Below are 127,601 nucleotides of genomic sequence, written 5' to 3' on the forward strand. Positions count from 1 at the left end.
ATAACAACGGCAAAGATGGGGGAAGTGGGACCGGGAGGGGCTAGAGAATTGTCCCTGGAATTATTAGAATGTTGTTAGCTCAGTCGTGAGTGGAAAACAACCTTTAGCAAACCACAGCCCAGCTTCCCACGGTTGGGACCCACCTTCGGACTACAAGTCCCAGCAGGCCCCGCACCATTGCGCATGCGTGACTGCCCCCCCCCCCCGGCGAGCCCGGCGAGCCCGGGGGCCCCGTCCTCGCCCATTGTCTGGCGAGCAAGGGGCGGCACGGCACGGCGGGCACGCTCACGTCGTGGGTCGGGCGGGCGTCCGTGGCGTCCCGCGCCTCCGTGCAGGCCCCGCCCCGCGCCTCAGGACCGGCGGGGCCGGGCGCATCCCGCGGCGGTGGCGGAGGCGGGCGCAAGATGATGAAGTTTCGGTTCCGGCGGCAGGGCGCCGACCCGCAGCGCGAGAAGCTTAAGCAGGAGCTCTTCGCCTTCCACAAGGTGCGGCGGCGGGGGCGCCGGCGGCTCAGGCGGGCCACATCGGGCCGCCTCTGCCCTGCGAGCGCCGCGCTGCTCGGGTGTGCCTGGTTGGGGTGTCGGGCTGCGCCCCGCGCCGTGCCGTGCGCTTTCGGGCTCCTGGTCTCTGAACCCCTGATATCTCTCCCGGTGTCCCTTGGGCTCAGTGGGGTCCTCCGACCTATCTGCCTTTCGCTCTTGGCCTCTTTTCTTTCATTTTTGGTGTGTAGCCCGGCTCGGCTGAGGGACATTCAGGGCCAGGTTTTGTTTTCTTTAACTCTTAGGCGGGCGAGAGAGGGAAAAGTGGGGGGTGGGGGGGCTGGGAAATCCCTGCGCCTCCACTTTTCTCACCAGGCTCTGCCCTACCTTGGGGTCCCTAGTTCAAGGGATGTGCTGGTCTGTATGCTCAACTGCATTTCAAACCTTAGTGCCTCAGTTTCCCCCGCCATGAAATGAGGCCAGTTTCCCCCTTGTGGATTCTGGATGTCCTTGCGACCCGGCCAGTTCCTGACCTTACTAAAGTTGGAGAGACGAGATACAGAAGAGACCCGGGAAAGGCCTCAGCTCCCACCTAGTCTGCACTGACCAGTATAGAGCCCCACAAGCCTAACTCTTATCTGTACTGGTGGGGCTCTGATTAGATGTTACTTTTATCCCAGAGCCTGTGTGCATCTTGCTGTTGAGGATTCGATTTCTCATTTCCATTACACACGTTAAAAAACAAACAAACAAACAAAAAAAAAAAAACTGAGGTTCAGTAGGGAGAGGGCCGCTTATCTTTCCTTGCCTTGCTGTGTGATAGCAGTGGAGTAGGAGTTTTGAAGCAGCTGCTACTGTCCTGAGTAGAACTTAGGGACCCTGGACTTCTCTTAGGAGGCACTTTCAGGGGGAGACCCTGCCATGGCTCAGTTTTTTCTTGTTGCGATCTCAGCAATGATCAGGGGGTGCCAGGCTTTACAGACACCATAACTAAAGAGCTGCCAGGAGAGGCTTCTCAGATGGGAGCCTCTTTTTGGCTCACCGTGAGGGTGTGCCCCATGAAACAAGAAGAGAGTGGGTTTTAGCCAGTGAATGGGGTGTGTAGTGGGGACCTCCACAGTTGTGATGAGTCTCTGAAGCATGGCTTCCCCTGACTGATGATGCTACAGTGGGTAGGAGTTGAGGAGGGTGAGGCCCGATTTGAGTGGGAAGCAATGATAGGAGATAGGTCATCTTGGGGAACGAGTTTGATTGCCACAGGGGGTGTTAGGAGATCTCTAGAGAATAGTGAGCCCCAGATTCTTGAGTTTGGACTTGTAGTCCAGGGTGACCAGTGGGTATTGGGTTTAAATCCAGCTCAGACCACAAATTACAAATTGCCTGTAGGATGTGCATCTCCTACTAGTTTAATTTGGATCCCTACCTCCTTGGTACCAGGGCATGGCGGACAATTCTTCATTGAAGGGGTGGTTTATTCCCTGGGAAAGGATGCGGACAAAAAAGCCAAAACAGAAGGGCAGAATATATAGTAGTTCACAGGGTTGGCTAGAGCTGTGGATAAAATATGGTGTGATGAGGGTGTGGGAATATGGACTGGGATGCTGACGTAGGCGGGACCAGTTAGGGAGGCCTTTCAGAGCTGGTCATTTGGGAGTGCCAGGTAACCTGCACAGTGTGGTCGGGGGGGGGGGGGTGCGGGGGGGGGAACAGAAGGAATGCAGAGGATGCCAAAGCTTTAGTCAGCTGCCTAGCCAAAGAGCCAAGTGCTTTGGGGTGGGAGTCAGGTGAACTGGGATGCCCAGAGAAGGACCACATGGTGAGGCCTAGGCTTTGGCTGTGGATCAGAAGGCATCTCCTGGAGGGCCCCAAGTAGAGGAGGTAGGACTGGCTGGCTGGTTTCCACCGGTGACTGAGCACTGGTCCAGGCAGGCATTGGGTGGGCCTGGAGCAGGGTGTGGGAAGGGTTACTTTTGTGAGTCTTAGAAGTAAGACAGTAGAGCTCAGGGATTGATTGGAGTTGGGGTGCAAAGGGTAGGCACTAGATAGGGATCTAGCCTCTTCCATAAAACGAGTCTGGTGGTGCCCACTAAGGACTGTGGGGACTTACCGTGCTGTCGTGTTCTGGTGTCTCTTGGACACGGAACGCTAAGCCTGGGGCTAACTAGAGGAAGTCAGGTCTAGACAGGGCATGGCAGTTCTGTGGGAAAGGGAATTCCCGAGCCAACTGCCGTGGTTGGTCGGTTGGTTGGTGGCCCTGATCTCTTGGATGGCTTGCTGTCACTGCTAAGTGTAAGCAGGCTGGATGGAGTACTGTGATCAGCCCAAGACTGCTTGTGTAGACCCTGCCACCCCACCTCTCCCTCCCCGATGGCTAGCTCCATGTAGATGGCCTCTTTTATTTATGTATTTATTTCTGAGACGTCATCACATCATGTGGTCCATGCTGTCCTCTATCTTGGGATCCTCCTGTCTTAGCGTTCCAAATGCTATGATTATAGCCATGTGCTACCAGTCCATATTTGACACCTCATGAAGGTATTCATGTCCCAACCACACTTGTGCATGGGTGGGCCAGTGGGAAGAGGCACAGTCACACCAAAGGAAGGAGTACGTATTGGAACTTAGTGTATAGGGAAGGACCTGGCCTCACAAAGAGCGGAGAAGCAGGTAGGTAGCACCAGCATCGACATGGACAATACTCAGGTCCCAGGTGCTATCCCCACCTCTGATGGTGCTGGGATTCCTGTTTTCCGGCTCTCCGTGTGGGGAGGTGGACAGCACCTTCTGGGCCAATTAGAAGCAGAAGCCCCAGGGTATTTTGCCCATAGAACCCTTTCTTCCCTCATAGACTGTGGAGCATGGCTTCCCCAATCAGCCCAGCGCCTTGGCCTTCGATCCTGAGCTCCGCATCATGGCCATCGGCACCAGATCTGGGGCCGTCAAGATGTATCCTTTGCTTCTGAGGTGCTGCTCACTTCATGCTGGAGTCTTAGCATGGCAGGTGCTTCATGGAGACAGCTGTGCTTGTTGGGGCTTCTGAAGAGGTCGCTGTGCCTGTGTGCCTGTGATGACTCCTTTCGGAAATGAGAGGGTCTTTTGGTTGGGAGATGGGTGATTGGAGGGGAGGTCGGTTTGCAGTAACAATGGCTGTCCCTTGCTGCCTTTCAGCCTACCAATTCTTAGGTAATCCTACCATCATCTTGGCAGCTGTGACTGGGGCAGTTAGGGGTGGCCTGTGAGCCCTGATGAGAGAAAGAGTACATGTGTACACACACACACACACACACACACACACACAAATACGAAGACCCCATGTGTTCAACCCAGGGCGGGAGGGCAGTGCCAGGCTCAGCATGGTGAGCGCAACACTGCCCCCATCTGGACACCGATGCCATACAATGGGCTGAGTGAGCTGTACAATGCAGGCATTTTCCTGTAGTCCAGGGTGGGGGTGGGGCAACAGGCTGCTGAATGTCTCCTTACTCTGGAAATAGCACCCTAACCTGCCTTCAGGAAAACTTGAGGTGCAGAGTCTGGCTAGAAGCAGCTTGGTAAAGGTGCCCCTCCACCTGCTCACCAAGAGCTGGAGCACTAGGTTGGGGTGGGAATGTGGCTCGTGGTTTATGAGGTAATGTCCCTTGTCAGGGAGTGTGGCTGGAGGGGATGTCCTTCCCTCTGTTGTGGGCCACTGGGTGTTTGGTGGGACAGTTACCAAGATGAGTGCTGCTTGCCATTCGAAGACCCGTGGATGCTATGCTGCTACTCCACTTGCTGTGACCTTGTACTGGGTTAGAGGTATCCACATCAAAGGTGTCCATATCAGAGTTGCCCATGGTCTACACTGCCAGGTGCTTAGAGCTGTCCTTGTGGGTATTGCCCTCGTGCTTAGTATACATGAGGAAGCCAAAGCTAGATCCTCCTTCTCTTCCCTTTTTCCTCTCAATTCCTGTAGCCATGAACTCCTGAGGTTGGGAAACTGAGGCTGGAAAGTGCCACAGTTGGTCTCTAGAGCCTCCCTTCCCCCTGCAGGGCAGTCTCATCTCCCAGGAGACTGTGCTTCCTGCCAGCTGCCCCTGTCCTCTCTTTGTCATCCTTGCCAGCCTCTTCAGGGAGTCCCAGCTCAATATCCAGGCAACTGCTCCTTCCTTGTCACTGGGACAACATCACTGACCCATCTCTTAGCTCTCTTGGGCCCTTTCAGCTTTGCTGGCCTCCATCAGTCCTGGAGTTTCTGGGTCTCGGGGCACTTGTTCAAACAGGTCTCCCGTCTTCTAGTCTGTGCTCATCTGGAAGCTGAGTAGTGGAAGCTGTTGGCTACCTGCTCTGAAGGGAGCTTGGGGTTCTTGACCATGGTCAAGAGTTGTTTGATCTGGCACTGCTCTGTTCTGCTTAGGCCCGTTAACCTCTACTGCAAGGCGCTTGGTCCGTGCAGGTGAATCCGCGGCCTCGTGTGTACCATGCCGGAGCCACAGTGCTGAGCAGGTGATTAGTCTTATTCCATTGGCACCAGCTTTCTGGTTTGAGTCATTGGCCTGCTGTACAGATGAGGGCTTGAAAACCTATATCAGTACCCTACTGGGGGCGCTGTGTGGGTTCTGTGGGCACCTCAGATACAGGAGCAGAGTTGCTTTAGGAAGTGGGGGTCATCAGGAGACTGCCGGACTCCTGGATGGGCAGAGCCTGTCTGACTGTCCTAGCTTGTCTGCACGTTTGTTCTTGACAAGTTACCTTAGCTATGGTGCACCCGGAGTGGAATTTACAGGCCTACATCGGGACGCAGCCACCGTCACCCAGATGCATTTCCTCCCTGGTCAGGTGAATAGCTCCCCTCCTTTACTAGCACCAGGTGGTCCCACCCCCGTGCTCTCCTCCCCTTCAGGCTACCCCCATTTTGGTCTCTGCTCCGTCCCATCAGGGCCGCCTCCTGACCCTGCTAGATGACAGCAGCTTGCATCTCTGGGAGATCATCCATCATAATGGCTGCGCCCACCTGGAGGAAGGCCTCAGCTTCCACCCACCCAGCAGACCCAGTTTTGACAATGCCAGGTACTGGAGGATCAGGCTGGGACTAGCCACTGGGCAGAGGAATTAGAGAGGGCCTATGAGCCTGCTCTGCTGAAGCAGTGCAGACACAGTTGGGCTCTGCTTCAGGAGCCCTGCCTGGATAGAACCCTTCTTGAAGTGGTATCCTTTGAAGATAGGGTTAGAGGTGTGGCCAGCTGAGACTGAGGCCAGTGGGCAGAGACTGTGTTTCCCACCGTGGGAGCCTTTAGTTTTGGGGGTCCCAGTGAATAGAATGTTATATACCCAACTCCTTAGACCTTTAGGCTGGCACAGTACCCTCTAGGGATTTGGGACAGTTCTATGCCAAGGTAATATCAGCAAAGTCTCAGGCTGGCCTTGAATTTTTAGTGATCCTCCAGCCTCAGTCTTCCAAGTGTAGGGTTACTGGTGTGTACCCCCATATTTGACCTTCCTGCTGGTTTCTTGAGTTGGGATCGGCTGGGCCATGGTTGATAGTCGGGAGGGTTCTCCAGGGTAGGCTTGGTGAGGTGCTGGCTGGATGCCTGGCTGTGCATAGCAGGCCGGGCTCCCCAGGTGGAGAGCCTTGCCCTCAGGTGTGCTGGAAATAGCTGCAATGGGATAGACTTTGCCCACAGGTTAGTTTTTCCTGGCCTGGCCTGGTCACTGTTTGGGCCCCTGATGTCTGAGGTATCTGGAAAGCTGGTATTGGGGACCCTGGCTGGGGCAGTGCTCTGATTCTGCCTGAGAGAAGCAGGGTAGTAAGTGATCTGTGAGTCTTTTGGGACCTGGAGAACTTATTTTTATCCCTTTCTTTGCTGGCATGCTGGGGGATAATTGAGTAGGCTAATTACACTGCACATAGCCTTCCCAGGGTGTCAGCCTGTGCTGTGAACAGGCCCTGTGAATGCAGAGAGGCATAAGAGAGCCCATAGAAAGGGTTCAACCTGTTCTGCCTTCCCCAGCAGGTAGATGGGCTCACCTTACTCTCTCTTCCTCTTTCCTGCAGTTTCCCTGCCAGTCTAACACGTGTCACTGTGGTCCTGCTCGTAGCTGGCAATACAGCAGCCCTGGGAACTGAGAGTGGTAGCATATTCTTCCTGGATGTAGCCACCCTGGCACTGCTGGAGGGGCAGACTCTCAGCCCAGATGTGGTTCTGCGCAGGTGAGCAGCAGGCAGGAGGACCCTCCCATTTCTGGGAAGTTCTCCTGACTCTCTGGGGCACTCTCTGCAGTGTGCCAGATGATTACCGGTGTGGAAAGGCCTTGGGCCCTGTGGAGTCACTCCAGGGACATCTGCAAGACCCCAGCAAGATCCTCATAGGCTACAGTCGGGGTTTACTGGTCATCTGGAGCCAGGCCACACAGTCTGTGGACAACGTTTTCCTAGGTAACCAGGTAAGCAAACGAGGCCCGAATGCTCCTCTTCCAGGCCCTTGTCCACACCTGCTGGCTCATGCCATCCTATCCTCATCCATAGCAGCTGGAGAGCCTGTGTTGGGGCCGTGATGGCAGCAGCATTATCAGCTCACACAGTGATGGCAGCTATGCCATCTGGTCCACAGACACTGGCAGCCCCCCAACGCTGCAGCCCACTGTAGTGACCACACCCTACGGTGAGCACTGGGGAGGCTTGAGCTGAGGGTGGGGACTAGGGGGCCAGCTGGCCTTGAGGGTACTACATAGCCAAATCTACAGAAGGAGCCTCCGGGGGGCATCGCTGGGTATGGGCCGTACCTTGGGGAGAGGCACAAGGGTGAGGAATGGGAGGTCTGACACTCTCCCCACCCCCAGGCCCCTTCCCCTGCAAGGCCATCAACAAGATTCTGTGGCGGAGCTGTGAGTCAGGGTAGGTAGAGGGGCAGTGTGGGAGGGGCTTGTCTGGCTGGGGACTAGAGGATTAGGCTCCGGGTATATAGGGGTGCAGCCCTTACTGGGTTATCCAGCATGTGCCCTGCACTCCCGGAGCTCCTGGTTCACACAGCCTCCCTCCCCTTGCAGAGACCACTTTATCATCTTCAGTGGTGGCATGCCTCGAGCCAGCTATGGTGACCGCCACTGTGTGAGTGTACTGCGAGCAGAGACACTGGTGACCCTGGACTTCACCTCTCGTGTCATTGACTTCTTCACGGTGCACAGCACACAGCCAGAGGATGGTGAGTATCCCACCTCTCTCACCCCCAGCTAGCCCAGTGTGGCTGTAAGCTGAGCTCACTCGCCCAACTCCACAGAGTGTGACAACCCCCAGGCCTTAGCCGTGCTTCTGGAGGAGGAGCTGGTGGTGCTGGACCTGCAGACACCAGGCTGGCCAGCTGTGCCCGCCCCTTACCTGGCCCCACTGCATTCGTCAGCTATCACCTGCTCTGCCCATGTTGCCAATGTCCCCAGCAAGCTGTGGGCCCGCATTGTAAGTGCTGGTGAGCAGCAGAGCCCACAGCCTGCCTCCAGTGCCTTGGTGAGTGTGGGTGTCTTGTGTCCCGGGAGGGGTGGTGAGGTGGGAGCTGTTCTGGTGGAGGGTGTAGTCTAGCCCAGACGGGAGATGGGTATGCGGGAGGCATGTGGCCAGGATGAGAGAGAGACCTTCAGCCTAACTTTAAGCTCCTGTCTTTGTTGTCTTTCTTAGAGTTGGCCCATTACCGGGGGCCGGAACTTGGCCCAGGAACCCTCGCAGCGTGGGCTGCTGCTCACTGGGTAGGTATGGGTGGCAGACAGGGCCCAGCACCTAGGAGGCCTTATTTGTTTTCTGAGCATCCCAGATTCTTTGGGTGCTGAAGTGCTCAGTGACTCAGTCTCAGTCCTAGTGAATCCGATCTGAGTTGTTCCTGTTAGGAAGCCTCCCTTGATTCTGGCTCAAAGCCCTCCTCTCCACTTCCTCTTGGCCTGGGACTGAGTTCCAGCCCAGCCCAGCCCAGGCTCCACCCACCTGGCTTGCCTGCCATGGACTGGAAAATCTGGGTTGGCCTCTGCTGACTCTACCAGTCAGGTGCTGGAAACGCCAGGCTAGGTCAGGGCACTGGTGACTCAGGCCTCACTAACTGCCCTGCCCTCCCTCCTGCCTGTCTGGGACCCTCAGGCCTCTCAAGGCAGCTCGCCCTTTCCTGTTGGGAGCTGGCTCTAGCCTCAGGGATGCTGGGGAGCCTGAACCACCTCGTTCTCTAGTTCCTTTCTGACTGACTTGGGAGCCCAGTGGGGCTCTGCAGCTTGTCCCAGTGCTTCACCTTACTTTTGTCTCCTCCTCTTCCTCTCCCTACTTTCTCCTCGTTTGACACCCAGCCTTTCCATTGCTTACCTGCAAGGCACCCTTAGGCTTCTTGCCTGACCTGGGGTTTGTGGCATGTGCTATGATTTCTGGGTACCCATTGCTCCTCTCTGCCAATTCCTGGTTGTCAAAGTGGTCATTCCTTTACCTTCCAACCTGTTCAGAAGGCTCTCGGGGCATGAGATTGTGTGTAGCCTGAGTACCTATTCTTCCTGCATTGTGGGTGCTTACTGCTGTGTGCAGTAGGTACCTGTAGTGGCCACTGGAAGAATAATTGAGAGGGCGTGGATCTCCCGGGGCAGGCTCTGACACTCACCTTCTCTACAGCCATGAGGATGGCACTGTGCGGTTCTGGGACGCCTCTGGTGTGGCGCTAAGGCCACTCTACAAACTGAGCACAGCTGGCCTCTTCCAGACGGACTGTGAACATGCTGACAGCCTGGCCCAGGCTGTGGAGGATGACTGGCCGCCCTTCCGCAAGGTGCCTCTCCTCCCTCCCCCTGCCCCTCAGGGCCGGCCTTTGAGCTGGTCATAGCTCTGCACTGCATCACCATCCCGTCTTATCCCTTCAGGTGGGCTGCTTTGATCCCTACAGTGATGACCCCCGGCTAGGAATCCAGAAGGTTGCGCTTTGCAAGTACACAGCCCAGATGGTGGTAGCTGGCACTGCAGGCCAGGTGCGGTTGGCCTGCAGTCTCCAGATGTGGTTGGCCTGCGGTCTCCAGATGTGGCTATTGGGGAGGCTTTCTGCAGGAGGTGGCCCTGTAGGGTGTGGTGAAGTAGAGGGCAACCAATGTGGGCGGTAGGTCAGAGTGGGAACGGAACACCAGGGAAGGTTGGCAGGGGTGAGGACAGATGCAAAGTGTGGGGTGCCATCACAGTGTGGGGTGCCATGACTTGAGTAAGGGTAGGGGAAGCACAGAGGCTTGAGGCTGGGAGCAGAAATATAGCTGTGCAGATGTGTTCTGCAACTGCAGGGCCTAGCGGGTCTGTAACAGAGTACCTGTGCACTGACTGCACTCGGGGCCTAGTGTCTAGTCATTGCTCAGTAGAAGGCAGACTCAGGAAGGAGTTACAGACTCCAGGAGGGCAGAGGCCAGCATGTTAGGAGGTCACCACAGCTCAGTGAAGGCTTTGGTACATTGTAGGTATTCAGGGGCCATTTGCTGGGTAGGTGAGTTCTGGGGCCACTCAGCCTCTCTCCTGCTGTGTGTCCAGGTGCTGGTGCTGGAGCTCAGTGAGGTCCCAGCAGAGCATGCCGTCAGTGTGGCCAACGTGGATCTTCTTCAGGATCGCGAGGGCTTCACGTGGAAGGGTCACGAGCGGCTGAACCCACACACGGGGCTGCTGCCGTGGCCTGCCGGATTCCAGCCCCGCATGCTGATACAGTGCCTCCCACCCGCCGCTGTCACTGCTGTCACACTCCATGCTGAGTGGAGCCTCGTGGCCTTTGGTACCAGTCATGGCTTTGGCCTTTTTGACTACCAGCGCAAGAGCCCTGTGCTGGCTAGGTATGTGGCACGAGGTGGCCAGGTGGGTGGGCAGCCAGAGCCCTGAGAAGGTGGTCTGGGATTCCGTTTCCTTTCAGAGGTTGTGCAGAAGCAGGCTGGTTGGGAAAGCCCTTGTAAACGCTCTCCTCCTGCGGGAGAACGGGTCAGCTCTTGGAGCTGCTGTGGGCACAAGCCCTAGCTCCGGTTGCTCTGGCCCCCAGGAGAGCAGGAGTGCAGTGTAGCTCCATAGCACAGTTGGCCCTGTCATCCCCAGGTGCACCCTTCACCCCAATGATTCTTTGGCCATGGAGGGGCCACTGTCACGGGTGAAGTCCCTCAAGAAGTCACTGAGACAGTCATTCCGGCGAATCCGCAAGAGCCGTGTCTCAGGCAAAAAACGGACTCCTGCTGCCAGTAGCAAGGTGAGTTGGGGCTGGCAGCCATGTCCGTGCCCTGACCCAGAGTGCTCCGGTCTGGTCAGGTGCCGTGGGCCCTGTAGGGTGAAGGGATCCTGCTGGACACGGGGCAGAGGGCTCTTGGAAGAGCACGTCTGAGCGCCTCTGGCCTCTGGCCCTCCCAGTTGCAGGAGGCCAATGCCCAGCTGGCCGAGCAGACCTGCCCACACGACCTGGAGATGACACCCGTGCAGCGCCGCATTGAGCCTCGGTCTGCTGACGACTCGCTCTCCGGTGTTGTACGCTGCCTCTACTTTGCTGACACGTTCCTTCGAGATGGTGAGGCCAGGGTAGGGACGAGGGTCGGAGAGGCTGGATGACCTCTGTACTGGGGGGAGGCGGTGTGAGAAGCAGCTTCTGTATGCTGAGCTACACTTTGGGACGCCATGGCAGCCAGCCGCCTGTATAGCACATCTAGGAGACATGTTTGCGGGTTTATAGAGTTGAACAGAAGCAAGGGAGCCGTGGTGAGGCGGACGGTGAGGGCCAGGATGGCTGAGGCCCTGTGGTAGGCAGGAGGCAGAGGTCGGGGACAGATCAGGCAGAGCTGGTGCTGCCATCACTCAGGGACTCTGTGGGAGCACGTCCTCTCTGTGCTTCATGTTGGCGGTTCTTTGGTTTTTACGTTGTATCATACTAAGTATAAACAAAATAGTGTGTAGTCCCTCATATACTTGAGCTACCACCCCAGTGTGTCAGCACACTTCACTCTTTTACTTTTGTTTGTGTTTATTGCTTGTTTTTTAGACAGGGACTCACCACATGGGCCTTCTGCCTGATACTTGCTATGTAAATCATGTTGGCCTCAACTCACAGAGATCTGTCTCTACCTCCTGAGGGTTGGCATTGAAGGAGTGTGCTAGCGTGCCCAGCCTTGCAGGAGGCACTGCGTTTGCTGGAATGAGTTGAGGGTGTAGCGTGTTGAGTTGGTGGTATCAGGTACTAGGTTGTGGCCCTGATACCCCCTTGAAGATGCCCTCAAGGTGACTCGTGCCTCTGGATCTGGGCTGGTGTTTCTGACCAGTGGGTTGAGGCCACACAGCAAGTGTAGACTGGGAGGGCGCACTGGTCCCTGCAGCCAGTTAGGAAATGATGGTTACAGTGAGGGTGAGGGAGAAGGGTCTGTGGGGAATGGACTCTCAGAAGGCCTTCCTACTTTACGTGTTCTTCACAGCGACCCACCACGGGCCCACCATGTGGGCGGGCACCAACTCGGGCTCTGTGTTCGCCTATGCGCTGGAGGTTCCAGCAGCCACAGCAGGCGGAGAGAAGCGGCCTGAGCAGGCAGTGGAGGCGGTGCTGGGCAAGGAGGTGCAGCTAATGCACCGAGCACCTGTGGTGGCCATTGCTGTGCTGGATGGTCGTGGCCGGCCACTGCCTGAGCCCTATGAGGCTTCCCGGGACCTGGCCCAGGCGCCAGACATGCAAGGCGGCCATGCTGTGCTCATTGCATCTGAGGAACAATTCAAGGTGAGCTGCCTTGGGTGATGAGGATCCATTCAGGCCCTCAAGCACTGGGTGCAGTCTAGCCCTGCCTTAGTTCCCCCTAAGGCCTTCTACCTCACAGCCTTCTCCTAGAGCCGGTGGAAAGCGCTTGAATCTTGGTCCGTGAGAGTACTAGGCATAGGACAAATGCATATGTCCAGTGATCTGGCCAAGGGTGGAAATGAGGCTCATGGTGAAGCCTGGGCTGTTCTGTAGGCCATCTGCTGGATGGCTGGTTAAGTGAGTGGCCTTTGATATGCACAGTTGGATTGAGGCCTGCAGAGCCAGGTGGGTGTCTGCAGCTGAGGAATTTTGTGGTTAGGACTAAGCTGGGCCTGTCTGTCTGTCAACAGGTGTTCACACTACCCAAGGTGAGTGCTAAGACTAAATTCAAGCTTACAGCCCATGAAGGCTGTCGTGTGCGGAAGGTAGCCCTGGCTACATTTGCCAGCGTGATGTCTGAGGACTATGCCGAGACCTGCCTTGCCTGCCTCACCAACCTGGGTGATGTCCACGTCTTCTCGGTGCCTGGCCTGAGGCCTCAGGTGCACTACTCCTGTATCCGGAAGGAGGACATCAGTGGCATCGCTTCCTGTGTCTTCACACGTCACGGCCAGGGTGAGGCGGGCAGGTCGGGGATGAGTGGTGGGTTACACAGAAAACCCGGGCCACCAAGGGTTGGCGGTGGCAGTGTCCCTTAAATATTCCTTGGCCCTTTTCTCCCGCCCACAGGCTTTTACTTGATTTCTCCATCGGAATTTGAGCGCTTCTCACTGAGTGCTCGCAACATCACAGAACCACTATGTTCTCTGGATATAAGCTGGCCCCAAAATGCCACCCAGCCCAGGTTTGTGAGGAATGGGTCCCTTAGCCGCCTTGGGCCCTGCACTCCCCTGGTGTTAGTGCCCATTTCTAGTTTGGGGGTCAGATGCAGCACCTGTAATAGTCTCCATCACACTCCCATCTTTTTCACAGGCTTCAAGAGTCACCCAAGCTGAGCCAGGCTAATGGGACCAGAGACATCATTCTGGCCCCAGAGAGCTGCGAAGGAAGCCCTAGCTCTGCCCACAGCAAGCGAGCTGGTGAGAGGGCACAGGGGTGGGGCAGGCAGGCATTGAGGGTACCTGAGGGAGAGGGGTTAAGACGTAAGCTCAGGTTCCACTGAGCCAGGGCTGGAGGGCGCCTGTGTGTGCACATGCGTGTCCTGTGTGCTCTGTCGTTAGTACCTGGTCTCTAGGTGCACAGTAGATACTGAGCAGCACTTCTTCCAACAGATACCATGGAACCACCCGAGGCCGCTCTCTCGCCTGTGTCCATTGATTCAGCTGCTAGTGGGGATACCATGCTGGACACAACAGGGGATGTCACCGTGGAATATGTGAAGGATTTTCTGGGGTGAGGCCAGCTGCTCTCCCAAGCCGCCATCCCCAGGGCAACTAGGGGTCTTCTTACCCCAGCCCTTCTGATTACTGCCCTCCCCAGCTCTCCTGAGGACTCTGAGAAGAACCTGCGGAACCTGGAGGCAGATGATGCTTGTCGGGCCTACACCCTTCTGATTAAATGAGGTGCTGTGGGGCAGCCTGGCCTTACCACACAGCAGCTGCCATCCCTCACTCCAGCTGGAACCCTGCAGGCTTCTCTAATGGTGTCATTCCTCGAAGCCTAGCTGCCTTCCTCTGGCTGTCAGGCATAGGGGATCCACAGTCATGAAAGGGCCTGGCCTGGCAGCACTGAAATCCTGTGCATTTAGAAGGCCACCTCTGACCCTGTGGGTGTAGGAGTTGATGCTTATCCAGTCCACAGAGCCCATTTCACAGGAGAGTCACTGAGGCTGATAGGTCCTGCCTATTGAGCCAGCACATGGACCTTATGTGCCCCTACCGTATCTTGCTATGGACCCAGCCTAGCTGGAGACTGGAGCTCTCTGGACCTTAGTAGCTAGTGCCTCTGCAGCCTACATTGGGCATAGATAACTAACCATACCCTCTTCTACTTGGTACCCTCCTAGCTCCCCAGCAAGCCCATCTTGGGCCATCACTGAAAGGGGCTGCCTACCCCGCAGGCAGGCATGACCTGGGTTTGCTCCCCTTAGTCGTCACCATCTGTCGGTCTTGCCTTGCCCCTTAACACGGACCCGCTGACTGATGCTGGGCCCTGAACACATCCCAGCCTCAAGCTCAGCCGGAGGGGTGCGAGCATCCTTTTGCACTCCATACTGTACTTCCTTTCTCCTCAAGCAGAGTATTTTTCTAACGCCTGGACTGAGCTGGCCAGTCATTTCTAAAGCAGTTTTGGTACTTGCTCCTGGCCTGTGTGTATTGTGTGCTCCTGTGACTAGAGACTGCTGGGCGTCATGACTGAAGTCAGTCAGAGGTGTGTGTGTGCGTGTGTGTGCACGTGTGTGTGCGGCAGTGAGGATGGGCTTCCCTGTAGATGCCACCTTCGGCTTTTCTGTCTTTTTTTAAAAACTAGTTGTTTTAATATTAAAAGTACTGATTTTTTAATATTGAAAATAAAAGCATTTAATATCTTTTAAACTACATCTGCACACATGTGGACACACTGGTGGGGCTTGGGGCTGTGTGCTGCTTGCAGGCTGTGGCTAGCTGAAGCAGGTACGAGGAGTCCTCCTCTTCCTCACTGGAGTCTGAGGTCATAGGTACTGCTTAGGCTGGGGCTTGGCGGAACGTGCTCCAGGCGTGGAAGCAGCGGGTGAAGGCGCGCTGCTCATTACCTTTGCGGACCAGGCGCAGGCGACGTGGCCGCTCATGTTCTTTAGAGCGTGTGTGCTGGATGTATACCTGGTAAGAAAAACAATGGGCCTGGGTAGTCCTCTAAGGCCTGCTGGACTGACCACTGTGCCCCTTCCTCAACGTCTATCCAGGATGAGGGAGGGACAAGTGGCTCCTGAAACCGTCAGGCTGGCTTCAGTAATCTCTTACCTGGCAAGCCTTCAGACTCAGTTTGATCTCCACTTGGCTTGTCTGGGTCCCAACCCACATGTAGACCTGAGGATACAGAGGATGAAATGGTCACATGGGTTTCTTGGCCCTTTTGATGTTTATAGTGCTTTTAAAAAAAAACTGAGCCCAGGCTGGGCAGTGGTGGCGCACGCCTTTAATCCCAGCACTTGGGAGGCAGAGACAGGCGGATTTCTGAGTTCGAGGCCAGCCTGGTCTACAAAGTGAATTCCAGGACAGCCAATACTATACAGAGAAACCTTGTCTCTGAAAAAAAAAAAACAACTGAGCCCAGGGCCTTTGTATATGATGCTCAGTGCTCCACATGTGGCTGGTGGGAAGGCTGCCCCTGGCCCCAGTATTCCCAGCTATAGCGTCTCATCTTAATCCAGAAGGCAGGCTCTGAGGTGGGAGAATGTCTCACTTCTTGGCCATTGTCTAGCAGCATGATGTCATCGTCTGCCAGGTCATCTTGGCAAAAGTCAGAGCATTTCTCAGTCACTGCGAAGTAACCCTTCTCATTGGAGCACCTGTCGGGCAACAGCCAAGGTGAAGGGCAAGGTTAGAAGGATCCACCTGAAGAGCCCTGTGTGCTTCATGTACTTTGTGTCATTGTCATAGGCCTTGTGTGTCCCCGTGTGTGCACAGAAGCTAGGGGAGGGATGAGGGGTACTCACCTGAAGAGCCTCGTGTGCTTCATGTACTCCGCATCGTCATCATAGGGTTTCTGTGCACCAATGCCTACCCAGAAGAAGTTCTCTGGCTCCTCGCCTTCATTGATGACCTGTGAGAAGGGCTGGTCAGCCAGGGCCCTCATCTGCTCTTCCCTTCCTGCCTGCCCCCACCTCTGTCACCTGTTTGCTGTAGGATGCATCAAACATAGTGTTCAGGATGTCCTCTGCCAGCTTGGCTTCGTCGGGGTCTGATGCCCGACCTACCCAGGCATACACAATGCCTTGGTTGTCCTCGCTTTCAAAGGGGACCTGGGTATGCACAAGTGCTTGGGTCAGCTTGATTCTTGCCCACCACCCTGCTCTGCTGTCCTGCCCACAGCCTCACCTTGAGGATGAAGCAGAACTCAGAGTTGAGAAGGCTGGAGTCAGTGTTAATCTGGATGCACCTGGGGAGGGGGTGGTGGTGTCAGCAGTGTTACCTCCACCATGGAATCCTGTCCCCTCCCCAAGCCAGGTACCCACCGGGTGCAGAGGGCACTGCCGTTGGTGCGGATCTGATAGAGGGTCGGCTGAAGAGTACCCTGGGTCACCTTCCTCTTGCCTCGGTGAATGATGAACTTTCTTTTGAAATGGGATAGGAACTTGGGGTTCTCCTGCTGCTGTGTCATACGTACTACCTGGAGATCAGAAGTGCTGGGTAGTTCCCTAGACCCTGCCTCCAAGGGCCAAGCTCCCTCAGGCCTGGTTTGATCATACTACCATCCCAAGCACAGGCCATGGGGCACAGTTCAGGGCTTGTGTGAATACACACCTCCAGCTTGCCAGGGAAGAGGCTCTCAAACTTCTTCTGAAGACTGAATGTGAAGGTCAGCCAGCCCATGTTGGAGGCCTCCCGGCCCTGCCAGAAGTAAACGATGCACTGAAAGTCCTCCTCTGGCTGCTTCTCCTCTGCCTCCGCTGCTGCTTCCTCCCCTTCTCTGGCCTCTGCCGAGGCCTTCCCCTCCTTGTCTTCTGTCTTCTCTTCCTCCTCGTACTCCACAGGTACCCAGTACCTGCGATTCAAACAGTGGTGAGCAAGGGTTGCACAGGGAAAAGAACAAGAGGCTGAGGTTTTGCTCTGGCACCTGCAGAGGAAGACATAGCAGTCCTGTGTGTAGAAGTGGCCAAACTCCTCCTCTGGCAGTCGAGTGAACTTGCGGCCCTCCAGCACGAAGCCCTCCATGCCATCCAGGTCCTCATTCCACTCCTCCATCAGCTGCTCTGCCTGTTAGCCGTCATCAAGGAGATGTGAGCACCATGCTGTGCAGAGCCCCTCCCTCTCATGTCCCCCCCGCCTCCCCTCCCCCTCCGCACACACACAGAGGCCTCACCCACCTCAGCCAGGGGCATGGGGGGCTGCCGAGGTAGGAAGAGTGCAGTGAGGTCAGCCTTCATCTGGTCTGTCTTCTCAGTGTCACGCTTCACCTTCCCAGAGAGGCCCTGGCCCTGAAGCACAGCCTCTGCATTCCGTGTGTAGTCCACTGTCAACACATCGTCCCAGTTCTTGAACTTGGCCTTGAACACCTGTGTTGAACAGTGTAATGCCATAGCTGGAGGGGCATAGCACAACTAAGGTCAGAGGCTGGAGAGGCTAGAGGGATTGTGTAGGCCTGGAAAAGCTGGTTAGCACTCGGGGTAGCGTCTACCAGGAGCTGGAGCTAGGGCTTGGGGAGGTGTAGCTTAGCAAACAGAAGTTGGGACAGGCTACAGAGGGGGTGGTTCAGCAAAGAAAAGTGGATTTGGCCACCTCTGTAGTAGTTGGCCAGCAGCAGAGGGCATAGGGCATGATGAGCAGGCTTCTGGGTGTGGGGGCATACCTGGGCCTCGGTGCCCTCCAGGCTGCGGCTGACCACTGTATGTCGTGGCCGGTGTAGCATCCCACATAGCTCCTGGCCAAGTTTGAGTGCTGCTGCACGCACTAGGCGTGGGGACTTGCGGCCCAGCCAGATGAATACATCAGACCAGCAGTCCAGGATGTACACGCATCGTGTGTCCAGTAGGCTCTGCAGCTGTGGGACAAACGGTTGGAGGTCAGCACTGGGAACGCACAGAACTACACAGGACCCATGTCCAGCCTCCTCCATCTTACCAGCCTCATTCCTGGCATCAGCTCCACCTTGGGCCGTTTTTTGTGTTCCACTGAGAGCTTGTAGTTGATCTGCGGAAGCTCCAAGTAGCCCAGACCCAGGCCCACCTGGCAGGAAGAAATGATGGGAATGGCAGACCCCCACCTTGCTGTGTTCCCTTCAAAATGAATGGCATTTTAAAGAGCTCTTACCAATGGAAGGGTTTAGTGTTTATTGTTTTTTTCTTAGAGTAGGCAGCAGTACCAGGGTTTTGTCCACACCAGGCAAGTACTCTGTTACAGAGCCCCTGTCCAAGCCCCTGGAAGGGCAGTTTTTAAATATCCTTTTTTTTTTTTGAGGCAGGGTTTCTCTGTGTAGCCCTGGCTGTCCTGGAACTCACTCTGTAGACCAGGCTGTCCTTGAACTCAGAAATCCGCCTGCCTCTGCCTCCCAAGTGCTGATATTAAAGGCGTGTGCCACCAGTGCCCGGCCCTGTTTCTGACTTATCTCTTTCCTGCTCATAAGAATCTTAGTCTTTTGCCACTCAAAAAAACTAAAGCAAATGTTCAACTGAGACTTCTGGTCTACCTTCTGGAAGAGCATTCGGACTCCACCCTCAAAGCTGCCTTCCAGACCTGAGCTTCTCATCCAGGTGATAGACGCCTCCTTCTCTCAAAGCAATACCAATGTACCAAGCTGATTCGGTACCTGCCGACAGCGACACCATGACTCACCTTGTATAGCTTGGGCTGGGGTGGCCAAAAGTCATCAGGCACATGATTCTTGATCTCAGAAGGCTCTCCACCCAGCACATCCCAGAACCCTGGGGGCTCTTGGCCCTGCACCAGGAGTGTGATTTCCGCCTTCCCTTTCCGCTCATTCTTGTTTATTTTCTCTGCAAAGAGCCTAAGGATATATGCAAACCCCTCAGTAAGGCCATGTTGTTCTTAGGGGATGCCTTCTTTTTTTTTTTTTAAAGATTTATTTATTATATGTAAGTACACTGTAGCTGTCTTCAGACACTTCAGAAGAGGGAGTCAGATCTCGTTACAAATGGTTGTGAGCCACCATGTGGTTGCTAGGATTTGAACTCCGGACCTTCAGAAGAGCAGTCGGGTGCTCTTACCTGCTGAGCCATCTCACCAGCCCAGGGGGATGCCTTCTTTTGCCCAGAATATTCCGTAAGATCCACCTACCTGGCCTTAGTCGTGTTACTCAGTGTGGCCTGGGCCCCCCGCCACACATAAATGTCCAGCCCTTGGTCCAGGAGAAACACAAACCTGGATAAGACAGGAAGAGCTGTAATGTAGACTGACTCAAAAGATGGGGCTCTGGTTCCCTTTTTGGGCAGACCTCAGGCTTTTCTGCCAGGCTCTGAGAAGTTATCAAGGTTGCTTCTTCATAGATGGGAGGCAACTGAGGACAAGCACCCCTGCTTCCTGTAGTACCAGGGAGCTCACCTTGGATCTAGTGAGGACCCTTTGAGGGGCACAGGCTCCAATTTGATGTTCTTTTTCCCATATACACGGTACATCCTGGGGAACAGAGCAAGAATAATTTACTGTGAGCACCCGGGTCCACCTGACTTCAACAGCCTTGCTTCCACCCAGCCCCGGCCCACCCATTGCTGCATGCTTACCTGGTAACATAGTGTGTATCTTCCACAGTATAGAAGCCACTGGCTGTTCCGCCTTCAATGTAGGAGATGTCATTGTCAAACACCTATGTGTGTGAGGATGGTTCATCATTGAGTTGTTCCCTCCTCCACCAAGTACCTGCCAGACTTGGTAGTTTATACAGCTGAAGCGTGTGTGCAAACCTACAGTTATTCTAAACAGGATGAGGTATATACTGGAGCACAGGGCTGCACAAAACTGTCCCAAATGAAGGACAGTCTGGACAGTGTTTATGGAAGCTTGCAAACCTGGGGGGTGGGGGGGAGGCCTAAAGTAAACGCTCCAGCTGCCTGCTATCTCTCTAAAGGGAGCCCAGCTGGTAGCAGAGGTAAGTCAGTTTGCCGACTGGTTTTGTGGTTTATTTTTAGGTTTGGCTCTGCCTATAACCCCGAGCCAGTAATTACTCTAACAGCTATTGGTCCCAGCCCTATCTCACAGCTACATTCCTTAACCTGTCTATCTCCTTTAAAGCAACCTGCCACTCCCTCCCGCTCAGCTCTGACCACCTTAGGCTCTCCAGACCTCACCTTGCTGTCTGAGGTCTCTTGTTATACTACCTTTGGCCTTAGCCCCCTGCCCCACCTCTGTACATGTGGCCCGAGTTCCCTTCTGTGTGTATCTCTGGCTGCACCTGCAGGAACTCCTCACTCTCGTCACCCATCTCCTCTCGAACAGTACGGCACTCAGCACCCAGGTAGTTGCGCAGATTGACTGCATGAATGGCGGAACAGGCTTTCTTGTCAAGTGTGGCCTCCCCACCAATCCAGTAGTAGATCTCCCAGTTCAGGGAGCCGCTGTCATCCAGGAAGGTCTGAGGAGACCAAGTAATCAGCCATGAGGGCTTTGCTGGCCTTCCAGGCTACATGCACAGCCACAGCTGCATCAACTCCCATCCCCCAGCCTCACTGCGTCACACCATGCAGAACACTAGGAGCCAGCCCCACCTTGAGCACAATGTAGCAGTCAGCCTCGTAGAACTTGCCATGGAAGGCTTCTTCCACCAGAACAGGCACAAAGTTCTCAATTTGCCAGATGGTCAAACCAGGCAGCTGGCCCACATCCTCCGTAAAGAACTCCGAGTAGTCAAGGCGTGGCTTCTCCAGGCCCTGGTCCCAGCGTCGTACCTTTCCCCCTGGTGCCCGGGCATCTATGCTTTCCTGGGGACAGAGGAGCAGTGACTCTACTGAGACACTAAGACTGGCCTCTTCCTGCCCTCACCACAGGGCCTTTGCATTAGCCATTCTCTGCTCAGGGCCCCTCTTCCTTCTGAGAGTCCAGCCCAGCCCTGACCTGACTTACCTCTTGGTTTTTGTTTTTCTCCTGGGCAACATCTGACATGCCCTTTAGCACTTGCTTGGCCTGGACATCCTGTGCTGAGTCCTTGCGCCTCCGTAGCCGCATCTTGCGAGCCAAGGGGTCCTTGGACCCGCTCCCTACTTCAGGGAATGCAATCATCTGAGCCACTGGGTTGGCTACTGGACATACAGCCCGAGGGCAACCCCACCCTGGTACCCAGTGTGCAGAGGGGGAAGCAGAGAAGTGCCCTTGCTCCTGGGCGAGAGCGCATTCCACTCACCAGCTGCAGCAGCAGCCACTGTGGCCGGGGAGGCGCCCGCCAGCCTCAGCTGGTTCTGTAGCGAGAAGTCAATGTTGTACCACTCGGCGGTGCGGTCAGCAGGCTTGGGCGGCATGACCAAGCTGGGGTTTTCTCGAACATCCAGGACCTGTTACGTGAGCAGAGGTGCTGCTGGTCTGGACACTTACCTCCAAGCAGCCTCTAATTTCAGTCTCTGCCTGGGACCAGGAACTAAGTTCTGACCCTGGCTACTCTGCAGCTGCCTGTGGGGCTTCAGTGACAGACACAAAGGTGTGCTGTGAAGAAGGTGCTCACCCCAGTAGCACTGACCCTGGAAGGCTACTGCTGGGTCTCTCAGTCTGAGATACAGGCACACCCTCTGCTCCATCCATCTTTCCTGATACCCTGCCTCTACTCCAACACTGGCCCAGCTGCCTGACCTGGATCTCTGTCAGGAAGTGGATGGCCTCAGGAAGGGTCACCAGGCGGTTCTTATTCAGGACGAGTTTCTTCAGTTTTGGGCACCTGTAAAGACAGAGCCCGACAGAGCCTTAGGGGATCTGGCGTTCCAGTTAGGGCCAGGCGAAAGGTGACTTCCCAATTCTTTGTCTTAGAGCAAGGGATCCATATGAGGGCCAGTGATTTTCAGAAGAGGATGGGACCACACTAGCTTCCTAACAGGTACTCTGAGAACCTCAAGTTGGGTGTGGGGTGGGATGGGTCTCATCCCTAAAGGCAAATCAGTCATTAGCAGGATGCAGACAGATCGCCAAGTGTGAGCTCCCACCCCACGCCAGCCTGCCCAGCACCTGCAGAGACTTTCAGGAATCAGTTCTAGGTTGTTGTTGGCAGCCATGAATTCCTCCAGGCTGGTGAGCTTGCCGATGCCAGAAGGCAGCCCATCAAAGTCCAGCTTGTTGGAGTTGAGGTACAGCTTCTTCAGCTTGGTGAGCTTGCAGATGGCTGACTAGAGAAGCAGGAAGTCAGTTAGAACAGAACCAGCACTCCTGCCTGGCCCACCCAATGTCCCAGGCACAGGCTCACAGGCAGGGAGGTGAGCTGGTTCCGGGACAGATTCAAGGTCTCCAGGTGCACCCACTGGTCGATGCACAGGGACAGCTCTGCAATCTGGTTGCTACTGAGGTTGAGGCGGCGCAGGCTGGGGAGGGTGTACAGGCACTCCGGCACCCTTGTCAAGTCATTGCACGACAGGTCCACATCTGGGACATTGGAAGGGCACATCAGTTAGGACCCATACAGCAGTCACCAGGAACAAGCCTCAGTGTGAATTCCAACTATTCTACAACCAGGTTGTGTGGTCTTAGGCAAGTAATTTGTATGACCTGCAGTTTCTACACTTGAGAGACTCCTCATAGCAGGTGGCCTAGTGACAGAAACCCAATGGAAATTGACCACTGTGTGCAGAACTGTAATGTCAGCACTTGAGATGCTCAGACAGGGGACCGCTATGAGTTCAAGGCCAATCTGCCTACACAGTAAGTATCAAGCCAGGCCAGGCAGCCAGAGTCACACAGCAAGCCCCTACCTAACATATCTGCGAGACATGACAAGAAGCAGGACTCGGCCCCTTTATTCCCAAGGAAGCTGGTAAGCTCAAAGGGGTGAGAACCTTAGGGGCTCCCCAGACAGTCCAGACCTGAAAGGTTGCTCAGGCCCTCCAGGCTGGTGGGGAGGTTGCTCTGGGTGCGTTGAGTGTTCCTCAGATGCAGGGTCTGTAGGGCCATCATGGCTGGGAGCTGCCTGTGAGGAAAGGATTTGCCACCCTAGGGTAAGTCCACTCAAGGGACTCTAGGGATGGAGTGGGCAGGAGGGCATGACCAAAGAGGGGGACAAGATGTATAGCAAGCACAGGCCAGTGCTGAGGCCTGAGGCCTAGGGTGGGAAGGGTCAGGACTCCTAGGAAGCAAGGAAAAGCAAGGCACCTACCGGAGCTGTGCATGTAGCAGCGGGTTTCCATTCAGCACCAGTGTCTGAAGGTGCACGAGGCGGCGCATTTGAGGGGGAAGGCTCTCTAGGCGGTTTTCACTGAGGTCCAGGTACAGCAAGTCCGTAAGGTTGATGAACAGCTGGTTGGGGATGGAGTCGATGCTGTAGTACAGAGGGGAAAGCCTGAAAATCAGTCTTCCATCCCACCTGGCTCTGCACTGCCCACCTGGCTCTGCACTGCCCACCTGGCTCTGCACCTGGCTCTGCACTGCCCACCTGGCTCCTCACCTGGCTCTGCACTGCCCACCTGGCTCTGCACCTGGCTCTGCACTGCCCACCTGGCTCTGCACCTGGCTCTGCACTGCCCACCTGGCTCTGCACGGCCCACCTGCCATGCCCTTGATCTCCCCAGTACCCGTTGTGGCTGAGGTTGAGCACCAGCATGTTCTTGGCATTCTCCAGCTCCCGTGGGCATTCTGTCAACTGGTTATGGCTCAAGTCCTAGGGAGCAGGGACAAGGTCAGGCCAGGGTGCCCCCCACACACACACCGTCCCCATGCCTCTGCCATACCCAGGGATCTGGCAGGACATTGGACATGGAGTGACAAGAACGTTCAGGGATATAGATTGAGTGAAAAGGGGACTGGGCTAGGGAACTGAGTGTACAAGTGATGTGGGCTCAGCATTGACCACTCTAAGGGATGATGGCGGCCCTTGAGGCAGCTATGAGTGAGGACTGAATGAGCATCACAGGGGCCAGATGGGCAGGTAACCACTGACCAGAACAGAGAGATCATCCAGCTTGAAGATGTCATCAGGGACTCCGGAATTCTTCAGGCTGTTGGCCCGAGCTACAATGGCCTAGGAGTATAAGGAAAGAACTTGGGATCCTCATTTTCTGCTCTGAGAGAGAAGCTCAGGCCAGGTGGGGAGCTCCTTCGGAAACTGGAGGCCAGGTCTGAGAATTCTCCCTCCTCTGACCTTTGCTCACACACGACATCTGGTGGGCTTCTCCCAGCCTCCCAGTGAGTGCCTCTTCAAACTTTAAAACCCAATGTCAGCGTGCCTCCAAGGCCAATATGGGGCCCTCAGAGTTATGGTACTAGGATGGAAGCCCAAGGCTTTACGTGTGAAAAGCATGCATGTTGTCACTGGACTGTATCCCCACTCACCTTTTTTTTTTTTTTTTTAACCAAGACAGGGTCTCATTATGTAGATCCTAAAACTCAATGTGTAGACCAGGTTGGCCTCAAACTCAAGAGATCTGCCTGCCTCTGCCTACTGAGTGCTGGGATCAAAGGCATGCGCCACCATGCCCGGCCCTGCAATCTATTTTTTTAAGTGCAACCTACCTGCTGGAGGAAATGGAGGAACTTGCCAAAGCTACTTAGCCAATGTGATGGTGTAGATGTGAATGGCCCCCATAGACACATATATTTGAATGCTTGGTCCCTAACTGGTAGAGCTGTTTGGGAAGGGCTAGGAGGTGTGGCCTTATTGGAGGAGGTATATCACCGAAGGCAAGCTTTGAGGTTTCAAAAGCCCACACCACTCCCAGCTAGTTCTTTCTGCTTCATGGTTGTCTCAACACATGAGCTCTCAGCTACTGCTCCAGTGCCATGCCTGCCTGCCTGCTGTCATGTTCCCCTCACTGAGATGGTCGTGGACTCTAGCCCTTGGAACTGTGAATCTCCAAATGAAATATATTCTTTAAGTTGCCTTAGTCCTGTGCTTTGTCACAACAGAAAAGTAACTAAGCCAGTTAAGTGGCAAAGCCCTGGTTTAGAGTCAGGGAGCCCAAGTCCAGATCCTGGACTCTGAACATCTTGGGGTTCTGGCCCTGTGAAGGATAATCCTAACTGAAGCCTGTAAGGCTGGCAAGGGCCTGATTTTCAAGCTACCTTCTAGGCCCAGTCACACCAGCTACACTGCTGTCTGGGGGTGACTTTTGTGTGGCTAGAGTCTTTACCTATGTGGTAGGTTAGAAGCACACTAGACACACTAATGTGGCCTAGTACTGTGTTCTGCCTACACTGCTGTGTTCACAGCCATCCAGAGAGGTGGTGGGTTTTGAAATGTCCTCTCTTTTCTCTCAGAAAGTTCTCCCATTCATATGAGCTCTCTTGCAGCAACACGGGCACAGAGGGGAGGAGGGTGGAGACACTGGCCCGCGCCTGACCCTACCGCAGCCCAGGCGAACACTCACCCGAAGCGAAGGCAGGCTAGACAGTTCGCCGTGAAGCGTGGTCAGATGGTTGTGGCTCACAGACAGGTGCTCCTGGACAGGACAAGAGTCAAAGGTTCAGGTGGGGACCTAAGGTATCCAGCCCCTGCCTGCAGCCCTGTAACTGCACCATCTGGGAAGGCCATCCCAACAGTCCCCTCTCCTTTACACACCATCACCTGCCTTGCATACCTCCCAGGTGGATGTGCCCCCACACACACACCATCAGCTTCACCCACAGCTATTTCTGTTTTCTCTTGATTCCACTCCCCTTTTTTGCAGAGTATGCCAACCTGGCCTAGCCCCTAGGATAGGACCCTCCCCGCGCCCCGCCGCCTACATCCCTTACCAGCTTCTGCAGAGCCGCAAGTTCTTCAGGCAGGTAGCAGAGGCCTGTGCGATTCAGCTTTAGCCATCGCAGGCTGGTCATAGCCTTAACATTCTCAGGGAAGTAGCCACCCTGGGGGGTGGGGAGGAAACAGGAGGGTGAGGACAGTCTAGGAGATGAGTGCCTCCTCTCATCACCTTCTGTGGTCCCTAGAGAACATTTCTCTTTCTTACTCACAGAATGGCACTAAACGAAAGCTCCCAAAGGACAAACATCCTGGCCCAAACGTGTCTCTCCAGCTGGAGTCTGTCCCTGGTGTGTTTCAAGGGTTCCTCAGCATTCCACTGTGCTTAGTGGAACTCACATTGCTTTGCCTGGGGTTCCAAGGCAGTTTGGCTGTCTGGGATTGCACTAAGAGCCCAGCTCCCCAATGTTCCTTGAACAGTGTCATTCATTCATTCATTCATTCCTCACATGCAATGCCCACTTCAGCATCCCTGGCCTTTTTGTTTGTTGTTTTTCAAGACAGGGTTTCTTGGGGCTGGAGAGATAGCTCAGTGGTTAAGAGCACTGACTGTTTTTATGAAGGTCCTGAGTTCAAATTCTAGCAACCACATGGTGGCTTACAATCATCTGTAATGACATCTGACACCCTCTACTGGTGTGTCTGAAGACAGATACAGTGTACTTACATATAAATAATAAATAATTATTTTTTTAAATTAAAGACAGGGTTTCTCTGTGTGTAGCCTTGGCTGTCCTGGAACTCACTCTGTAGACCAGGCTGGCCTCAGACTCACAGAGATCCACCTGCCTCTGCCTCCTGAATGCTGGAATTAAAGGTCTGTGCCACCACACCAGCCTAAGGTTTTGTCCCCCTGTAACTCCCAATTACAGGGTTTCTCTGTGTAGTCCCTGCTGTCCTGGAACTCATTTTGTGTCCAGGCTGGCCTCTAACTCAGAGATCTGCCTGCCTCTGCCTCCCCAGTGTTGGAATTAAAGGCATTTGCCACTCCCTCCAGGCTACTCCTGGCAGTTTTGACATCTGAGCAGCATGAAGCTCAATTGCCTTTTGCTACTGTAACACCTCTTCTTCCAGTCACGTTCCCTAAGGTAACTCAGACGTTCCCAGTGGAGAGAGAATAGAGACCACAAGTGAGGATGGTGGGTATGTAGACAGGATGAAGTGATGCCCACAGTGTACGGGATCCAACATGTGTCCGTGTGCAGGTGAACACGGGAGGAGCCCACCTCCTCCTGCATCCCCCAATCTGATATCTAAAGGACTCGACCAGGCGGTGGAGAAGGTCCAGGCTTCTGAGCTGTCCTTCGGGGCCAGCTTTTCTCTCTTTGGGCCTGGGTCTAGCCGGCACATTTTTTTTTTCTTCAAGTCAAGACAGGGTTTCTCGATATAGCTATGGCTGTCCGGGAACTTGCTTTTAAGAGCAGGCTGACCACGAAGTCAAAGATCCACCTGCCTCCGCCTCCCAAGAGCTGGAATTAGAGGCGTGCACCACCACGCCCATAGCCTGGCTCTTTATAGTCAAGAACCAGGGCTGCTGGCTGCTTGTCCCCCTAGTCTAGCAGTTGAACAGACTTGCCGCCTAGGACCTGGCGCACCTGTCACACTCCTTACTAACAGATCTCTTTCCATTACACGCCACCAAACGGGCTGTTCCTGAGCCCCTAGGACTGGAGAGAACCCCGAGTTCGCGGAGGGAGAAGTGACGTCCCGAGACCACAGTGTGGGGCGGTGGCTGGCTAGGGCGTATTCCCTCGGTGGCATGGGGTCCGGTTCGCGGCCTGAGGGCTCAAATCCCGCGCGGCCCCAGACCCCCGGAGCCCCCGCCCAGGTCTTCCGCCCCGGGCGGGGCAGGCCCGGGAAGACTCGCGGAGGCCCGCCCGCCCCGCCCGCCGGTCCCGGAAGCGCAGAGGAAGCGGCCCGGGGAGACGGCCTAGGGGTCGCCTTTCCCCTTCTCCCCCAGCTAACCTTGAAGTCGTTGCCGCTGAGGTCCACGCCGCGCACGAACGGCAGCACCCCGGTGGCCTCCATGGTGGCGCAGCTCTCTTACGGGCAGGGAGGACGCGGGGCGGCCGAGAGCCGCGGGCTGGGTCAGCGCCGGCCCCGCCCCTTTAACCCGCGCGCGCCGCCTCCCGGCCGCGGCCTCTGCGGGAAGTGCTGCTAGGCGACTCCCAGAGCTGCGAGGCCTCCCTGGGACCAGAGTTCTGGGGAGGCCTGTAGGGGTCCCGCTGGAGATGATCAACACTTCCAGTCTCCTGTCGGAACGTGGAGGGTGGGGTCCAGGCACTGTCGCTTGGGCTGCTGTAGCCTCTGGGGCTGGCCGTGACCCAGGAGTGATGGTGGTAACAACGTCAGGGACACAGGCAGTTTGTGTGTGAGGGATCAGTGGTGGTGGTGGTGGTGGTAGTGGTGAGACTTCCGGGGCTTTGGGACCTAATCCTTCAGCTTCAGGACTCAACTTTGATCATGTGTAACACGGTCCCCAAAGTTGCCAGAGTACTCACATGTGGCAGCTTAGAGAGCAGGCTGCACAAACACTCACAATTCTCCCTTGGCATCAGGACTCCAGTCACCATTCTTTATTGATTTGTTTTGTGCTCTAGATCAGTGTATATCTCCTGGGCCAAGCTCTTAGTGGCCATCTTGCCCTGGCCAGCATACAGTAGGTTTCCCATAAACAGACACAGCTGTTCTATGGAAGTCCAGGGTCTGGCATCCCGGGTTTCAGGAGGGAAGAGACTGATAGAGTTCCCACGACAGATGGCAGAGCTCTTTTCCCATTATGTGTCAGGCAGGCCAAACGGAAATGGAACCACCAGGCACTCTAACAGGGGCGAACTTGAGAGGCAGAATGTGGGCCTTTGGGCTAACTGCAGTTTTGTCTGCCTGGCCCACCAAGGGACCATGAGCTCAGACTCCACACTGAGGCTCTCATTACAAGTACACACAAGGTCAGATGTGAGACTAAGTACGACTGCTGAGAATTCGATGTCAGTTGTGGCTTTAGTGTGAGGCCCTTTCTCAAGAAACAAAACACCCGAAAGTAAGTAAACTAGACAAGCCCCTGAATGATTGTCACACTCACCACCTCCCCCGCCCCCCTTGCGCTATCAATATAACCTTGCGCCTTTAAATCCGGAGTATGCTTGTGGTTTCCGCCCCAGACGGTCCCGGGGCGTGCCTGGCGATCATTGGCTGAGCTGCTCCGTTTTGAGCACGTGTGCGCAGGAGTTGTGCGCTCGGATTGGAGCGAAGGCCTGCTTATCCAGCGTGCCTTTCGGGTCACTTGCCGCCTCGGGCCTCGGCGTTCGGTTCCCGGGGTTTGAACGTTCCATTCCTAGGCGAGTCCTGGGCCTCCAGGGTCCTACTCGCCCTGTCCTTGGGTCCATGCGCTGACGCTCGGACGCAGGTACGGCTACAGCGCACCGGGTGGCCCGGTGTCTCCCAGCACTGGGCGTGGCGCGCATCCCGGGGCAGGTGGGGGCGTGGCCTGCGGTCACTGCGGTGGGAGGGAGGACTTGGGAACTGAAGAGCAGAGTTCGAATCCCAGCGGTGCCTCTTCCCGACTTGGGTATTGCACACGATTTCCAGGGCCACAGTGACTTCGCTCTTGAATAGAGTCTAAGAGCCTATTTGGTTACACGTTTCTGCTCAGTCATGATCAGAAGCAATCAGCTTTGGCCAGAATGTAAGAACAGGTGAAGTTCAGGCTGTCAAGAGTCGGGTTATTTTGTTATTTTTGTTTTGTTTTGAATAGAGGCTCTATTATGTAACTCTGGCTATCCTCCAACTCAGTGTGTAGACCAGGCTTGCCTTGACTGCCTCTGCCTCTTCAGTGCTGAAATTAAAGGCCTGCACCACCACATAGGGCCTAAGTGGGTTATATTTAGTCACCTATTTTATTCCTTTCTTACTGGAGTTTGAATACAAGACCCCTCTAGGTGTAGGGCTGAGTCCCACTTTAGACAGGTGATGGAATGCAAGCCCCTTCCATTTGCAGAGTGGCTTACTGCTCTGAGGGCAGTGGTGGGCAGTAACAGAGCAGAGCTGTTTCTGAGCTTGGAGTAGGCTCCCTGGCTGCCCTTTGACCTTACCAGGCTCGAGGACAGGGTCTTATTTTTAGTCTGGGGAGCATGGACAGGTGTCTCAGCTGAGTCACACAGTGCCTAAGGCTTCAGCTACTCTAGGCATCTTGTCACTTGGCAACTGAGTCCCAAGGCAACCATGGCCCTGAAAGAAGGGCTGAAGTCCTTGGTGCCCCGGCAGGCAATGACCTTTCTGGCTTAGTGGCCTGGGCCTGTGGATTTCTGTGACTTTTTCCCAAGTTCCTGACTGGGCCAGTCACACACTTCCCAGTCCTTACTGGTGCGGTCGTACAAATAAACAGAAGCCCTTGGCTCCGGGCCTTTCTCTCACCTTCTTACCCTCTCCAACTTTGTTCCGAGTCCATGGGCCCTGGCCAGCTTGTCCTGATTCAGTGTTTATTTAAGCCTACTTCACTCACCACTGCACCCTGGGGCCTTCAGCCTGGCTCTGATGGGGTTGCCCTAGCCCAGGTAGTTTTCTTGTCAAGGTCTGGGGGGGCCACTATCTAGATTCCTGAATTTGCTAAGGGTCTATCAAAGGTCTGACAGGCCCCACCCAGGCAAACTTTCTGGAAACCCATATTACAAGTATTTCTGGGCCTTTGGGTTCCTCCTGACTGGTTTTCACACAGTATGGCTGTTCTGGGTAGGTTCTGATTAGGAGTGAGGGAACTCGACCAGGAGGCATGGGGAAAATACTCAGGCTTTGGGAGTGGAAGAGTCTGGGGGCTGTGCTGTGAATCCCAGACCTTAGCACTCAGTTTGTGGCTTGGCAACTTTTGTCTTTGTAGACTCAGGGTGGTGATGTTGAACCCAGATTCCCAAGGTCTTGGGGTGGAGTCAGGAGAAAGGCCTGGATCCTTCCTATATGAACCCTTTTCCAGGGCTTGGAGGCTTGCAGGATTCAGGGAGGGGGCTGGCAGGTCCCCTGATTCCCTCCAAGAAACTCTTTGAGCAGCCCCTTTCTCACGGGTCCCCAGAAACCACCCTCTTGGTCATTGCTAAGCATCTATGCCTTACGAACTACATCTCTTTGCAGGTGACCATGGCAGAGTTCTCCCAGAAGCAGAGGAAACAGAGCGGCAGCGAGGGCCTGGGCAGTGTGGTGGACTTCCTCTTGGCTAATGCTCGATTGGTGCTAGGTGTGGGCGGGGCTGCAGTGCTGGGCATTGCTACCCTGGCTGTAAAGCGGGTAAGGCCAAGGGGGCAAGGCCTGCCTGAAACCTCCACAGGAGAAGGCCAGACTGGGGAGCTGGGGGACGGTGGGACTTTTGAGGTTGGACTGGAACACGGGGCCCCTACTTTTTCACCCTAGCTTCCTGGTTTGCTTTCCCCCCAGCTTTGCCATGGCCCCCGATGCTCTGATCTGTGTCACTTTGCCTATAGCTCATCGACAGGGCCACCAGCCCTCCAGATGAGGATGACACCAAGGGGGACAGCTGGAAGGAACTGAGCCTGCTGAGAGCCACATCGCCCCAAAAGCCCCAACCCCCTCCTGCTGCCTTCAGCCAGCCCCTAGCTACTGGGTCCCCCTCCCCCTCTGTGCCAGGTGAGCTACACTGCTTCTCTCTAGTGTGGTGAGCCCCTTGCACATGCCCAGCTAGTGAGCAGGTCGAGTTTTCTTAACTTGTGGGGCCTTCTAATATGTTCTCCTGGATGCTTCCCTCCGCAGTGGAGCCCACGCCCATTCATTCTCCCACGACACCTAAGTTCAGCACTATAGCACCCCTGTGCCTGACGTTCCAGGAGAGGCTGCTGGCCTTCGAGCGCAAGCATGTGATTACCCCAGAAGCCCACGTGACGTTGGCGAAACAGCTGGCTGGAGACATTGCCTTGGAGCTGCAGGCCTACTTGAGGAGCAAGTTCCCAGAACTGCCCTTTGGTGCACTCGTGCCGGGTGGGCCTCTCTACGACGGGCTCCAGGCAGGGACTGCTGAGCACGTGCGCCTGCTGGCGCCTCTGGAGTTGGAGCCGGGGCTATGGAGCCTGGTACCTGGCGTGGACACTGTGGCCAGGGAGCCTCGATGCTGGGCTGTACGCAGGACTCAGCTTGAGTTTCATCCCCGTGGGTGCAGCCCATGGGACCGCTTCCTGGTGGGGGGCTACCTCTCCTCCCGAGTCTTGCTGGAGCTGCTACGGAAGGCCCTGTCAGCCTCTGTCAACTGGCCAGCCATTGGCAGCCTGCTCGGGTGTCTGATCTGGCCCGATGTGGCTTCGGAGGAGCTGCTGCTCAAAGTGCAACACGAGTGCCTGGAGTTCACTTTAGCTGTGCTCATGGTAGTCCCTGGGGCCAGCACTGATGACCGCCTGCTGCTGGCTTGGCCCCTAGAGGGGCTGGCCAGCAATCTCTGGCTGCAGGATCTATATCCAGTAGAGACCGCCCGTTTGCGGGCCCTGGATGACCAGGATGCTGGTACTCGGCGGAGGTTGTTGCTGCTGCTGTGTGGTATCTGTCGTGGCCATCCGGCTCTAGTGCGGCTGGGCTGGAGCCACCTGACTCAGGTGGTTCTGCATCTGGGTGAAGAGGAAGTGGCCTGGACTGAGGAGGCCTTGGGGGAACGGTTTCTGCAAGCCCTGGAGTTTCTGGTGGGCAGCTTGGAGCAGGCTAGCCTGCCCTGTCACTTCAACCCCAGTGTGAACCTCTTGGGTAACTTCCGGGAAGAGGAGATTGATGACATTGGCTACGTGCTGTACAGCGGCCTCCAGGTTCCTGAAAGCCTATTCTAGGTAAATGAGGACTGTAACTGACATGTTTTCTGATGCTGGAGAGCAGCAGCCACCTCCCTCCTAGGACACTGCAGTGTGGTTTGCTTTATTTTAGCCAGAGTGGAGGGGGAGTGACATCACCTAAGCCCACACGTGGGCATGTGCCTGGGTGATGGTGATCAAGAGTCTCAAACCCAGAGACTCTGGGTTGCTGACATCTGAGTGTGGCTGGCCTCCCCTGGCTGACCGCTTTCAGTGCCAGCCACATTAATGGCCCTTAGCCGTCTGGGGTTCATTTAGGGACTTGGGCTCAGGCCACCATCACCAGCAATGAACTCACAAAGAATAAGATGTGGCTTTTGATTTCCTAGGCTTCACCTAGGCCAAGACTGTTTTTTTTGTTTTTTTGTTTTTTTTTTTTTTTCAAAAAAAAGAAAATGTTCTTGGGTGGGTAACAGCCCCAGGTCTCCTGGAGGCACTCCGAGGGGGTCAGCTGGAGGACAGCTGCTTAGCTGCTGAAGGACAGTGGCTTCCTGATGGTGGTGCATTTGTTTTTCTGATTGGGTCCTCAGGCCTTGAAGCTGAAGTTGACTCCCTCGAGGGCTCCCTGCCTTATACCCCAGGGAAGGAAGGTCTCGTTCTCTTCTGCTTGGTTTTCTCTATGGGCCACGAATTACCTCTGGGAGAACAACTTCCTCACTGGGGGGCTGAACTCTGTGCTGTCTATGCAAGGCAATCCCATAGAGGCTGCTCCTAGACCTCACTGCAGGGTAGAGGATACGCTCCTCTCAGAGGCCTGTGTGCAGACCTGTCCTCTGCAGCGTGCCAAAATATTCATGATAGATGTGTGTCCTCACCTTGCACCCTGGTCCAGGTGGCATGGCTGGAGGAGGGAGACTGTCTCCCCTACAAGGGGGGCTTTCTATTTTAGGTACCACCCCCTTAAACACACTGAAACAAAGCCATGCCTTGAAGATGTGAATAAAAGGAGAAAGAACTGTGTATATGTGTAATTCTTGCTGGCAGGAGATGGTCTTGGTTGTAGGTCATTGCTTGGAGCTTCACACGTCTTGTGGCTGGATGTGAGGTTTGAGAGTCCTCTTGGAAATGTAAAATAATATTTTCAAGCTGATGAGATGACTGTACCCTCATCTGCTTCCAGCTATAAACAGGGCCGAGACCTCCTGCCATTCGCACTTGGGAAAACAGTTGTTGGGTCTCAGCCTGAGAGGCCATCATGTGTAGCCTCAGTAACAACTGAGGCCTCACCTACCATACACCAGCCAATTGAGGGACACTGCCCAGTCTTTTGGTTCAGACCATTCCTGCCTCAACTGAGCCTTCAGCCATGGTTTTATCTGGCCTTGAGTTCATGCTACAATCTGACAATGCAGACTTCCAAGCTTGTGAGAAATGTAGGGCATGTGTGTGTCCTTTGGAGACAAGGTATCCAAAAGTCAGGTGGTGGGGGGTTGGGGGGTACCTCATTCCTCTGGTCCCTACCTGCACCTTCAATCCTAGGTATGGTCTGTGACATTTGCACATTCTGTCTGTCTGTCTGTCTGCCTCCCTGCCCTCCCACCCACTGACCTACCTACCTACCTACTTGCCTAGACAGGGTTTCTCTGTGTAACAGCTCTGGCTAGCTGTCCTGGACTCGCTTTGTAGACCAGGCTGGCCTCAAACTCACAGAGATACACCTGCTTCTGCCTCCCAAGTGTTGGGACTAAAGCCATACCCCACCACAACTGGCAATATTTGCACTTGTAATACTACAATTTCCTTTTGTAATCTTTTTTTGGAACTTGCTCAGTAGACCAGGCTGGCCTAGAAATCTGCCTATCTCTGCCTCCCAAGTGCTGGAATTAAAGGCATGCACCACCACTTCCTGGGTGGCAAATGTCTTTTAAAACAGCTTTTCTTGAGTCAGCCAATTGTAGCAAAAAACAAAACCAGTATATAACCCAAGGCGACATCAGCAACTCTGGTGACCCATGGATCCTCTATACTGCCTGACAAGCTCTAAGTCTTTGCAGTTCACACGCTGGGCCTTAGTGGGTGGATGGCCCAAAGCCTAGGGTTTTCAGTTTTCATGGATTCATATATGGAATGAAGGCAGAGTACCACTTCTCAGAGTGGAAGCTGGCATTTGAGGTAGGGTTATGTGGCCTCAGTAACAACTGAGAGACAGGCTTGTTACTTGGGGCAGATCTCTCCATGCCAGGGATGGCTGGTAGGAAGCAGGTGTCTTCATTTCCTTTCTACTGACCAAAAGCAACTTGGGGAGGAAAGGGTTAATTTAGATCACACATACTGAGTCACAGTCAACTGGGGGAAGCCAAGGCAGGAACTCAAGCAGGGAAGGAACCTGGAGGCAGGAGCTGATGCAGAGAACATAAATGCTACTTACTGTCTTGTTCCTGATTGCTTGTTCAGTGTTCTTACAGAACTCAGGAACAGCTGCCCTGGAATGGCCCTGCCCATAGCTGGCTAGGTCGTTCCACATTAGTCATGAATCAAGACACCGCCCTACAGGCTTGCCTACTGGACAATCTGATGGAAACATTTTCTAGAATAAATTCCCTCTTCTCAGATGACTCTAGCTTGTGTTAACATAAAACTAGCCAGCACACTGTCTAAAACAAGAACATCCCATCACAAATGAGGCAGCTCAGTCTCCATAGGTATGGAATAGGGGAACCAAGCCCGGCTCAGCAGTTCTTAGTCACGGAACACCCAGGAGTATTGCCTGTGTAGACTTTAAAATCTCCAGGGCACTCAGAGTTTTGAACTTGTGAACTCTATGGTATAAATATGAAGTGTCTCTAAAAGACTCATGTATTGAAGGTTTACTCCATGGTGGCTGATGACTCTGTCATGTTCAGAAGAAAATCTCTGTAGTACAAAGAGGCAGGGGCACAGCTCAGGGGCAGAGCTCAGAGGCAGAGCCTGCAGCTAGAATGAGGTCCTGGCTTCAGTCGTCAGCACAATTACCAGCAACTGAGCTCAGCCGTGGAGGGCCAGCCCACTGTCCCTTGACGTGATTTCCCTATCAGACTGTCACTATGATAGGGACACATTTGACAGCTGCCATTAGAGTTGTTTTCAGAGGTTTCCACCCAAGGAAAATGGGACTCATGGCTGTCCTGGTTAGTTTTTTTGCTAAGTTGGCACAGGTAGGGTCACCAGGGATGAAAGGACCTCAATTAAGAAAATGTCCCCATCAGACTGGCTTATAGGCAGGTCTGTGAGACCTTTTCTTTTTTAAAAGATTTATTTATTCTATTTTATGTATATGAGTACACTGTAGCTGTACAGATGGCTTGTGAGCCTGTGGTTGTTGGAAATTGAACATTTTTAGGACCCCTGTTCGCTCTGGTCAACCCCACTCTCTCCAGTCCATCCTGCTCGCTCTGGCCCAAAGATTTATTTATCATTATAAATAAGTACACTGTAGCTGTCTTCAGATGCGCCAGAAGAGGGCATCAGATCTCATTATGGGTGGTTGTGAGCCATCATGTAGTTGCATGAATCCAAGCTGAATTTATTTAAAAGCAGAAAAGTAAAGGAAGAAGAGAGACAAGAATGCACACCGGGGGGCTGGTGAGATGGCTCAGCCGTTAAGAGCACTGACTGCTCTTCCGAAGGTCCTGAGTTCAAATCCCAGCAACCACATGGTGGCTCACAACCATCCGTAATGAGATCTGACACTCTCTTCTGGTGTGTCTGAAGACAGCTACAGTGTACTTAATTATAATAATAAATAAATCTTTAAAAAAAAAAAAAAATGCACACCGGGCAGGATGAGTGTGGGCCTACAGGTACAGGATAAGGGTGGCTCTCAAGTTACATCTCTAAACTGCTAAGAAACGTCCCTCCCTGCTCCTGCTGTTGCCCAGTGTGTAGCTTAGGTGCTCACCTTAGCAGCACATTCAAAAAAACAGAGAGATTAGCATGGCCCCTGCACAAAAGGATGACATGCAAATTTACGAAGTATGTCCTAGAGACTCAATGGGCTACTACATTACCCTGGCCTTAAATTAAGGCAAGCCTGCTTACTGCCCCAAGTGTCTTTGGGGTATACACCTTGTCTCCACAGGCAATTTTGGTTTTATCAGTGCTGTCTGAAAAATTTCAACTCCATTAGCAGGGCCCACAAGCCAGACATTACTCCTCTGATCCTGCTTCAAGGTAACCATAGCAGCACCTCAAATCACATAGTCAGCAGAGCCAGGTACAGTGGTGCATGCCCATAACGCTAGCACCTGGGAGGCTGAGGCAGGAGGACCAGGGCTTCAAGGTCATATTATATCATAAATACAAGCACAGCTGTAAGACAAGGTGGGGAAAGAGGGAGGGAAAAAAGAACCAACAAGGGTGTGGAATAGTAAGACTAAAATGGTGCAGACATAAACATTTAAAGTTAGATAAAAGGGTTAACATTTCATTGCTATACATATGTCCAAAATGGCTGAAATGCCATCCAGGGAGCAGCGACTGCATGTCACAGCAGCACCACACACCAGAGTGCTACAGCAGTCCCTCTCATTTGCTTTAGTACCCTGCAGTCTACTGTGGGTACAAAATTCTCTCAGAGGTGAGGGAGACAGACAGACAGATGGGTGTGCAAATGTCACAGGCTACACATGGGACTGAAGATCCATGTAGAGACCAGAAGAATGAGGCATCTCTCTCCCCACCCCCGACTATCTGCCTTTTGGACACCCTGTCCCCAAAGGATCCACGTCCTAAGTTTCTCACAGGCTTGGAAGTCTGCATCAGATTGTAGCATGAGCTCAAGGCCAGATAAAGCCAAGGCTGAAGGCTCAGTGGAGGCAGGGTGACATGCAAATCCACCGAGTGCTACCTGCTCTGTCTCTTGGATTATACTCATGTCTGTAAATTAATCTGTGATAGGAGGAAAAAGTTGGGAATTTTAACAAAGTTTTATGAGGGTGCTCTCTTTGTGGTGCCAAATCTCAACTTCTTTGCATAACTCCTTCAGTCCTGGGACATCAACTGCAACTGAGGCTGCACCTTCAACAATAGCCTTCCAAGGCCTCTCACAGTGCTGAGCCTCAGCTGCTCTTCATGACCCCTTCCTGCCTTCAAAACCATTACCACCTGGGTGACTCTTACATATCACCAAGTCCCGCTGCAGCACAAGGTACAACCTTGGCTATTTCCAGAACACAGCTTCTTTGTGATCCCAGAAAATACTTCCCAGATTTCACCTCAGTGATGCTGGTCTCTTTTTAATCACCTCCAGTTTCTTAGCTGCAGCTAACCAGTATCAACTGTTCCAGTAGTCCCTTCTATTCTTGACTCCAAAGCTAGAGCCACATGGCCAACGCTGCCAAATTCTGCTGCTTGCTGGGGCTTGGACACTGCCCTCCTCCCCTTTATCCTATTTATTCTTTATTCTTTCTGTTTTCCAATTCCCTCACTGCCCAACCTGCCTGTCCTGGAACTTGCTCTGTAGATTGATCTTGAACTCAGAGATCTGTGCAGCTCTGTCTCCTGGGATCAAAGGTGTGTACCACCACACCAGGACTTAAAAAGCTTTTCTTCACCTAGAACTTTCTCTGTCCCAGGCTGACCTTGAATTTAGAGATCTGCTTGGCTCTATCTCCTGGGATTAAAGACTTCCAGTACCATGGTTGGGCCTAAATTAGCTGGGTGGGATCTTGCTCCAAAGTCACCACTCCCTTAACCTGTTTATCTCCTTGACACAGGGTTCAGTTCCACTGCACTCTCTGGTGCCCTTTTACTCTTTGAACCAAACACTTTGTATTTTCTCTTTTTAAGCTTGCTACTCTTCATTAAAAACACTCTTCAGAAGAGTGAACTTTAGTAAACACACAACAGAATTTATACCATGCTGTTTTGAGACTTCCTTAGCCCCAGGCTGACTCTTCAGACAAAGGCAAAAACCAGCCATGCTCTTCACCAAAATATCACAAAAACAGTCCCTAGGCCACATACTAACATTCTTCTCTGTTGAAACCTCTTGGGCCAGCAGGTCTACACCGTTCAAATCACCCTCAGCACTGCCATCTTCCATATTGCTAACAGGATTGCCCATTAAACCACCTAAAGCACTGGCTTTCTAAATCCAAAGTCCCCAAATCCACATTCTTCCAAACAAAAACATGGTCAGGTCTACTGCAGCAATACCCTATTCCAACTTCCTTCTTGGGGTTTTACTGTTGTGAACAGACACCATGACCAAGGCAACTCTTATAAAGGACATTTAATTGGGGCTGGCTTACAGGTTCAAAGGTTCAGTCTATTATAATCATGGCAGGAAGCATGGCAGCATCCAGGCAGACATGGGGCTAGAGGAGCTGAGAGCTCTACATCTTGATCCAAAGGCAGACAAGTGAAGCCACATCCATGTGGCTAGGAGGGTCTCATTGCCCACCCATATAGTGACACACTTCCTCCAACAAAGCCACACCTCCTAATAGTGCCACTTCCTGGGCCAAGCATATTCAAACCACCACATCGCCCTTCTAGAGGACTAGAGTTTGGTTCCTAGCACCCACACTGGGTGGTTTACAACTACCTGTAACTTCAGCTCCATGGACTTGATGCCCTTTTCTGGCCTTGGTGATATCTGTGCACATGTAGCATACATTCAGACATGCATAATGAAACCTCCTATCCAGTACTTCCTGGCCTTAGCATGGGACTCTAATAGGTGCATCCCTGAACTCAGCCTCTGATGACATCCTTGATGGCCATGTAAGCCCCCACTCAACCTTCAGCGTCTCTGCCACCAGCACCCCTCCATCCTCCAGCGCCCCTCCATCTGGCAATCCCACTTCCATCCTCCCCTCTCCTCTCCCGGTTTGGTTCCCTCCCACTGTGCTTCCTTACCCACACACATCTCCTCCCTCCCATTCATTCAAGGACTTCATACAGTGAGCCCAGGGAACAATTATTACTCCCTCCCAACATGTGTCCCTTGACAAGGCAGCTAACAGAGACCTCAACACTATCTGGGTATGTGTCCCCTTCCCCCTGACAGATCCATCCCAAACACAAACTGCTCTAGGTCTAGTCTGCCATCACTGGGCCTAACAGACTCTCCAGCCCCTAGCCCTGGACAGCCAGCCTCCCCTCCCCTTCACTCTCCTCTCCATTTCTCCCTCTTTTTCTCTCTTCCTCTGGTCCTCCAGGAAAACTAACTACTTGCTATTTCCTTCAGGTTTTGTTTTGTTTTTTAAGGTAGCAGCTGACTTTAGAATCCAGAACTTTCAATTGTAGAATCAACACACATTGGTGGCTATGTCTCCAGTCTTGTGCTTAGACTGAGACAACTGCCTGTCCAAGGTCAGCTGTTATCCTTGCCAGCTTTGCTAGAATGTCAAACCCTGTCATTCTCACTCTCAAGTGCCAGATGTGGTGGTGTATGCCTTAAACTCCAGCACTCAGGAGGCAGGCGATCTCTAGGGCTACACAGAGAAATACTGTCTTGAAAAACAAAGTCTAAGCAGCAATATAGACCTTGGACAAAATTTCCAAATAAACAAATGGAAGGCGGCAGGGCAGCACACACCTTTATCTCCAGCCCTCTGGAGGCAGAGGCAGGCGATCTCTGAGCTTGAGGCTGGCCTAGGCACAGCAGGTACATGAGGTTTCCATTGAAGTGTTCAAACAGGTAAGGCCAGCTGTGAGTGGTGGACCAGGGTCAGATCCTAAATGCAGGCTGCAAACAGTGCCCCTGAGCAGTGGTAGGAACAGTCACCAGTGAAACCCTGCTGCCGGCCAGGCTGAGAGTTCCTGTCTAATCAAGGCTATTGCTCTGACCTCAAGACAACCCGAGTTGCTTCACTAACTTGTAACTCAAGGAACAACTCCCATTTCACTTCTCAAGTGTGGGACAATGCTAGCATGACTCGTCTAGAAGTTTGTAAGGGTACAGTCACAGTCTCCTTCCTCTGCAAAGGTCAGCATCCCAGGATCTGCCAGTTTCAAGGGACAAGCCACAGCAGGGAAGAACCAGGCAAGAGGGTACAGAGATGAGCTAGAGAGTCCCAAGAAGAGGTCCCTTGGCCTTCACTGGCTCCTGCTGGCATCCCAGACTGAATGCCACCAGAAAATATGGATGCATTTTTTTTATTAAGGCACATGAGCTATGGGTGTCCTAGATGGAGCAGGAGCGGAAGCTTCTGGGGACACACAGGCTAGCCACCTCTCCAACAGCTGTGCAGAGAAGGCCCACGCGGATGCCGGGGCTGGCCGAAAGCAGTACCTGCTTTTCACCTGGCAGACTGTGGCCACGGTCAGGGCTTGGAAGGCCACTCAAGGTCAGTTCTGCTTACATGCTGACTGCCCATTTCTCATTTTCCATCAGTGCAGCAGCCAGAGTCACTGTGAGCTGCAGACAGAGCTGCAGCATCCAGCAGAGCCAGCCAGACTCTCCAGACATGTCTGGTCTTTGTACTCAACAAAAGAAGGCCAACTTTAAAACCCAGTACCTCCCTAGGTTTCCAGGACAGTGCACAGCCACCTGGTCCTAGCTAGTTCATTCCTGGTCTAGGCAATTTCTTCCACCTCCCCGGCTATCATCTGTTCTGAGGACAAAAGGTTCGGGTGTGTCCAGGCTGGTGACAAAGGCTACATTTCCGAGGCTTTTTTACTGTGGACCCTGCATCTGAGGAACCAGCTCTTGGTCTTTTGCTTGCAGCCTCTGGTCTCTGGGCTTTTCCTCTGCCTCCTGGCCATGCAGGGGCTGCAAAACTTCCTGTGGGAGACAGGAAAGATGTGTTCAGAATTGATACCATCAGGAACTAGGCCCCACGGGCCGGTGTGGTAGTACATGCCTACAAAGCTAGTACCTGAGGGGCAGAAGGGTAGCCCAAGGTCAGCCTGGGCTACATGAGACTATGTCTCAAACAAAACCAAAATCAAAAGGCACAACAACGTTGGGTAGAGGTGTCAACTTTCACAAGGCAGGTGAACCAAGGGCCAGACACCCTGCTTTGTAAAGGCCGGCTCTCTGTCAAGGGCACAGTGTGCTTAGCACATGTCAATTGCTTTTTCTTTTTAAGCTATTTTATTTTTACTCAGGTGTATGTATATGAGCACTAATGTCTGCAGAAGAGGACATTGGACTCCCTGGAGCTAGGTACAGGTGATTGGTTGTGATCCACCTGATGTGGGTGCTGGAACTGAACTCAGGTCCCTCTGGAAAAGCAGCAAGTGTTCTTAGTAACTGAGCCAACTCTCCAGCCCTGCTTTCTAATTTTAAAGAAACTCAAGTTCTCATGACACTGCTGTGATGAGGTGGCAGTGGTCATTTTCTATATACACTTCCAATGTAGCAGAAACTCAGGCACACAGTAGCAGAGAGGGAGTCTGTGTTCACCAGCCAGATACCCAACTTTACCTTGCCCGCAAGGAACCCTGAGAACTTGAACTCTCTAGTTTATACACAGGCCTCAGAGCAGACTGCCCTGTCACTGAGGTTAATTCGTCATCATGTCATTTCTGGTGACCCTAGAAAGTCTCAACTATGGACAAGGCCAGGGGCTCTGCAGTTATTTCAAATATGGGAAAGGCAAAAGATGCTCTGTCTGGTGGCCTGAAGTCCTGTGCTTTTTACCAAGTCTTCCAGTATTTCTTAGATCTGAAGATACAAATACAGGGGTCGTATGACATCAGCCTTGGGAACACATGCCTGGTATTCTGGTACTCGGGAGGCTGAGGCAGAAGGTCTGCAAGCTTGAGTCCAGTCTGGGCTATATACATCACCTGCCTCAAAATGTGCACCCCAGACACAAATAAAAAAAAAAAAAAATCATACTCTGAAACTAACCCGGCTCCTTTATGCAACAGGAGTCCTACGGAATAGTGGTGGGCAGCATCTTCCTGCTGAGGAGACTGAGCAGATAGGCTCAGCCACCCGAGACGCAAAAGATCTACTTAGCTTTGGGCTAGATAAGGTGGTTTATTTACTGCTGTGCACTGCAGGGCAAGGACCCATGTGATCCAATGTCTGGGTGCCGGTCCTATAGCATTCATTCCTGAGGCACTGGCAAGGCTATGCAGCTCTGGGCATACCTATGTATCTTCACAGTCAGTGTGCCATTAGGTAAAATGAGGCTGATATCAAGGACCTAGCAAGGGTGAGTCTGCAGGGGAAAAGACGGTTATTCCTACTTTGGGCCCTGTCACTGTGATACCAAATAGAGCCCTTCACTGGCCAGAGCCTACCTCACTTGTGAAATTGTGATGTAATGCAGATGAAAGATGCCTGATATAGAGAGTGTATTTATTACAGTGCTGGGCACAGCAACTACTCTTTTAATGTGAACCCAAGATCCCATGGGTCATACTGTACTCAACAACAAGGAAACAGGCAACGCAATGCCCTGCTGATCCTCACTACACCGATATGCCTTCCCTCCTTGTCTGGTCTCTGCACGGATACCCACTGTGAACACCTATGTAGAGATCCCCTGCCCTGCTGCCTCACCTGGGGCCACATTCTCATCCACCCACTGAAAGAAGCCACACTGCTGCTCTCGTGGCTTGGCACAGGTGTGGAACTGGCGTCCTTTGTTGGGTCCATCCTTCTGAACAGTCCGTGTGACAGCAGGCTGCCCGCACAGGCAGGGTGTACCTCCATCACTGTCGCTGCCAAGGCTGCCAAACCCATCCATGTGGCTGCCTACACTGGATGGGCATCCTACAGAGCTGCCTGGGGGTCCTGATGCAGAGGTGGGGGTCCCTCCTCCAGTGGAATGGCTGCTGTCAGCCCACAGGAAGAAGTTGCAGTCACCATTACTGCACTTGTAGAAATGCCGGCCCTGGTTGGGGCCCTGCTTGCGGACAGTGAGCAGCACAGCCTCCCGGCCACAATTGCAAGTCACAGAGTTGCTTTCACCAGCAGTAGTGGGTGGTAGCAAGGCTTGGGCCACTGTCTTTGAAGGTCTAGTATGTCTGTTAACCAGAGGTTGAGACAGGTTATGCTGACTGCTGTCCATCCTGTTGAGGGCCTGGCTGGCCTGCAGGTGGCCAGAGGGCTGGCTAGCTCTTGGGAGAGCCCGTGGAAATCGCAGGCCGAAGATTTCCTTCAAAGTCTCATCACATCCACCTATGCAGCCGACAAACTCCAGGGGCATAGCTGGGGGAAGGCTACCACGCTTAAACTTCAACTTCAACCTAGTGAGGCCAAGATGAGACAAGCTGTTATTCTTTGCCCTGGTGCACAGCGGTGGCAGCCACAGCCTCCCTGCTTATCCCAGGAAGCCCATTCCGAGTACAGAGCAGGGGCATACAGATCAACTCTCAGACTCTAATAAACCACCCAAATTGAGGCACCTCTGCAAAGTTCTACTTCTCTGTCACTGTCCCCCTCAGGACTCTGGGGCTCTTTCAAGGGCAGAAAGTCAAGATGGGTAAGAATGGATCTAGTCCACCCCCATGCTTCCACAGGTGCTCAATGCAGAAACGAAACGTGATGGTTCAGTGGAGCACATGACAGAGATGGCTGTGTTTACATCCCATCTTGCCTGAATGAAAAGCAGCATTACTCTCTTCAGTGGTGATGCTGTGTATCTGCTTTGGAAAGTAAGTGTTTTATTCTATAAATCATTTTAAAACTATGTCAGTAAGAAATGCGTGTGCCAAGCTGGGCATGGTAGAGCATCTTTTCCCTACTTTCAGGAGGCAACCAGGTCTCTGACTTCCATAGAGGCTGAGAACAGCATTGCCTAGAGCAGGGGTCTCAGCCTTCCTAATGCTGCGACCCCTTAATACAGTGCCAACCATATGGTGACTTCCAACCACAAAATAATTTCCATTGCTACTTCATATCTGTAATTTTGCTATTGCAATGTAAATATTTTGGAAATAGAAGTTTGCTAAAGGGGTCGTGACCTACAGGTTGAGAACTTCTGCCCTAGACACTCCCACCTGGGTTCCAGTGAGGACAGGAAAGAGTTCTGCATGCCCCAGTCACCCAGCTCACCTGTACACAGGGGGTGGCTGACAAACAGAACACACACTGTTGTCCCTGCTGGCCTCCAGCACCGAGTCAGGAAACCACACAGCTGACCGACACTCTGGGAACCCCATGCAGCTGAGGTAGAACCTGAAGAGCAAAGAGGACAGGTCGAATCCAGGAATCTGGAAGGTGCACTGATTACATCCATCTGCAGGAAGAGCCTTCTTTCATTTTCTTGATTTTCTAAGTCAGGGTCTGACTGTGAAGCCCTGGCTGGCCTGCAACTTGCTATATAGACCAAGTTAAAGTTAGCCTGATCATAGAGATATATTGGCTTCTGCCTCCTGAGTGCTGGGATTAAAGGTATGTGCCACCAGACTCTACCCTAAGAAAATACTTCTTGGCTTACACTTGGAACACACCTAATTGGACATCCTGACACAGAATAATTTAAACCCTTCTTGCATGCTTCTCATGTCCCTAAAATCACATCTATAGACTGGTACATGCCTTTGATCTCAGCACTTAGGAGGCAGAGGCAGGAGAATCTCTGTGAGATTCAAGGCCAGCCTAGTCTACAGAGCAAGTTCTAGGACAGCAAAGGTTACAAAGAGAAATTCTGTCTTAAGGGGAAAAATGTAACTATTGCTGACTCTATTTAGACCGCCAGTGACTAGATGTGGTGCTTCTCCAACAGAATCCCAGCACTTGGGAAGCTGAGAAAGATTTAACAGGTGGGAGGGAGGCAGGCCCGGCTACACTCTGAATTTCAGGTTACCTTGACCTACAGAGTGAATGAGACCCTGTTTCAAAAACAAACAAAATACCGCTAAGGTGAAGCCATGTATCAAGTGCCCTGTGTATACACAGTATTGTTTTGTCTTGCCTCTTTAAAAGTTGCCACTCTCAGCCCAGTGAGGTAATGCATGCTCATACTCCAGGCACTTGGGAAGCTAAGGCAGGAAGATTCAGAGCTCAAGGTTATCTTAGGCTACATAGGCAAGACCTTGGATCAAAGACAAAACAAGCCGGGCGGGGTGGCCCACCCCTTTAATCTCAGCACTCCAGAGGCAGAGGCAGGCAGATTTCTGAGTTCAAGGCCAGCCTGGTCTACAAAGTGAGTTCAGGACAGCCAGGGCTATACAGAGAAACCCTGTCTTGGAAAAAAACAAAACAAACAAACAAACAAAAACACCCAGAAACCTACTCAGGGTTGGGAGTAGGTAGAAGAAAGCTGCTACATATATGAGGCCCTGGGTTCTACACTTCAAATAACTGAGTGAAAACAGACAGAAAACAACAAAATCCCTAGGGCTAGAGAGATGGCTCCATGATTAGGAACACTACCCAAGTTTGGTTCCCAGCACTCAAACCGGACAGTTCACGATCAGTTCTAACTCCAGTTCTAGGAGACCCAAACTCTTCTGGATCCTGCAGGCGTCTGCATGCTGGTGGCACACGGACAGATTAGTGGGCTCACACACATAAAGCTGTTTAGAAAATCCCACCTATAATGCAGTGAAGTAGACATGACCCTTAGGGAGAGAAGAAGTTATTTTATGTATCTGGTGCCCTTGGAGGTCAGAAGGCTGCACTGGATTCCTTGAAACTAGAGTTATGGATGGTTGTGAGATGCTTGTAGGCGTTGGGAACCAAACCTGGGTCCTTTCCAAGAGTATCCAACACTCTTACCTGCTGAGCCATCACTCCAGCCTGTCTCCTTTTCATGGAATATACATTCCCATACTTAGCACCCAGGTGCTGCCTTGCTACCCTCCCAGTTCTCTCATCTTGCCCAGGGTCTGCTAAGAGCAGGTCTGCTTCTAAATAATAATATGAGCATGATCTAGCATGGCCTTTCAGGGCTAGGAGTGATCCCAGTCTCTACTGGGGGAGCCAGACACTAACCCACCACTCTTCTTGGTCTTGAGGACCATATCCTTGTTACACTGTGGGCACTTCCGAACAGGCTCTGGCATGGCTGGGTAGATCTCTTCTTGCTGGGCCATCTCTGTTCTTTCTCCTAAGTACTGAGATAAAGCCTCATCCAACCTGAAGAAAAAGCAGATACACAAACCAGTTTCATTAAAAAGGCCTTTAGAGCACTCTTAGGTATCAGCAATACACACAAGACTGGAGCCAGCTGGTTAGAGAGCCATAGGCTGATGCAGGAAGCAGAAGGCAGAAGAACGTGGAGCTCTCTACCCCGCCCCTGGCTGTAGGCTCCTAGACTCATACAAACAGTACACATTTAGCAATGTCTGTCTATACAATTCTGCTAGGGAAGTAGTCTCAAGAGTAAAAAACCCAAACTGAGGTTGGCCCAAAGGTTCAGTGGGTAAATGTGCAAGCTTCCTTGGAACACCCAAGGAAGAGAAGTAGAAGAGAAGAGAACTATCTTAAAATTGTCCTCTGGCCTGTGTACATTTACCTTGCATGTATACACTCACATTCAGAGCATGCACACACCCACACACACACAACCCCAAGTGACATTTCCTGCCATCCATATAATAACAGCTATACAGAACATTGACCCTACGCATCAAGAAGTTGACCAGTAGCCAGGCGTGGTGATGCACACCTTTGATCCCAGCACTGGAGAGGCAGAGGCAGGCAGATTTCTGAGTTCGAGGCCAGCCTGGTCTACAGAGTGAGTTCCAGGACAGCCAGGGCTATACAGAGAACAGAGAAACCCTGCTGGGGGGGGGGGAGGGGGAAGAAAAGTTGACCAGTGAACACCAGGTATCGTCCTGGCACTGCCTGGAGTGAGCGAGACCCCAGACTGAGAGCTCGGTGACCAAGACTGTTCCCCTTTCACACACGAGCTACAAATCTCAGGATGGGACCTGTGCTTCTAACCACAAAGAGGGCTGGTCAGGGTCTGACTTACTGCGTGGCTCATAGAACTCACAACAGTCAGACAGGAGAGACACGAGCAGGCTGTATGGCCGTGCTTTCCAGGTGTCTCCAGGCACTTAACCATTTAAAGGCTTAGAACACAGTGTATGGTGTCTTCAGTACTTAGGCACAACTGGTAAACTGTGAGCTGCTGGTGACCAATTTAATCTTCAGCACCAGCCTAGAGCAGCTAAAGTACTCCCTGCTAGCCTATGGAAGCTTCTCCTGGGGACTAATCCTAGCCTGTGGCTTAGCAGTGCTTTCCGTCAGCCAGGTGACTGGCAAACAAAGATATCGTCACTAAGTGATAAGATATCATCAAGTAAGCCAGGAATCAAACTAAATATGTTAATATGTTTCTAAGCTAATGAATTGTAGCATCAGGGTTGGAAAACACTCTCCCCACCTTCTTTTTTTAAGATTATGTATTTATTTCATGTATGTGAGTACACTGTCTCTGTCTTTAGACACACCAGAAGAGAGCATCGGATCCCCATTACAGATGGTTGTGAGCCACCATGTGGTTGCTGGGAACTGAACGCAGGACCTCTAGAAGAGCAATCGGTGCTCTTAACCACTGAGCCATCTCTCCAGCCCTCCTTTTTTTTGAGACTGGGCCTCATTTTGTAACCCAGGATACCCTTGAACTCAGCATTCTTCCTTCCTGTGCCACCTAGGTGCTAGGATGACAGGCAGGAGCCATCATCTGTGACTCGAAAATGTATTATTTCTAACAATACACACACTCTGTTCGATAACTGGCCACCTCCAAAAGCTCCAGAGAATGAGCAGATTCCACACTAGAACCCGGACTGACTGAAATAAAGGACTGCTGCCTACCAAGGCAGCATTAAAAAAAAGAAAACAGCATTTCTAAAGCTCAAATGCAGTTGAGCCAGTTTTTCTAGAAAGGAATAAACTGGACCTAGACAGCAAAATCCAAGGAACAGTGCTTGTGTAGCGAGGCCCCTGCCCAGGGGCTCTCGGGACTGGGGGTGCTGTGGCATGGCTGGGAGCTACAGACACCAGCATAGGGGAGCAGGGTCTGGCACTCACTTCTTTGCCTTCGCCACTGCTTCAATGAAAACCTGCTTGTATTTTTGCACTTGCTGCCTTAGAACTTGAAACTTATCCTTCTTGCCCTCACAGATCAGCTTGAGATCAGCTTCCAGCTCGGCACGGAGGTCAGGCTTGGACATCTCATAACCCATGGAATCGTAACCTGTAGGGAAAGAGGTTCTAAATGGCACCGTCAGGAACTTGTGGCCTCCCACTGTCCACTGCAACTCCCCAGTGCTTTACCTTCTACAAGTCCCATGCCCAGGTGCCCCGGCAGGAACCGCTTGTCTGAGGTGAGTCCCACATACATCCGGGCTTTGATGGTCTCAATGTGTTCTGCATGAGTTGCATCAGTACCTAGAAACCATTTCCTTATCATCATCATCATCATCATCATCGTCATCCTCCTCCATCACCACCACCATCAACATCTGGAATAGCCCCAGTTGGCTTTGAACATACTGTGTAGTCAAGGCTGTCCTTGAACTCTGAATTCTTCTTTACCTCCCAACTACTGGAATTGCAGGTGTTTGCCACCAAGTCCATCTCATATCCCCATTATTCTGAGGTGATACAGCAGCATCAGCACAGCCTGTGATCTCATTTACCATGGGTACCTCTTACGCCTGGGCAGTTTATGCAGGTAAGGTCTCTTATTCACATCTGACTTATGATTTTCTCCCTCCTAACGTCCCAGGGCTCACAACTGTCAATTCCAGCCTTACAACTCCTCATTCAAATCCTTCTCCTTCCCCATGTCCGACTATACACCTGTACCATCCACACTTCTCCAACTCTGCTTTCTTTGTCCACCTCTATTCAAAGGCCGTGGCCCCGAGCGTCTCAGTGTAGCTGCACTGCTAGGGAGATAGAAACCAAACCCACAATGGAACTGCTACACCACAGCTGGCTTATTTTTCATTCTAAGTCTCTGCATGGGTGTGTGTATATGAGTGTAGGTGCCCATCAGGGGACATCAGATCCTGGAGCTGGAGTTACAGGCAGCCATGAGCCATCTAACATGGGAGCAAGGAACAGAACTCAAGTCCTTTGCAGGAGCAAGAAACTCTCTTAACTGCTGAGCCATCTCTCCAGCCCCTGGAATTACACTTTTTATTTTCTTTCTTGAGTCGGGATTTGGGATGGAATTTAAGGGCCTCATGTATGGTAGGCAAGCGCTCTGCCCCCTATGCACACTCCAGCCCTTCCCTGAATGTACTGACTAGGGGCAGGAATAGAATGCCTTCCTGAGAGGAGGTCACACCCAAGAGACGAGATCCCCACAGAAGATACTGACCGATCCCATGTTTCTCCATGAGGGCGATGAGGTCAGCTTCGGTAAGCAGTTGGGGTGGGCTAGTCTCTCCATCCACCATTTCCACAGTGCTGGGCTGGAAGTGGGAGCCTTGTTCATAGACGGGGAGGAGCTACAGGGGGAGCACGGGTGGGGTTCAGATCAGTTGTCCTCAGGCTCCATCAGGAGTCACAGGCTGGAGCAAAACTGCAGCCCCTCCCCTGATGGGCCCTCTCATCACCTTGTCACTCCAGTGATCATACGGATACACATCTAGGTAGTTACGGGCCAGAATGATGAGCCCGTGGGCCACAAAGCGCTCTTGGGCAATGTCGATCTCTACGGTAGTCTCTTGCCCCTGAGCGTCCTGAGAGCAGCAAGCCAGGAAATGGCGAACAATGAACTCGTACAGTCGCCGATCATCTCCCTGGAGAAAAGGAGGCAGTGAAACTCCTTTCAGAACCGTGCTTTTCTAGAAGCACAGTACCAATGGAGTTTCAACTTGATTTACGCCACTGTGAGCCGCAAGTCTGCACAGAACAGAACCCATGGCTCCTCAAGGCCTGCAAAGACGTGAGTGAGTGTGAGAGTCCTTGGGAAGCCACTCCCTTGTAGTCATTTTTTTTAAGGGTCTCATTGTAGAGCTCTACTCAAACTCAGAAATTGCCTGCCTCTGGTTCCTGGGGGTCAGGGTTACAGGGAGTATGCCACAACACAAAATTCACAATTCTGACCAGAGATAGTGAAGCGAAGGCACAAGAAATGAGCATGATACTTTCTAAAAACAGACAGATGACCCTGAAGGAAAGCTTTAGGCTACCCTCATGCATGCACAAGCAGTGATTGTAGGGTAATATTCCATCAGTCAGGCAAGCAAGGATTTCGTGAGGCTCACCTATTAAAAAAACTCATGCGACCTTCATCTACATATCTAGCAACCCCCTTTGATAGATTTCCTTTACCCACTTTATTACCTCAGCCAAATGTTACCATTTATAAACAGTAAGGACACAACATGCACCTAAGCACAGAGCTTTCTGTGTAGACTCCAGTTACATCCTTGTACTCAGGCACCTGCACATGCATGCCCATTAGTAAAATGTAATAAGAAGAACTAAGTAAGGCTAGGCATGATGGCGCACACCCAATCCCAGCACTTGGAAGCAGAGACAGGGATCTCTGATTTTGAGGCCAGCCTCATCTACACAGTGAAACCTTGTTGTAACACAAAGGCTGGAAAAATTTAAAACATAAACACAGATTCACTGAAGGCTTCCTTCACTCCCCTCTTGAAATAAAAGACATTTGGTATCACTGTTTCCAAAACCCAGAACCAACAGAGCCATGTCAGGCCTCATTACCTGTCCTGCACCTGCTCTGACCTCCAGAGGGCTCACACTCAGAGGAACCAACCTGCAAGCCGCTGGTGTATTTGGTGGGGTGAATGGGAGGGTGAGCTTGATCAGACTTGCTCCCGTTTCGGGGAGTAGGGCCACCTCGCTCTAGAATGGTCTGAGCAAAAGCCCCCCAGTGTGGATCCACGGTCTGCTGTTCTACCAATGCAACCAGGTTTAAGTCTTTGGGGAAGATGTTTGTTTCTGTCCGGGGGTAGCTGATGTACCTAAGAGAAAGGTACCAAAAGGGCATTGTTAGGCTTTTTCATTGTTTTGTAACCACCCAACTGACATTGTCAATGTAACTGTTAACCACCTAAGCTGAGACAGGGTAGTTGGAGATTGGCCCCCTCAAGGGGTCAGAAGCATTAGGCTTTCCTGCTAGGACATTCTGTGAACCTAGACAAGAAAGCAAAAGCACACTATATATTATAAAGGGCCAAGACTCAGCAGTTCCTTTTGGCCCAGGGCACAGCACTGGCTCTTTATAGCAACCAGCCTGACAGAAAGAGCCTGTGTGGTGTAAGCCTCAATGGACTTGACCGTTCCAACAGCACATCCTTCTGGAACTTTCTAAAATTAACTTTATTATTTATCTGTTCTGCATATATATAATATACATCTGTGCACCACCAGTGTGTCTGGTGCTTTCAGAAGTCAGCACTGGATCCCCTGCATTGGAGTTAGAGATGGTTATGAGTCACTATGTGGGAGCTGGGAATTGAATCTAGGTCCTCTGCAAGAGTAGCAAGTGCTTTTAACCACTGAGACATCTCTCCAGCTCTGCTGTAACTTTTTCTTAACGCAGATAAAGAACAGCGTTACCCCAGTGTTAGAAAGGTGGCTCAGAGCACTGGCGGTTCTTCTAGAGAACCTGGGTTTGATTCACGGCACCAACAAGGAAACTAACAACTGTCTATAATTCCAGCTCCAGGGGATCAAACACCTTCTTCTGGCCTGTGTTGGCACAAGGCACACACATGGTGCACAGATATACATGCAGGCAAAACCCATATGCATAAGATAAAAACAAACCTGAAAACAAAACAAGCAAACAAAAACCAAAACAACCCCCCCTAAAAAAAAAACAGTATTGCCCAATATGGCTCCGTGTGAGAATAAGTGAGGGATACTCTGGGTTTAATCCTTAGTGTTAAAAAAAGAAAGGAAAAAACCCTGAATGTTTCATGTCTTATTTTCATTTTTCCTTCTTAAAGGTTTATTTATATATGAGTACACTGTTGCTCTCTTCAGACACACCAGAAGAGGGCATTGGATCCCATTACAGATGGTTGGGAGCCACCATGTGGTTGCTGGGAATTGAACTCAGGACCTCTGGAAGAGCAGTCAGTGCTCTTAACCACTGAGCCATCTCTCCAGTCCACCCCATGTCTTATTTCCATATATATATCTTCAAAATCTACTATGTATTTTATACTTACAACACATCTCAGTTTGGACAAGTCACCTGTCAAGCTCTCAAACAGCGGTAAGGATACTTCACTGCTAGGTACTCACTGACCACAGACGTAGGATTCCGACAGGCAACAAAAACCCTAAATGTGCTGCCTGCGGGAGAATTGCTGAGCAGTCAAGAGTAGGGTTTAGCACAATGGTAGTGTGCTACTGTGTGCAAGCCTACTGTGTGCAAGCCTTGGACTGCGCTCCTAGCAGGGAGGACAGGGGAGGGAGTGGTTCAGATTGCTCTGTGAGCTCTTATATTTACCCTTGTGTATAGAGCTTTTCCGCGATCCTCATGGTTTCTTTGGCATTTATTCTCAATTTCCGAGATGCCAGTTTCTCTAGCTCCTGTCAACAGAGACAGAAGGATGAAGCTTCTTGTGAGTCAGAGAACAACACAAGCTCCTAATTCATCTTCAGGCGGGTGTGGCCCTGTCTCTTCAGCTACAGACATCAAGTCACGAGGGAGACACTGCCCAAGGGAGGGTTCCTGGGTCTGCCAGGTGGATCTCAAGTAGTGGAGTTGTTATGTAGAAAGTATTTTAAATCAAATCAAAACAAACCAAAAACAACCAAAAGAAGGAAACGAACAGGAGCACAAGGTGTGTGAAAGGCAGAGACAGGAAGATCGCTGTGAGATCTCTGTAAAGATCTGTGGTCCAGGTCAGCCTCATCCATGTGAGTTCCAGACCAGCCAGGGCTACATAGCAAAATCTTGTCTCAAAAAACTACAAAAACATAAATAATATATTTTCCTTTGGTTTGAGACATAGCCTCATATAGTCCAGGCTGTCCTTGAATTCGTGACACTCCTGCCTCTACATTCCCAATGCTGCGATCACCAGCTTCCATAACTCTAGCTTCCGAAGGAAGCCAGTGAGTGGTACAAGATAATGCGCAGCTGATCCTTGTCCAGGAAGTTAGCTGGTTCAGAGCACCATGCTGAGATAGTATATTTTTTCCAGACAAGAGCTTTGTATGTAGGCCAGGCTAGCCTCAAATTCTAGCATCAGCTTCTTAATAGCTAGGATCACAGACACGTACTACCACCCCTAACTAAAATCTGTGTCTTTAACAAGTAGCCTGACAAGAGAATGATGCTAAAATCTGAGACCCACACTTGGAGAACACGACTCAACTCTCAAAAATTTCTCCTCGACACTGGAAACATCCTTTGAGGCTCTCTAATGTTCAAACCTTTCTCTTCGATTGACACTGGAAACATCCTTTGAGGCTCTCTAATGTTCAAACCGTTCTCTTCGATCGACAAGGCTTCGATCTGCAAAGGCTGAGCATGGTGGCACATGATTTGAGCCCCACACTCAGGAAGCAGAGGAAGGTACAGCTCGGAATAGGCTGGGCTGGGCTAAAATAATGAGCTCCAGGACAGCCAGGACCACTTAGAAACCCTGTCTCAAAAAAAAAAAAAAAAAAAGCATCACCCCACCCAAAACATAAGTATTTAAAAAGGGACTAAGAAGATATCAGAATTCTGTGCTTATGCAATGGTGGCATCGTAGGACACCATGTCCCTCGTTTTCAGAACCTTATTTAATTCCTGTATTAAGAGGCTGGGATAACGCAGGCCTCCCTGGTGCTTTCCTTCGTGGCTTTTGTTTGTTTGTTTGATTTTTTAATTTTCAAGACGGAGTTTCTCTATACAGCCTTGGAATTTGCTCTGTCGACCAGGCCTTGACCTCACAGAAATCAGTCTGCCTCTGCCTCCCAAGTGCATTACCACCACCCACGCATCACCTCGAGATGGGTGATATTCCTTCCTTCCACTGGACCATAGACATGTAGAACTGTAGCCCCAGCAACAGGAAGTAACTGTTGCTTAGTGCTCGGACCATGCTATCTGGAACATACCACCGTGTCCAAAGCCTGCGGCCTCCACTTGCTCTTTGGCTTAGATCTGACCTCTACCACAGTCGCCATGGGATCCTACAAAGCCAAGAACACAAATCTCATGTTAGCTTGGAGTTAGGACCTCAAGCCCCCTGCTATCTGAACCAGGGAAGCACCCCATGCAACATCACTCATTCTGTGCGTGGATTACAGAGTGGATGCCGCCACTTCCTTGTCACTCAAGTCAAGAATGAGAGACATTGTCACAAGTCTATAAGTCCATGGTCTGGACTGATGAAATCCCAGTCTGGGTGTGCATCTGAGCAAAGCCTCCTACCCACACACGCTCCGCTACATTTTTTTTAACTTTTAAGATTCAGGATATTAGGGCTGGAGAGATGGGTCAGTGGTTAAGAGCACCGACTGCTCTTCCGAAGGTCCTGAGTTCAAATCCCAGCAACCACATGGTAGCTCACAACCATCCGTAATGAGATCTGACGCCCTCTTCTGGTGTGTCTGAAGACAGTTACAGTGTACTTAGATATAATAATAAATTAATCTTAAAAAAAAATTCAGGATATTAGTGCTGGGGGTGTTGTAGGTCAGCATGCTCCACCAGGGTTCCATCCCTAACAGCATGCACCGTCACACTTGACATCTAAACAGCAAAACTCGTACAATACAAACTGCAAAACTTTCAAAGACTCTGTTACTGACGCAAAACTTAAATGGTTTGCTAATGAGGAAATTCATATATCAAATTCCAAATTTCTCTTTCACAATAGAATGGGAACCAGCTGTTCTTTCCAAGGAGCTCAAAAATCTGTCACCTGCTACTTAGTTGCCATTATAGCCACTTAGAAGTACAAGTGTTTATCATTCCATAATTTATTCATAGTGTATGTGTGAAGGTGACATGCACATGCCTTACGTATATATGGAGGTCAGAGGACAATGTGCAGTGTGTGGGTCCTGGGGATAGACTTCAGATGCTCAACGTCACGCTCAATCATCCACAATAGCCCTCACACTACCTCACGCCCCAGTTTAGGACTTTTCCTTGTATTTTTGCCCTGACATTTATCATTTTCCAAATGGCCTCCTTTGTTTGTCATTTCACCTCCTCACATGAGCAGTGGAAGGAGCTTGGATTGAACGTTTCAGTTCCTCCCCAGACCCAGAGTCTAGGCTCTGAGTGCGCTTAGCCAGCTAACCCTCACCTCTGGTGAAAGGGTGTACTTCAGAAAGGAATTTCAGCTACTCACTCCTACAATTTCTGATTTTATTTAAAAGTTCTACTTAGCCGGGCAGTGGTGGTGCACGTCTTTAATCCCAGCACTTGGGAGGCAGAGGCAGGCAGATTTCTGAGTTCGAGGACAGCCTGGTCTACAGAGTGAGTTCCAGGATGCCAGGGCTACACAGAGAAACCCTGTCTTAAAAAAAAAAAAAAAGTTCTACTTAAAATTTTTCTTTGTTTGTTTTAAAGCCTTGGTTTCATGTAGCCCAGGTTAGACTCAAATTCACCAGGCGTTGGGATGCTCCTCCCACACCTACCCTCCAAGTGCATGCACCATTATACCCAGCTTCCCTTGTTATTACATCAGGGTCTACTGCTGCCTCACCAATCAGGTGTGCCCTACTGCAGTCTCTCCCTTAGGATGGAGACCTCACAAGCTCCTGTGGTGACTATTAGTGCTCAGGCCTCAGGCTAGGAGTCTAGTGGGGTGCAACCTCAGACCACAAGGACGACCTTTGAGTAAAATCCCCGCTTCTCAGTGGCCAGGCTAGATCAAGTGCTGTGAAGTACCTCCTCCAACCAAAACTCAGAGAACACACACACACACACACACACACACTTTTTTCTTCTTCCACCATCTGTTTCCCACCAGAGATTTTCTTCAGGGTTTCAGATGCGGCAGCAGGCACCGAGCCACGCTGCAGGTTTTCAGAGTGTATATTCTAATCCAACAAGCAAGCACACACAGTTCAGCGGGGAACAGGGCAGGCTCACCTCTGCTAACAGGAAAGAGAGCTGGGGAGAATGCGTCCTAGATCACTGCTCTCAGAGAACTCCTTACCTCCATGCACAACTGATAAAGGACAAGACAAGCTGTGTGGTTAAAGAGACGGTATCGTTTCCAGTTGAACTCTACGGTCCCATCTTTGTGGTCATGAGTTACTGTAAACAAACAGAGATAGTCTGAGAGAAGCCATGACAAATGAAAAATGGTTTGTCACAATGAATAAACAAAGGGGTCTGGACATAAGGGCCCTTTCAGTATTCTGCATATGGGCAGGTACAGGGCAGCAAGGCGGGACAATAACCATGCCTTTACTTAAGCTCTGCAGCCCCCTTGTCTTCCTGAGACACACAGACCCTACAGCACTCTGTAAACCTTGGGATTTCTTTACCTTTAATTTTGTGGAAGACTTCTGGCACAAAAGCCTGAATGGCCTTGAACCTCTCCACCACAAACCCCAGTGTTGGGAACTGGCAACTGCCGTAGCTGATGAGCTGCTCTGCCAGCACCTCAGGGAAGATCCTCTGGAGCCGCAGGGTCTGGAACCTTGTGAAGGCAGCTCCTGGGAAAGGAGAGCAGAGGAAGGAAGGGAGGGAGGGAGGGAGGGAGGGAGGGAGGGAGGGAGGGACAAGGAAACCATAAACCATGAAGCTGTGTTGGCTCCATAACTTAACACCCAGGTGCCCTGGGTGCCGGGCAGCCCCGTGTGGCTCCTCACCGATCCTCAGGTCCAGCTCTTGCCTCACATCCACTGCGTCACTCACTCTCTGGTCAGGCTCAGTTAGGTTTTCACAGGCTGTTCTGACGGCGTGTGGCGTGATCTCAGAGAAGCGGGCTCTCAGCACCCGTAGATTGGGTTTTACTGCAGAAGACACAGAAGCACAGATGCCAAACTTAATCATAACTGCATCTCCGCACGAAAGCAAACCACCACCACATGTAGGCAAATCAGTCCAAGAAGCTGGTTTGCCTTTCACCTATTACTTGAAATGAATGGAATACAAATAAAGAGAGAAAGGGTATTAGAACCTTTAACTTAAGTCTCGTCAGGAATAACTGTAGGACCTGTTCCCCTAACTTGTCTGGCCTCAGTGGGAGATGATGGACCAAGTACTGAAGCAACTTGACGTGCCAGGATGGGTGATACCCAGGGGAGGGAGGGTGGGTGAGAGGAGCTACACTGGAGGTCTGGGAGGAGAGGAGGGGCTGGTATTGGGATGTAAAGAGAATAAATAAATAAATGAAAGAAAAAAAACAAAAAGAAAAGAGAAATAACAGTGAGATCCTTTAGGTGAACCTTTTGAGACTTAAATCTTATTTGAATCTTTTGGCTTAAATTTAGAAAAAAAAAAAAAACCAACTTGGAGAGTTAAAGGAGCTCTTATAATTTTGGGGGGGAGGGCTGGAGAGACAGAGATAAAAATAATAAAATTGTCAATGTTATGGCGCAGCCTATGGTGTATGTACTATGGCATTCAGGAGGTCAGAGGACAAGCTTATAGAGCCAGCTCTCCTCTTCCACTTCTGTATGGGGCCTGGGGATTGAACTCAGGTCGCCAAGGCTGCATGATAAATGTCTTCACTGAACAATCTTGCTGGTCCAACTAAAGGTTCTCCTGGGGGAAGTTTATGTTTCCCCAGGAAAGAATGTAGGACATGCACTGTCCTTCCAAGTCCATACATTACAACTCTCGGGAGGTTTATGGATGCAGACATAAACTCTTTAAGGGTCTTTTCTTTAGGGAAAATTCAAACCTGTTATTTAAGGCAGAGATAGGCTTCGCATCACTTCTCAGTTACCTAAAGTCATTAACCCTGTAAAAACTAATTAAGTGGGAGGGGGGTATGGGGGACTTTTGGGATAGCATTTGAAATGTAAATGAAGAAAATACCTAATTAAAAAAATGAAAAAAAAAACTAATTAAATTCACTTACACATGCCACACACACACACACACACACACACACACACACACACACACCCCATATGTACTCCTGGTACCCTCAGAGGTCAGAAGAAGGTATCTGATTCCCTAGAACTGGAATTTCACTTGGCTACGAACCACCACGTAGATACTAAGAACCAAACCTGGGTCCTCTGAAAGAGCAGCCAGTGTAATTAACTACTGAGTCATCTTTCCAGGTCAAGTACCTTTGTTTTTTTTGTTTGTTTGTTTGTTTTTGGTTTTTTTTTGACACAGGGTCTCACTATGTAGCCTTGGCTAGCCTGAAGTACTCTATGTCTTCCAGGCTGGCCTTGAACTCAGACACTGGTCTGTCTCTGCCTCCTACATTAAGATTAAGTGTGTACAGTCATACCTCTCCTTCCTAACCTTCTCATAGTCATGTATTTATTCAGTGTGTCTGCACACATGTACATGCACGTCACACATGCACAGAGGACAATGGGTGTCAGTCTTTTCTCTCCTTTCCTGATGAGCCACCTCACTGGCCTGATAGGAAGACACTATCACTAAGCTTCTGCTCCAAAAACTTAAGTCAGATACCATAAAAAGAATATGAGAAATTAAAAAGATGAACTTTAAAAAAATTCATTATAGCTGGGCACTGTTGGCTCACGCCTTTAATCCCAGCATTTGGGAGGCGGAGGCAGGTGGATCTTTGAGTTTGAGGTCAGCCTGGTCTACAGAGTGAGTTCTAGGACATCCAAGTGTACAAAGAGAAACACTGTCTCAAAAAAACAAACAAACAAACAAACAAACAAACAAAAAAACCAACAAAAATGATTATTACTGTTTTTAATTATGTGTATGTGTATATCTACATGTGATTCTGTGAATGGTTCAAGAGGAACTGTATATGGAGAAACTTGACCATAGCCCACTTTTAAAGACCCTGTGGTTGCCAGGCAGTGGTGGCGCACACTTTTAATCCCAGTACTCAGGAGGCAGAGGCAGGCGGATTTCTGAGTTCGAGGCTAGCCTGGTCTACAGAGTGAGTTCCAGGACAGCCAGGACTATGTAGAGAAACCCTGTCTTGAATGCCCCCCCCCCAAAAAAAGACCCAGTGGTTGCTGGAATAGGAATGACCCCCATAGGCTTGTGTGTTTGAATGATGCTTGGCCCATAGAAAGTGGCACTATTAGGAGGTGTGGCCTTCTAGGAGGAAGTGTGTCACTGTGGAGGAGGGCTTTGAGGTCTCATATGCTCAAGCTAGGCCTAGTGTGACAGTCTGCCCTTCTGCTGCCTGAGGATCAAAGTGTAGAATGCTCAGCTTTTTATTCAGCATTATGTCTGCCTGCATGCCACCACGCACATGACAATAAAACCCTAAGACTCACACACACACACACACACACACACACACACACACACACACACCACACGCACGCACACGCACACACACACACACACCCGCCCTCCAGCAGAAAAGCTCAGGGGTAGACTCACCAGCCTTGCATACGTGGATAATCTCAAAGCCGATGTTCTCACCTTCCCTATCACAGTCCGTCCAGATCACCAGGGCCTGACAATGATGTGTCTCTCGTTCTAGAGTTTTCTGAAGTCATGGGGAAGAAGCACAATGAGCACAGAAAGAAGGGAAATTACTTGGTTCCTTTACACTAAAGAATCTGACTTAGGAGGCTGGAGAAATAGCTCAGTGGCTGCTCTTCCTGAGGAGCATGTGGCAGCTCACAACCACCTGGAACTCTACTCCTAGGGGACCTGACACCCTCTTCTGACTTCTCGCCAGGCAACACAGCCCAGGTCTGCGATCTCAGCATTAGGGAAACTGAAGTAGATTACTGTGAGGTTCAGGCCAGCCTGGGCTACAGAGTGAAACCATGCTTCAAAAATGAAACACAAACAAACAAAAACCACAAAAACAAGAACAAAACGGCAAAAGCGTCCATCAGGAAATCTGACTGAGCATCATCACTGGAGTATTCAAATTTTGCAAGGGTGGGGGAGCAGAGAAAATTATTCATGATACAGTGTCTGGTACAATCCTCCCGACCTGTGTGTGCACAGAAGACTGGGGGTTTCATACAACTTTGTCAACATAGTGAAATGCAGGACTCAGCTCTAAAACCCTTCCAGCATCAGTGGTTCTGGTCACGTTTGGATCAGGGTTCTGAGTCACTGAGTAAATTCTTCCTGTTCCCTTCCCCAGAAAGGGTCTCATGAAGCTCAGGCTGGCCCTGTCCTTGCTGCCTAGTTGACAGACGTCATCTCTGGCTTCTCTGGCTCCATCTCCTCAGTGCTGAGACTACAGGTGTATGCTGCCACACCTGGTTTATACAGTATAAAGATTAACCCAAGGCTTCATGCATACCAGGAACGCACTCTACAAACCTAGCTCATTCCCAGGCTTGCTCCTGAGTTTCATTCTAACAAACTTTCCCACTTAGCAGAACAAAGTGGGAAATGCCTTTAACTGGTCATTTACCTGTCCACTCCTATTTATTATTGTTATTGTATTATTATTATTATTATTATTATTATTATTATTATTAGTGTGTGGGGGAGGGAATGTGGATATCATAGGACTTCACAAACTCAGTTCTGTCCTTTCACCTTAAAATATTTTAAAATTTTAATATTTCTAATTATGTGTATGTGTGCATATTAGTGTGTGGGACATGTGCATTTGAATGTAGCTACTGGAAGGGGCAAGAGGCATTGGGTTCCCTAGAGCTGGAGTACAGGAGGTTGTGTGCTGTCTGACGTGTGTGCTAAGAACTGAAGCCAAATTTACTCAAAGAGGAGAATTGCAGAGTAACTACAGAGCCATCTCTTCTGGCCAGTATTTTTTTTTTCAATATGCTTTTCACTTGTGTATATGTGTGTGTTTCCGTGTGAGTATATACCACAGGTGTGTGGGTGCCTTCAGAGGCCAGGAGAGGATGTTTGAGCCCTTGGAGGAGGAGTTACAGGTACTTGAGAGCTGCCCACCTGAGTGCCAGGGACTGAACTTGGGTCCTTTGGAAGAACAGAAAACACTTTTCAGCACCGAGCCACCTCCAGCCCTCTTTCCACTTCTACGCTGGTTCCTGGCAGTGAACATAGGTCACCAGGCTTTTGCTGGCCTGACAATTTTCTTTGTTGAGACAGGGTCTCATGATGTAGTCCTGATTGGCCTGGAACTTGCTATATAAACCAGGCTGGTTTCAAACTGAGAGATCTGCTGGCCTTTGCTTCATGACAATTAACTTTTAAGCAAGAAATTATATTTCGTAACTTTTCCTAAGACAAGGACTTGCTAAGTAGTGCTCACTGGCCTTGACCTTGCAATGACTTTTCTTCCCTCTCTCTCTCCCTTGGAAGAGATGTGAGATCATATTGCCCCATCTTACTTTGAAGCTTCTGTAGTTTACCTAAGGGTGAGGTGGGAGCTAGAATGAACGATTTAGTAATATTTATTCCTTGAGTTTCACTTTTAAAGGCTTCATTTAGTTCTCTGGATACTGAGTTTAGACTGGGGTGATGGCTCGGCACTTGAGAGTTCAAAAAGAGAATCTGTGCAAGGCGAGGCCAACCTGGGCTACGTGGCAAGACCCTGTCTTTGAAACAAAACACTTCATTTATGTAATAGGTGGAATGTTTTAAAGGCATGATACTGTTTGGGCATGATGGTGTACACCTGTAATCCCAGCATCAGCAAGGGTATTTCTATGAGTTCAAGGTTAGTCTGGTCTACCTAGTTAGTGCATTGCAGACTAGGCAAGTTTACATAGTGAGACTCTATCTCAAACAAACAATTAATTAATTATATATATACTGAGGTTGGTGGACATTTCCAATGCATTAAAAACAGAAATCAGCCAGTCCAGTGATTTTTGGCTGTTTCAATCTCAGGGTCCCATATCATCCAAAGATCTTACCTTGATGTCTATAAAATTTTCTGGGCAATACTTTTCAATTTCTGCTTCAAAGAGGACAAGGGGATTGCAGCTCTGCCTAAAATAGAAACAAAACCACAAAGGCCTTTACCAGCACAGACAGCAAGCTCTGCACATGGGGAATGCATGACTACTGCAGCCTCACAAGTGGCCCGCCCACAGGACATGGTCTAGAGAAGCTGGGGACACAGACGCTGCTCAGAAGACTGAAGCAGAAGAATCACAGCCTGAGCAGAAGAACAGACCATGACTCAAAAGCAAACCAAACCAAAATCCAAAAAAGCAACACCAACAAAACCCAGCAACCAATAAAGCTAGGCGTGGTACCACATGCCAGGTATCGGCTTGGAAAGATGAGTCAGAAAGACTGGAGAAAGACCATGTCTCAAAAGAGAGAGAAAAGGAGGATTAAAAGCTATGACTTTCTATAGTGCACTGTCCACTCCGCCAAGCAGATTAATAGGAGATGCAGAGAAGAAACTCTGGAATCTATTTATGCACATATGCAATAGAATAAACGCAATCCAGGTTGCACTGAAAAGAGTGAGTGTTGATTCTAAAAGTATGATAAAAACTTACAGCAGGTCATATAGCCTTAGGTAATTCTAGTATTATAAATTAGTATTTACAAATTATTATAAATGACATGGTAAGATCAACATACTTCAAAATCCCTGTAATATTTGTCATAACTTATTTCCTTACTAATTATACTGACCATTTCCGAAACTGCATCTGGAAGTCATGAGCCAGCAAATGTCCAGAGACTGAAGTCATTATCATAGTAACATTCTGAAAAACAACAAAACTGAAGTTAGTCTTTCTGTAATTGTACTTTGACAAATCATTCCAAGGAAAGGAAAATAACAACGAACAGAACTAAGAACAAACACAATTGATGGAGAAGAAAGGAACTAATTGTAACTTGGCAAAACCAAAACCATGTTGATACAGCCACCATTCATACTCTCTCTCCATGTTTAGTTAAGGTTTGCCTCTCTATGGTCCTGGCTGTCCTGCCCCTCCGTATGGTATGAGGCTGGCCTCGAACTCACAGAGATCTGCCTACCTCTGTATTCCAAGTGCTGGGATTAAAGGGCACGGCACTAGCCACCAACGCCCAGTCGTGCTATCATTTTTATTAATAACAAAAAACCCTAGGGGGTTAAAGGTCAGAGGATCCAACTGTGGGTCATTTTCTTAATTAGTGACTGATGGGGAGGTCTCAGTCCATTCTGGGTGGTGCCACCCTTGGGCTGGTGGTCTTGGCTTCTATAAGAAAGCAGGCTGATAAGCAAGCCAGTAAGCCACACTCCTCCACGGTCTTTGCATCAACGCCTGTCTCGAGGTTCCTGCTCTCCCAGAGTAATTATCCTGACTTCCTTTGATGATAAACTGTGATATGGAAGCTAACCTGAATAAACACTTTCTTCTTGACGTTGCTTTGGTCATGGTGTTTCATCACATCAATAATAACCCCAACTAAGACATCTGGCTAGGTTACAAGTTAAAAATAACCCTCCTGCCTCAGCTTCTCAAATGCTAGGATTATCATAGGCTAGCCGCCATGCCTATCTTATATGTCAGCTTTACGATGGAAACACTTTAGCACTTACCTGGCCATACAGATGATAGTCAAATTCATAAATCTTGTTGAATTTAGAAAGGCCTTCTTTCTGTAAAGCACAAGAAAAATAAGTAAAAAAATTCAAATTATATTTAAAAACATAAATGACTCCCTAACATAAAAACTGAGCGATACTCAGAGAAGAGGAGAAGGGAATACTAACAAAGCAAGAAGCCAGATGCAACTTGACACTCTAGCATTCAAGATGCTAAGAGTAGTGTTGGCTTCGAAGCCTGCCTGGGCTACAAAGACCAACTTCAAACAAAAATAGCATTTCCCAAACATAAAGATTAAACAGACTGGGCTGTAGCTCAACAGATGACTGTTTGCCTAGCATGCACAAAGCCATAGGTTCAATCTCCAGTAACACAACATGGAAAACTAAGTTAGCTGTGTGTGGTGGCACAAGACAGGGAGAGGCAGGAAGATCTCGGAGTTGGAGGCCAGCCTGGTCTACAGAGTGAGTTTCAGGACAGCCAGGACTACACAGAGAAGCCCTGTCTCAAAAAATAAAAACAGCTTTCTTTTTTAAGAGTTGCTTGGTCTCTTCACAGCATCAGAACAGTGACTGAGACACAAACATATATAAGAAAACATTTACACCACACACACACAGACACACATACACACCTCTCTAATCCCAGAAATTGAGATGTAGAGATGGATCATGAATTTAAGGTTATCTTTGACTATATCATGAGTTCAATACCAACCTAGTTAAATGGAACCTAGGCTTAAAAAAAAATAAAACTGCCAGGCAGTGGTGGTGCATGCCTGTAATCCCAACACTTGGGAGGCAGAGGCAGGAGGATTTCTGAGTTTGAGGCCAGCCTGGTCTACAGAGTGAGTTCCAGAACAGCCAGGGCTACACAGAGAAACCCTGTCTGGAAAAACCAAAAAAAAAAAAAAGATGAATTGGGTAGGAGAATGAATTGGAACAGCTAGGTGGTTAAGAACACTGGGTACTCTTCTGAAGGATCCAGGTTCAATTCCCAGCACCCACATAGAGGCTCACAAAGGTCTGTAGCTGCAGACCGATGGGATCTGATGCCTTCTGGCCTCCACCTCTATAGGAGTCAGCCCATTTCCAAATACACTCACTTAGGGCTGACCGCTATATGCGGGTACCCTAAGTAAGATTCCCATGCTCCAATTGTTTAAGAAAAGTGATGCTTTAAAATGACTCCTGTGCTTCTTGTCTGTGGCAGGTGATAAACCCCTCCACACCCACCAACTCTTGACTACGTTTGTTCTTGGCTTTGTACTTACCAAGATTTGAGACTGCAAACCTGTACTCAATTATAATATGTTCAAATACTTCAAAAAAAAAACCCTGTATTTGCAAAATGATGGTCAGTTTATTTAAAATTTCTTTATGGATTTTGTTTCAGGTCTTTCAGTGTTTTGCCGGTGTGCCTGTGTACCACAAGGGTGCAGTGTTCATGGAAGCCAGAAGAGGGCATCTGACCTCATGGAATTGGAGTTACAGGTTGTTGTGAGCTGCCATGTGGGTGCTGAACATCAAACCTGAGTCCTCTACAAGAGCAGCCAGTGCTCTCAACAGGTGAGTCAGCAGCCAGTGCTCTCAACAGGTGAGTCAGCAGCCAGTGCTCTCAACAGGTGAGTCAGTCAGCTCTCCAGCCCCACCTTTTAACTTTCTAGCCTCCCTACCCACACACATTTTCTCCTCCATCTCCACAAAACAACCCAGAGGTCAGAACTCTGGCTTCTCCAATGGAGAACAACTCTGTGGCTGTCCTTCCATGTCCTGCCTTTTACTTTTCAATCCTCTGCTGCCAGTGACTATGAAACTCAGTAGTTCCAACAGTCTTGCCACTTACAAGACTACCTGGGGGTGCTACGCAGGTAAAAGTGCTTGCCATGCAAGTTTCCCAATCTAGAGTTGGTACGTGGACTAAAGGTGGACGGGGAATACTGACTCCACACACCTAAAGTGGCACGCATTCCTCCTTCCCTCATCACATATATACACACTCTAAGAAAAGCAAAATGAACAAGAAACCTTTCTATCAGGCTTCTCTCAATCAGTGCAGAAAGAGCACCTTGCTAAAATTCAACACCTTTCCCCAATTCACCTAGGACCAGCAAGGAACAGCTTCAACATTAATAAAGTTAACACACATCACAGTGAAAGGACGAAAGCTTTCTCTTTAACAGCAGTAACAATTATCCTTTGGTCCCAGCACTTGGGCTCTCTGAGTTTGAAGCCAGCCTGGTCTACAGGATGAGTTTCAAGACAGCCAAGGCTGCACAGAGAAACCCTGTCTCAAAAAACAAAACAAAACAAAACAAAAACAAAACAAAAAACAAAAACAAAAAAAAACCAACAAGATCTCAGTAACAACATTAGCACATCCATTCTTGGCCCTGCTCTTCATCGATATCCTTGAAGTCCCAGCTCTAACACTCTGGCAAGGAAAAGAAATAGAGGTCAACAAGACCGAACAAGAGAAAGAATCTTTATTTACAGACAATATTAGTTTAGGTTTTTTGTTTGTTTGTTTGTTTTGAGACAGGGTTTCACTGTATAGCCCTGGCTGGCCTAGAACTCACAGAGATCCCCTTTCCTCTGCCTTCTGAGTGCTGGGATTAAAGGTCTGTGCCACTATGCCTTGCTTACCATGATATTTTTTGAGATGGAGTTTCACCAGGCAACACTGGCTAACATCAAACTCACAGAATTAAAGAGCATGGACCATCACACCTGGTCCAACACTATCTTTTATATGTGAAAAATTCTAAAGAAATAACAAAAAAATAATAGACAGTTCCATCAAAATTGCAAGATACACATTCAACACAAAAATCATTACTGTGAGCTGACCACGGTACATACAGCATTTAGAAAGATGAGGCAGGAGGACTGCCACAACTTCAAATTCAAGGGTAGCTTACAATTCCCCTCCATGCTACATATCCCAGGTCACCTTTTCCTGTTCCATGTGTAATTTTCTTCCACTACAACCATGGTAACCTAGCTCGGGTGTCTTTTTTTCCCCCTTAAAAGGTGTGACTGTACTCATGTATGCTTTTTGGGTGCCCTTACTGAAATTTGATAAAGCTAATACATTTCCTCTAATCAGACTACAGAGGTAATTCCAGACCTCCATGATGGGAGCTTGGCTTTGGAACATTGTTTTATTTAATGTACCAAATGGATTCTAAAGGAAACTTAAAGACTTTCCCCTGCACCTCCAATAGGTTAAACCAAATGCGTGGCTTTCCCCTGCTCCTGGTTGCTTCTTGATAAAGTTAACTTGGAAAAATACAGAAGAATTCATCAAGGTCACAGGGCATTAAGGTCAGGTAGAGCATCAATGGTGCAGCTGGCTAGTGTGCTAGGCTTCCCTTCCTCAGGGCTGCTAAAAAGGGAGGATGGGATATAAGAACTCAGGCATCACTGCTGGGTGTGGTCTTCCTCCTGTCCTTGTGCTGTTCATGAAGGGGGATGGAAAACACAGGAAGATCTGCAGATGGTGTTCTGGAGAAGAAGACAAAGGAGAGATGGAAGACTTTTCAATGTATGATCTTTTTGTCTTGGACAGCAAGAAGGCACCCCTAACTGTATCAATTTAATCCAGACCTTCAAAGGAAGAAAGGCCTGGTACTTTTCTGCATTCAATCCTGGCCTAGATTTAGACTGGAGGATAATGAAAATGGCTTCTAAAGAAAAATATCAATCGTAGTTTTTCCTTATCCTACAAAAAGCTCTTTGTAAGAATGAGGACACTCGGAGTTTCTTAAGATTGCCTGTTCCCCCTGCTGGTACATTCTGATAAGGGCACCAACTTTCAAGGTCTGAAAGGATTTCTGAAACCTAACACAGATAAAAGCAGACTCCTCTGTTAGCTTGATCCTTTTTGGCCGGAACTGCTGGCTGCCACATATCTATGACTTTACAAAGATTTAATTAATTAATTAATTAATTAATTTTTTACTTATTTACTGTACATTCCGCTCACTGCTGGCAACAGCTTTTGGAATAGCCCCTGCTCCAGTTGTTTGGGACCCACATGAAGACAGAGCTGTACATCTCTTACATATGAGCAGGGAGGCCTAGGTCCAGCCCATGTATGTTCTTCGGTCGGTGGGTCAGTCTCTGAGAGCCCCAAGGGTCCAGGTTAGTAGACTCTGCTGATCTTCCTACAGAATCCTTATCCCCTTAAGGGGAACTTATAAAATTTAACGGTACCTTTCTATTGCTGTGATAGAACATCGTGATCACAACAACTTACAGAAGGAAGTTTGGCTTATGGTTCCAGAGGGTTAGGCTCATAATGATAAAGAGAACACGGCAGCAGCAGGACTGGTGGCTGGGGAAGCAAGCTGAGAGCACACATCTTAAACAGCAAACACAGAGCAGAGATGGGTGTGTGGCTTTTAAAACTTCTAGAGGCAGAGGCTAGACACAGCAAACTCTAGGACCACATAAAATGGTCCTGTCTAAAACTACCAAACAAACAACAACAAACAACTCCCCCAATACAAAAAAGGAAGCAAGCAAGCAAGCAAGCAAACAAATAAAACCCCCAAACCAGCCCCCAGTGACATATTCTTCTAGCAAGGCCACACCTCCTAAACCTACCCAAAAAGCACCACCAATTGGGACCAAGTGTTCAAATATTTGTGCCTATGGCTGACACTCATTCAAACTACCACGTTTTCTGTTTTTAATGTATATGGGTATACTGCTTGGATGTATGTCTGTGCACCACATGTATACAATATGAGGACAAAAGAACGTTACAGCTGGTTGTGAGCCACCATATGGATGCTGACAATTAAATCCAAGTCCACTGGAAGAGTAGCCAGTGCTCTTGATCACTGAACCATCCCTCCAGCCCCTAAAAGTCACTGTTTTTTTTTTTTTATGCTATGATATAAATACTCTTGGAGTAAAAATGGATAGCTGGAAGTTTATCCATGGAGAGGACACAGGACCCTGCCTGGAGTCTCCTACCTAACTTGTCACTCCAGCATGACAGCTTTAACAGGGGCTCCTCAGGTGATCTCTGCTGCCACATAGACAGTGAATCTGCTATCTACCTGCTGCCTCTCTATCTGCTAATTACTGCTTATTAAAAAGCAAAGCACCATTACAGGTCAGTCTCTGAACTTTAGAGAACATAAAGACTTTTAGCTGGCATGTGTTTTCATTTTCCTCCTCCTCTTCAAGGAAAATCTGTTTATTGAGCACACTGCAAGAGGGTAACAGGCTGAGGAGTAACGAGACTACCCCTCCAGGCTGGCCTGCGTTTTCTATGAGCTTTGCTTGGGGACTTAAAAACCTCATAACAATAGGCACACAAGTGATCTTAATCTGTCACATGCCTTAGATATAGTTTAAACTTAGTTGTTCTTTAATGAGATGGTCCATTTATTTGCTAATGTTGTATGTCTCATGATATTGAAAAAGGAAGGCAGTAAATAGAAAAATCAAATGTCAGAAGGATGTAAGAAAAATGACATTTGGGCTGGAGAGATGACTCCAAGGTTAGGAGCAGTGGCTGCTCTTCCAAAGGAACCCAGTTCAATTCCCAGCACCCACATGGAAGCTCACAGCTATCTGCAACTCCAGTTTCAGGTATCTGTCTCCCTCACACAGACACACATGCAGGAGAACACAAATGTACATAAAGTAATAAAAAAAATTTAAAACTCACCAAGTTTGAGTTTTAAAAAAGAACTGAAATTTTAAAAAAAGACATTTTTAATCTCAAAGGATTTCTGTATGATAAGATTTTGCCCTATGTTAAGATACCTACATATCTAAAGAATGGGAAAGATTAAGACAAAGCAAGAAAACCTTAACAAGTCGGGAAAGGCCTGAGTTATATAGAGTATATAGAGGACGAGACTTAGAAATGTCATACAATATTAAATTTTCTTCCTTCCTTTCTTTTTTCTTTGAGACAGGGTTTGTTTATGTAGCTCTAACTGTCCTAAAACTCACTCTGTAGACCAGGCTGTTCTGCCTCCTGCGTACTGGGATTAAAGTCATATGCCACCACACTTGAAAATAGTCTGTTCTGGCCAACACCTGAAATACCTCTTCTATTCCCCTGTCTGTTGCCGTGACAAAGCATTCTTACCAAAAGCCACTTAGGGGAAGAAGTGGTGGTTACAGTCCACAACTGAGTGAAGTCAGAGCAGGAACTCAAAACAGAAACCAGGGAGGGACACTGCTTGCTGGCTCATGCTTAGCTAGTGTCTTAGTCAGAGTTTCTATTCCTGTACAAACATCATGACCAAGAAGCAAGTTGGGGAGGAAAGGGTTTATTTGGCTTACACTTCCACACTGCTGTTCATCACTAAGGAAGTCAGGACTGGAACTCAAGCAGGTCAGAGAGCAGGAGCTGATGCAGAGGCCACGGAGGGATGTTCTTTACTGGCTTGCTTCTCCTGGCTTGCTCAGCCTGCTCTTTTATAGAACCCAAGACTACCAGCCCAGAGATGGTCCCACCCACAAGGGGCCTTTCCCCCTTGACCACTAATTGAGGAAATGCCTTACAGTTGGATTTCATGGAGGCATTTCCTCAACTGAAGCTCCTTTCTCTGTGATAACTCCAGCTGTGTCAAGTTGACACAAAACTAGCCAGTACAGCTAGGTTTCTTATACAGCCCAGGACCACCTCTCCAGAAACGGTGCCACCACTAGAGGCTGGGCCCTCCTACGTCAATAAACAAGACAATCTCCCACAGGCATGTCCGTGGGACAATCTGAGCTGGGCAATCACCCATTAAGACACCCCAACGCACATCACACACATCACACCACACACACACACACACACACACACACACACACACACACACCTCTCCAAACTGGAAAATATAACCAAAGGTTAAAATGACTGGTATGTTTTTTTTCAACTGTCTAAGGGCTCATATTCTCTAGAAATTAGTTTAAGACTATATGAGATGTTATTTGGACACCATTTCTTTTCTTTTCTTTTTAAAGATTTATTTATTTATTACATATAAGTACAGTGTATCTGTCTTCAGACACACCAGAAGTGGGTATCAGATCTCATTACAGATAGTTGTGAGCCACCATGTGGTTGCTGGATTTTGAACTCAGGAACTTCAGAAGTGCAGTCAATGCTCTTAACCTCTGAGCCATCTCACCAGCCCCTGGACAACCATTTCTCACTAGTGATTTCTAGTGATTTTTTTCCTGATAATGAAAATGCTGTCCAAATTCAGGATTTCAGATCTTGGTTCAATTTGGTTCCTTTCCTCTCCTTAATGAATAAAATTAAGAAAAAGAAAGCATTAGGCTGTTTGGTGGTGAAACACACCTTTAATCTTAGCAGCTCAGAAGGCTGAAGCAGGGGGATAACTGCAAGTATCAGTCCAGCCTGAGCTACAGAGTGAGACACTGGGTTTTAGTTTCCCTTCCTGCTGCTGTAACAAAGCAACTTAAGGGAGAAGGGTTTATTTGGAACACAATTCCAGGTTATAGTCCATCCTGGCAGGGAAATCACAGCAGCAGAACTTTGGGAGAGAAATGGTCGTGTTACACCCAGTTGAAAGCAGAGAGCAATGAATAATGCATGCATGCCTGTGTACAGCTTGCCTGCGTACAGCTTGCCTGCATACAGCTTGCCTGTATACAGTTTGTCTTCACTCCAGGATCCCTGCCTAGGGAACAGTTTCTACCTTTATTAACATAACCACGATAAACCCCTACAGATATTTCCCCAGGAAAACCTAATCTATTCAATCTCTTATGGAGTCTTTCTTCCTAGGTAAGTCTAGACTGTGTCAAGTTAACATGTTTATATCTCTACCACAACGGAAACAAATTTCAATGAAAAAAAAAGGTAAAAATCTTTATTAATGTAGCTATTTCACTGACCTCTTTATGAAAACCTGGTAGTGTTTAGTGCAAAATAAAAAAGCCGATCCTAAAATTCACATGGAATTGCACTGGTTCCATAAGACCAAAACAATCCTGGAAAAAAACCCAAAAGCTGGAGGACTCAATCTTCTAAATTTCAAAACTCACTATAAAACTACAATAACTAAAACCATCAGACTTAATTAAAAACAAACAAACAAACAAAACCTGTAGTAACAATGAGCACTAAGTAAGAGTAAAGCTGAATGGTAGAACCTGCTATGTTGGCTAAAACCTTCCACATTTTGTGTAAGATGTTAGTCAGGCGTCTTCCTCATGGCTCTCGACCTCATTTGTTTAAGCAGGGTTTCTCACTGAACCTGGAGCTTGCCAATTCAGCCAGACTGGATGGCCAGCAAGTCCCAGGGATCCTCCTACCTCTGCCTTCAGAGTGTGAGGGTTACAGGTGCACATCACCAAGCCCAGCTTTCTGCGTGGTGCTTGTGATGCAGCTCCGGTCCTCATGCTTGTACAGCAAGCACTTTATTGACCGCCTCCTTAACCCATTTATTTTGTGGTTGTTGTTTTTCCCTAACTTAAAATTAAAAAAAAAAACAAAACACCAATGTGTGTATATGTTCACATATGTACAGGTACCCACAGAGGCTAGAAGAGGGCACCAGATCCCCTGGAGTTGGAGTTTTAGGTGGTCGTGAACCATCTGACATAGATGCTGTGAACAGAATTCAGGTCCTCTGCAAAAAGAAGCCTCTACTCTTAACCACAGAGCCACCTCTCTGGCTCCTCATTTTGTGTTTTTTGAAATAGGGTCTCACTATGTAGCCCAAATTGCCCTCAAATTTGTTTTCCTGATCCGTTTTCTGTATGCTGGGATGACAGTTGTCTTTCCTCCTAACTGATCTTTAAGAAGGGTGCCAAGTCCATTCAACAGACAGACTTCAACAAATGATGCAGGGCTAATAGGTCGGTCGCCATATATCAATATATATGAGGTGGGACAGACTTAATACAATATGGAAATATGAACTAAAGAAGTGGATCAAGGGCTGCTGAGATGGCTCAGTGGTTAAGAGCAGTGGCTGCTCTTCCAGAGGTCCTGAGTTCAATTCCCAGCAACCACGTGGTGGCTCATGATCATCTACAAAGGGATCTGATGCCCTCTTCTGGCATGCAGGTGTGCATACAGACAGAGCACTCATTAAATAAATAAATAAATAAATAAAGTGGGCCAAGGGGCTGGGAGACAACAGTTAAGAGTACTGTCTGCTCTTACAGAAAACCCAGACTAATTCCCGGCACCCACATGCCAGTTCACAATTGTCTGGCTGCAGTCCCACAGGGGATTCACCACCCTCTCACAGGCACACATGCAGGCAAAACACCCTAATGCACATAATTTTCTTAAAAAGCGGATTAAAAAAACCCTAAAACTTTGGGACAGCAAGATGTTTCTAAGGGTAAGGGTGTTTGCTGCCAAGCTTAAAAATCTGAGTTCGATTCCTGAAATCCACATGGTAAAGGAGAGAACTGACTCCCATATGTGTTCCTCTGACCTCTATACACATGCACATGTGTATCCATACAGGCTCAGACACAATACACAAATGAATAAAAATTTACACTATGAGACTCTAAAGAAAAAAATATGTGCATACATTTTTCTGACACAAGATTTGACAATGCCATTAAAATTGGGCTAAGATGCAGCTCAGTGGTAGAACAGTTGTTAGCCTGTGCAAGGCTTGGAGTTTGCTGCATAGTCAAATTTCTCCAAAAAATGATAACCACATGGCCAACAACTAACTGAGAATTAGTTCAGTATCACTGGTCAATTAGCCTTTATGAAAATGTAAATTAAAAAACACATTATCGGGTTGGAGAGATAGCTTAGCAGCTAAGAGTACTGACTGCTCTTCCAGAGGTCCTGAGTTCAATTCCCAGCAACCATATGGTGGCTCACAACCATCTGTAATGGGATCTGATGCCCTCTTCTGGTGTGTCTGAAGACAGCTATAGTGTACTCACACATACAATAAATAAATCTTCTTTTTTTTTTTTTTTTTTGTTTTTGGTTTTCTTTGTTTTTGTTTTTTTTTTCGAGACAGGGTTTCTCTGTAGCCCTGGCTGTCCTGGAACTCACTCTGTAGACCAGGCTGGCTTCAAAATCAGAAATTTGCCTGCCTCTGCTTCCCAAGTGCTGGGCTTAAAGACATGCACCACCATGCTTGGCCCAATAAATAATTTTTTTTTAAAATGCTAAAAAAAAAAAAAAAAAAAAAAAAAAAACCCCAACAACAGCACAGTATCTTCTCACACCTGCTAGGATGGTGTTAAAGTAAAAACAACCTGGAAAGCAAGTGTTTCTAAAGCATGTGGGAAAACACTTGGTGATTCCTGAAAAAGTTATAGGTAGCTACCACATATCCCAGCAGTTCCACTCATAGGACACCCATAATCATAACAGCTATTCAAACAGACACTTGCAAATCAGTTTGCACCCAGTCCTAATTATAATAAACAGAAGGCAGAAGCAATTCAAATGCCTACCAATTGATAAACACAGTGTGATACAGCGAGACATTAAAATGTTCAGCCAGGAAAAGGAGCAAAGTACTAACAGGTGCTACAGTGCGAATAGGGTTTCAAGACTACGTTAAATAAATCCCACACAAAAGGCCATGCCTTTTATTTATAGGAAATGTTTAGAATAGGCAAATCTAGGTCAGAAAGGGGATTAGCTGTCCACCCTGCCAAACTTCTATGATCATACTGGAAGGTGGGAGCAGGAAGATTAAGATTTCAAGGCCTGGATGTCTGGAGTTGGGCCATCTGCCTTCTGCTACTTCCTGGAACCCTGAGCAACACTGAATTCAGTTTCAAGACCTGAGCTTTCTGTCTTTGGGGGGCGGGTGTCAGAATTCATGTTTCAATCTGGAGGAAATATCTCACAACCATTTAAGTTTGGTAAAACTGTGATGGCTCAGTGCTTAAGAGTGCTTGCTGCTCTTCCAGAAGATCACCCACATCAAGGGGCCTTCCCTGCTTATAACTGCAGAGGCCCCAGGGCTCTTTTCTGGCCTTCAAGGGCACAAGCATGTGCTTGCACACTCGTGCACACACACATACAAACACACACACACCACATGCACAAAAATAAAAATAAGATAAACTGATTATTCCAGTTTAAAGAAAGAAAGAAAAAAAAAGTTTATGGCCAGCCTCCACTCCTAGCAACTTTATGGTCAACCTCAAGTCAGCTACATGAATGAGACTCTTAACACAAAAACTCCAACCCCCTAACAACATCAATAGTTAACAGCAGAGCGGGCTAACTGTGGTGGGCATGACAGAGCTAACAATGGTACTTGCTCTTTTAAAGAGACAAAAGTTGGGCTGGAGAGATGGCTCAGTGGTTAAGAGCACTGACTGCTCTTCTGAAGGTCCTGAGTTCAAATGCCAGCAACCATATGGTAGCTCACAACCATCTGTAATAAGATCTGACTCCCTCTTCTGAAGTGTCTGAAGACAACTACAGTGTATTCACATAATTAATAAATAAATCTTAAAAAAAATAAAGAGACAAAAGTTACCTTCTGGAACTAGACAGTATAATGGTCATACAACCCATACTTTACCACACTTAAGCTTGTACGACATTTCTTCCAAATTGAAACATGAATCTCCCCAAAAGCCAAGTTCCTGGAACTGAGATCAAAGTTCCAAGAAATAAATATTTAAGGATTGCAGAAGGCAGCAGGCCCAACTCCAGATACCCAGTGGTGGCAGAGACAACAGACCTGGCAGTCAGACCAAACTGCTTATCTAAGGAAAACAGCTAACTTCCTCATTCTGCCCCAAACAAATCCCTCTCACCCACTCCCTATCCTTAGCTACAAAAATCCCAGCCTGAAGCAAGAAATGTGTATTCTCTTGGACCCTGATCATTGAGTGCTGAGGTCCTGTGCCCTGGTCATGTCATAGTCAGAACTACAAACACCACATTTCTGGCATTAAATATCAATTGCTTTAGCTGTTTGAGCTCATCTAGTTTCTCATCTTTTATTTCTTCCTACAAACTTAACTCTTACTTATCCTTACAGAACAACACAAATCTCAAAATATGGCTGACCAGGGGGCACGATTGAACTCCAAAGCGACTGACCGCCTTTCATTCTCTACCTCACCCCCATTGTCTCTATATAACCTGCCAGCTGGAGACAAGCTGTCTTCTAGGGTTGCCAGCCCTCTGAATAAAATACAGTTTTAAAGACTCAATTCCAATCTACTCAATGGTATGGACAAAGCAGCAACAATCTCTTTTATTCCAGCTTTGGCAGTCTCATTACTGTAGATGCCTTCTAAGTGTTGTGATGGTACAGGATTCAGAAGCCCTGGCTTGGTCTACATAGTGAGTTCCAGGACAAACAGGACTACACCACAGAGGAACCTGTCTCCAAAAACCAACCAACTAGCCATCGAGAGAAAGAGAGGGGGTGGGGGAGAGGGAGAAAAGAATCCCCGGCCAAGTGTGTGCGTGTATGGGGGGCAGGGGGCGCTCCTTAAAAAAAGACATTTAAGGGGCTGGAGAGATGACTCAATAGTTAAGAGCACTTGCTGCTCTTTCAGAGTACTTAGGTTCGATTCCCATATCTCACATAGTGGCTCACAACCAGATCTGATACCCTTTCTGGCCTCGGTGGGCATGTGTCTGATACACAGGCATACATGTAGGGAAAACACCCATAGACATTAAAAAATAAAAGAGAGAGAGATCTAAGCAGTAGTTAGGCTGAATGTCAGTCTGTAACCCCAGTACTTAGAAGACAGAGGCAAACAGATCTCCATTGTTCAAGGCCAGCCTGATCTACTTAGCAAGTTCCAGGACAGCCAGGGCTACATCGTGAGACCCCTGTCTCCAAAACAGAAAAGAAAAAATTATTACTCAAAGACATTTTTAAGAGGTGAAGTAGTTAGGGGCCAGCGCCCACCTAACCTTGGCTCCCCCTTCCGGGTATTTTAAAACTGGAGGCAGAGGTCTGGAGATCCAACTGTTTGCAAAGAAAAGGGAACAGCTCCTAGGAAGGGCCTCCAGCTGAATGATAACGCAACAGTCCTTGGGGTTTTACCCTTCTCACCTCCGTTTTGTCAGGAGACAATCCTATCTTTCGTGTATCTTAGAATCAGTCTATAGGAGTAGTAATTGACTTCTCTAGTTCCTAAACCTAAGTGTTACCCCTAGGGTGCCACCACCCTAGTCACAGGGTCTGCAGAAGGCAGGGACAGGATTCCATAAGTAAGGCTTGAACGCCAAGATAAAGGAGTTGGTTACCGCTTTCCAATACTACTGAACTTGTGATTGACCAAGGAAGAGTTTTAAAATACACGTGTTCTCACACTCCAGACCCAAAGAAGGGAGAGCAATGCTCCACTGGTATGTGAGCCGAGCAGACAGATCCGGCGAGCAAAGGTCTATCAAAAGCGTGAAAAGGTTTTACATTTACAAAAAGCCTGAAGGCTAGGGAGAAACCGAGAAGTGAGGGCGGCCGGGAGGGGCCTCTCGCAAAATAGGCGGAGTCGCTTTCGCCCGGGCTCCCGGTACCCAACGCGCTGTCGGACTTTGTGGGCGTTCCTCAGGGAAGCAGAACCCAAGTGCTTCTTACCCGCCTCATACGCCCGTTGGACAGCAAGTCGGCGATCCCCTTGGCAGCGTCGTTTTTCTCCGCCACGCAGAGAACTTTTCGCACTCCTCGGAAGGCCACTTCCATGGCAGCGCGGGACAGGGCACGGCCTCCAGGCCGTCGGTGCCACTGAAACGCTAAGAGGGTGACCGGGAAGATCATTCCCTAGGTCCTGCTCCAGCAGCAACTCCACGGGTGCCCGTGCATGCTGGAGAACCCAGAGGAAAAGCCACGAGGAACTGTGAGAGCCACCTTAATAAATGCAGTTTTTCCAGGCAACTGCCGCCTCGATCAGAAACCCACACGTCCGAGTCTCGCTTAAACTCGCGCTCACAGACAACTTCCGCCCACTGCGCCACTAAGCAGCCTTGAACTACAACTCCCAGAATGCCTCATGCCCTGTGCACGTTCCTCCAACACCGTTTCTCCTCCTCCCTTCCACCCCACTGTATTCTACTTTCCTTTTCTTTATGACAATGGGTAGTTAACGGGACTTGTCCTCTGGAAGATCTGATTGGCAGGGCCTCTTAAAAGGCGCCACTAACTTGGAAGTCTGTGTGGGCGTTTCCGGGTCACGCGACGCTGATGCTGGGGAGTCATGTGATACCAAGATGGCGGTGCCGCGGTAGCTTCCCTGGGACAGTACGGTCCTAGGAGCGGCGACAGTTTCTGCCCTTAGGTCGTGGGGAGACTCATTTGACTGATTCTGCGGTAGCCCGTGGCGAGGATTAATGACACGATCAGAGCTGGGACTGTTGATGTCGCCGGTAGGTTCCGGGGAGTGCTGGTGACCTAGCTTCAGGAACCTTGCGCCGGCCCGGGCAAACGCTGGAGAATGGCCAGCCTCCGTCATCTGGACCTGCAGCTTTGGAGTTCATGAGGCTTGCCCAGGGCATCACAGGTCCCAAACCTTGAGAGTCTGCGGCAATTCGAGTTCTTCGTTGTGTGACAGGGCAGTTTAGGATCCCCGGAAGTGCAAAGAAGGCCGCAAGAACTTCGTTTTCGCATCCAGAGGCCTGACTCTCCCTCCGACCAACCCTACATTATTTTCCATTTCCTCTCAATGTGCTTGCCATATTTCAGGAAATATGATCAGCGCCCCTGATGTGGTGGCCTTCACCAAGGAAGATGAATACGAGGAAGAACCTTACAATGAGCCCGCTTTGCCTGAGGAGTACTCAGTCCCTCTCTTTCCTTATGCCAGCCAGGGGGCAAACCCCTGGTCTAAACTGTCTGGGGCCAAGTTCTCCAGGGACTTCATCCTCATTTCCGAGTTCTCTGAGCAGGTGGGACCCCAGCCCTTGCTTACCATCCCCAATGACACCAAAGTTTTTGGCACTTTTGATCTTAATTACTTCTCTTTGCGGATTATGTCGGTGGATTACCAGGCTTCATTCGTAGGCCATCCTCCCGGTTCTGCCTACCCCAAGTTGAACTTTGTGGAAGACTCTAAAGTGGTACTGGGAGACTCTAAGGAAGGGGCCTTTGCATATGTGCACCACCTCACCTTGTACGACCTGGAGGCCAGGGGCTTTGTGAGGCCCTTTTGTATGGCTTATATCTCCGCAGACCAGCATAAAATCATGCAGCAGTTCCAAGAGCTCTCGGCCGAATTTTCCAAAGCATCTGAGTGCTTGAAGATGGGCAACAGGAAGGCATTCGCTGGGGAACTTGAAAAAAAGCTGAAAGACTTGGATTACACAAGGACAGTGCTACACACAGAAACCGAGATCCAGAAGAAAGCCAACGACAAGGGTTTTTATTCTTCTCAGGCGATTGAGAAAGCCAATGAACTGGCCAATGTGGAGAAGTCCATCATCGAACATCAAGATTTGCTGAGGCAGATCCGCTCATACCCTCGTCAGAAGACGAAGATCCCTGACTTGCAGCCTGGTGATACAGAGCATACCCAGGATCAGGCTGACCAGGTATCCACTACCTCTAATCCTGAGGAGTCCGCTAATGCAGACCTTTATACCTGCAGACCGGCTTACACCCCCAAACTCATCAAAGCAAAGTCCACCAAGTGTTTTGACAAGAAGTTGAAGACCTTGGAGGAACTCTGTGACACTGAGTATTTCACTCAGACCCTGGCCCAGCTTAGCCACATTGAACACATGTTCAGAGGAGACCTGTGCTACCTCCTGACCAGTCAGATTGACAGAGTGCTTCGAAAACAACAGCCCATAACGAATTTCCTCTTTGAAGATTTTGTAGAGGTGGATGACAGGATGGAAAAGCAAGAGAATGTACCCTCTCAGCCCAGTCAGGACAGGCTGCCTCCCAAGCCTGTAGAAGAATGCCCCATTCCTAAAGTGTTAATTAGCGTTGGCTCTTACAAGTCCAGTGTGGAGTCTGTATTGATCAAGATGGAGCAGGAACTTGGCGATGAAGAGTACACGGGGGTGGAGGCAACAGAGGCACGCAGTTTTGACCCCCAAGAGAACCTGGACTACCTGGATATGGATATGAAAGGGAGCATCAGTAGTGGGGAAAGCATTGAGGTGCTGGGCACCGAGAAGTCAGCCTCTGTGTTGTCGAAATCTGACAGCCAGGCCAGCCTCACCGTGCCATTGAGCCCCCATGTAGTCCGTAGCAAAGCGGTCAGCCACAGGACAATCAGCGAGGACAGCATTGAAGTCTTAAGTACCTGCCCTTCTGAGGCCCTCATTCCTGATGACTTTAAGGCCAGTTACCCAAGTGCCATTAATGAAGAAGAAGCCTATGCGGATAATGAGGGGGCCATCCATTTCCAGGCAAGTGCCGGCTCACCAGAACCGGATGAGACTCAGGAGGGCAACTTGGAAAATATCCCATCCCAAATAGACTCCAGCTGCTGTATTGGAAAGGAGAGTGAAGGTCACTTGGTGCCTCTCCCAACCCCAGCCTACACTCTTTCTGATGAGGACAGTGTGGTGAGCATTCCCCCACAGCGCTACATACAGAAGGACCAGGGGCTCCACGTGGACTTCGGAGTGGAAAACACTGACCCTTCTCCCCGAGACAACAGTTGTGAAATGTTCCCAGCTTATGAGCTGGATCCAAGCTGCCTTCTGGCTAGCCGAGATGTTAGTAAGATGAGCCTGGATAACTACTCGGATACCACTAGCTACATGGGCAGTGCGGCCTCTACCAGCTCAGACAGAATCCCCTCAGCACCTCCTGCTGGCCTATCCTCTGAGAGGCACAAAAAGAGAGCTGGCCAGAATGCCTTAAAATTCATCCGCCAGTACCCTTTTGCCCACCCAGCCATCTACTCCCTGCTCAGTGGGAGGACACTTGTGGTCCTGGGCGAAGATGAAACCATTGTCAGGAAGCTGGTGACTGCACTGTCCATCTTTGTTCCCAACTATGGCTGCTATGCCAAGCCGGTGAAGCACTGGATTTCTTCCCCTTTGCATATTATGGATTTCCAGAAGTGGAAGCTTATTGGCCTACAAAGGTAACTGGTTCCAGGAGGTGGGGAAGAGCCCTAAACATTACGAGATGAAGCAGGTTTAGGATCTGTGGACCCTAAAAAGGAAAGCCTGCTTCCTAGACAGTGGCTAACCCTACTCACTGTTCTTTCCTTTGGCAAATCACTCTTGATCCTGTTGCCTTCTCTTATCACGGGGCAGGGGATTCACAGTTGCTAAGAGATTGCCAATCCTGGCTCAGCCCCACTTCCATGTCAGAACTGTTTGGGAGAATTAATTTCCTTGTGAATGTAAGTGGTTCTATCGATAGAACCCAGGCCCTGAGCATGCTAGGCAGACACGCTACTTATATTTATATGCCCTGAATCGTGACTCCCCAGTCAGATTCTGATTCCATTTGTCTTGGGTAAACACAGCAGTCTTCGTTCAGTGAAGTCAGAGAATAGCTGGACTTGAAGATCTTACGTTCTGATTCCAGTCACAATGGTGTAAAGGATTGTGGCTGTCACTGTGGAAGATATAGAACTCCAATAACTTGTACTCTGCTGTTCTATTTGCTCTGAAAGTGAGGAGTCAAAGGACTTTGTCCTGCCCTTGTTTGAAATCCCTTCAGAGTTATGGTGCTCCCCCGTCAAGCCTCATTCACATAGATATCTAGGTAGGTTATTCCTGTGTTCCAAGAAAATAGGAAAATAAAGTTGACTTATTGAATAGACCTTTTTCAATGGTCATTGAATGGTTACTGCCCAGTGCCTGAATTACAAGCAGATTCCTGGTCTGTACAAGTGTGCACCCTCTTAAAATGAAGGAGACAGACAGGGCCACAGATTTCAGCGAGATGCCCTGGGAATGACAGTTGAGCCCACTGCACAGAATCTCAAGTGGTAAAGTGTCTGCTAGCATATGAGATACCATGTGAGTATCCTGCTGAGGGACGCAAATGCTAGGAATGTTCCTGCACAAGTGTCAGTGTTTATGCAATGCTTGTGCCCCAAAGAATGGCTTACTGGGGGTCAATGAGGTGCCAGAAGTGGCATGCCAATAGGTAGGTCACAGCTAATCCAGAGAAGCCCTAGGGAAGTGAGGTGAAACCACGACACAACAACACTGAGGTGAAAATCTTCAGAGGTGTGGTTGCAGAGGGAGCTGCAGGGGACTGGGTCACAGGTGCTGCCACCCTCACTGCAGTGGATTTGCTGGGTTCCTATCCTGTGCAAGGGACGCCCTGTGCTCACCTTATGCCGTATGGAGCTATAGAAGGGCCCCGATTGGGAGTGTGTTATTTTAGAACAGTACCTGGCCTTAGAATTGATTTGTTGTGAGGCCAGTCTAGGCTATATTAGCAAGACAGAAGCTTTATAAAAAAGTGATTGAGAGAGGTGCTTTTGTGTAGTGGCTCTCTTGTCCACAGAGCTGTGAGCAGTTTTTCACAGGGCTGTTTTTTTAAGCGGGGTTCATCTAGATCCTCCAGTCTTGGCTTCACTTGGAACTGCTCAAGTAAAGGTTTTAAAGAATCCCACCTTGAACCCCAGGCTTCACTGGCCCTTGGCTCCTTTCACTTGGTCCTTTCCAGGCCTTCTGCATGGAAAACAGGGTTAGAGTAGCCAATGGTGAGTCCGCCATCATTTTAAATAGACCACCAGGGAGGAATGCGTGGCTTGATAAACAGAAGGTCAGTAATGATGGGTAAGCAGGACCCAGTTCTAATAGAAGAGAGAGTGTGTGACAGAGGCTTAGGCAGAGTCCTAGCTGGGTGACCTCAGACTCCTCAGCCTTGTGGCCTCCCTGATTTGGATAGCAGCAGTCTGGGTTTGGAAGAATAGGCTGTGTACACCGAAATGTAATGCAAAGTCTGGGGGCCTGGTTGTGTATTTGGCTTCCTGAGTAAGGAAGAATGTTGTGGGAAACAGAAACAGAAGAACTTGGAAGGAGCCAGCATCCTGCCACCACTGGGAGGAAAGGAATGCTAATGCTGAATTTTATGAAATGGCCTAAACTGGACATCACAACAGAGATGGAGGGTCAGACGGTTAGGAACTAAGTTTGAGCCTAGCACTTGCTAAGCTCAGGGTTTGCTGGGGACCCTCGGTGGAAGTAAAGGCAAATTACATGTGATTGAAAAGCTTGTGTGGAGTCTACAAGGCCCCTGGTTGGGGTGTGGTGGGTGCTATAGGGAAGCCATTTGAGGCAAGAGGGTAGTCCTGAAGAAGACGGTCTCTTGAGAGTTTAGTGTCCTCGTGAACTACCCTGTTCATGAGGCCCCAGTTCTCCCTTGTTCATGGGGTATGCTGTATACCCACTGCCACTGGTTCAGGATTTAGGGCCTATTTGGGTCTTGCCATGGTCTTCAGGCTAGCTCCCACTCGGGTCTAATTTACCCACAAGACAACACTCTAGGATAACACTCTAGGACATTCTTCATCATAGTCTCATTTCCCAGCTCAAGGCTTGGTTAGGTAGTAGGTACTTAATTAATCATTATTAAATTCAACAAGAAGGGAAAATAAATGGTTCCAGTGGCTTTTCTTGTTGTATGGCACCATGTCTTATATAAGCCCTAAATATGTAAAATCTTGTGAGACCAGTGGGTAATGCCTACTTTTGTGGGAAGACTGCTTTTTTGGAGGGTGTATTTTTGTCTTTGGTTTGGTTTTTTGTTTTGAGACAGGGTTACTCTGTATAGTCCTGGCTGCCCTGGAACTCACTCTATAGACTAGGCTATCTCAAACTTAAAAAGATCTGCCTGCCTCTGTCTCCCAAATGCTGGGACTAAAGGTGTGCGCCACCTCTGCCCAGCTGGGACGACTGCTCTAAAGGTGAGCTTTCTTTTTTTTTTTTTTTTTCTTCTTGTGTTGCTGGAATGGAAACCAGGGACTGTGCATGGCAGGACAGTGAGAAGTGGAGTTGAGGCTCAGAAAGGGTAAAAGATTAATTGAGGACTGGCGAGATGGCTCAGCGGTTAAGAGCGCTGATTGCTCTTCCGAAGGTCCTGAGTTCAAGTCCCAGCAACCACATGGTGGCTCACAACCATCTGTAACGAAACCTGATGCCCTCTTTTGGAGTGTCTGAGGACAGCTACAGTGTACTTACATATAATAAATAAATCTTAAAAAAAAAAAAAAGATTATTTGAGCTAATATCCCAGAGATGAGGGAAGCCCAAGTAGAGTTCCAGGGAGAGCAGCCAGGCAGATAGTTCTGGAGCACCACTGGAAGTTTGGCTCACTATGTGGACCATCCATTTAGGCGAGTAATGATGCTTCAGAGACCATAAGGAGTTGCATTGTTGAGGGCCTTGAGGACCAAAGCACTTGATGAGTGTGAGTTAGTTTGTGGATAGTGAGCTTTATCTCTTAAGCAGCTGCTCCCATTTTTCTGACCTTGGCCTATCTTTTTCAGAGTGGCCTCTCCTGCCAATGTGGGTACCCTCCATACCCTGAGCCGTTACAGCCGTTATACAAGCATCCTGGACCTGGACAGCAAGACCCTACGCTGTCCCCTATACAGGGGTACACTGGTACCCCGCCTGGCTGACCATCGCACTCAGATCAAGCGGGGCAGCACATACTACCTTCACGTCCAGAGCATGCTCACCCAGCTCTGCTCCAAGGCATTCCTCTACACCTTTTGTCACCACTTGCATCTGCCCGCCCACAGTGAGGAGACACAAGAAGCAGTGGCCAGCAGACAAACCAGCTTCCTAAAGCTAAACCTGGGGCTCGTGAACGAGGACATCAGAGTGGTACAGTACCTGGCTGAGCTGTTGAAACTGCACTATATGCAGGAGTCACCGGGGACCACCCACCCACTGCTCAGGTTTGACTACGTCCCCAGCTTTTTGTACAAAATCTAAGGGTCTCAGCCACTGTGACCAAGACCTGTGACTCAGGGCATGGGGAGGGAGAAGGGTTGGTGTGACTAAATGGTTGCCTGAGCTGGAGTGTTGAGCCTTCTGGTGTCAGCAGGAAGGAAACAGGTGGCAGTTATAGTTGCAACATAGCCCTGGGCAGTGTGTGATGTGGGCTGAGCAGAGGTGGCACATGGCCCTCCAGAAGGACAGTAGCAGCTGCTCCTGGTTCATTAAGGAAGTAGCTCCCAAAAAAGGGGGTGTCCTTAATTTTCCAAGGATCAGCAGTCTGAGCAGGAAGAGAAAGCCCCAGACTGTGGCACTGGAAAAGATGAGGCTATGTAGCCAAAGCCCAAATGACGTCTGAGTGGCACAATCAGCCTGGGCGCTGTGACGATGCGGTGGGAAGCAGGACAGCCGCCGCCTCCATCTACCTCTAACAAGGCCCCTTACTTGGCATCCTGGAGCCTGATAACCAAGAGGAGGCTCCTGAACAAGGCCACAGAGGAACAGTGCTCTGGTCAGCTGCAGAGACACATCTGGGCTGCGAGGGTTGCAGACCACAAGCAGCTCCTGTCCATTCTTTGCCTCTACCAAGGCATTGCTCAAGTCCCTGGGCCATTGTGACAGTTGTCACTAGCCCTGGATGAAAAGCAGATGCCAAATGGCTACAGCCAGTTTGAGAAGTACCTTGGGAGCTGTAGATGAAGCAGACCATAACGCCATCACCACTGTGCGTGGCAGGAGCTGCCCACTGGATCCTCTTATCCAGAGCATTACCTCTGACTTCCCCTGGGAAGATTGGCAGACACTTACCTCCTGAGGGCTTGTGGGCTTTGTAACAGCTAAGTTCTGGCTGGCTGGCTGGCGTGCTGACTAACCATCTAAGCAAGGATGTCCTGTACTCGCTCCTGGGTGGCTATCTTTATATACACATCTGGGAGGCAGTGTACATGTTCCACAGTCATTCCCATCATGTTCCTTTCCCTTTCAAGGAACCTGGGAGGAAGGCACCTTTTAGTCCCCACCTGGTCCCCTGGTGGCCATCATCATGACCTCCCTGGGATTCCTGTTGCAGCTGCTCGTGTGCATGGAATGCTTCTTGTAATCTTGAAAATGTGAGACCTTTTAAAAAAAACTTTCCTCCCTAAACAAGAGAGGAGTTCTGGTTGGTACTGCTGCTTTTAAATTTGCTCCAAAAAGCTGCAGTAAATTAGACCTGGATCAGCAGCCTGGTGTATGCATCAGTTAGATGCTGTGTCCCTGCCCTCAGGTCTGTCAGCAGGTCACACTACTGAGGTCTCAGAAGGAACCTGTGGAAGCCAAGTAACCAAAGATGGCTGGCAGCATGTCACTCTTGGGTCACATTCCTTGCCTAGGACTTTGACACAAAGTTGCAGCCTGTTGGTCCTGGTCAAGAGGGTATGGGATTTTGCTTCTGAGCCTGTGACAAAACCAGAAAGATGGCACTGCCTTCACTAGTTTGTGTCTGTTACATGCATTACAGACACCTTTGTGGCTGTAGTTTCTCCTCATGGGCTCCCTCATCTGCTATTGCTTCTTAGTGTTCTAGATGCTACCGTTGACTGGTTGGCTAAGTTCCCTTTCCTCAGGTCTCCAAGGATGAATGTGCTAGAGTTTAAGAGCCAGGTAGGGAGGTGATCAGTTGCTGGGACTACTGCCTAACATGGTGAATACTGTGTGCCCCTGTATTGAGAAAGGCAGCAGCCATGCCTGGCCTTCTGGATACTGAAAGTATACACACACACATCTTGGCATTCAGCCACAGAGTGGCTCAGAAGACAAAGTCAAGACTGGTGGGGAGTGGGCAGAACAGTTTTGTGTGGCAGAAATGGTGAACAGGTTCCTCTCTTGAATGGCTCCTTACTAAGACTGACAAGGGTTTGAACTCCATTTACAGTTTTGGGTTTTTTTTTTTAAACAGGATCTCATATAACCCTGAACTCTTGACCCTTCTGCCTTGACATTGCAACTGCTAGAATTATAGTTGTTTGCCACTAGAACCAGTGTCTAGATTTAGACTTTGGTTTTAAAATTTTGTTGTGTTGATTTAAAAGGATTAATTAATGCTGAAACCATGCTTCCCCTTAGAGGTTACCAATCCTTGGGGCTGAGTTCAGATAGAGGCAGTTAATTCTCTGTTCCTTTGTTTTAGAGGACTGGAATCTTCTAAAAGTAGTACATGTGTACACCTTGATGTTGTAGAGACTTATGCAGCAGGACTCAAGTTTTCAGTTGGTCATGGGGCATAGTGGCACACACCTTTAATCCCAGTACTTAAGAGAAGAGGCAGGTAGATGTCTGCAACCTTGAGGCCACCCTGATCTGCATGATGAACCTCAGGCCAGCCAAGACTATGATACTGTCTCAAAAAAGAAGCTTCCATTTGAAGTGTTTCTCAAGTACGAGGCTAGTAAAGATTTTTGTTGTTCTGTTGAGACAGTCTCATATAGCCCAAGCCGACACTGAACTCTGTGTGTAGCTAAGGATGGCTTTGAACTTCTGATCCTCCTGCCTCCACGTGCTGAGGTTGCATGCCTGCCATGAGTTTTACAGATCAATCCAGGGCTTCATACACACTAGGCAGACACTAAACCACCTGAGCTCTATCCCTAGCCTGGCTAATTTAGTAAAATAACTATTAAGGCTACCCCACAGATGACAGAGCTCCTCACTACTATCATTTTGAGCCCTGGCACTAAAACTGGTAAGCTGTTGGTTTAAACTGGACTGCCAAGCAGTTGTTACTGCAGTAGCTAAAGTTGCTCTGAAATTTGGAACTGGACTGTGGTTGTGACCTGTCCATCCTGATCTGGCCTTTGTTTTTAGATCAGGTACAATATTTAAAATACAAATGATTTCAACTTTATCTAAATTAGTTACCATTTCATAACCCTGGAAGGCCAGGAGACCTCCCTTCTCCTTTGCCAAGAATCAAAGCCAGCAGTTGAGCTCTGTGGTCCTGGAGGCATAGCTTCTAGAACATCTTGTATGCATCTTGGCCATCCATCTGCTACGTTAAGTCCATGCCATTCCCCCAGCCTGAATATTGCATATTGGACCAGTGTCCTGTGCCACCGCCATGGTTTGTCTGAGATAGTTGGGTGGTGTTAGCTCTCCTAATGATGGATGATGTATCAGACATTCGAGGCCTTTGGAGGAATCAAATCCTCATGGCAGTGAGGCCATCCAAGCTACTTTTTACTTCCCTAGAAAGCTCTTAAGAAAGTGCCTTGGCTTGAACTTTAAAACTAAGCCAGCTTTCTGGCTTCACTCTAACACTGTTATCAAACTGGAATCTTTAAGGGAGGCATTGCAGAAAGGAGAGGGAATTGGGTTTCTTTTGCTCAGAAAGCAAAGCTTCCCTTGAGTTTAACATACTGTTTCTCTAAGTCCTTGGCCCACTAAGATCTGGTTCTGTTAAAGCTTTGGGAAGGAAGAAAGAGGAACAAAGATGTAGCAGTGGAAAAAGAGCATCTCACAGGGCCCTAACTGGGGCCAGCTGTCTTTAGGTAGGCAGGAAGCACAGTGGCCCCACAGAGATGAGGGGACCAATATCCTAACCACACCACAAGCAAACTGACACCATGGCAACAGTAATAACAATGGGCCAGCTCCCAGGGAGCCCTGGCCAAATTCTCTTATGCTGGACAGCTGGAGCTACAAGCTGGACAGAGCACACAGCAGTTGCAGTACAGACAGTCTGTTAACTTGTTTTCTAAGAAGCTATTTTATTACTGCATGTTCCCACCGTCTGTAAATCTGTCCCAGCCGTGCTGCAGTCACAGTACTGGAACTAGAGCACTGCGGATGTGATCATGTCCCACAGGCATTGTGCGCAAAAGCTTAGAATAAATGCCAAATAAATAATATGAGGAGTGTACTTTTTAAGATATTAATTTATTTGAGTTCAGATATTTTTAAAATATAAAAACTGGTTGTATTTTTTAAAAATATAATTCTTGTAGACATTCTGTGGGTAAAAATTTGATTGTCCATATTAAAAAGTTACTGATGGTTTGCAATTCAGCAATGTACAAATAAAGACTCTTTCAGAAGGTGGCATCTGGGTTCCTAATTGTAGGAAGGAGCTGCTTATCTCAGGCAGGTGGAATATAAAGCCTTTGGCCTCTGCTGATTCTTAAACCAGGAGGGGATTCATACCCATGGAGACAGCCAATTGTACAAGACTTTTTTGTCTTTGTGTCCTAGGCATGAACCCAGGGCGTCACAAATACGGAATATGTATATTATCTCTAAGTGACACTCCCTAGCCCTTCTATTACATTAAGTTGCTGACTGTAATTTTTTTTCTTTAAAACAAAATTCTCTGTGTATCACCATTCTGCCTGATGTATGCCTGTACTTCATGTGTGCCCGGTGTCCTCAGAACCCAGAAGAGGGCATTGATTCTCTGGAACTGAAGTTACAGGTGGTTGTGATTCACCATGCGACTGAGAATCAAGCCGAGGTCCTAAGCCAAGTGCAGAGACGTCATCCCAGCCCTAACACTAACTTCTTGCTTATACACTTACCTAGTTTCTAACCTCAAACTTAAGACAGAAAACTCAATGCTCCTCTGGTATCTGGGCAACAGAAAAGGAAGAGTGGGAAACACAAGGGTGAAGTGAACATTTGCTTACCTGCTACAGGACCCACCGAGTAAGCAGAAAGGACAATTCTGGAATCTTTAATAGCTTTGCCTCACATGCATGAGCGAGGAGATCTAATGGCTACATAACGTTTCAAATTTCAAGTCCTTAATAACCTGTTCCCAAAATATTTGAAAACAGGTAAACAGAAACACCCACCAAAGAAAGCATGGTACAGCTCAGTGGTCCACTTCTCAGCCTCAAGAGGGCACAGGGTTCACAGGGTCCCGGAACAATCCTACCCTCTTGGCAAACACAGGCTGTTCCTGTCAGAAGTCAGGAAGGCCAGGTAGTGAGAAGTTGGAAGCAAAGTTCTCCACTTCTTCCCGGAGAGTTGCCACAGCACTCTGGATCTTCTCATCTCCTGCCAGCTTCTCTTTGAACTCTTTCAGTGTGGCCTTCGTGGCCATGTGGCTCTGAATCTGCAGTGTCAACTCTATCCCTGTGCAAAAGACAGTGTCATGTGGGACTTCTTTCACATATCCTTCATATATCCTGCCATAACTCATAGGTGTCAATGGTCCCCTCAGGTGATTCTGGGATGTGTCCCTTGGCAGTGACATTATTTATAAACCTCATAAAAGAGGGATTTGTAGACCAGAGTGGCTTTGTAGTCCTATCCCCCAGCTCTGACCAATGGCTGGGTCTTAGGTACTAAAACACATCAGAAACTCCATACATACTTAAGCAAGATAGTGAACTTGCAACATCTCATCCTTACCCCTGTGGATAAAGTGTGCTACTTTTTGGAAGTCTTCTTCCAAAAGTCCTCGGGATGTCAATGCTGGAGTCCCCAGTCGCAGTCCACTGGGCCGTAACGCGCTCTTGTCACCTTCAAGACAGACAAAGCTCTGAGCTGTGCCTAATACACCACCATATGCACACAGTATTTTAAAAGAACAGTTGGTCACAGATCCTGGTCTGTGGATCCTAGTTTGATCTACTAAGGAGGCAACTGCCTTAAAAACTAAGGATTGAGGATAAAGAAGTGGATGGGCCACTGTATTAACCTATAAGTAGTCCTTTGTGGTGTGGCCCTGGGTTCTTCAGCGTCCTAACATCTGTCAGGGCCTGATATAAGAAATGCTACTTGTTTTTAAAGAGCCTCTGCCTCTCTTACCAGCAGTGCCACTCAATAGCCTTTTCTGTTCTTCCCCTACCATGGTCTGTCTGTCTGTCTCCTAAGCTGAATACTTTCATCAACTCCAACAGTGGCTAACAGAAATGCAGACAGGATGACTGTGGAAGGGAAAAGCACGGAGGAGTCTCACCTGGGCAGGTATTCTTGTTGCAGGCGATAGAACAGGCTTCTAGTACCTTCTCAGCCCTTCCACCATCAGTACCCTTAGAACGCAGATCCATTAGGATCAAGTGATTATCAGAGCCACCTGGAAACAGATGAACAGAATGGAGTACTGGAGGTTGGCCACACAGGGAAAGAACCTGCTGCTATGAAGAGAGGTCAGCAGACATGTTCCAAATCTAACCTGGAAGAGGGCAGGAGCTCTTATAAACAGCAGAGGGTGTAAACAAAGGCATGTATACCTGTGTTTAGTACCTAAGACCCAGCCATTGGTCAGAGCTGGGGATAGGACAACAAAGCCACTCTGGTCTACAAATCCCTTGGCTTCTTTAAGCATCCAGCAGCTTCTGGAGCTCAGACTGCCTGGACCATGACATGACAGAGGCCCACACAGGTGGAAGAGCACTCAGTTTTTCCTATTCTGTTAACAAATGACCTAGGTAAATGTTCTACCACTGAGCCACATTCTCAGGCCCTTCTGAAGCCGATTTTAAGAGGCTCCTCTGGGACAGGCGTGGTATCACATGATTTTAATCAATCCCAGCACTAGGCAGGCAGAGGCAAGTGGATTTGAGGCCAGCTGGGAGTTTCAGGCCAGTCAAGACTACATAGTTGAGACTTTGCCTCAAACAACAAAATAACAAAAAGAGGAGCTAGTGAGATAGCTCAGTGGGCAAGAACACTGACTGCTCTTCCGAAGGTCCTGAGTTCAAATCCCAGCAACCACATGGTGGCTCACAACCACCCTTTAATGAGATCCGATGCCCTTTTCTGGTGTATCTGAAGACAGCTACAGTATACTTATGTATAATAATAAATAAATCTTAAAAAAAAAAAAAAGCCAGGCGTGGTGGCACACGCCTTTAATCCCAGCTCTTGGGAGGCAGAGGCAGGCTGATTTCTGAGTTCGAGGCCAGCCTGATCTACAAAGTGAATTCCAGGACAGCCAGGACTACACAGAGAAACCCTGTCTCGAAAAAAAAAAAAAAAACAACAACAAAAGAGCTCCTTTTAGGTGACGAGCACCGGAGTAGTGAGTAGGGATTCATGTAGCCATGCAGATAGAGTAATGAACAACACAGTGAGAAGGTTCTGTGCTTTTGTTCCAAACCCCATGAAGCTTGTAATACAGACCAACGATCCTTCATTCAAAATGCTGAGACCAGGGCTGGTGAGATGGCTCAGCGGTTAAGAGCAATGGCTGCTCTTCCAGAGGTCCTGAATTCAATTCACAGCAACCACATGGTGGCTCACAACCATCTATAACGGGGTGTGATGCCCTCTTCTGTCATGCAGGCATACATGCAAATAGAACACTAATGTACATAAAATACATAAATAAAGGAGAATGCTAAGACCAACCAGGAGCAGTGTTTGAGATTTGAGTGCTTTTTCTTTCACATTTTAGAACATTTGCCAGACTTTATTCATTAATCATTAAACACAAAAATTCTAAAACATTTTACACATCTGGCTTGTGTGCAAAACCTTCTGATTTTTAAAGAGGTGCTCAGGATGTCTTAGTGACACAGACAGTGCTAATATTCAGGTCTTAAGTGCTCCCCTAAAAGTTCATGGTCTATTCTAGCATTATCAAAAGATGACAGACCTGTGAAAGATTGGCCTGCTGCTGGACATGATGGGACGTGCCTAGATCATACCCAGTATTCAGAAATTCAAAATAACCCCCCCACACACCAAAAACAGACTTAGAAGGTCTTTAAGTCACTGGAAGACTGGGGTCTCAGCCCCTTTTTCTCCTTCTTGTTCCCTGGCCATGAGCTAAACACCTGTGCTCAACCATCAGCTCCTACCATGACATACCCAAAGCAAAGCTTACACCCAAAAGCAAACAGGACAGATGCTCCAAAAGTAAGCAACTGTCTCTGTAAGCTGAGCATTCAGGCACTTATTACAGACACAGCTGGCTAACAGATGGCTACAGAACGCTCTGCATAGCCGTAAGTCATAAGTTTGAGCCTCTAGTTCCTTCCACTTTGAACTTACCTTTTTTTTTAAAAAAGATTTACTTATTTATTTATTATGTATGCAATGTTCTGTCTGCATGTATGCCTACACACCAGAAGAGGGCACCAGATCTCATTATAGATGGTTGTGAGCCACCATGTGGTTGCTGAGATTTGAACTCAGGACCTCTGGAAGAGCAGACAGTGTTCTTTCTTAACCTCTGAGCCATCTCTCCAGTCCCACTTTGAACTTTCATTAAACCAGGATGTTGTCTTGGAAGACCACTTCTCTCTTCAGTCGCAGGCTGTGCTACAGGAATGATTTCAAAGTTTGCAGCCTAGTTTTGCACAGACAAGTCCACGTATTTGCTGACCGGCTTCTATCAGCTAACATTCTGGAATCTCAGGGGCCCGGTGAAAGAAAACTGACTGGTATGTCATAAGGTGTGGGATTCAAATTTTACACCTAATACTTGGCAAGAACCAGGGAGTTTGCTGGCCTCAAGGATGATGAGAGAGGTTATGTTCAAAATTGGATGGATGCTGTCTGTCTACAAGTCAGTGACAGCTGTAACCTGACATCTCTCATGTGAACCTCAGCTGTTCCCAGAATATGCAGTATCCATGTTGGGTGTCAAATGGAAGCTACTTGAAGGGAAAGACCTACAGCTGGGGATATGCTATTAGCGGTGGCCAGAGTCACTGCAGTGGTGGTGGACCACACTGACCAGATGAACCAAGAGGCAGATCGGTACATCCACCCAACAGAGAAGTGCAGCCCAGCACTCTGTGCCTTCACGGTACCTGTGACTATTTTGTAGCCTAGCTCTGTGAGTGCATCAGACAGAGCCCTGCAGTTGGCCAACACCTGGAGCTGGTAGATTTTGAATTCTGTAGTCATGGCTTGCTTCAGGGCCACAGCAACACCTGATTAAAGAATTAAAGAGACAGCTTTAAAAACAAGTTGTGACTCAGGAGCAGATCTTGTTTTCAAGGAGCCTAGAATCTATAACACACACACACCTGAGTGCCCAATTATTTACTTCAGTTTTTTTTTTTTTTTTTTTTTACAGTGCTAGGGACAGAACCCAGGGTCATGGACTATGCTACACTCCCATAGCCCTTAACTACCCTGCCACCCCTGCAGACCTCACTGAAGTCACTCCCTAAGGAATGCTTTGGAGGTAATCTTATCTCTAGGGATGGAAGCCCAGTGGTTATCCGATTACCACAAGAATGGATTTTAGGGCTGGTGAGATGGCTCAGTGGGTAAGAGCACCCGACTGCTCTTCGGAAGGTCCAGAGTTCAAATCCCAGCAACCACATGGTGGCTCACAACCATCCGCAACAAGATCTGACTCCCTCTTCTGGAGTGTCTGAAGACAGCTACAGTGTATTTACATATATTAATAAAAATAAATCTTAAAAAAAAAAAAAAAGAATGGATTTTAATCCTTTTTTTTATATGAAAATGATCCTTTGTATGAACAGTTAGTATCTTCTGTAATGACATTCTGAGCTGTACTCCACAGGAGGGCTGCCTTGCTTTCCCCTCACTACTTAGGTGCTTGACACCCTCGTAAGGACTCCTGGGGACCGTTTTGACTACAAGGCACAAGAATCAGAGCGCCATTAAAGTTCGTGTACTCAAGCCCTGGTACAGAGCTTCTGTCTGCTTGTGGAAACACAGTAGTGCTTGGGTACCAGCAAAGCCAGCACAAGTCTTGGGCAGCAAGAACTATGAAAGCTAAGCATACAAGCACAGTAGATACATCTGAAAATCAGCCAAGGGCCTACTATGCACCATACTCCAGGCATCCTCTCTACACTGATGTCCTGCGTTGAGTTAAACTGGCTTCAGACTCACTGGTTTCCAGATCCTCCCCATTGCTGCCTTTTCCTCTCTATACAGGTATGTGCTATGAGTCCCCGCCCCGCTTTAATGTGTATGGGTGATTGGCTTTCATAAATGTCTGTGTACCAATTGTAGGCCTGGTGCCTGTAGAGACCAGAAGAGGTTATTGGATCCCCTGGAACTGGAGTTACAGATGGTTGTGGACACCCAAGAATGCTGGGAAACGAACCAGGTTCTCTGGAAGAAAAGATGGCTCTGCAGCTGAGAGCACTGGCCGCTTTTTCCAATCTCAGTGTACACTCTGATGTCCTGCCTGAGAAACCCCACCTTGTCCTGAGTGCCAGTCACGGCCCAATAAGCAAGATGACTCAGACTGTTACAGGTATCTATAAGTGATTCAAATAGAATTACAAAGGCGTCAACCGAGCTCCCTTGGACCCCAGAAGTTACCTCTGTAGCCAGGGTTCGAGATGCAAGGGTCGTAACATGGGAGCCACCACAGAAGAGAAGCAGCTCGTCCTATAGGGCTGGTCCCCATTTTCTTCACTGCAAGCCATACTCTGCTCTCAGAGATCTGCCCTATTGCAGTTTTGCCTATGGTTCCACCTGAGTGGAGCGGACACTTCTCTCCTGTTCTCACCTTGAACCACTCTGTACCACCTCCATTTTCCTATGTTGTCTCCTACACAGACACTGCCGCCACCTAAGCTCATTCTCTAGCATGGAAGTCCAGGAGCATCTTTTGAAGGACAGGCAACATAGGACTTATGGACTTCCTGGGGCTGTCATGGCTAGGGTGCAACCAAAAGGCTCTACAATAGATCTGGTGACGTTACCAGCAATGGCATGGTTGTGAGGACCCCCCTGAAGGCCTGGGAACACGGCAGAGTTGATGAGGGACTCCAGTTCATAGTAAGTCTCTTTGCCAGTCTTGGGATCCACACTGCGCACACCTGGTAAAGAAACTAGACTGTTAACAGACTGACAGGTTTCTTATGACTCACAGCCAAATTGATTGAGTGGTCAGCCACACCTCAGCCCTGACTGGTTCCGAGGAAAGGTGTTTGCAATGCTAGACCAAAGGGCCCCTATGGACAGATGACTGGCTGGATTGTTGGTCTCAGTTGTACACCTGCCCTGTCCTCTGCCCCCAGTGTTAAAACACAGTCTTGCTTTGCATCTCTGGCTAACATGGAACATACTATGTAGACCAGGCTGGCCTTGACCATAAAAATCTGCCTGCTTCTGCCTCACAAATGCTAGAATTAAAGGTGTGAACCACCATGCTTGGCTGCCTTTTTTCTTAATTTAAACTAAAACCCACAAATCTAGCAAGGACATGGTAGTACACAACTTTAATTCCAGCACTTGGGAGGCAGAGGCAGGTAGAACTCTTGAGTTTGCAGACAGCCTAGTATACAGAGCAAGTTCCAGGATACCCAGGACTACATAAGAGAAACACTGTCTCAAAAACAAAAATCTCACATGTCTATTATTGTCTGTGGGTATAATACATGTGTGGACGCACAATGCAAAAGTCAGAGGGCAACTTTGTGGAGTTGGTTCTCTGCTTCCGTTACAGATCTTGGAGGTTGAACCCAGTCACTGGGTTGTGTGGAAAGTTTCTCTACCCACTGAGCTATTTCAATGGCCCAACAGTTTCTTCTGATGACAACTTTTCTTAATAACACATAATTAAGCTATTATTTATGAGATCTCCAAAATGAAAGGAGAAATATTCCTGAGAAGGTCAAATCCTCCACTTCATCTTCAAAAACAAAAAGGGGACAAAAGGACAGGGTGAGGGCAGATAGGACAGGGTGAGGGCAGCAAGGACAGGGTGAGGGCAGGGAGGCCAGGGTGAGGGCAGCGAGGACAGGGTGAGGGCAGCGAGGACAGGGTGAGGGCAGCGAGGACAGGGTGAGGGCAGCGAGGACAGGGTGAGGGCAGCGAGGACAGGGTGAGGGCAGATAGGACAGGGTGAGGGCAGCAATGCTCACAAGAGAAGTTAACAGGTTAAAGTAAAGATAAAGATAATGAATGCCCAGTCAATGGAAGCACCGCTAACTCCACAGTTTCTTGGAGGCCAAAGGACAGCTATGGAGGCACTTTGTGTAAACTCTCCCCAAAAGGGTGTGGAGGCTTGGGAGCTACTGACACTCTCTGCTCTAGAGGTCAGGAACCAAAGTGACCTAAGATAACATGGCAACAGAAGAGTCAGATCTGCCCTGGCTGGCTGAAGGCCCACAACCCACCACACACAGCAGACACACAAAAGGTCACCTTGGCAGGCAAAATAGTTACTGACTCAGAAATACCAAGCCAGGGATATAGCTTATGGCTCTCGTCTAAAATCTGACCACTTGGGAGGGTGACACAGGAGGATTGTTTGTGCTACAGAATGAGATTCAGATCTAAACACAAAACAAGCTAACGACGCCAAGCCAACAACTGCACAAAGTCCTCAGAGGCCCCGAACCCAGGAGAGTAAGCAGGCTCCGGACCGGGAGGTGTCCTCACTGGGGCGAGGTGGGAGTGCGGTAATGAGATCCTCCCAGGCTAAGCCACTCCAGAGGGCTACGTGCTGTTTCAGCAAGGCTATGGGTTACATAACTACCTGACTATGGATATGACTTTCACCAACGTGCCAACTCCAGAAACTATATATAGGGAACTATATACAGAGCTAGGGGGTAAGGTATTGGGAAGAGATATAGCTCCCTAAAATGAAGAAACGATGCAGAGGTTATATGTGTATTTGGGGTTTTTTTTGTTTTGGTTTTTTTTTTTGTTTTTTTGTTGGGGGTGGGACGTTCAGACAGGGTTTCTCTGTATAGCCTTGGCTGTCCTGGAACTCACTCTGTAGACCAGGCTGGCCTCGAACTCAGAAATCTGCCTGCCTCTGCTTCCCAAGTGCTGGGATTAAAGGCGTGGGCCACCACTGCCCAGCATGTGTATGTTTTATGCATGAAACAGTCTAACTACATAGCCCTGGTCAGCATAGAACTTACTATGTAGATCAGGCTACCCCTCAACGTGCAGCTGTCTCCTGCTTCTGCCTTCTATGTGCTGGGTTTACATATGTGCACCACCATGCCACACCTCCTGTATCAATATTTTATATAGCTCAATCCCTGGACCCTGAGGTAGAAGGAGAGAACCGACTCTCAAAAGTTTCCTCTGATTTACACAAACTGTGACATGCAAGCACCCCCACCAATAATAAAAAATTTTAACAAATCATTCTCTTTGACAAATTAACAAGTTCATCAAAACATTCGGGAGCCTCTTGTCTCCCTGACCTTCCTCCTGTGGACACTGCCTAAGGCCCTTCCTGTCACAAATACTGTGTCCAGAGCTGGGACCTTGGGGCTTCCTTCAGAGCCCACTGTTATTTCTTCCTGAGGAGCTCTTCCAAGGCCAGAGCCCCGATCTTTCCCAGAAGTGACAGTCCAGAGTTTTCCCAGTCTCTTCCACACAGGAAATGTGAGCCCACACTGTCTGTCCCAGCATAGGGGAACTTACCCTTTCTGTAGAATATCATACCAGCACGGCAGCCTCTCAGGGTCTTGTGGGTTGTAGTGGTCACTACATGGCAGTGTTCAAAGGGGGAGGGCACCACCCCAGCTGCCACGAGCCCACTGATATGTGCCATGTCTGCCATGAGATACGCCCCATTATCATCCGCAATCTTCCGCAGCCGTGCGTAGTCCAGGTTCCGGGAGTAGCAGCTGGTCCCTGAGACAGGGAAGATGACATGGTAGTGTCAAAGATCCCCAGGGCAGTCGAGTTGGCCTCTGAGAGTACAGATCTGCAAGAAGACCTCCCTATGTGCCCTCAAAACCATCCCTGAGGTGAGTGTGGTGGTACACACCTTTAATCCCTGCACTTGGAAGGCAGAGGCCAGTCTTAAAACAATCAAACCAAACCAAACTACCCCCACGTTTCTAAACATGTTAAGAAAAGCCTAAGGCGTGACCCACTGACCCACTAAACACTGTTGGTGGCTGCTGTTAAAATTTCTTTCCTGAGAGGGATGTGAACAGTGTCAGCCTTCCCCCGAAATGTTCCCACGAACAAACCAAAGTACAAGTTCGCCCCGGGAAACACATGCGGCTCACTGGGCTTGCTTATGGGTTGAGAGGTTCGAGACAACGTGTAGGAGATGCAAATGCAGCTGCACTGGGAAGTCCTCACAGCGTGATGGCCTCTGCACAGCATGATTTAGAAAGCTCCCTCCCCATGGCCTTCCCCAGCTTACACACTCCGGCCCCTCATGGAGGCACTCGGGTGAAGAAGGTTCAATGACCCTTCAAGCTCCCTCCATTTAGGAGGGCAAATGTCAACTGACCACAGGCTCAATCCCCAAACAAGACACACCCAGGCAAGCCGGCAGAGCTGACCTCATGAAGATGGCAGGTCTGGCTTGAAGAATAGCTCCTTACAACTCAACCCTTAGGGCAGAATACGTCTCAAGGTAATGTCCAGAGCTCTCCACAGTGAGCGAAAGGATTGGATGTCTTTAGATCCTTTTCTGTAGGAGGCAGAGGCCCTCCCTGCCCAGAAACCAGACTGCTTCCCGCGTGCCGCTCACCTGCGATGATCAGCTTCGGGTGGAAGAGGCTGGCATTCTCCTCCAGCTGGTCATAGTTGATGTACCCAGTCTCTGGGTACACCTGTTGGGGTCAAGACACAGGTGTGGCTGCATCCTCTGGCCAAGCAGTGTCCCCTGTCCAGCCACCTGAGACCTTTAATCTGCCATGGCTCTGACTGGGACCTGAGACAAGGCACTGTATTCAGCCTGTCCAAGGATATAAAGGGCCAAATATACAGACTTGGGAGCCCTCAGAGGGACCACAGGATGAAGGGGAACCTTAGCCCTGGGTCCTGCCCCATGTTACAGAACAAAAAGCCTAAGAAAATGAGAAAGACACAGCCAAGCCTGTTTGCACAAGCCTGTTATCTAAGCTACTAAGGTAGGCTGAGGCAGGAGGATTGCCATGAGTTTAAAGTCGTCCGTCTGGGCTACAGCATGAGACACTGACTAATCAAAACAACAAAAGCAGGCTAGAGACATGGCTCCAAAAGTAAGAGCACCTGCAGTTCTTGAGAGGACCCAGGTTTAGTTCACAGCACCCACACAGATTGACACAACTGTAACCCCAGTTCCAGCAAACCTGATGCCCTCTTCTGAGGTCTCCAAGCACCAGATACACACATGATATACACGCATACATAAAAATTCTCATACACATAAATTAAAAGTGTACCTTAAAACAAACACCCACCAACAAAGAAAAACCACGCAGCAGCATTCAGTGGCCAGCAAGCTTCTTCTGGCCGGGCAGTGCAGAGGCCACCAAGTAGGGGGATCAGAGAGAGGGAGGGAGTCTCCATTTGCAGAGATGAATGAATGGAAACAGGTAAGAGGTCTGAGGTAGAAATGCAGTGACAGGTTAGCAGGTTAGCATTGCTCTCAGAGCTCTCTTCAGAGGGGCACTCTTTCTTCAGAAAAAGAAACACTGGCTCAGTGGAGATGGGCAGGGACTGAGGTGAGACGGACGGTCTGAGAACAGTAGACAGAAGACAACCCAGACAAGCTGCTGGCAGAGGCAGTCTGGCCACGAAGGGCTTGTGCCTACTGGACCCAAGCCAGTTCGTGTCCACCAGTGACAGGTCACCCCAGGGGCTATCATTGCCAAGGTGCTGCAGCAAGTCCAGCACTTGAGAAAAAAATGGACATCGAAGCTCAGGAATGGGTTTCATGGAGTAAAGACAGCACGATGCCAGCCAACGTCTCAGTAGTTACTCCCTAAAACTATTTTCTCACTATCCTAACAGTACAAATTAGCTTTTATGCTCTAGTGTAAGACCAAAGAACTGTATGCACTTAGTTGCCGTTGTCCCAGGTTTAAAATTCTAGTTTCCAAGCTGGGCCTGGTGGCAGGCGGTTTAATCCTGCACTCAGGAAGCAGAGGGAATGGATCTGAATTCTAGGCCAGCCTACCAGGACATCTAGACTACATACATAATAGAGACCCTTAAGTCTTAATTAAAAAAAGAATCTAGTTTCTAGGCTGGCCAATAAGATCTATGACAGAAAACATCAGGCTGGGCTAGAGAGATGGCTCGGTGGTTAAGAGCACTGACTGCTCTTCCAAAGGGCAACCACATGGGGGCTTACAACCATCTGTAACGAGATCTGATGCCCTCTTCTGGTGTGTCTGAAGACAGCTACAGTGTACTTAGATATAATAATAAATAAATGTTAAAAAAAAAGAAAAAAACTCTCAGGCTATCTACAAAAACAGATTCACTTACATGCACATAAAGCCATTACAACCGAGACTTGGCCGACTTAACAGTCAATAGGATGCATCACACCTCTTTATTTGTATGTGTGTATATGAATATATATGGGGTGGGGGGTGCGGCCTGAGTACCATGGTGCAATGCAGAGGTCAGAGGACAACTCACAGAGGTTGGTTCTTTCATTTTCTTACCAGGCGGGTCCTAGGGTTTGAATTCAGGTCACCAGGCTTGAAGGCAAGCACTTTTTCCTGCTTGGTCATCTTGCCCACCCTCAAGTCTCTTAAAAGACAACTGCACCTAATATTTAGCCGAGTAGAAAGACTCACTATCACCTATCTCACAGTGGCAAACAGAAAACCAGGGACAGTCTGTGAAACAGCAAGTAACACGGAAAGAACAGCAGCAGAAAGAACACACTGCCAAGCAAGAGGGAATGCGCATGCCTCCTTCTCTCAGTCACTCGCAGTTGCTTTTAGGATTTATTTATTGGATGTGTCTGAGTATTTTCCCTGCATGTATATGTGTGCACTACATGCATGCCCGGTACTAGGAGAGATCAGGTTTGGGATGCCCTGGAACTGGACTTACAGACAGTTCTAAGCCACTAGGTGGGTGCTGAGAACTGAACCTTAGGTCCTCAGCAGGAGCTCTTCTTAGACAGTTCCAGCTCCCACTGTTGGTCCTATCAGAATGGTGACTATGAGCCCTTTTGGTTTTTAATATTTTTTTTTAACTCACTGACCTGAAACTCATGTAGCCTTGGCCTCAAAACTCATGGCCCTCTCTGCCTTAGCCTCCAAGTGTTAGGATAGCAAGCATATGTCATCATGACAGGGGAGGTCTCAAATCTATCTTTCTTCCCTTCCTTTAGACAGGGCTTTCTGTCCCTCCAAGTGGCCTTCAACATTCGAACCCACTGTATCTACCATCTAAGGCCTGGGATTACAGGCAGGTGAATACCTTGTGCATGCAGTGCTGAGTTACATCCCCAACACCTTATATCCATTGTTTAGTTCATCTGTTCATACAGAAGAGCCCCGAGACCCCCACACACACCTACACACACCTACACACACACACACACACACACACACACACACACACACACACACCTACCTTATAAGGCATGGATTCAAAGAAGATAGATGTGGCAGAGATTTTCTTCTTGTCTGTCATGAAGCCATGGGTCAGATGGCCACCGTCTGGCAGGTCCAAGCCCATGATTCGCCCATGAGGCTCTACCAGGGCAGTATACACAGCAAAGTTTGCAGGGGAGCCTAAAACAGAGAAGCCATGAGTATTTCTACCTAGGAGACACAAAGTGGCACGCAGGAGCTCGGCTACTAGGCAGGCTATCACCATGATTCTCCTGAGCTTTAGAAAGTCACCCTGTCCCAGTCCCACTGACAGTGAGCTCTAGGGCAGAGTGCTCCTTGGGAGAAGAGTGCAGAGCTAAGTAAGTCCGAGTGCGATGGAAACAGATACACATATTGCCTTGGCTGGTTTCTGTTAATTATGAGGAGCCTTTTGTAGGACTGGTGACTGTAACATCCTTGAACCAGGCCTAAGGAGCTACCCAGGGTCTATGTGGATGCATCAATCACCTGAATAAGGCTGGACATTGACACCCCAGCACTGAGGATCCAGATGGTAGGCCTGTAATGCACGCTTCTGACACAGCATCTCCAGCTCATCGATGAACTCGGTCCCGCCATAATACCTGGAAGAGAGGCAAGGTCTACATCCACCTTGGGCCCAATCTCTGTGCCTAACAGAGGCCGAAGATAACCAAGGGTAGGCAGAGAATACTGTGGGAAAGTGGGTCCTGCCCTAAGGTTGCTGTGAGGTTCTAGTAAAACATCAGTAGTAAGGCCAAGGCTGGTAGTGCACACCTTTAATCCCAGCACTGAGAAGGCAGAAGTACAAGGAGTTCCAGGCCAGCTGGAACTATACACACAGATTCTGTCCAAAGAAAAAGAGGAAGGGAGGGAAAGAAACAAGGGCATCTCAGGGCAGAAAGCTTTGTATTCATTGAAGGATCCTTCCCCACCACCACCACCATTTCCACGGGATCAAATGCATACATGTACAAAACACTGTCCAAATGTTCTTTGCCTGATGACAACTGCTATAGATATAGATAGATAGACAGACAGACAGTCAGATAGCTAGCCCAATGATGGCTATATTAAATAAATAAATGGATAGCTAGATAGCCTGATTATTGCTTTTAACAAAACTCAACTTCTTGGTTTTACAATTGAAGACTCAGGAGCCAGATGCTGGAGTGGAAGTCTGCTATCTCAGAGAGGCAGAGAAAGCTCCTAGCCGACCTTCTTCCTCAGCAGAGGTCCCAAAAGGAAGTTCTTCCCCATGATGGCTCAAAAAACCTCTCAAACTCAATGTCCCTCCCTTCTACTTCCTGTGTGCCTCTGGATCCGTCCTGACTCCCTCTTACTCTGTTTTTTCCCTATGTTCACTCCCTGTCAAGTAGCTGCTTGCTCTGCCTCTTAGCCTGTGGTTGACTTATTTAATCATGTTTACAATAAGCAGGAAAGCTCTTGGATTAAAGGTATGGGCTAGGGCTGAACCACACAAGTAGAAACAGGTTTTTCCAGTAAATAACACAATCTTGGGGTTCAGTGTGATTAAATATCCTGTAATATTTCCCCTTGTCTAAATAAAAAGGAAAGTTGTTTAAAAAAAAAAAAGATTTATTCATTATTATATCTAAGTACACTGTAGCTGTCTTCAGACAGCACCAGAAGAGGGCATCGGATCTCATTACAGATGGTTGTGAGCCACCATGTGGTTGCTTGGATTTGAACTCAGGACCTTTGGAAGAGCAGTCAGTGTTCTTAACCACTGAGCCATCTCTCCAGCCCCAAAGGAAAGACCTTAACTCTAACACAGTAAAGCTATTAACAATAATGAAGCAATTTCTGCTGAGCTCCCTGCTGTTGAGGTTTTGTCTTTGACTGTCTATTGTAACGCTAAGTGTAGGCCCCCAAGACCTGGAATCTGCCCTAACCCCTGGGACCCAGCAGGAGGAGGAGAGCCGCCATGGGCTAGGGGCAGGAGGATCAACACAAGTTTGCAGCCAATCTGGGCCACACACCAACTTGTATGGCTACATAGTAAGACTCAAAAAACCACCCGAAGTTTCAAGTTTTGAAGCCACTATGGGTTTCAGATGTAGATTGCTTAACCAATGAACTAAGTAGATATTTTAATTAAACACTTCTGATTGTAAACATTTTAGAAAAGGGATACTGGGCCTACAATACATTTTTTATTTAAACCTCCCAGATGTAAAAAGTCAGAGCAAAAGAAACTTTCTGTAGCTTTCTCACAGGACAATGACCTTTTCCTCTATCTCATAGATCAGCCTGATGACCAACTTAGGAGCACAAGGCCAGCCTATTCTGTGCACGTCTCATACAGGGACTTTTGAGTGTGCTCTGAGAAGGATCACAGAATCACACCCAAGCAGAGAATTGGAGAAGTTTTGTCAGAGAGCAAGAAAGGAAGACAACCCTACAACCAGGAAGCTACAGGTTTTTGAAAGTTATGTAATAGTTGAAAACCAGGCACTGTAGCTTACAACTGCAATAGCGCGTGGAAGGCTGAGAGGCAAGAGGATTCCAGTTGGGCTGGAGAGACTGCTCAGTGGTTAAGAACACTGACTGTTCTTCCAGAGGTCCTGAGTTCAATTCCCAACAACCACACGGTGACTCACATCCATCTGTAATAGTATCAGATGCCCTCTTCTGGTGTGTCTGAAGACAGCTACAGTGTACTCATATACATTAAGTAGATAAATAAATCGTTAAGAAAAAAAAAAGAGGATTCATGTTAAGAGTTGAAAGTCAGCCTGAACCACATGGCAAGACCATGTTTCAACAAATAAAAACAAAAGGGTTAGACAGGACTTTAAGAATGCCCACTCACCTTTGGCCTGGATATCCCTCAGAGTATTTGTTATTTAAGCAAGATCCCAGGGCCTCCAACACAGCTCGGCTGGCAAAATTCTCCGAGGCAATCAGCTCTAATCCGACCCTCTGCCGGTTGCTCTCCTTTTTAATGATGCTGTAAACCTTATCAGAAGAAAGCAGACGTGGGGTTGGAGGGAAGCTCAGTCCATAGAGTAAGCTCTAACATTCATAATGCCCTGGGTTTCATCCCCAGCACTGGATAAATTGGGCAGGGTGGCACATCCTGCAATCTTAGCACTCATTACTGTGGAAGTAGGAGGATCAGAAGCCTCGGTCACCTCTGGCAATACGAGTTTAAGAAAAACAGCAACAACGCTGTGACCAAAGATTGATGTTCTTCACAGAGAAAATCCTGCACTGTTTTGATAGTGCTGTGTTTTTCTGAGAAGATAACATACATTTCCCTGGATCACTTAACTCCTCAAAATCTTTCTTTGTCTTCTCTTTCAGGTGACCTGGATGGACAGCAAAGGAATCAAATCCCTGAAATAATAATTTATTTGACTTGATTTTTAAAAATAAATAATTACATACAGTAAAAAAAAAGAAAGAAAAACAGCAACAACAAAAATAAATAAATTTAAAACAAAATCAACAGAGGCTAGAGAGAAGCAGTTAGGAGCACTGACTACTCCTCCAGAGGTCCTGAATTCAGCTCCCAGCAACCACATGGTGACTCACAACCATCTGTAATGGGATCCGATGCCCTCTTCTGTTGTGTCTGAAGACAGCTACAGTGTACTCACATATATAAAACAAACAGGACCTGCTAGTACAAGTCTATAATTTCAACACCTAGGAGTGAAGACAGGATGATCAGAGGTCCAAAGCCATCCTCAGATAGCAAAACACAGCAAATTAATATCACAACTAGTTTTCATTGTTTTTATTTGTTTGCTGAGACAGGGTTTCAGTATGTGTCTTGGTTGTTCTGGAATTCACTATGTAGACCAGGCTAGCCTAAAATTCACCTGCCTCTGCCAGCATGAACTGCATGGATACTACTCTCATGCCTTTAATGAAAACTATAATTCTAAATACGGAGGCAGTGCTCGCAGCCAGCCATTGGACTAAGCATGGGGTCCCCAATAGAGGAGTTAGAGAAAGGACTGAAGGAGTTGAAGGGGTTTGCAACCCCTTAGGAAGAACAACAATATCAACCAACCAGACCCCCGAGAGCTCCCAGGGACTAAGCCATCAACCAAGGAGTACACATGTCTCCACCAACAAATGTAGCAGAAGATAGTCTTGTCAGGCATTAATGGGAGGAGAGGTCCCTGGTCCTATAATGGCTCAAGAGATGCCCCACTGTAGGGTTATTGAGGGTGGGGCGGTAAGAGTGTGTGGGTAGGTGGGTGGAAGAACACCTTCATAGAAGCAGGAGGAAGGAGGATGGGATAGGGGCTTTCCAGGAGCGGGGGAGGGCGGAGGAGACTGGAAAAAGGGATAACATTTGAAATGTAAATAAAGAAAATATCCAATTAAAATATATATATATATATATTATTCTATCCTTACATTTTACCAAGTTCTTATCTCTGTGAATCTTATTCCAAAATGTTTTTGCAAATACAGTGAAGCAGAAACTCCTCTAATGGTTGCCCAGGGTTGGGAGATTTAGAGAATGGGGAAGTGCCCATGGAATCACTTCACTGTGAGTACAGATGCCACTGGACATACAATTCCTCAGCTTTAGAGGCAAACACTGAGTAGAGAGCAAGCACTTCAAGATTCGGTCTCTTTTCCCAGCTAGAGGCTAACCCTCTCTTCTGATGCAGGCAGGAGCAACAAGTCCCAGTTTCCAGTGAGCGGCTCAGTCTACCATGCTCTACACTGCCAAGCCGGGATGGGTGGTAGCTGGCGTGATTCAGTGCAGTTTGGCCCATTTTCAATTTATGTGGGTTTATTAGACCATAACCACAGCACAAATTGAGGAACATTATATGCTAAAACTGCTGCTGAACAAAACAACTATAAAATCAGGTTGCTTCTAGGCATATAAGCAAGTCTGTTTTGCTCTTGAGCCAACCTTCCCATTTTCCCTTTAGAGCACTCAGCACTGTGTTCTAAACTCAGAAATACCTACATTTATCCCAAAGGACTGTCAGCTACCATTTCTCTTTTGTGGTGCTGGAGATGTAACTGGGAGTCTACACATGCTAGGCAAATGCTCTATCTACTACCACACTACACCCTAGCTCTGATCCATCACGCCACAAGGCTGTCTGTACATAAGCTGTCAAGGTATTGCACTGAGCAATTTAGACACTGGGAGTGCAGAATGGGAGTGGATCATCTGCCTACCAGATGTGAGGCCCTGGTTTCCACCTGAAAGCCCAAAACCAAAAACAAGCCGGGCAGTGGTGGCGCATGCCTTTAATCCCAGCACTTGGGAGACAGAGGCAGGTGGATTTCTGAGTTTGAGGCCAGCCTGGTCTACATACACAGTGAGTTCCAGGGCTACACAGAGAAACCCTGTCTCAAAAAAACAAAATAAATAAACAAATAAATACCAAAAAACAGAAACCAAAACGAAAACAAAACAACAACGCTACAAAACAACAACAAAACCCCACAGTGATCAAAACAGGACTTCCAATGTAAAATCATGTGACATATGAAGGTGCCACAGGTCTCACCTCGGCATCACTGTCCTTGAGGGGCTGCGACAACATCTTCTCATGAGAAGCCCACAGGGTGGCATCCCTGTCTGCCATTGCACTGGTTCAGAGTTGCCTACAAAAAGGGTAAATAAAGTACACATTGATTCCAGCACCAACCCCAGCAAGTCTCTCCTAAGCTTAGCTGAACACTTTTGTAAGCAGGCGCATAAATCCTTTAAAGTCACTTGGGCTCCTTACAGAACTTCAAATCAACCCCCCCCCCACCCCAATTCCGCAGCTGCCTACCGGACAGCCAAGGCCTTCTTAGTAGTTCCACACTGAACATAGTATTCCCAACTAAACAAAGGTCTCTTCTAATTTTCCAGTTAGCTCAGCACAGCTAGACTGGAAGAAGTTCTATGTCTAGATGATCAATCGGACCATTTACTTAAATCCACTCTGCTGGTGGAGCCCAGATTCCATGCTTACCAACTCCTCAGGGCTTTCTGGGTACATCAATTAACAGAGAACAATTGGGGTACTCCTTCCAAGATGCCCAACAGCAGCATCTTATAGGTATATTTTTCTCTCACAGTCCAGATTGGCATGTTGCTGGTCCAGGTTGGCATGTTGCTAGGAAGGACCTGTACTCCTGTTTTTTCTTCCACCTCCTAAGTGCTAGAATTATGGGGATACTCCACCATATGCAGCAAGCATTTTCCAACTAAGTCCTGCAATCTTCACCCCATCAGGACCCATTTCTCTCAGACTCCATGGAATCACACATGAGGTTTTGCTGTAAGAAACTCCTCTGACTAGGCACTGGACACCAGTTGTGCAAAAACAGCAGTACACATAAAATAAACAAATATCAAATAAAAACACTGCACTCAGTCCAGGCAAGTGGCACAAGCCTTAAATTCCAGAACTCAGGAAGCAGACGCAGGTAGATCTCTTGAGTTTAAGGCCATCCTGGTCCACAAAGAGTTCAAGGACAGCCTGGACTACAAATAAACCCTACCTCTAAAACAAAAAAAGCAAAACAGAACAAAACTGCATTCACATCTCTTCTCTTACTCAGTGGCTGGCAGCCCATCTGTCCTTTTCTGTTGACGTGCATAAACTTTATTTACAGGACAAGGACTTAATACTGTCCCTGGGCTACTACTTCTTGGTGCTGTGGTCAGCAAGCCCAGTTGGAGCCCTGCCTTTAAGGGGCTTCCTCTTGGTCTATGTATTCAATATTAGTCTATGGTAGAGAAGGCATAGCCCACTACTGAATGCATAAGTGCCCCCCTCCCCAAATTGTGACGAACTAAATGCTTCAGGTAAGAGGTAACCAGGGCAGGAGGCCACAAGGATACCCAGCAGAAAGCAGCCAAACACAAAAGAGCCTACTCTCCAAGAGGACATACTGTACACAGACAAAACCAAGGGGCAAACAATGCAAACACTCCCAACCCATAGGGCTCCTTCTATCTCTGCAGGAGGTAGACAAAGGAAGTGTTATCATCCTCAAACAGAAATCTCTAGTTAGGACTTCCAGAGTAGTTGTTATTTAAACACAAGCATGAAATCACCAGGCACAGAGCCAGATGCTCAAATGTGCTTCTGCCAGCCCAGCTGCAGCTCCCTGGGAAGGACATGTTTACAGAGATTTCAGATGCCTCTACTGCTCTGCATGTGTGTACCCTTCCTCTTTCTCCACCCCCTACCCCCATGGGGACTCCCCGGGCCTCAATCTTTGGGGCCAGTGAACTCACCCAAGAGCAGCTTCCCAATAAACCTACCTTTAATATAATCTTTAAAAAAAAAAAAAAAGACTTCAGATATCACGCCAAGGACCTTGGGCCTCTCTGGCTACCCTTGAGCTTCCTCTCTCAAGATCAGAACCCATGAAATCCCAGCACCTGTCTGGGCCCTTGGCAAGTGGGAACCAGAATCCACACACCAGTCAGGCTCGGACCTCTGCTCCCCAAATCCCAAGGACAACATTTTCATTAAACATTAACTGCTGGAGGTTAGAAAGGACCTAATCAATGTGAAGAGCAAATCTCCTAACCATCAAAGAACGAAGGTCCACTTAGAATCCTCTTCAGAGGGCCAGACATCTTACTCAGGAACATTTAACCCAGTGTCACTCAGGAGCATTCAGCCCAGTGGCTCCCACGCCTCTCCCCAGAGTGTCCCACCTGGTGGGGTTTTTGTTTTGTTTGTTTGCTTGTTTGTTTTGTTTTTGGAGACTGGGTTTCTTTGTGTAACAGTCTTGGCTAGACTGTTCTATAGACCAAGCTGGCCTTGAACTCAAAGACTGGGCCACCTCAGCCTGCAGAGCGTGGGATTGCCTGGTTCCCACCCTGCTTTTACCACTATGTCGGATCACAGTAGTGCATCCCCTTACTAAACTAATATATGTCCTTCCTGAAATAAGGTACTAAAATAAGCTAGTTTTCTCTGAACTACAAAAAAAGTTCAAATTCTTAAAAAAAAAATCCCATTTGTTTACTGTGTACAGGTGTAGGTACACGTGTTACAACACACAGAAGGAAGTTCCTAGGGGTAAAGTCAGTCCATTAGGCTTGTCTGTGAGTCCCCTAACTCAAGAAGCCATCTTGCTAGCTCAGAATTCTTCAAGGAGCTCAAGAAGCTTAGTGTATACTTGATTGATTGATTGATTGATTGATTGATTGATTTTAAAGACAAGGTTTCATGTAGCCCAGGCAGGCACAGAACTGGCATAGCAGAGAAGAGCCTGAAAGTTCTGGCCCACCCACTTCAGGAGTCCTCAGCTTATAGGCACGCCTCAGCACATTTAGTTTCATGGGATGCTGGACTGAACCCAGCTCCCTGCATTCCAGGCAAGCTTTCTACCAACCAAGCTGCTTTCCCAGGCCTAGCCTCAGTCAGGTATTTAATAGTTTTCAACAACAACAACAAGGTCTCCATATAGAACTATCCTGGAATCACTATGTAGACCATGCTGGCACTGAACTCTGCCTACTTCTACCTCTTTGTCTGCTGGGTGGGATTAAAGGCCATACACCACAATACCCAGGCCAGGGCATTAGTTTTATGTTTTTAGAGAGGGTTTTTCTATGTAGACCAGGCTGGCCTTGAATTCACAGAGATCTTCCTGCGTGTGCCACCACCACTCCTGGCTTACTTAGGGCTTACTTAGGAAGAAGATCTTCACACTATAGACTTTTGATTATTTTGTTTTCCAAGACAGGGTCTCTCTGCAGAGCCCTGGCTGCTGAACTGTCGTTTTTGAGCTAACTTTGGGGAAAACATACAGCATTTCCTTATTACTGTCTATAGGTCTGCCAAAGTCCATACCCACGTGTTAGGCTGTAATGGGGACAGGAACAGTGCGAGTCTCTCTGTGCCCTGCTTTATAAAGAGAGGAGGCTCTCAAAGGCCTTGGAGTGGCTTTAACTAAGGTCATATAACAGAGGCAGAATGTGAACTCCTGTTTACTTTTGGTGCTTCCCAGAATCCTGGGTAACACAATTACTCACCTCCATTCAATTTCCCCTCAAGGAAGAAATTTTAAATGTATTCTGTACGGAGCCTAAACTGGTGTTTCTGGTCCAGCAACTGCCTGGCTCAATTAAACACATTTGTGCTTGCTTCAGCTAACCAAAGGTCACCTAACTTCCAGACCTTGAAATAGAGGCACTGGGCTAAGAACGCTACAAGCCAACCTGTCCCCTAGATAGAGTAACGCACTGCAGATAATCAGGGTTGTACTAGTAAATCAAAAGCAGTGATTACAGACAAACCTCGGAAGCTTCGTTAACATGTATAAACCAAGGGGTTCCATCCCAGCACCACATGAACCGAGAGCGATAGCTCTTACTGGTGAGGTGGAGGCAGAACCATTAGAAGTTCAAGGTCATCCTTGGCTACACATCAAGTTCGAGGACAGCATGTGTGACACTCACACCTCAAACAAAACAAAAAGAAACAATCGCAAAGATTAGAAATTACATACCTTGTATTAGGAGCGTGGATTTTGTGAAAAGGTTCCAACCCTTGGTGCAGGGTGGCCTCCAGTTCACTTGGTTTCGGGAGCTGGCCGTAAACGTCTGTTCCTCCGGTCTTTATGAAAGGGACTAAACGCGTTGTGGTGGCGCACGCCTTTAATCCCAGCACTAGGGAGGCAGAGGCAAGTGGATCGCCGAATTCCTGGAGAGCGCGCGGAAAGTGACCACAGCAACACCTCCAGCCGGAACCCCGCAGCGGGCTGTCCTAACAGCCCAGCACGTGCTCCGGGAACCAGCCTCCCCACCACGTGACACACCACGTCCGGGGGAAACCCAAACTTGGCGCGCAGAGGCCGGAGCTCCACTAAACTCTCCCCAGCGCAGCCTGGTCCCGCCCCGCCCCTACAGCGGCCCAATCAGTGGGAGCATCCAGGTAGAGCCCGCCCCCAGCTGCCCACGCGCGATTCGCCCGCGCTCAGAGCAGGGCAAAGCCTGACGGAAAAAAAAAAAAAAAAAAAGAGCTCTGAACTGGAGGGGGTGGGAAGGAGGAGGGGACTGGGCGGTTCCTTACCTTGGGACCTGGGACTTTTGGGCAGTATTGCTGATTGTAGGAGTGTTTTGTGATCCAGAAGACCTGGATAGGATTGGGGATCGAGCCTGGTTCGGGTTCAGTTTCCAGTAACTAATGCACAAGTGTCCAGGGGATCTGCCTCCAGAGTTCTAGGATTAAAAGTATGTGCTACCATGCCTGACATAAATAGATCTTTTTTTTTTTTTTTTTTTTTGGTTTTTTGAGACAGGGTTTTTCTGTCTAGCCCTGGCTGTCCTGGAACTCGCTCTGTAGACCAGGCTGGCCTCGAACTCAGAAATCCACCTGCCTCTGCCTCCCAAGTGCTGGATTAAAGGCGTGCGCCACCACCGCGGGTCCTGGTGTCAGCCCACAGTAATCCCTATCTCAAATAAATAAGTAAACAAAAAAACAAACAAGACAAACAAAAACCCAGCTGGCATGACCAGAACTCTACAGGCTTTGGCAGAGGGATCTTGAGACAGAGGGCAACCTGACTAAATACCAAGATTCAGGCTAGCTGGCTGTCTCAAATATTAAAATGAGGCTGGCTGTGTGGCTCGGTGTTAGAGAGCCTGCTTAGCCTAAACAAGAGTTTGCGTTGTTTGTGTTACACACGCTAGTAAAAACGAATGAAGCAAATCATATTGCCATGGGGCTAGAGAGATGGATCAGTGGTTAAGAGCATTTGTTGCTTTTGCCGAGGTCCTGAGTTCAATTCCCAGTACCCACATGGGTGGCTCACAACCATTTATACCTTCAGTTCCAGGGGCTCTGATGCACACTTCTGACCTCTGTGGCCAATGCATGCATGTGGTACACACATACATGCAGACAAACACTTGCATATATAAATAAAATAAATTTTTAAATATATATTATTGCCATGTGTGCATAAAAATATAAAAATACATTGTTTAGTAACAAAATTAATTTAAAATGATAAGATTTAAAAAATCATTTTAGAGTCAGGAGGTAGTAGTGCAGCCTTTAGTCCCAGCCCTCAGAAGGCAGAGGCAGGCAAAAGGGTGTTAAATCCCCTAGAACTGGAGTTATAGTTGGCTGTGAACCACCACAAGGGTTCAGAGAACAGAACCTTGGCCCTCTGCAAGAGCAGCAGTGCTCTTACCCACTGAGCCATCTCTCCAGCCCCTAATTTAAAAAAAAATAGATTTAAATAATAAAAATAAAAACAAAACCCCACAGGGCTGGAGAGATGGCTCAGCAGTTAAGAGCACTGCTGCTCTTCCAGAGGACCTGGGTTCAATTCCCAACACTCACATGGCAGCTCACAACAATCCGTACTCCAGTTCCAGGGGATTTAGCACCTTCGTATACATACAGGTAAAGTGTAACTTTGACAATATGTTCTCATTCTCTGGCTGATTCTGACTTCACCTGTGTCTAACTTGTTCTCTCTCTGCAACCTGTCTCTCTCTAACTGTCCCAGCAAAACTGCCTCCTCCTCCTCCTTTTTCTTTTCTCTCTGTGCTGTTCTCTCTTAAGTACCTGTATTAGTCAGGGTTCTCTAGAGTCACAGAACTTATGGGTAGTCTTTGATGACTTAGAATCTGAAGTCCAACTCCCCAACAATGGTCAACAGCAGCTGTGATTGGAAGTCCAAGGATCTAGCAGTTGCTCAGTCCCACAAGGCAAGCAGGCAAAGAAGACTGAATCTTCCTTCTTCCAATATCCTTATGTAGGCTTCCAGCAGAAAGTTGTGTCCCAGATTAAAGGGGTAAACCACCACCCCTGAATCTTGGACTTCCTTGTCCCAGGCTGACCTTGAACTCAGAGATCTCCTTGCCTCAGTCTCCAGGGATTAAAGCCATGTACTACCTTGCCTGAGCCTAAGCTTCTCATGGCCACTATGCCTCAAGATCTCCATGCCAAAGATCCAGGTCAGAAATATGTGTCTTTCAGTCTCAAGATCTGGATCACAGGTGAGCCTTCCAATTCTGGAGTGTAGTTCATTCCAGATATAGTCAATTTGACAAATAGGAATAGCCACTAGAGTATCCTCTCTTTTCTTTCTGTTCTTATGAGAGTTGGGAATATCCTATTTTGTCAAATCTTTCTCTGTTTCATCACTTTGTTTGTCACTCAATTAGACATCACTTTCAAACATGGGTTCTTTCTACAAACTAACTTTACTGAAAATACCCTGCAACAACAAAGCACCAATGCACATAAAATTAAAATAAGTAAGTCTGGGGGCTGGAGAGATGACTCAGAGGTTAAGAGCACTGACTACTCTTCCAGAAGTCCTGAGTTCAATTCCCAGTAACCACATGGTGGCTCACAACCATATGTAATGGGATCTGATGCTCTCTTCTGGTGTGCCTGAAGACAACGACAGTCTACACATATGCATTAAATAAATAAATCTTTAAAAAAATAAGTAAATCTGATTTGTTTTGGTTTTCAAGGCACCACTAGCCTCTGGCTATAAATCTTTAAATTAAAAATAAAACAAACGGGGCTGGTGAGATGGCTCAGCAGGTAAGAGCACCCGACTGCTCTTTTGAAGGTCCTGAGTTCAAATCCCAGCAACCACATGGTGGCTCACAACCATCCTCAACGAGATCTGACTCCCTCTTCTGGTGTGTCTGAAGACAGCTACAGTGTACTTACATATAATAAATAAATAAATCTTTGAAAAAAAATAAAACAAAACACCCCCCCAGTCTCTAGTTGCATATGTAGCAAAGGATGGCCTAGTCGGCCATCAATGGGAGAAGTGGCCCTTGGTCTTGTGAAGATCATATGCCCCAGTACAGGGGAATGCAAGGGCCAGGAAGCTGGTGTGGGTGGGTTGGGGAGCAGGGCGGGGGGGGGGGGAGGGGGGAGGTATACTGGCTAGTTTTGTGTCAACTTGACACAGCTGGGGTTATCACAGAGAAAGGAGCTTCAGTTGAGGAAATGCCTCCATGAGATCCAACTCTAAGGCATTTTCTCAATTAGTGATCAAGGGGGAAAGGCCCCTTGTGGGTGGGACCATCTCTGGGCTGGTAGTCTTGGGTTCTATAAGAGAGCAGGCTGAGCAAGCCAGGGGAGGCAAGCCAGTAAAGAACATCCCTCCATGGCCTCTGCATCGGCTCCTGCTTTCTGACCTGCTTGAGTTCCAGTCCTGACTTCCTTGGTGATGAACAGCAGTATGGAAGTGTAAGCCAAATAAACCCTTTCCTCCCCAACTTGCTTCTTGGTCATGATGTTTGTGCAGGAATAGAAACCCTGACTAAGACAAATTGGTACCAGGAGTGGGGTATTCCTGTGACAACCTGACCATGTTTTGGGGAGGACTGTGGAAGGACTTTGGAACTTTGGGCTTGAAGATCCATCCGTTGTTAAGAGCTCTGTCGGATGTTGTGTAGGAGCTTGGAAGATAATGTTGAGAACACTGCAGAAGATGGAGGTCTGGTTTGTGAAATTTCAGAGGGAAAATTAAAGACTCTTTTCAGGGCCATTGCTGTTTTGAATGTGAAGATTCTGTAGTTCTGGTTAGCTGGGGCTGAAGAATCAGCTGTGATTAACAAGATACCAGAACTACCAAAGCAAAAACTTTGCATTACTGGGACTATTGATGCTGGTTAGCTGGAGCTAAGAAATTAGCGGTGATTAAGAAGAGACCAGCATCATTGAGGTGACATCTTCTGGGAAGTGTTTTCTGAGAGCACAGTGGCTGTGTTCCAGATATAGCCAAAGTTGTACCTTGTGCTGTGGCTGGACTTGGTAATGTGTAAGGGTCACCCAGGTGGTACTGGTTTTGAAGGCATGAAGGAGTTGAGCAGAGCAGCTGAGGCTTGGCACTGTGAGAGGCCATGGAAGGCCATTGGTGAAAGTGCAGCCTCAGTTGCAATTGATGGCCCAGGACTGAAGGGGTCATGCAGTGTTTTGGAGATGCCAGTACCATGAGATGACCACCAAGAGCAGCAGCAGCAGTGGAGTACAGGCATCTGGAGCCTAGAGGATGAAGCGTGTGCTACAAAGGGCATGGCTGGAGAAGTGACCCAAGCCCTTGGAGGAGCCCAGAAGATCATAAGTTGGATCCCAGACATTGGACGGTTGGAGATTGACTTTTGCTTTTGATTGTGGCTGTGCCCTGATATTTTCCCTCTTGAAGGAAGAAACTGTTTTAGTGGAGCCCACGGTTAAGAGACTTTTAATTGTAAAAAGACTTTGGATTTTAAAAGAGATGGATATTTTAAAGAGATTGAAATTTTAAGAATATGTAAAGACTGTGGGACTTTTAAAGTTATTTAGATCTTGGGGATGAATAAGAATGTAAGGGTTGAGGCTTACTAGTGATGTGTTTGTGTGTCAAGTTGACAAGGGGTCAATTGTACTGGCTAGTTTTGTGTCAACTTGACACAGCTGGGGTTATCACAGAGAAAGGAGCTTCAGTTGAGGAAATGCCTCCATGAGATCCAACTCTAAGGCATTTTCTCAATTAGTGATCAAGGGGGAAAGGCCCCTTGTGGGTGGGACCATCTCTGGGCTGGTAGTCTTGGGTTCTATAAGAGAGCAGGCTGAGCAAGCCAGGGGAGGCAAGCCAGTAAAGAACATCCCTCCATGGCCTCTGCATCGGCTCCTGCTTTCTGACCTGCTTGAGTTCCAGTCCTGACTTCCTTGGTGATGAACAGCAGTATGGAAGTGTAAGCCAAATAAACCCTTTCCTCCCCAACTTGCTTCTTGGTCATGATGTTTGTGCAGGAATAGAAACCCTGACTAAGACAGGAGGTATAGGGGACTTTCGGGATAGCATTTGAAATGTAAATGAAGAAAATATCTAATAAAAAAAAGCAAAAAAACCAAACCAAAACAAAACAAAAACTAGTCAACCGTCTCCATTGCCTAGGCTTGTGTGCACAGCATACTAACATCTTCTCTCTCTTCTTCTTTCAGGCATTTCTGGAGATACAGAAGCAGCTACTAGACTACAGAGGAGTCTAGGCTTCAGTGTGCTCGAAACGAGTCACAGGTCGTCAGATTTCGCCCAGATTGTTGGCAACACAGAGAATCTTGTGAGGGAATTGCTAGCTGTTCCCAACAACTACAAGGTGATCTTTGTACAAGGACGTGGCTCTGGCCAGTTCAGTGCTGTCCCTTTAAATCTGATTGGCCTGAAAGCTGGAAGAAGGTGTGCTGACTATGTGGTGACCAGAGCATGGTCAGCTAAGGCTGCCAAGAAGTTTGGGATGGGGGCTGGAGAGATGGCTCAGTGGTTAAGAGCACTGACTGCTCTTCCAAAGTCCTGAGTTTCAATTCCCAGCAACCACATGGTGGCTCACACCCATCTGTAATGGGATTTGATGCCCTCTTCTGGTGTGTCTGAAGGCAGCTATAGTGTACCTATATACATAAAATAATCTTTAAAAAGAAGAAGGAGAAGAAGAAGAAGAAGAAGAAGAAGAAGAAGGAGAAGAAGAAGAAGAAGAAGAAGAAGAAGAAGAAGAAGAAGAAGAAGAAGAAGAAGAAGAAGAAGAAGAAGAAGAAGGAGAAGAAGAAGAAATAGAGAAATAGTAGAATAGTTTGGGACGGTAAACATTGTCCCCTAAACTTGGAAGTTACACAAAAATCCCAGACCCAAGCACCTGGAACCTCAACCCGGATGTCTCCTCCTATGTATACTTCTGTGCAAAGGAGACTGTGCATGGGGTGGAGTTTGACTTCATACCTGACGTCAAGGGAGCAGTGCTGGTCTGTGTGACATGTCCTCAAACTTCTCATCCAAGCCAGTGGGTGTTTCCAAGTTTGGTGTGATTTTCGCTGGTGCTCAGAAGAATGTTGGCTCTGCCGGGGTGACAGTGGTGATTGTCTGGGATGACCTGCTGGGACTCTCCCTCAGAGAGTGCCCTTCAGTCCATGACTACAAAGTACAGGCTGGGAACAACTCTTTGTATAACACACCTCCGTGTTTCAGCATCTGCGTCATGGGCATGGTCCTGGAATGGATCAAGAACAATGGTGGGGCAGCAGCCATGGAGAAGCTCAGCTGCATCAAATCCCAAATGATTTATGAAATCATTGATAATTCTTAGGGATTTTATGTATGTCCAGTGGAACGCCAGAATAGAAGCAGGATGAACATAACATTTCTCATTGGCAACACCAAAGGAGATGAAACGATTTCTTGATCAGGCAGTAGAACTCAACATGATCTCCTTGAAGGGCACAGGTCAGTGGGAGGCATCCGTGCCTCTCTGTATAACGCTGTCACAACCGAAGACGGTGAGAAGCTGGCTGCCTCCATGAAGAATTTTTTGGAGATGCATCAGCTGTGAACATGACCAGCCACGCTCTGCCTGTGAGCAGCACACAGCATTTAGAGTAACTTGGGATTGACTACAGAAACTTAACAGACACGGATTTTTTTCCAAATACATGCTTATTACAGATTCCTTTCTCAAAGAATAATGACTAAACATTGGGGCCCTTCAGAGCTGAGGAAACTCCCAGCTAATGGCCACCTTCATTCTCAAGTGACCTGGTAACATTTTGAAAGCTTTTCTGTTGCTCTTCTAATGAATTCAGCCTGTCGGCCATCTTTGCTGCCCCCTTCTCTAGGTGGATTGAAGGACTTGCTTGGACTTTCTCCTGCTGGTTCCAACTGGTTATTATTAGGAGCATAGCACAAGGAGGTTGAGAGGCCCTATGGGCTGGATCGACAGCAGTGAGTTTGCTGGGTTCTGCAGCTGTTGGTTAAAGTCAACAGCGACTCTCGAGCGTTTTGGATCTGTATACTGCTATTCCCATAAAGAGATAGGTATGATATGCTGTGTTTATGGAGTGGGCATTGTTTTAAACACCGTACAGTTTATATCTATGCCTTTATATTTCTAATGAAATAGTTCTGCAGAGGCTTTTAGAGTTTGCTCAGCCCATGACTTTGTGCGTGACTGTCGTCTGTTCTAGTCACTTGTACCCTCCACCTACTGCCTTTTAAAGTCGCGTCATGAGAAGGATCTACACGTTCCATGAGTCACTTTTCTTGCTACAAGTAGAAGAAATGGTTGATTCTTTGCTTTTCGGGTAGGCCATTAAACAAAACTCAGTCATACCCCTGCCTTCCACCCCGAAACTGTGATCACGTGGCTGTTTTTGTAGTTTAATCAGGGCAACACTATACATTCCAGATCTATACATTGCTGACATTGCTGAGGTCTCTTCTAGTTGTTCATGTATCAATGTTTTCTTTTTCTTTTCTTTTTTTTTCTTTTCTTTTCTTTTCTTTTCTTTTCTTTTGTTTCTTTCTTTCTTTCTTTCTTTCTTTCTTTCTTTCTTTCTTTCTTTCTTTCTTTGCAGTCCTGGTCCTTTATGTCTTTGTGTACATTAGGCCATGAATTCCTATGGAATGGGCTCCAGCAGCTCCGGCTCTTTTCCGTTAGTCCTCACAAAGTGTGCTTCTCTGGGTGGCGCAGACTGGCGCTTCAGCTGCACCCAGGTGCCATTCTCTTTGGCTTCCTTTTTCTTCTGGCTGTTCTCCTTCACCCGCTTCAGAAAGCTGTCTCTATTCTTCAAGCGCTTGATGTGCTCAATCCACACATTGATCCTCTTGGCCAGAATTTTGCCCTTAACTTGCTTGTTTACAATGATGCCCACGGCATGCTGGGTGACATTGTAGACTCTTCCGGTTTTGCCGTGGTAGCACTTATGGGGCATTCCTTTCTGAACAGTGCCCATTCCCTTGATGTCTACAATATCACCCTTCTTGTAGATTCGCATGTATGTGGCCAAAGGAACAATGCCATGTTTCCTAAAAGGCCTAGAGAATGTACACCGGGTGCCTCTCCTCTTACCCTTTGTGTTCCTCATTTTGGCGAGTTACTGGAAGATGGCTGCCGCGGCCGAAAGCATATCAATGTTTTCAATCGACTGTATGGAAAACATTAAAGTTCTGAAAGAAGTAAAAAGTAAAAACAAAATTTTAGGCCTTTAGGCCCAGGCTTGGGAATGTGGCCTCTGTGGCCCAGTGCTCCGAGGTGTGCTGGTCATAAAACAGATAGAGACATTCCTCCACCCACCCGCTTCCAGGGTTCAATTCAAAGAATGGCACCCTGACCATTACTGGAACCTGCAATGCAAATGTGCTATTGTTAGGGGCTCTTAGATTGATAGGGGCTCTTAGAAACTGTCTTGAGAGATAACCTGACACTTGTGACTTTGCACTTCCTTGTGACTTTTAACTGGTATTTTTGGTATTTTCCAACAACACCCTTCCCACCTCCTTGAGTTGTGGTTTCTTCCTTTAAATACCCCCTTATCCAGCTACTCGGGGCGCCACAGTCCTCTACCCCTGCGTGGTGTATTACCGTGGGCCTGAGAGCACTCTTAAATAAAAATCCTCTTGCAGTTTGCAGCAAGACCATTTCTCGTTGGTGATTTTGGGGTGTCGCATCTCCTGAGTCAGAACGTGGGGGAGTCCTCACGTTGTGGCTCTTTCAGTCCTAAGTGTTATTGTGGGGTATTTACCAGAGAAGATGCTCAGACATGGTTTAAGCCAATAGAAAGTCTTTATTAGCTGGCCGGCAACTACACTGTGTTCAGGATCCCAGTGTAGCCCCCAGCCTTTCTCAAGGTGGAGCTTTTAAGCACAAAAACCAGGTTCTGGGTTGGCATACTTCAGTCAACAAGAACAATTAGCCAGATGCAGAAGCTAAAAAACAAGGTTAGTATATTTTTGGGACTTTCCAGAACTACATGGACTTTGAAGGATTAGGTCTTTGTTTTGGTTTTAACAAACAGTGCTATCTATACCTGAATGGCACTTTATTCCTGTGCTATGAGTTTTTCTTCAGTTTCTTCTGGGATATCTTTTTCTTTTTCTTCTGTGCAACCTCCTCTTCTGGTTTTGGAACAATCTGTTCCTTCTCAGTGAGGATCATCTCACTGTGGCAGGGGGAGCTCATGCATGGGTTAATCGGGCCATGAGCTCTGTAGGTTGAATGGCACTTCTAACATGGAGTTATTTGTGCTAAGTATTAAGATTCTGTCTAGCCAGGTGTGGTGGCGCACACCTTTAATCCCAGCACTTGGGAGGCAGAGGCAAGCGGATTTCTGAGTTCGAGGCCAGCCTGGTCTGCTGAGTGAGTTCCAGGATAGCCAGGGCTACACAGAGAAACCCTGTCTCGAAAAAAAAAAAAAACAAAACAAAGCAAAAAAAAAAAAAAAAAAGATTCTGTCTAAGCTCCACCCCACAGTTACCTGGCAACATCCAGGTAGGCCTGGTGTACTATAAAAGGGGCTGCTTTCCCCCTCCTCTCTCTCTTGCCTCTCTTACTCTTGTCTCTCCCTTGCTCCTTGCCCCTTGCTCCCCCTCTCTCCCCATTCCCTTCCCTCATCTCTCCACGTGGTCATGGCCAGCCTCTACTTCTCTATTCTCTCCCTCTCTCTGCCTTTCTCTGACTCTACTACTCTCTTAGCTCCCCATGCCCTAAATAAACTCTTTTCTATACTACACTGTCATGTGGCTGGTCCCTCAGTGGAAGAGATGCCTTGGCATAGACCCGCCAAGGCACCCCGTTCCTCCATACCTCACCACACTCCCCATAGAACATATTCTTATATATCTTTTGTTTGTTTGTTTTTTCCTCAAAGATTTCTTTATTTATTATATGTAAGTACACTGTAGCTGTCTTTAGACATCCCAGAAGAGGGCGTCAGATCTCATTACAGATGGTTGTGAGCCACCATGTGGTTACTGGGATTTGAACTCAGTACCTTCAGAAGAGCAGTCAATGCTCTTAACTGCTGAGCTATCTCTCTATATTTCTTTATCTTTTTATAATCACAACACTGAGTAAGATCTGGAAGCCTGCTAAGGTCTGGGGCTCTATTACATTCCCCACTAGTCTTAGTGAATGAGTCAAATCAGGGACTCATCCTGGTTAATCCAATCAGAATGAGAATTAAAGGCCCAGCCAGTGCTGATAGCAGAGTAGTCAGCCAGAGGACCAAGAGAACAGGGACTGACTGGGACCAATTATTTCCCCAACAATGGCAAGATTTTCTCTAGTTATTCCTAGCATAGAACAACAGGTTTCTCTTAAAGCCATACATAATATTTTTAACCTCATGAGAAATCTAAGTCTCTCTAATTTGGTAGGATGATTTTTTACAAGGGAATTGAACTGCTGTTTTAATTTAAAAACTGAAACTTTTAATACCTCTAGGTCCTGGTCAACCTATCTACTTAGTTTGGGAAGCATCAGAAGAGACACATTTAGTCAAACCATTGGTACACGCCCACCAAGTAGTCTCAGAAGCTCGGTAATATTGCCGTTATCCAGATTTATTAACCCATAAGGCAGAATAGCAGGTACCAGAATAAAGGAATTGTTAGAGAGTTCTGCCAACTCTCTCTGAGCCTAGGAAGCAGTAGAGGAAGTATTCCAAGCATTATATAGATGGCGGGCGGGGGGGTGGGGGGGTGGGGTGGGAATGTGGGTGTTGACATCCCAGCATGCAGGGAGTAGAGACAAAAGGATCATTGTAGGTTGCAGGTGCCAGCCTGTTCTAGGTAGTAGTTCCAGACTAGCCAGGGCTACATAGTGAGACCCTGTCTCAAAAACTGAAAAATAAAACCCGATTCAGAAAAGCTTGTGGAAAAACAGTAAGAGTGGGAGGGACCCATAGGAGGCCTCACAAGGCCCTGTTACTTTTGTTACTCATACATACTTGGAATCAAAGGAGTTTGCCAGGGACTGGAGGGATGGCTCAGTGGTTAAGATCACTGACTGCTCGCTGGGCAGTGGTGGCACATGCCTTTAATCCCAGCACTTGGGAGGCAGAGGCAGGCAGATTTCTGAGTTTGAAGCCAGCCTGGTCCAGAGAGTGAGTTCCAGGACAGCCAGGACTACACAGAGAAACCCTGTCTCAAAAACAAACCAAAAGCAAAAGCAAACAACAACAACAACAACAAAACCAAACAAGATCACTGACTGCTGTTCCAGAGGTCCTGAGTTCAATTCCCAGTAACGATGTGTTGGCTTACAACCATCTCTAATGTCATCTGATGCCCTCTTCTGGTGTGTCTGAAGAGAGTGACAGTGTGCTCATATAATTAAAATACATAAGCAAATTTTTTAAAAAAAGATTTTGCCCAAATGCCTCTTTTGCTTAGAGATAATTTACTGTGCCCCAGCCATTCCCCAGAGTGGACAGCATCAAGTAGGAAGTTTGTCAGGACTCAAAGAAGCTGAAGAGGTATAATTAGCCAGTGGAAATTAGAGCTTCTTTCTCTTGTCTGTCATTGGGGACTTACCTATGGGAAAACTTGCTATTGTGTTCTCCCCATTCTTGGAAGAACACATAAACCTAGCTACCTAGTCTTTCTATCAATTTGATAACATAAGAAGTATCTTTTCTACAGACTTAAAATGTAGCTAGGGTTGGTGGGGCATGTCTAGAATTCCAGTTCTTAAGAGGCAGGAATGAAGGATGGTAAATTGAAAGTCAGCCTGAGGCAGTCTGTCGTGGAACGCAATGAATGCTTGGGTGGTTAAAGCTGGAGGACCTCTGAGTTTGAGGCCAGCCTGGTCTACAGAGTGAGTTTCAGGACAGCCAGGGCTACACAGAGAACCCTTCTCTCAATAAACAAAGAAGCAAACAAACCAAAGCCATAACCACCACTAGCAACAACAAAAACAAACAAACAAAACCACTTTTATGTTGTGACTTGTGTCTATAATCCTAAACATTGAGAGGCTGGGGCAGGATTAGGAAGGAGTTTGAGTCCAGTCTCTGCTACATAGTGAGACCTAGACTCAAAATAACAAGCAGCAAAAACAAAACCCAGAGCTGGAGAGATGGCTCAGCAGTTAGAAGCACTGGTTGTTCTTTTCTGAGGATCAATTCTCAGCACCTACAGGGTGGATCACAACCATGTGTAACTTCAGTCCTGGAGGTCAAACACCCTCCTCTGGCCACCTCAGGCACTGCATGCTTGTGTACTCTCCAGACACGTAAAAATAAGGGAGGAAAAGAAAAACCACAATAACAAAACGAAGCAAAGAAAAAAAAAAAAAACCCTACCTCCTTGCTAAGAAGTTTGCTTTTCTTTTGGATAGAGGCAAAAATATCGCATAGGTTGTTGTGACTGTAATACCTAAAGTGCCGAGAGTAAAGGCCCAAAAGGATACAAAGGGTTTTAAGCTTACATTAAATTGTGTTTGGGAGGGGTATGGCATGATGCATATGTGGAGGTCAGAAGATAAATTTGGGAATTGAAGTCAGGATGTCAGGCTTAGTGGTAAGGGCCTTTGCCTGGGGAACCAGCTCTCTGGCTTTACTGTACAAAGGTTTAATAAAGTTAGACACTGTGAGGATGGGATATATAGCTCAGTCGATAAAGTGAAAGTTTGCAAGAAGCCTTGGGTTCCATCCCCAGTGTTGCACAAATTAGCCACAGTGGTGCAATCCTGTCCTAATACTTGGGAGGTCGGGGCAAAAGGATCAGAAGTTTAAGGTCATCTCTGGCCATATAGAGAATTCTAGTAAACTTGTTTTGGCAGCTCACTTACCTGAGTCACTAAGCTGGCCATTAAGTGAGGTGCCAGGGGAAATTAGGCATTAGATTCTGTCTGTTTGAGGTATTAGAAATCATTATGCCTGGGGGTGGTGGCACTCACCTTTAGTCCTTGCACTCAGGAGACAGAGGCAGACAGATCTTTATGAGTTCAAGGTCAGCCTGATCTACATAGTGACTTTCAGATCAACTAAGGCTATTATTTGAGATCCTATCTCAAAAATAAAAAATAAATAAATACATAAATAAATTAAAAAAAAGAGGGACTGGAGAGATGGCTCAGTGGTTAAGAGCACCCTCTGCTCTTCCAGAGGTCCTGAGTTCAATTCCCAGCAACCACATGGTGGCCCACATTCATCTGTAATGGGATCTGATGTCCTCTTCTGGTGTGTCTGAAGACAGTGACAGTGTACACAAATACATAAAATAAATAAATCTTTAAAAAAAAAGAAGGAGGGGCTGGTGAGATGGCTCAGTGGGTAAGAACACCCGACTGCTCTTCCAAAGGTCCAGAGTTCAAGTCCCAGCAACCACATGGTGGCTCACAACCATCCGTGACGAGATCTGACGCCCTCTTCTGGAGTGTCTGGAGACAGCTACAGTGTACTTACATATAATAAATAAATAAATCTTTAAAAAAAATAAAATAAAAAATAAAAAAAAAGAAGTAAAGGGGCTGGAGAGATGGTTCAGTGGTTAAGAGCACCGACTGCTCTTCCAAAGGTCCTGAGTTCAAATCCCAGCAACCACATGGTGGCTCACAACCATCTGTAATGAGGTCTGACACCCTCTTCTGAAATGTCTGAAGACAGCTACAGTGTACTTACATATAATAAATACATAAATAAATCTTAAATTCCAGCACTTGCAAGGCAGAGGCAGGAGGATTTCTGAGTTTGAGGCCAGCCTGGTCTACAGAGTGAGTTCCAGGACAGCCAGGGCTACACAGAGAAATCCTGTCTCAAAAAACCAAATATATAAATAAATAAATAAATAAATAAATACATAAATAAAAGGTTAAAAAAAACCAAATAAATAAAAGAAGTTACCGTATCCTCAGGTTCCAGGTAGTTAGAATCCCACTGCTAGAGTACAGTATTTTGCTTATTATCTTTGGCTTTGCCTTTACACAGATGATCACACCAATTACTGGGAAAAGTAAAGACCAAATATATGATAGATAATGTTGTCAAAGCCCTTGACTTCAGGACTAATTGTTTCCCTTGGATGTATGTGTTGGGTCATGACAATTTGGCTATATAAGGAGGTAAAAGTTATTCCTGCCTTTATAACCATGTGAAGGATTGCCTAATGCACACCACTTTTTTGGTCCAAGACTTAATCATTAACAGAACTGTTTGCTTTCTACTGCCACTGTTGACTAAGACTAAAGTCTGAGGACTCTCTGCCTCCCCCTTCTATGTAGGAGTGGCAACAGTTAACAGGCCCGCTCCTTTGAGTGTTCACTGCTGTTCTGATGGCAACAGCTCAGAGAGTAGTGCTTTACGTTGGCATCGTAGAATGCACCTACTCTAATCAAATGCACAGGCACAGGCACAGAATGGTGAATAGGGGATTTCCCCTAAAACTTCACCCTGAAGACCCAGTTTGCTGTACACAAAAACTTAGTCAGGCTGATTAATCTTCCATCGCTTGTGCCTGAGAGGAATAGAATCTAAGTTTAAGGATCATTAAGAGAAACTTTTTTTTTTTTGAGACAGGGTTTCACTGTATAGCCTTGACTATCTTGGAACTCACTCACACTGTAGACTCAAAACTCACAGAGGTCTGCCTGCCTCTGCCTTCTGAGTGCTGGGATTAAAGATGTGTGCCACCACCGCTCAGCAAGGGAAACTTACTCTATTGTTTAGAATGCATGGAGCCTAACACAGATGGATTCCCTAGGTTGCTAACAAGTTGCTAGGTACACTGTTTGGAGAGGTTGTGTATGTGTGTTGTACACTCAGATGAGTGCTCTGGGCTGCCAAATGTATTATTAGGAGAGTGTGTGCATAGGCCAGGTTGAGTTCCAGGTGGCTAAACTATTCCTTAAGCTTGTTCATCTCAATTTCCCCCCAGAAACTTTTCTACTTGATTCCTTTTTTGTTTCTTTGGGGTTTTTTTTTAAGATTTATTTATTTATTATATGTAAGTACACTGTAGCTGTCTTCAGACACTCCAGAAGAGGGCGCCAGATCTCGTTACAGATAGCTGGACAAATGTTGCTGGGATTTGAACTCAGGACCTTCGGAAGAACAGTCAGTGCTCTTAACTGCTGAGCCAACTCTCCAGCCCACTGTTTGTTTGTTTGTTTGTTTGTTTGAGACAGAGTTTCTTTGTATAGCCCTGGCTGTCCCGGAATTCACTCTGTAGACCAAGCTGGCCTTGAATTCAGAAATCTGCCTACCTCTGCCTCCCAACTGCTGAGATTAAAGGCGTGCGCCACCACTGCTCCTCTCTCCTTGATTCCTTAGGTAGGAATCGAGAGTGGAAGGCAGAAGATCAGCCTTCTTGGCTTGTTCTACTTGTTCCAATAATTTTCATCCAGTAGAAAGAATCTCTGTGTACTATATGGAAGCATCACCTGTCAATAAAAGGCTGATTGACCAATGAGCTGAGTCAGGAACAAGGAGGTGGGAGTTCCAGTAGGGAGGGAGAAACTCTGGGATAGAGTCAGGTGCAAGAGGAGATTCGCCCTAACTCTCAGGAGACAGGCACATGAAACTGAGAAGAGGTAACCAGCCATGTGGATCTCACAGAATAGAATACACAGGTTAATTAAGTTATGAGCCCAGGGTTAGTTAAGGAATGAGCCAAAGCTTGTGGCTTAGGCATTCAGATATAATTAAGTCTCAGAGTCATTATTTCAGGAAGTGGTGTACTGGTAGAAAAGCCTGTGGTTACATCACCCTGGGTTTTGTAGGACATGCTAAGAAACATCTACTCACCCCTCAGGGTCACAATGACAAATCAAAGTTTGATTCCACCAAGGTACACTTGAGGGGAACCAATGAATAGGCTTGCTAATAGGACCAACAGAGCAATTGGTCCGGGATTAAAGGCAAGAG

General features: G+C 48.4%; 6 protein-coding genes, 1 non-coding gene and 2 pseudogenes across 18 annotated transcripts; 6 read left to right on the top strand and 3 right to left on the bottom strand.

Moving 5' to 3' along the window:
* The first annotated feature begins 215 nt into the window (after nucleotides 1-215).
* Llgl1 (LLGL1 scribble cell polarity complex component) lies at nucleotides 216-14,730 on the top strand. Of its 8 annotated transcripts, none has more exons than NM_001159405.2 (22): nucleotides 244-485; nucleotides 3,328-3,425; nucleotides 5,213-5,294; nucleotides 5,395-5,525; nucleotides 6,511-6,666; nucleotides 6,737-6,899; nucleotides 6,982-7,117; nucleotides 7,296-7,350; nucleotides 7,503-7,657; nucleotides 7,733-7,956; nucleotides 8,125-8,192; nucleotides 9,088-9,241; nucleotides 9,333-9,437; nucleotides 9,979-10,271; nucleotides 10,525-10,672; nucleotides 10,831-10,984; nucleotides 11,880-12,175; nucleotides 12,544-12,808; nucleotides 12,923-13,037; nucleotides 13,166-13,272; nucleotides 13,465-13,585; nucleotides 13,673-14,730. In NM_001159405.2, exons 1-22 carry the CDS (start codon nucleotides 405-407, stop codon nucleotides 13,752-13,754), a joined length of 3,189 nt encoding a protein of 1,062 aa, NP_001152877.1. In that variant the 5' UTR covers nucleotides 244-404; the 3' UTR covers nucleotides 13,755-14,730. The 8 variants fall into 8 exon arrangements, 6 of the variants coding, with proteins under 6 accessions (XP_030101473.1, NP_001152877.1, NP_001365765.1 ...); NM_001378836.1 differs by having other exon boundaries at nucleotides 6,985-7,117; XM_030245613.1 differs by lacking the exon at nucleotides 7,296-7,350 and having other exon boundaries at nucleotides 216-485; nucleotides 6,985-7,117; nucleotides 13,673-14,727.
* On the bottom strand, nucleotides 14,687-27,807 carry Flii (flightless I actin binding protein). 2 transcript variants are annotated; one of them, NM_001302207.1, is made up of 30 exons: nucleotides 27,671-27,807; nucleotides 25,702-25,812; nucleotides 25,335-25,406; nucleotides 23,909-23,989; nucleotides 23,544-23,629; nucleotides 23,129-23,290; nucleotides 22,839-22,942; nucleotides 22,226-22,401; nucleotides 21,991-22,148; nucleotides 21,622-21,706; nucleotides 21,182-21,329; nucleotides 20,905-21,038; nucleotides 20,550-20,762; nucleotides 20,237-20,416; nucleotides 19,569-19,651; nucleotides 19,390-19,464; nucleotides 19,126-19,209; nucleotides 18,664-18,835; nucleotides 17,953-18,057; nucleotides 17,681-17,872; nucleotides 17,199-17,387; nucleotides 16,949-17,088; nucleotides 16,636-16,876; nucleotides 16,347-16,501; nucleotides 16,210-16,270; nucleotides 16,005-16,133; nucleotides 15,828-15,934; nucleotides 15,575-15,680; nucleotides 15,133-15,198; nucleotides 14,687-14,991 (listed from the first exon to the last, which is right to left on the bottom strand). In NM_001302207.1, exons 1-30 carry the CDS (start codon nucleotides 27,731-27,733, stop codon nucleotides 14,857-14,859), a joined length of 3,813 nt encoding a protein of 1,270 aa, NP_001289136.1. In that variant the 5' UTR covers nucleotides 27,734-27,807; the 3' UTR covers nucleotides 14,687-14,856. The 2 variants fall into 2 exon arrangements, with proteins under 2 accessions (NP_001289136.1, NP_071292.1); NM_022009.2 differs by having other exon boundaries at nucleotides 20,905-21,041.
* A 1,134-nt stretch (nucleotides 27,808-28,941) lies between these two features.
* Mief2 (mitochondrial elongation factor 2) lies at nucleotides 28,942-33,495 on the top strand. Its single transcript, NM_001009927.2, has 4 exons — nucleotides 28,942-29,111; nucleotides 30,827-30,979; nucleotides 31,174-31,336; nucleotides 31,460-33,495. The coding sequence occupies exons 2-4, from the start codon at nucleotides 30,833-30,835 to the stop codon at nucleotides 32,512-32,514; spliced, it is 1,365 nt and encodes a 454-aa protein (NP_001009927.1). The 5' UTR covers nucleotides 28,942-29,111; nucleotides 30,827-30,832; the 3' UTR covers nucleotides 32,515-33,495.
* Nucleotides 29,207-29,270, top strand: Mir5100 (microRNA 5100). Its single transcript, NR_039559.1, has one exon. It is a non-coding gene; the product is annotated as a microRNA 5100 (primary transcript).
* Nucleotides 33,496-36,404: 2,909 nt separating the features above from the next.
* Nucleotides 36,405-36,501, top strand: Gm23341 (annotated as a pseudogene).
* A 2,251-nt stretch (nucleotides 36,502-38,752) lies between these two features.
* On the bottom strand, nucleotides 38,753-77,909 carry Top3a (topoisomerase (DNA) III alpha). Of its 2 annotated transcripts, none has more exons than NM_009410.3 (19): nucleotides 77,466-77,909; nucleotides 63,910-63,969; nucleotides 63,012-63,085; nucleotides 62,276-62,351; nucleotides 59,841-59,949; nucleotides 57,149-57,292; nucleotides 56,822-56,992; nucleotides 56,488-56,588; nucleotides 54,431-54,505; nucleotides 52,827-52,909; nucleotides 51,120-51,327; nucleotides 49,948-50,133; nucleotides 49,710-49,839; nucleotides 48,656-48,769; nucleotides 48,410-48,575; nucleotides 46,361-46,504; nucleotides 44,477-44,599; nucleotides 42,980-43,668; nucleotides 38,753-41,245 (listed from the first exon to the last, which is right to left on the bottom strand). In NM_009410.3, the coding sequence occupies exons 1-19, from the start codon at nucleotides 77,643-77,645 to the stop codon at nucleotides 41,067-41,069; spliced, it is 3,012 nt and encodes a 1,003-aa protein (NP_033436.1). In that variant the 5' UTR covers nucleotides 77,646-77,909; the 3' UTR covers nucleotides 38,753-41,066. The 2 variants fall into 2 exon arrangements, with proteins under 2 accessions (NP_033436.1, XP_017169988.1); XM_017314499.2 differs by lacking the exon at nucleotides 77,466-77,909 and adding an exon at nucleotides 66,562-66,581 and having other exon boundaries at nucleotides 40,017-41,245.
* A 159-nt stretch (nucleotides 77,910-78,068) lies between these two features.
* On the top strand, nucleotides 78,069-88,831 carry Smcr8 (Smith-Magenis syndrome chromosome region, candidate 8 homolog (human)). Of its 2 annotated transcripts, NM_001085440.1 has the most exons (2): nucleotides 78,069-80,925; nucleotides 84,298-88,831. In NM_001085440.1, exons 1-2 carry the CDS (start codon nucleotides 78,572-78,574, stop codon nucleotides 84,749-84,751), a joined length of 2,808 nt encoding a protein of 935 aa, NP_001078909.1. In that variant the 5' UTR covers nucleotides 78,069-78,571; the 3' UTR covers nucleotides 84,752-88,831. The 2 variants fall into 2 exon arrangements, with proteins under 2 accessions (NP_001078909.1, NP_780700.1); NM_175491.4 differs by lacking the exon at nucleotides 84,298-88,831 and having other exon boundaries at nucleotides 78,069-81,611.
* A 609-nt stretch (nucleotides 88,832-89,440) lies between these two features.
* Nucleotides 89,441-111,809, bottom strand: Shmt1 (serine hydroxymethyltransferase 1 (soluble)). Of its 2 annotated transcripts, none has more exons than NM_009171.2 (12): nucleotides 111,448-111,809; nucleotides 107,490-107,586; nucleotides 104,807-104,952; nucleotides 102,460-102,575; nucleotides 101,972-102,132; nucleotides 99,138-99,219; nucleotides 98,069-98,281; nucleotides 95,380-95,496; nucleotides 93,493-93,615; nucleotides 90,690-90,806; nucleotides 90,140-90,250; nucleotides 89,441-89,860 (listed from the first exon to the last, which is right to left on the bottom strand). In NM_009171.2, exons 2-12 carry the CDS (start codon nucleotides 107,565-107,567, stop codon nucleotides 89,688-89,690), a joined length of 1,437 nt encoding a protein of 478 aa, NP_033197.2. In that variant the 5' UTR covers nucleotides 107,568-107,586; nucleotides 111,448-111,809; the 3' UTR covers nucleotides 89,441-89,687. The 2 variants fall into 2 exon arrangements, with proteins under 2 accessions (NP_033197.2, XP_006532707.1); XM_006532644.4 differs by lacking the exon at nucleotides 111,448-111,809 and adding an exon at nucleotides 109,244-109,447.
* On the top strand, nucleotides 116,912-119,906 carry Gm12611 (predicted gene 12611; annotated as a pseudogene).

This window comes from Mus musculus, chromosome 11, assembly GCF_000001635.26.
Source record: "Mus musculus strain C57BL/6J chromosome 11, GRCm38.p6 C57BL/6J".
NCBI classification, from domain to species: Eukaryota; Metazoa; Chordata; class Mammalia; order Rodentia; family Muridae; genus Mus; species Mus musculus.

Bases quoted from the DNA above. Each gene is read 5' to 3' on its own strand.
- Llgl1 (NM_001159405.2), top strand. From the start codon at position 405: ATGATGAAGTTTCGGTTCCGGCGGCAGGGCGCCGACCCGCAGCGCGAG. The intron at 7,957-8,124 runs GTGAGTGTGGGT...TGTCTTTCTTAG, and splicing joins AGCCTGCCTCCAGTGCCTTG to AGTTGGCCCATTACCGGGGG. The intron at 13,586-13,672 runs GTGAGGCCAGCT...TGCCCTCCCCAG, and splicing joins TATGTGAAGGATTTTCTGGG to CTCTCCTGAGGACTCTGAGA.
- Flii (NM_022009.2), bottom strand. From the start codon at position 27,733: ATGGAGGCCACCGGGGTGCTGCCGTTCGTGCGCGGCGTGGACCTCAGC. The intron at 19,652-20,236 runs GTGCAGCCAGAG...TCACACACATAG, and splicing joins AGAGTGAGGAGTTCCTGCAG to GTGTTTGACAATGACATCTC. The intron at 17,873-17,952 runs GTAAGATGGAGG...TTTGTCCCACAG, and splicing joins TGATGCCAGGAATGAGGCTG to CTGCAGAGCCTACTGGACAC.
- Mief2 (NM_001009927.2), top strand. From the start codon at position 30,833: ATGGCAGAGTTCTCCCAGAAGCAGAGGAAACAGAGCGGCAGCGAGGGC. The intron at 30,980-31,173 runs GTAAGGCCAAGG...CTTTGCCTATAG, and splicing joins CTACCCTGGCTGTAAAGCGG to CTCATCGACAGGGCCACCAG. The intron at 31,337-31,459 runs GTGAGCTACACT...TTCCCTCCGCAG, and splicing joins CCCCTCCCCCTCTGTGCCAG to TGGAGCCCACGCCCATTCAT.
- Top3a (NM_009410.3), bottom strand. From the start codon at position 77,645: ATGATCTTCCCGGTCACCCTCTTAGCGTTTCAGTGGCACCGACGGCCT. The intron at 62,352-63,011 runs GTCAGTATAATT...TTTCTATTTTAG, and splicing joins CAGATGCAGTTTCGGAAATG to GCAGAGCTGCAATCCCCTTG. The intron at 51,328-52,826 runs GTAAATATAAGA...CCTTTCTCTTAG, and splicing joins GAAAAGCTCTATACACAAGG to GTACATCAGCTACCCCCGGA.
- Smcr8 (NM_001085440.1), top strand. From the start codon at position 78,572: ATGATCAGCGCCCCTGATGTGGTGGCCTTCACCAAGGAAGATGAATAC. The intron at 80,926-84,297 runs GTAACTGGTTCC...TATCTTTTTCAG, and splicing joins AAGCTTATTGGCCTACAAAG to AGTGGCCTCTCCTGCCAATG.
- Shmt1 (NM_009171.2), bottom strand. From the start codon at position 107,567: ATGGCAGACAGGGATGCCACCCTGTGGGCTTCTCATGAGAAGATGTTG. The intron at 102,576-104,806 runs GTGAGTGGGCAT...CCTCTCTTCCAG, and splicing joins GAGGGATATCCAGGCCAAAG to GTATTATGGCGGGACCGAGT. The intron at 102,133-102,459 runs GTGATTGATGCA...TCTCTGTTTTAG, and splicing joins CAATGTCCAGCCTTATTCAG to GCTCCCCTGCAAACTTTGCT.